Raw genomic sequence first — 144,179 nt, 5'->3', positions numbered from 1 at the left:
CTCATGTAGAGTTTTATTTCTGTGACAAAAAATTCCAAAAGAGGGTTTGCTGTATTTTTATTGTATTTGAGTCTGACAGATTATAATCCAAAAATACTGTAACAATGCATACTTCTATCAGCAATGGTATATGGGAATGCTTATTTTCCCCATGCTTTCACAAGGAAAGGAAAGTATTAACTATATCAATTGTAATTCAGTTTCAAGTAATAGGTAACTAACCTAAAGGGGCTTAAATTTAAAAGGGAGTTTATTTGGCTCACATAACTGAACAGTCCAAGAGTAAATGTGTATCCAGATAGGGCTTGGTTCACAATATATGTGAATCAATCCATGGAACAGAAGAATTAATGAAGGGCAAGAAAAAAGAAATATATATATATATTATATATGCATATATATTATATATATGCATGTGACACAATATTTTAATTTTTTCCCAATATATGCAAAATACGGCATTTTACTAGCATTTTTCTAACCAAAGTTGGTCGAAGTGAGATTTGAATACAAATCAAATGACTCAGAAATTCTTTTACCAATACCCTGTACTATATCCTTCATATCCACTCCTTTTGAAATCCTGAACTATAGAAAGCCATGGAAGAAATAAAATACTGTCTAGCAGTTCTACGAAGATAACAAAAGATTTAGAAATTCTGCCTGGGAAAACTTAGTGATATGCTAAATTTTTACAGCCTATAAAATAATGTATCTTCTCAAGAACAATTAAGGGTTTAATTGTTGCCTTTTGTTGAGGAGGAATCATGGAAAGATACTGAGTAGCAGGCAGAAGAAAGGAATCAAATTAGAGTCAGAAGGAATCAGTTTAGTCACAAAAGTTATATTTCTCAACAGAAAAAGTCCCATACAGGGCTGGGTGTAGTCGGTCTGTGTTGCTTGTCTGCCCTGCACCCTCCTCCAGTTCACACAGTCCTGATGGAATTGTGAATATTACATCATCCTCCTCCCAACTCGAGAGCCATTGTGTGACCCAGGCCAACCAATCAATATGCCCCATCCCTCTGGTCATGGTGAACGGTTCTAAGACGGGCCTGTGACATAAGTGGAGCCCATTAGAATCCTCCTTAGGACTTTTCTGCCAGAGTAATTAGAAGAGAATATCTCTTTCCCATTGGGGTTGATAGCCTGTCATCTTCATGAAGCCAGCTGTAGCCCTGAATTTCCAACTCGTGTGGTCAATACATTTCCTATTTTGCCTGGGCTGCTTTGTTCAGTTTTCTGTTTTCCAACAAAATGCTTTTAAGCAATATAGTGGGTGACTCACAAGTCTGTTGTAGCTCCTTCTTCTGAGGCTATTAGTATGAGAGAACTTATGTGCAGAAGGAGGATGGTCAATGACACCTCTAGAGGTTGGTTGCATCTCATCAGGGATCTGTCTGATGGTGGATGTAATGGAAATAAAAGAGAATGCAAGGCTGGTGTGATTCTCACTTCAAATTCTCAGAAATGCATTCATTGATCCCACATTATCTACATACGATTTCAGAACTCATAGGTGAGATACATTTAAGTGACTTATAATACATATTGAATAAAGCTATAATCTTTTTTCCTTTGCTGTGTAAGAAAAGAAAAGTTGATTCCTATTTACAATTATTCATACAAACCAGATTCTAGACCAAGTGTCAACTGCTATGTGATTAGCCAAAACAGTCCTTCTTAAACAGTCCTTTCTAAAACTCAGCTAGTAGAGTCAATTTATCCATCAGGATGTGAGTTGGAAGCCAGGCTATGATGGTTGGAATCATAGCCAAGTTAAAGCCTTTCTGAGAGCCTTTGTAGCTCGGGGTTTGAAGGGAACAGAAGGAGCTGAATTGAGCTCTAACCCGAAGGTGTTTAGATTCTACGGAGGAGAATAACGTCAGGCTATAATAAGAATGGCCACCATTTGTGGAGCTGCTTCTACAGGCTAGGTACACTGCACGTGTTATCCCATTTAATCCTCAAAAATATTTGGTAAAGGAGGTATATTTAATCCATGAGTATTCACATGGGGAAACTGAGGCTCACAGAAATCAAGGTTTGTCCAGAGTTACCTAACTGGTACATGCAGGATCTAGGAGTCATGACCAGTTCTAGCTTGTCCCGGATCTGTGCCTTGGGTCTCTTCCCTAAACTCCATGTTTTCTCACAGCGTTATGTGGCCATTTACAGCTAAGTATATTAAGTTTTGACTTAAGGCATTCCTTCCAGAACTAGACTTCTAGCCAAGACCTCTGAAGGAATCAAATTGCATCCACAGTTACTAGAGTATTTCTTGGTCTTCTCTTCCAGAAGGGTGTTCTTCTAGAGCAACTGTTTACTGCCTTGAAATGCACTTATAAAATCTCAGTTCAAGGGTTGTGTATCTCCCAGGAGACAAATGGCTTTTTTATTCCTTGCCACTAGCTTAACACTGCATTATAGCTGCTCATAACAAGTCATGGTATGCTAATTTATGAGTCATGTGACACACTCAATTCATATTATAGACATTGCCCTGATTATATATGTCTCCTTAACTGAAATGTTTACATAGTTGTGATGGAATCAATTTTATTAATTTTGCAGCATTCACAGATTTCTCCTCTTCCCAAGACTGCCAGAGAGATCCTGTAATTACCTGCCCAGTTTTTCTTCTTAGGAAACATGAGAAAAGAATAGAATTCCTCTAATTATTTTCTGCTTGTTTGTGCCTCTGTAAATTTGACTCTTCTCAGAGATGAAACCACCTGGGACACAGCTTCTTTAGCGTTGCACAGTGACACCTGCGAATAGTTAGCAGCACAGCAGGTACAGAAGCACACACACCTGGTGGCAGGGCAAGATGGGGTGATTCCTGGAGCCAGATCATCCCTGATGTGTTCCTTGCAGTGTTATCAGGGGGATTACAGGAAATCATATACACAAAAAACTGTTTCTTAACTGCAAAGCCCTGTGCAAACGTGAGCTGTTAAGCCAGGTGGTGTGTGCAATGGAGATTACCTTTTGCTGGGGGGTAATCATTTCAGTTTATATAACACTTATCACTCCAGGAGCCCCAGGCCCTTGTGAATAGTATCCTGAGAAATATCACTTGAAATAAAATGCATATGCATAAACAGAGTCTAGCAAATGGAGGCACCAATTATGATGACAATGACGAAGGTCTTAAATGAGAACATAAACATTTTGACATGTCAGCTCCCAAGGATGTTGCCACTGTAGTCACAACACCTACTGAGGGAAAAATCAATTCGCAACGTTAATGTTTCCCATGAGTGTTGACTGTTCGGGGGACGGGGGAGGAAGAGGGAAACAAAAGTGGAAAAACATTTTAAAATATGAATTTTATTTTCCATAGCAGTATATCAGAAAACTTAAATATAACTCCACAACTCTTTCAAGAGTTTCTTTTTGTTTTCCAATGGTAACGGGAGAGAAAATAAGCTGTCATTATCGGAATGATCAAACACAGAGAGAAAAGAGGCAGAGGTAAGTAAAACACCAATTACAGCGTTGCCAATCTGTGTGAATTGGGCTTCTTCCAAACAACAGTGCAAATGGATTTGAGGACGTGGGGAAGGGGATGTGGAGGGGGCAGGGAAGAGAGAGCTGCCAAAATACAAGACAGGGAGGCTTAGAGAAATTGCCCCTTGGCGCTCTGGCAGCAGTTTAATCAGCCAGAGCCCTGTCCATTCCCATGCACCAATTCCATTGTGTATGTTCACTTGCAGATTTGGCTTCTGGCTTGCTCTCTTTGTTTGGGTAGCTAGGCATGAAAAAGAATCATCTGCAACCAGAGCTCAACTTAATTCCCAGTTCCTCTCTGGAAACTATCTGTTGGCATCATGAAATGTTCTGTGTAAAAGGCCATGCTTTGACTGATCAAAAGTGGGATTTCAGACCCTCCACCAGAGTCTTTGTGGATGAAGCTAAGCCAATTCTCGGAAAGTGACAGAAGAGCCCTGAACCTCTGGCATAATTTGCATCTCCCCAGCATCTCACTGTTCCTGCCAATGACAAACAGGAACCCCCGACAATTTTTCCTCTCTCTCCTGGCAATGCAAAGATGGCCCAGCTGTTTTCTCACTATAAAAAGACACTCACTTCTCTCTATCACTCCAGCCTATTGCAAAAGGTCTACTTACATTACTGATTGAACGACCATGTATCATATGAAAAATCACAGAAGAAATTCACAGGAGAGGCTCTAAGATTTCTGACCATTTTATCCACATCCCAGCATCTACATCTGAGCATGATGCTCAGTAGACATTGAATGAATGAAAGATGAGAAATTTGGAAAAATACTGCATTGTCTACTGTTTTCAGAAATCTTTATGCAGGGTAATTTTAATGTCTGCCATTTTCCCTTGGGTCAGGGAAGCCACCGTATGATATAACTGCTTTGATTTGTATTGTGTACCTACTAGGTTCAAGACATATTCAGGAGTGTTCTGAAAAACATAATAGAAATTGACAGAAAAAAATGACTAGACTTCCAGTAAATATGAAAGATGTAATAGAGAAGTTTGCTTTCCTTTTTCCAAGCCCCTCTAAAATGACAGGAAAAATAAAAATAAAACATAGATCCCCAAAACAAAGGAAACAGAAAGGGAAATGACCACAGATGATAGACAGCCACAAAATTTTGGACATGGCAACCCAAGAGGGTAGAGGGATGAGGCTATGGGAGGAGGAGTCAACCAGAAGAAGCAAACCAATTTATACCTCAGAATCCCCAGAAAGTGCCAGGAATTGAGGATGCCAGCTGCCTGTGAAGGCAAATTGAAAACAAGACAGTTGATTAAAAATCTTTGTAAGGAGTAGGCAAATTCCAAGGTGTCCTCATCAACCCTTTGTGGCCAGGTAGCCAACTCTTCCTACTCCAGCAGAACACAAAAGATGTCCTCCCTGGAGATGTGGATGAACAGGTATTCCAGACTTGGGAACACCAGACACAGCTAAGGTACCACAATTAAATGGAGAAACTAAGCAAAAAATTACATCATAAACAAAAAGTCTGACCCAACTTCACCCCCTTCTTTATGTCAATTCTCGGAAATACTGCATTGTCATTAAAGCTTAAAACCATAGACAGGAGAGAGAAAACTAGTCATAAATAAGTAGAAATAAGAATAGCATCATCTTCTCAATAGCAACAACAGCAGCTTGATCTCAGTTTACTCTGATTCAATCCCACCCTCACGTACCTCCAAATACTTGGTTTTGTGGCTTTGACTTCATACATAGACTCCTATAAAATACTGGTGTTTGCCTCTTAAAGCATAGCATATCCATCCAGCCCCTGAAATGGCCTTGGCTCTCATCCTAAAGAGATATTAAGAAGCAGCCTTAACAAAGGAAAAGACCAGCGTGATTGTACCCCTAGACTTTCTATCTGGATAGTACTTTACTCTTAATTCCCTGTTCTCCTCTTTTGATTATAACCTAATTGGCAACTGTAGCAGCCAATCCCAGATATGTTCTTGATTCCTGCAATGTAGCCAAAGGCTGACTTCATCACATTCTCCTTTTTTTTTTTTTCTTTTGCTGGTGATGGAAGGAGCAATTGGATCATGAGCTTGGTTTGATGATTAAATAAATGGCTTGGTGACATTTGGAGTGGCAGCTTTCCAGATCTGCAATCACCACAAAACTGCAGACACAGAAAACGAACCTAGGGTGGAGTTGCTGGGTTCAGAAACCATAGATTGGATATTACCTCACCATTAGAACATCAGTCTTGATTTCCCTTTCTTGGCTGCATTTAGGGGCTAGATGCCAGCTCCTCCACAACTATGTAATGAAGACAAGAAGGTGATAGAAAGAAAGTCCACCACAGTTTATGGAGCCTGCAGAAGCCAGTGTTCTTGACACATACTGTCATCCTGTCGTTACAAGTATTATTTTTATAGTGGAGGAGGAGGAAGAAGAGGAGGAGATCAAATTTTTTAAAAAAAGATCTCATCTTTTTAGGTGAGAAGATGGAGAAGATGATTACATTTGCTTTCAGCAAACCAATGGAAAAGTCAATTCGCATGATCTGAAAAGGAAAACGGGAAGCTAATTGTTCTATACCAGGCAGAATTTAAGAAATACAATTCCTAAGGACTCCAGTGGATACAGCTCTGGTTCCTGGACTTCATGTTTTGGCTTGGTCTTTCTGCTTTTTCAATTTTGTCACTGGTAGGACTGGTCCCACTTCACCCATGAGGAGGAAATTTACACATTTCCAAGGTTAAAATGCTGAGTTAATTAGAGAAAGTGGTGTTATTAACTGAATGGCAATAAAGAAGCAGCAGAATTGAGGGAAAGGAGACGATAAGTTTGTTTTGGGGCATGGTGAATTTGAGATTTCTTGCACAACATTCACACTGAGGTTCTGATGAGCTCTGAAGTTGTCACATGTTAACTAGAAAACGGATCTCCCAGGTGCGGTGGCTCACACCTGTAATCCCAGCACATTGGGAGGTCGAGGCGGGCAGATCACTTGAGGCCAGAAGTTCAAGACCAACCTGGCCAACATGGCAAAACCTTGTCTCTACTAAAAATGCAAAAAATTAGCCTGGTGTGGTGGCAGGTGCCTGTAATCCCAGCTACTTGGGAGGCTGAGGAACAACAATCGTTTGAACCTGGGAGGCAGAGGTTGCAGTGAGCCAAGATCACACCACTGCACTCCAGCCTGGGCAACAGAGTAAGACTCTGCCTCAAAAAAATAAATAAATAAATAAAAGGAAAAAAAAACTGGGATCTAAGCTCAGGGTATCAATCAAGTTTAGTCTGGTAGATTTGATTAGAGGATAAAATTAAAGCCATAATCTTTGGTAAAACCATCGTTGGATAAGGTGAAGAGTTTTAAAAAAAAGAAAGGCTGTTTCAGGGCACAGCTAGATTATGCTACATTAACAACCCCAAAATCTCAGTGACTTAATACATGACAGGTTAATTTCTTATCCATTCTTTATGTCAAGAGCTGACTATGAGTTCTGCTCAGCCTCATCTCACCCTGGGATTTGAGCTGATAAGCAAACCACCCACCTGGAACATTGCTAGTTTCTACAGCAGAAAAAAAGGGGGATCTCATGCTGGCAATTAAATGTTCTAGCCCAGATGTGACAGACATTATCTTGCTCATATATCACAGGCCAGGAGTCATCACATAGCCCCACTCAACCACCAAGGAGGCAGGAATTGTCATCCAACCACGAGTCTGGAAAGAGGCGTGCTGCCATCAGTGAGCCACGTTAATAACTACCTTAAGGCCCAGGGCAGAATTCATATAAACATGCTGCTTCAGAGATGTAAGAACTAAGAGTTAGCATAGAAAGAAGTTAATGAAAGAACCATCAGACATAGGAGGAGGACCAAGAGAGCAAGAGTCATGGATGAGCAGGAGGAAGAAGAGGCAGTAAAGAAAGAGGCAAGTGATCAACGCAGTAGTTTCTGATAGGAAGGTGTACCCGGCCCAGTAAGACAGACAGATGTAAGAAGGCCAACCAGTTATCTCATAAGGAGAGCTTCAGATGGCACTCATCTTGATGGATTTCTCAGGATCACAATTTCTTTGCCTCTGCCCAACCCTAACACCACATCTAACCTTAGTTATTATGATGCACACATGGGGTTGCCTGTTGCCACTGAGCATTCTAAATGTCTAATCCAAACCATCTTGCTCTGGTGTCATTCTTACTAAGCAGACTACTGCTTATGGTTTGGCTTCCCTTGAGTATCTATCTTCTGTAAGACAAAATGTTAGTCATACAGACTTAGAGCATTTCAGACCACATGACAACTCCACCTTTAATTGAGTAAGTTTAAAACCCAGTATTCTGATACTTCAGTGTGATGAACTTGGTATATATGAGTCTCTGGCCAAATGGTTCCACCCCTTATATACAGGCAATTGTAAGGCCCATGAGCCTTATGTGTAATATCTGATTTTTCTGTGAGCATTTAGCAGTAAAGAAAAAGCCAGTAAAGGCAAATTTCCTACTGAAGAGAGACAGAGGGGGGAATAAAAAGAATTCAAGAAAGGGGAGAGCTGGATAACAAGGAATTAGGCAGTAAATGAAATAGGGAAAATAGAGACCGTGAGTGGAGACGGCAATTTCAGACATTTTTTAAAGAGTTTGGTGGGCTTTTTGTTTTTGCTGAATTTAAAATGGGACTGCAGGCCCAGCGTGGTTTCTCACGCCTGTAATCCCAGCACTTTGGGAGGCCAAGGCAGGCAGATCACTTGTGGTCACGGGTTCGAAACCAGCCTGGCCAACATGGTGAATGGTGAAACCCCATCTCTACTAAAAATACAAAAATTAGCTGGGCATGGTGGTGGACTCCTGTAATCCCAGTTACTTGGGAGGCTGAGGCAGGAGAATCACTTGAACCTGGGAGGCAGAGGTTGCAGTGAGCCAAGATTGCACCACTGCACTGCAGCCTGGGCAACAGAGCGAGACTCCATCTCAAAAAATAATTAATTAAATAAAATAAACTGGGACTGCAATTGTTTACAGACTACGAAGTGAAAATAATTTGGCAAAAAAATTAAGGTTATTGATGGTGGCATGCAAATACCAATAGAAATAGAAAAATCTGATACATATTTGGCTTCTGGCAAATACCTATTTCTAAAAATAAGCATGCTGGGAATTGCTACATAAATTATATTAGGCCAAGATTATATACTACAATACTGTATACAATATGTGTTATAATAAATTATAAGATGTTATAAAATGATACAGTACACTTCAGTCATCAAAACTAGATTGTTAGTGATTATTACATGACACAAGAAAAAAAGATGGCGGCTATATAATGTTCAGGGAGTAAAACAGCAGGATTTTTTCAAAGTATGTCCACTATTTTATCAGCTTTGAAAAGTAGAAAAGACTGGAAGATCTCAAGAATGAGCATGGAAGTGATAGTGTGATTATGACTGATTTTTATTTTATTCTTTATACTTTCCTGTGATATTCAAATTTTCTATAATGAACTTAGAGTTCTTTTATGATAATGTAGATTATATAGAGAAGCATGCTTCCATTAGCAATTCTGTTTTTCAATTATTTTTGTTAGTTATACTGGAATTAAAAACTCATTCGATACATTAAATGTAACATTCTTAAATGCTGAGGGTATATATACTCCCAACTGCTTTTAAAATGAAGTTGTAATTAGATATAATAAGAGAATTGAGACTAGAAAAGCTCTCTGAAGGTAATAGCAAAGGCATAAAATACCCTATTTCAAATATTGTGAAATACTATATGAATGACAATCTTTGGGATGTATTTTACAAAATACCACACATATAAATTAAAACTTGACTTTAGATCCACTCATAGATTTTAATACAAATAAGCAAACTAATAATGAAAATAAGATTATAGAGGCAACAGTGCACCTGCCAAGGAGAATATACTATTTTCTTTTCTTTTTTCAAGACAGGATCTTGCTTTGTCACTCAGGCTGGAGTGCAGGGACACAATCACAGCTCACTGCAGCCTCGACCTCCAGAGCTCAAGTGATCCTCCTACCCCAGCCTCCCAAGTATCTGGGACTGTAGGCACGTGCTGCCACACCTGGCTAACTTCTTATTTGTTTGTTTGTTTATTTTAGGTACAGTATTTTACTATGTTGTCCAGACTGGTCTCAAACTGCTGGACTCATATGATCCTCCCACACTGGCCTCCTGAAGTGCTGGGATTACAGGCGTGAGCCACCACACTGGGCCTATACTATTTTAACATATGTGTTAACTAACAATACTCTTAAGTATAGTTCCAAGCTCCATTTGGCAATATAGAATAAATGGAGGGTTTGCTGACATCTGATGATATGACTTTCTCTGTGAAGACTGAAGCAAGATCATCCGAGTGTAAGGAAGCAGTGTGAAGCTCGGAAATTAAGGAAGCTAGAGATGCTTAAGGTAGCTTTGCAGAGAATAGGAGAGCGTGTCCACCAGACAAATGTTATAGTATTGCCAAGGCTTAAAGGTTGAGACCTAGCTGTGGATGATTGAGGCGATTCATGTATTTAATGATACTAATAGAATGATCCCCGTGAGCAAACTGGTCTCCTAGGATGCAAAAAGAAAATACATTTATTCTTCACCTCCAACTGCCCATTAGAATCTTCTTTTGGGCCAGTTCTTTTCCCCTCCCTGACTTCAAATGAAATAATAGAAAGGTCTTTGGACTCTCTGATCATCTCAGATTATAAAATGCCCTCTGGTCACTTCAGCTCCAAACCACAACCTCGGTTTACAAGTTAATCTGCCCAGAAACTCCCAACTTCACTGCAGGCTTGGAAATGCTTTAGACTAAGGGGCCTATAGTGGGGAATGAGATAGCCATCTCTGTGTTGCCTTTAATGCTACTTCTCCCTGACCCTGACTTTGTTTCCCCAACACTTAGCTACCAATGGGTCTTCCAGGATGGGAAGCAGAGACAGCAGGAAGGGAAGAGGAAGAAAGGTCTTATTTGACCTTTCTTATAAGATATAAGCTGGTGTAGCTGCCCTCTGGCTCTGGCTGATGTTTCAAGCTGACTTTTATGCTCTTATTTCAGTATCTGTGGCCTCCTCAGACACTTACCTTCTGGACCTGTCCGACTGGAATTACTTCACTCAAGTAGTACCTCTCCTTTAAGCATCTGTTTACAATCTCCCTCTACTTCTCTGTCCAGTGAGACCTTCATCCTCTTTTTGTCAAGGACACCTCCTCCATTCCAGGAAGCCCTCTGGGATAGAATTCCTTTTAAAACAACTCAGACTCACATTCGTACTGTGGATTTTATTTGATCCCCAGAAAAATACAATTTTGGCCTGGCATAAGCCAAAAAGTGCTTACATCCTAAATGCAGTGCTCTGCTGTGCTGACACAGTTCACTTCAGCCAGCCTCTCACTCAAGACTTTCTCTTTTGGCATGAGTCAATGCCTGCCTGTGTCTCCAGGTTTCAAAAGATATCTATCAAGATCTCTTTGAAGTTCTCACATGGTGGAGGGTCTGGGGGCGGGGTGGTAAGGAGTGTCATATAGGGAGAATTCACAGCTAAAGGTAAAGTACAGATCACAAAACCTGTTTTCAAGCACGTTCTTTAGAAGTCATTGATAGATGGGCTAATACTTTGCCTTGGAATTTGACAGTATTTGGCATCTTTGGTTTTGGGCCTCAGTGAAAACTAGAACAAAGAGTTCTATTTTAACTCTATCTTCCTTCTATGCAGTTTCTCCAGTGCTGCTCAGCCTCCTAGTAGAAGAGAAAGATGGTTGGGTTCAAGTTGTGTCAAATAGAAATGATAAAAAATAGAGCAACAAGGGGCTTTGGGCTCTGGCAAGAGTGATTGAATTGATGCATCATAGAATCAAACTGGAGAAGGAAGAAAGGAAGAAGATCAGTGGCCTAAAGGGCTCAGAAGGTTGGAGAATGTAGAAGAAATAGTTGAGTAAACATTCTGGAAAGATACCTTAACAGCTGATTGGCTAAAGGAAAGGGAGACAAGATAAAGTGGAACGGTCTTTGGGGTTCAGAGCCTTATGGATGAGACAGATTATGGAATCATTCACAGGATTAGAGTACTGGGGAGGAGAACTGGTTTTCAGGGCATAATGATGAACTTCATTTTGAACAAACTGAACAGGAGAGGATAATGAGACATCTAAGTGGCATGGAGGGCTGGAGTTCAGAAGAACCACAGGATTCAAGATAGACCTTTCAGAGTGAAGACCAGAAACATTACCGGGGGTCAGGATTCAGTGACACCTCCAAAGAAGAAAGTGAGAAGACTGAAATGCAGTCTTTGAGGACCATTTTATTAAAGGAAAGGGTATAACAAAGAACCTGTTAACACAGAAGAAATGGAGTTCTCTGTCATCCAAGACAAAGAGCTGCATCTGAGTCAAGGTAATCTGCTCTGAATAGTGCTTCATCCAAAAATATCTCCCCTTTTTTTCCCCAATCATCTTTATTGTCTGGTTATGCAAATAAACCTTCTACCTCTTAAGCCTCAGGTTCCACACCCATAAAATGAATACAATATTAGTATCTACCTTCCATGGCTGTGACGAGGATATAGTGAGGCAAGAAGTGATATGCCTGGCACAGAGTACAAACCCAACCAATGTGAGCTACCCTTATCATTGTCGTTATTATTATTCATCAATTTGCCTCTGTTTAATCAATAATCATTCCTTTACAAGATAAGAATCCCAAACTTCCAAATACTTTGTCATTTTTTTCACTCATCACTTAGCCTTTCTGTCTGATGCAAATGGCATGGATAAAGCGGGAATGACACAAACATTCAATCATCACAGATTGCTGTTACCCTGGCATGGTTAAGATAAGTATGTTGCTGTCAGGATACTGGTTTGACTCTCAAGTCTGATGTTCAGTGGTTACTCTTTCCTCTTAGGGACTGTGCTTAAGGTTTAGAGACATCGCCATCATCTAGATGATGGTTGCTCAATTGAAACATTTATTTGCTGTATTGGTTTTCTATTGCTGTGTAACAAACTTAATGGCTCTAAACAACACCCCATGTATTAGCTCACAGTTCTGTAGGTCTGAAATCTGGGCACCACATGGTCAAAATCAAAGTGTAAGTTGTGCTGTGGTTCCCTGAGATGCAAGGCCCTCCTACAAGCTCATAGTTGCTAGAATGCAGTTCTTTGTGGTTGTAGGACTAAGGTTCTGCTTTCTTAGTAGCTGTTGACTGGGGACCTGTCTCAATTCCTAGAGGCTACTCCTCTCCATCAGCAGGTCACTACATAGCTGTATGCTTTCTTCCAGGCCAGCAGTTACGTTTCTCTCTGATTTCTTCCTCTACTACCAGTCAGAGAAAAGGCTCTGCTCTTAAAGGACTCACCTGATTGGGGCAGCCCACCCAAGACAACCTCCCAATTGCCATATAGCATCATAATTAAGAGACTGATACCTCATCAGATTCCTATCTTCCACCCACACTCAAAGAGGAGGGGATTACATAAAGGCAAGGGTCGTTGGAGGCTGTCTTAGAATTCTACCACATTTACTTATGGAACAGTGTTTATGTCCTAGGCATTGCACAAAGCACTGTAGGGGCAAAGATACATTACAGTTGACTTTGAGATGTTCATGCTGTAGTCCTTTAACCACATGTGGCTAATGAGCATTTGAAATGTGATTGATCTGAATTGTGCTGTGCTGTGTCAAATGCACAGAGGATTTCAAAGAATTAGTACCCAAACAGACTGTAAAATATCTCATTAATATTTGTGTAATGACTACATATTAAAGTGATAACATTTAGGATATGTTGATCTAAAAAAAGTATATTATTAAAATTAATTTCATCTGTTCTGTTTACTTTTGTAAAGTGTCTACCAGGGAACTTCCAATCACATAAGTGGCTTTCATTATGTTTCTGTTGGACAGTGCTGGTCTAGATCAAGAAAAACAATAATCACTTCAGAGTGTACTATGTGCCATGACAGGAGAAGCCAGCAGTGTTTTGGGGTCATGAGAGGGAGTGGTCAGTTTAGCTGGGGAAGAGAGTGAAAATAGGAAAGACTTCAACTGTTTGGTTTCCTATTCAGCAGATAAAGTAGAGTATGATTTTCTATGCAAAAAAATCCTTTCCCAAGAGATAGAAATCCTTTATATAAAACTGCAGAATAATTACTAGAGACTTTTTATTTTAGAAGGCACAATTCAGAGCAAAATTTTAAAACAATTTTTATACAAATGCCCAAATGCACATTAGCACTTTTCTGACAAACCTTTAACTGTTCTGCCTCCGCCTGCACCTTTCTTGACTTTCTCTCGGACACCAGCACACACAGCTAATTCCCTCTCTCTGAGCTACTTTGTAGGGTCAAAAGTTTCCAGTTGCTCATCACCAAAAGCAGCCTATCTTCAAAATTCCTCATAAGCAGTGATTCTCTGCCTTTTGATCTCTCCAATAGAGGGCAGCTATTACCAGTTTAATTGGAGAGTAATTACCTTCTTGGCCCTCCCACTTAGTTCAAACAGCTCTCTTTGGCTTCCTAGCTTACGACAAATCAGAAAAAGAAAGAAATATTGAAATGTGATCTATAAAACTTTTTTCTAGTGGCTTTTTGTCCCATTGTGAGTTTCTCTATCAGTTTTTGTTGTTGTTGTTTTGGACTTGGCCATGCTTCCCAGAAGGATCCATGTGAATATTTTGTACTCATTGGACAAATACTTTTACATGCAAATGGTTAATACTTGTTAAGTACATGCTATGTATTAGATGCCTTGCTAAGTACATTTAATTTTTCAGCTCAAAAAAGTGACAATAATAATATAATACGAAAAGTTAGAGTGCTTGCTATATGCCAGGTACTTTTCTAATCTTTTATTTGTGATGAAGTTAATTTAAGGAGTTAAGGCTCAAGTGAGTCAAGAGATGGGAAGTAGTAAGAATAGTGTCTAGCACTAAGTATTCAATAAATGTTAATATTTAATCCTCACAAAGACCCTGTGTCATAAAAAATATTGCTATTATTCCTATTTTACAGATAAGTAAACTGAGGCTTAAAGAACTTAAGGTCCTTGCCCTAGATCAGTTGTTCTCTTTAATGTGCCCCAAATATCATCTGGAGGGTTTCTGAAAACACAGATTGCTGGGCCCCACCCTGAGATTCTCATGCAGTAGGTCTCCAGCGGGCCTTGGGGATTTGCATTTCTAACAAGTTCCCCAGTAATGCCCATGATGCTGCCCAGAGGATCTCACTGCTCTGGATCATTGAGTAAATAAAGATTTCACCCCTGGCCGGGCACGGTGACTCATGCCTGTAATCCCAGCACTTTGGGAGGGCGACGTGGATGGATCACCTGATGTCAGGAGTTTGAGACCAGCCTAGTCAACATGGTGAAACCCCATCTCTACTAAAAATACAAAAATTAGCCAGGCATGGTGGCAGGTGCCTGTAATCCTAGCTACTTGGGAAGCTGAGGCATGAGAATTGCTTGAACCCTGGAGGCGGAGGTTGCAGTGAGCCAAGATTGTGCCACTGCAATCCAGCCTGGGCAACAAGAGCAAAACTCCCTCTCAAAACAAAACAAAACAAAAAAGATTTCACCCCAGCTCTTCATACTCTGCACCAGTATTCAACACTCTCTCTTTGTCATGTTATATTAATGGAACTTGAAATGTCTAACATTCAAGCTAATGTCAGAACTTAGACAACTTTAAGTAAAGCATAAAAGATTTTAAAGAGACAGTAGAAAATGGCTGGCTCACATTAGATAGGAAAAGTCTGAACCAAACAGAGCATCAGCTCTCTTTCTGAGGAGCGTACCATTCATAGATTCTCATGAATAAGGGTCTTTTGCTCACTTCCAGCATTGCTATTTTTTAAAGTTTTCTGTTTTAGCACCTCATAGATGAGTTTTAGCTACCCATGTATGCTGGCAAAGCTGAGTAATATCTGTCCTGGATAGGTATGTAGATGGACCTTGCCACGCAACTTATGGCTTGTTTGTGTAGAAGAGTGATACACAACACCTTCATGAGAAGTGTTTTCTGCAGAAAGGAAAGGAGGGCTGCGGGATTGAGAGGAATTTACAATGCTTTTAATTAAAAACCAATGTTTGTGTTCTTAAAGAAATTTTTGAAGCAATTCTAGCAAAAATTTTTGAAGCAATTCTAGCAAAATGTTGGGATTTGTTAAAACTGACTGGTAAGTACATAGGCATTTATTATACTCTTCTGGATATTTTTCTAAATCTTTGAAATGTTTTCTAACTATATATTTTTCAAAGGCCCAATGCCTTCTATTTACTAAAAACAAAAACAAAAAAACAAAACAAAACAAAAAACAGAGAGCACAAACAGATACAGCCCCATCTCCCACAGGAATTACTGCCTCCTAAAGGAAGTAGCCCATAATCAAATAATCATAGATAGGCATGTAGTTACAAACTGCCATCAGTTTTACAAAGCTAAGGGCTAGAGTGCTATGAAAGCTTCTAACCCTGGTACCTGACTAGGACTCTGAGTCAAGGAATGCTTCTCTGAAGAAGTGGAAATTCAGCTATGAGCTGAAGGCTACATAGGTGTTAACTAGGACACATGGGTTAGGGCACAAAAAGAACTATAAAAAGGCCAGGTAAGGCCAGGCGCAGTGGCTGACACCTGTAATCCAGCACTTTGGGCTGAGGCAGGGGTATCATTTGAGGTCAGGAATTCAAGACTAGCCTGGCCAACATGGTGAAACTCCGTTTCTGCTAAAAACATAAAAAAATTAGCTGGCATGGTGGTGCACACCTGTAATCCCAGTTAAGAGACTGAGGCAGGAGAATTGCTTGAACCCAGGAGTCAGAGAAATAAAAGAAAAAAGAAAAGAAAAGAGAAAAGAAAAGAAAAAGAAAGAAAGGAAGGAAGAGAGAGAAAGAGAGAAGGAGGGAGGGAGGGAAGGAAGGAAGGAAGGAAAAGAAAAGATAAAGAGAAAGGGAAGGAGGGAGGGAGGAAGGAAGGAAGGAAAAGAAAAGATAAAAGAAAGAGAAAGGGAAGGAGGGAGGGAAGGAGGGAGGGAGGGAGGGAGGAAGGAAGGAAGGAAGGAAGGAAGGAAGGAAGGAAAAAGAGAAAGAGAGAGAAAAGGGAGAAAGAGAAGGAAAGAAAGAAAACAGAGTGGAACTACAAATGTTAAACCTTGAGTATTAAGAATCTGTTCTATAACCAGTGTCACAATGGCAAACTAGCTCTCCAAAATAGCTCTCCAAAACATGTAATTAAATCAGAAGAAAACTATGATTTCAATCTAACCTTAAGTTTATAAATCTCATTCATCCTTTGCTTCCTTATGCATAGAATGAAGAATCCCTTGAAGGGATGAAATGATCATTATTTTATGAAATGAGGTATTTTTATGATCAAGATTTAACTTGTGCTCATTAACGGTTATAGCTTTCTAGTTTCATTGTCAGGGTGTGGGGACACAAAACATCTGCCATCTGCTTGCTAGTGATTGCTGACTCGTAAAATGGCATTTTCCCTCTTTTTACATAATCATCACTGATACTGGTTAAGTGATTTGACTTTGTCTTTTTAACACTTAGTCCTGAGCCTACTGTGAGGAGTCATCTAATAAGTCAAATATCTGTATAACTACCGTAAGCATTTTTTATATTCCAAGTTTTTTCCTCTAGGACCTAAGATTAATTCTACCATTAAAATTTTAGGTACCTGATTTTCTAGAGCCACTCTAGGTACTGGCTTACTGTATGCAATTGTCTGAGGTCCTCAGGCATCCCTGGCTTTCTAAAGAAGTTTAAAAGAAAAATAATAATAATAATCAGGGCTGATGCTATCTCATGAATCCCAGTTTGGTACACCATAGCTGTTTCTAAGCTTTTATGCTTCAAGTTATACAGAAAGTAGAATTTCCCAGTTACAAAGTTTTGTTTTGTTTTGTTTTTAAGACTGCAATGCAAGATTGGTCCCTCTGACAAAGGGTATTAGGCAGAATCTCCCAGCGTCGTTGACAATGGGCCACAATAATTTCTCTTCTGAAATATTCCTATATGATTCGTTTATTGCACTAAATAAAAGTGAATGGTGGCACATGCTCACATGGAATATCATTTGAAATCTCTCCAAGGGCTTCTTATTACTTACACCCCATTACAGTAATTTACTGTTATATCTTATTCACTCGTGCTTGCTTCAAGAGCTGTAATTAGAACCTGGAGAGCCATCCAGGAGCACATGGCCATAGGTTGGCCATATTGCTCCAAGAGACTTTCTAAATTTTTATTATGGACATGAATTTTCAAACATACCCCAAATTAAAGAGAACAGCGAGTGAACTACCATGTACCCAACACTTAGCTTTGATAATTATCAATTCATAACTTTTCATGATCTCACCCCCTTTCCATTCACTCAGTCACGTTTTAGATTCCAGAGAGGCTTTCAAAGGAAGTCATGGAATCTTCTGTGGCAATAACAACCATTCACATTTACTTCTGGAGATGTAGACTTTCTTGTGGCCTTACAGTTTGATCACAGCCATCAAAGGAGCAATGAACACGTTCCCCGGGGCACTCTATTTACATACTCAGGGTTTTTCATCAATCATGTAAAAGAGGGTTACATTTTCAGGTCATACCAAAGTGACTCATCAAGCCAGAGGGGTGAGTCATGGAAGACACATGACGCTTTCCAGTTTAACCTGCTGTGCAACTGTGAACACCTGTAATAGTCATCTTACCATAAATCTCTCCCTGACCTTCCTGTGACCAGAGAAACTGCTAACCAAATCCCGAATCCTACCTGTATAGTAAGAAATGATTTCAGTGTTTATTGCAGAAATCCTCTATTTGGAGAATTTAAATTTAAATCAAATTCAGAGGCAAATTCATATCTTACTTTAAAAGTAAAGCAAATCATTGGGAAAAGCACTGGGGGAGAGAGACTGAGATATAGAAAGAGAGATTCTCTTTCAATCAGCAATTCTGTGTCTATTAGTTTTTCTTGAAGAAATAAGCAAGTCTTGAAAGATGTATGTATTGGGTATTTATTGCAGTAGATTGAATATTAGGAAAATATTGAAAACAATTATCCAAAAATTTAAGACTGTGAAACTAAATTATGAAATATTCATACAATGAAATACTATGAAGTCTTGAAGAATGATAGGAAAATGTGATATATTGTTTTAAAAGTTGTATCTTCAATAAATACTGAAAAGAAGGAGATATCAGAAAAACCTGCAGATTAAAAAAAACTTATAACACTTTTTTTGTTTTTGTTTTTTTTTTTTTTTTTTTTTGATGGGGGAGACAGGTTCTCATTCTGTTGCCCAGACTGGAGTGCATAGTGTGATTAGTGTGATCATGGCTTACTGCAGCCTCAACCTCCTGATCTCAAGTGATCCTCCTGCCTCAGCCTCCCAAGCAGCTGGGACTATAGGTGCCCACCACCGTGTCCAGCCAGGGAACATATTAACCAGGTGCAATGTGCTGCATTGCCCTCATAAGTCTAAGCATGCACTCATACAGAATATTGAGGAAATGTAAACACTGACCAGTTACTGAATTATACTATGGAATTTTTATAATTATTTTTAAATGTGATAATGGTATTTTTTTGGGTTCTATATTTAGAGAAAAAAATGCCATGCTGATTGGAGAATGTAAGGATATAGATGAAACAAGATTGATGAAGTTTGAAAGTTTATTATACACTTCTGTCTACTTATATACATGTTGAAAATGATCCATTTGTTAAAAAGTTTTTTAAGCTATAAAACAGTATGTATACTGTGACCCTATTTGTTAATTTATTTTTATATCTTTTTTCTTCTTCTTCTATATAAAACATGACAATATTTTGATGTAAACCTACTTTTTACTTATTCATGTATTTATTTTTTGAGATAGGGTCTCACTCTGTCACCCAGGCCTGAACACAGTGGCATGATCTTGGCTCACTGCAGCCTCTGCCTCCCAGGTTCAAGCAATTCTTCTGCCTCAGTCCCTGAGTAACTGAGATTACAGGTGTGAGCCACCATGCCTGGCTAATTTTTGTATTTTTAGTAGAGACAAGGCTTCACCATGTTGCCCAGGCTGGTCTTGAACTCCTGACCTCAAGTGATCCGCTCGCCTAGGGCCTCCCAAAGTGCTGGGATTACAGACGTGAGCCACCGTGTCTGGCCCAAACATACTTTTTATAATAAATAAGTAATTTGACAACTTGAACTGATTTACACTAGATATTAATCTCTCGAAATTTGCTGTTTTCCCATTATATCTAATATACTACTGAGTTTACAGTTCGTAAACTATTAAAAATGACAGCGTGAGATGGACTCACATGTGGTCTCAAATTAAGATCTTCTATTATCATAAAGCCCATCCATCAGTTATGAGGTGACTTTTATCCTGTGGCCAGGGAGCCTGATAATTCATGCCTGGGGCAAGCAAGCAGATCAGGACAACTCACGTGAAACCCCGGACTTTCCAGTTTTCATACAAAGCTGGACCTTCATAAACAAAACAAGGAAGGAAACTGAGCATCTTAACAGGTGAATCTAGGGGAAAAAACAAACTAACAAACAAAAAAACTTTTTTAAATAAATGATTTGAATAATTTAGAAACATTTAAGGGCCATTTTGCCTAAATCAATCAGAAAATGTGATTGCCCCAGGTACCAATTTTGCTCTTTCAAGATGGCTGGATTTACCTCAGCTCTCAGGAAAAAAACCAAATCACCCCACCATAACATTTTCACACTTCTAAAAGAAGCTTTAAATGTTATTTATTTGTTTATTTTTGAGACAAGGTCTCTCTCTTTCACTCAAATTGAGTGTAGTGGCATGACCATGGCTCACTGCAGCCTCTAACTCCTGGGCTCAAGGGATCCTCTCAACTCAGCCTCCTGACTAGCTAGGACTACAGGCACGCAACACCATACCTAAATTTTTTTTATTTTTTGTAGAGATGGGGTCCCACTGTGTTGCCCAGCTTGGTCTCAAACTCCTAGATGCAAGTGACCCTCCTGCCTCAGCCTCCCAAAGTGCTGGATTACAGGCATGAGTCACCACACTCGGCCAAGATTTAAGTGGGCCTTCCTGAAAGTGAAAGTGACTGTGTGCGTATACAGTGGAACTGGAATAAATTAAATGTAATGAACTTCTCACATCGGCCTCTGTGGATGGGTGGGCTGTACTATGTACTTACTCTTGCTTAAAGACCCAACCACACGGCCTGTGCACAGGAGAGACAGCAGTTTGGAAATTGGAGGACTGTGATTCTGCTCGTGCCCTCCAAGGCTCCAAACTGTTTAACTAGAAAATTCTGCTTTGCTTCTGGTGTTCGTCTCCCCTTGCTAGGTCTCTCAACTGCAGGCCTCGAGCCCTATCTCAGGTGACTAAGTTCTGCGCCACTCAACTTCTGAATCCAAGTTCGTCATCTGTCCAAAGTGAGTCTTTGCCACACCAGAGTGGGGTGGAGTGGGCCTTGCTACCCTGCCCTGTAGCCAGATGGGTAGTAGGTCTGGAGGCTTCTCCCCTGATGCCTTGTCATTCACAATAGCACCTTGGGACTTCTGTTTTGGTTTTCTGAATGTTCCCCTGGCCTATACCCAGGGAGAAGCCCAGAGTTTCAGCCCCCTAGAAGTGGCCCCTTTTCTTCCTGTAGTAATCACAGGCTGAGGTCTGGCTCCCTTTGTAAGGGACCACCTGAAACCACACTGCCCCCTCCTGGTTGCCATTCCTCTTGCTATGACATCCATGCAAGCAACTGGCCACCCCTCTCCACATGAGACACCCAAAATTTTTCTTGGGATGGGATTGAACTCTAATTTGCTATACTTGTAAAACATAATTAGGACCATAGGGTATGCCTCAGTGGTAATATCAGTCGGCAGGAGCCGACTGATAAATGTTCAGGATTTTTGCAAGTTGGACTGTTAAATACCCCAAGTATTAAAAATTTGAGTCATATAAACTTTTAATTAATCTATACTAAAAATAAAGGTCATAATCAAAACTCATCACTTCTTCCTACATTTTACTACTGTCTATGCTCTGGGTTATTTACATTGACTGTAGTGTTATTTGTACAGTGGAAATTACTCCGCTTGTCAAATCATGGTTGAATTGCAACCATCGGTTGGCTATGGAGACAAGAGTTCAGTAAAAATCAATGACAGCATTCTGTGAGAGTCAATTGGCCATATGGGACTTAAAGGGTACTGCATATTTTATTATTATTTATAAATGGCATGCTACTCCTCCTTTTTGTATCAATAAAATTTATAAGTTGATGTATTTTTTTTTTTCCAGAGAACCCATTGTTAAGCATTTCCCAGAACCCCACTGTATACCATCTACCAGACTGTGAGCCCAGTTCTATTGTCTCATCCACTCCTTTGGTTCTACTCACCTCCCACATTGACTTTGAGACTGTTGGAGAGCAGGAGGCTCATACCCAACCCACTCTTGTTTTATCTCATCCATGTGGCGGGACATCAATTAGCATAACACACCTGGCTTCAGCGCCCCACCAGACTCCTCTAGGCAAACTGACTTACCCGGTTGGTGAATTTGGAAGAAAAACTGTGTTGTATGTAGCTTAGCTCTTTTCCTTTTCTTAGAAGCTACCCGCAGTAGGGGCATCTTTCTCCAGAGGCAAAGCCTGCGCTGTTCTGGTGTTGCCTGAGGCTGATGGGCAAGTCGGTCAAATCCCAAAGTTTAGTTGATAAGAACTGCACTTGCTTGAAGATAGAAGTTATGCTTTCCTAAGTAGCATTGATCAATAAGGAGCTACCCGTGGGTAGTAGGTATGTTGGACTCCATCTGCTGACTACTTTATTTCTCAATTGGCTCAAAAATTGAATGAAGAAAAGGAGTGCTCTTTATTGGTCCCCTTAGAAACTCCACAGTGGTCCTCTCCCATCAGCCTTTGCTCCTGAGGTCCCAGAATGCCTTGTGGCCATGCCCATGTTTCTTGGTACACATAAGCTCTTCTTTTTTTTTTTTTTTTCCCTTGAAACAGAGTCTCGCTCTGTTGCCAGGCTGGAGTGCAGTGGCACAATCTCAGCTCGCTGCAACCTCCGCCTCCCGGGCTCAAGCAATTCTCCTGCCTCAGCCTCCCGAGTAGCTGGAACTACAGCCGCGCGCCACCATGCCCAGCTAATTTTGGTATTTTTAGTAAAGACGGGGTTTCACCATGTTGGCCAGGATGGTCTCGATCTCTTGGCTCGTGACCCATCCACCTCGGCCTCCCAAAGTGCTGGGATTACAGGTGTGAGCCACTGTGCTCGGCCATTAGCCATTTCTAAAAGAAGAAAAACTGACTGGCAATTTATTTTATTCTAATCCCTTTATTCTCAATATGTACATGTAATAATCATAATGTTTACATAATTGAGCCCCTTTTATATGTTAGATATTGTACATACAAATAGCAAATAGGCCTTGGAAAACAAGCGTTGTTATCACTTTACAGATGAGGAAATTATGTCCTAATGTGTTTAAGTAACTTGCTCAGGGTCACAAAGTGACTGAGCCAGTTGTTGGATGCCAAGGCCCTTGCTCTTTCTATTACAGTTTCTCTCCCTTCCCTTTCTCTTTCCTCCACCCTCATTCCACCATCTTCCTTCCTCTTCTCTTCTCTCACCCTCTCTGCCTCCGAGCCATCTATGACTGCCTTTCCTCATTGCCACATATTCTAGCCCTTTAACACGTCAGAAAATTGAAGAAGCATTTGAAACCTCAGATATTTCAGTATATTTAAAAATATCTGCAAAATCTTACCCCAGCAGCTGGGCCCCCAAGAAGCCTGGCAACGAGCAGTAGGAAAACTGTGGCTGTCTTTTTAATATCCTCCTCAGGTTTCTCAGGAGGAATGTCCAGCATCCCATTCGAGGTCCTCGGGGAGAAGGTCACAAAGAAACCAGTACATACAGAGAGAGAGGCCACAGGACTTCATCAAGCTGGGGTCCGCCCAGGCATGACCTGGGAGCTGGGCCCTGTGTGAAAAATGCAGCCTTTCCTCAGATGGAATGTGTACCCGTTACTTCTGAATCAAGGTTTCTTTCCCTGGGGTCAATAGTTGTGTAAATAGCTCAGGGACTGAGCAAACAGTTTAGCAATTACTTGGGGGAATGACTGAGAGAAGAAGAAAATATGTACATATCATGCATTCTCAACCAGGTAGTATTGCCCCCAGTGGGATGAAAACTGGTTCTTGGGAACTCAAAAAAATCCAAAGTATATCTATGATATTAAAATTTCATAGAGGGGTTGATTAAGAAAAATATGTCTTAACAGGCTCCTTAGGAAAGCAATGATTTTTTTAATGGTTGAAAAATATAAATGAATATAAAGAACTTAACATAGCATGTGACACATAGTAGGTATTCGATACATGAGAATAGTTTCTATTACAGTCATCAGTTGTTATTATGATTGTCCTACAACCTAATTAGAGAAATCATCCAGACCCATCATAGTTGGGGCAGAGAAGGTTGTACTGTGCCAAGTTTACAGATGAAGTTAGCTTTTGGTGGATTTTGCCTGAGCTAGAGGTTAGAACTGCCCAGGGTTCTAGAAAATAGAAAGATTTTTCCACACTGCTGGGATGAGCAGAAACATTTGTGTTAAAATAAAACACAGTGTTAAAATAAAATTTTAAAAAGGGGGCATGGCATGAATGTTTAGGCTGTGTGCAGACTTTCACAATGCCTGCTATCATCCTCTGGGGAAAGGACATGATTAAGGAATGAATGTAGGGTTGGGGAAAATGCTGGGCAACTTCTCATACATGCTGCATGTGCTCTGCAGGTTTGTAAAAACCTAAACATCCAATGATTATTAGTTTTTAGTGTTTTTTTTGTTTTTGTTTTTGTTTTTGTTTTGAGACCAAGTCTTGTTCTGTCACCAGGCTGGAGTGCAGTGGCACAATCTTGGCTGACTGCAACCTCTGCCTCCCAGGTTCAAGCAATTCTCCTGCCTTAGCCTCCCAAATAGCTGGGACTACAGGCGCCCACCACCACGCCAGGCTAATTTTTTATATTTTAGTAGAGACAGGGTTTCACCATGTTGGCAAGGATGGTCTCCATCTCCTGATCTCATGATCCACCCACCTCGTCCTCCCAAAGTGCTGGGATTACAGGCATGAGCCACCGCGTCTGGCCCCCAGTGATTATTCTTAAAACCTATGTTTGTATGACTCTCAGTGTGCAAATGTACACTTATTTAAGTGTAAATTAATTAAATGCAATTAAATGCAAATTTAAAATGTAAATTAGTTCAACAATTGTGGAAAGCAGTGTGGTGATTCTTCAAAGAACTAAAAACAGAACTACCACTCAACCCAGCAATCCCACTACTGGGTATATACCCAAAGGACTATAAATTGTTTTACCACAAAGACACATGCATGTGTATGTTCATTGCAGCACTATTCACAATAGCAAAGAATCAACCTAAATGCCCATCAACCGTACTCTGGATAAAGAAAATGTGGTGCATACACACCATGGAATGCTATGCAGCCATAAAAAAGAACGAGATCATGTTCTTTGCGGGAACATAGATGAAACTGTAGGCCACTAGCCTTAGCAAAATAATGAAGGAACAGAAAACCAAATACCACATGTTCTCACTTATGAGTGGGAGCTAAATTATAGGAACACATGGACGTGTAGATGGGAACAACAGGTACTGGGGTTTACTTGAGAGTAGAGGAAGGGAGAGGGGAGAAGTTCAGGCAAAAAAAAATGTTGGGTACTAGGCTTAGTACCTGATTGACAAAGTAATCTGTACACCAAACCCCCAACTCACGAGTTCACCTATGTAACAAACCTGCACATGTACCCCTAAACCTAAAAGTTAAAATGTCTTTTAAAAAGTGGTTTCACATATGATATCTTATGAAATCATCATAATAACCTTGCAAAGTCAGTATTAGATCCCTACCTGAAGAATGAGGAAGCAGAGGCTCAGAGTCCTCTCAGTTATTTGTTCTTTTTAGCTACCCAGTCGTAAGTATCAAGCAAGCTTTATTTCTACTGTACTCCACCACATCTTTAAAATTCCTTTCCCACAGAGGAGGAGGACATAGGAAACGGTAAAGCTATGGAGCAAAAGTCACATATTGGGACTTGGGGACTCCCTGGTAAGGGATACGACAGTGCCTGTGAATGGACACAACCAAACCATGTAAGAAGTGGCTATTATGTTCACGGAGTATAAATCTAGCATATGGCAGAACCTGCTGAGTCTGGTCAAAGTCATCTACTGCCAAGTTATAGGGAAATGAAAACCCATTGAAATAGAATATGGAAGCATCACAAGATGCTGTGAAGCTCAGGACATAAAAGACTTAGGAGCCCAAACACTGAGAATAAAAATATAATATGAAAAATCAATGACTAGGTACACAGTTGGTGCTGGATTTTATTTTAAGGCCGTAGCCTCAAATGTAGGAATGACGGCTATTTGGCTAAGAGTGGAGAGAATTTTTCAAAGACTGAAAAGAATGTGTTTAGTCAGAGACTAACTCATCTGGCCAGAAGGGCTGTAAATGGAAAACAGATGGGAAGGGAGAAAAAAAACACCTAGATAAAACTGAAACAGGTTTCCATGGATGATATTAAGGAGGGCCTGGGAAGAATTTCAACAGTGAGGGAGGTGCCGCGTAGTTCAATGAGAAAACAGTTGGGAAGGACATCAGAAACAAAACATAGACAGCAGATGTCCAGATATCATGCACAGAACATGAGCAACGTGGTAACCTTGAGATTACAGCACAGGGTGACAAACAAGACTTCATAGATACCACTGAGAGTTAGCAAGCTGGAACAGATCCATGGGAACATAGCGATAGAAGGGTGTGCTGTGTACAAAAGACCTGTTGAGAGGAGGAGAAGCAGCACTGTAGGCTGTGATAACAATAGATTCAGAGGAATCCCTGAACACTTGGATGAAGATGAAAGGACAGAGGAACAGAAGTGATGTTTTTGTGGAAGCACTGCTGAGCCACACGGAGGAAAGCCACAGAATTGGCACAATACCCATGATTAATGAGGATAAGATTCAGGGTACTTCATTCAGATAAAAGCAGAGGTTTTCACTTGCCTCTCTAATAATTTTATGTCCTAGAAGACAGAGGAAGAAATAAAAATAACTGTGCTCTGACTGATTCGAATACATAGGAAGAAGTCACATAGCAGAGTGGAAAGGATGAGAACTAAAGAATGTGCCTGTCATCTTCAGGGGAGAGCCTGATGGAGCTAGAACAAAGGTGCATACAGGACTTCAGGAAGTTAGACTCCAAAATATTTTAAGAAAATATGGCATAATTCCACAAGTTTCTAGAAAAGAAAACAGTAACAACAAGCACTCAAAAATGTGGCTTTGGATAATTCCAATGAGAAGAAAAGACAGAAGGGGAGACTCTCAAAGAAACTAGTGATGGCATAGAGCCCTTTAAGCAAGGATGTAGAATGGATGTTCAAAAAGATGGAGGTAGATGATCACTGCATGAGAGTGGCAAAGAACAACAGAAATAGTAGCAGGGATGTTAAAATCCTGGAAGGATCAAAGCATGCAAAAATGGGAAGGACCAGAGAGAGTGTTATGGGGCCAAAGGGATTATGATAATGCATGGTAGAAAGTATGAACTATTTCTCAAATGATGTCACATTCTTTTAGGCCCTGTCAAGAACTGTGATTGTAGGACTGAAAAGGTTGTACAAAAGTGAGTGAGAGTATGTTGAAATCCAAGTTTGGGGAAATGTTACTGATCCTCCTTGAAATCTAATCTAGGATCAAAGTTTCTGGTCCATAATCTGGGAATCAAAGAGTATACATTTGCTGATTTTGAAACTTTCTTATTCCTAAGTATTATGAATTGCATTTCAGCAAATTGACCTTCAAATTCATCTTGCAGAAGCTTGGGAGTGTAATTCATTTGGGTGAGAAGAACTGATTCCATTTTGGATCATCTGCATATTCTCTTTTATTATCAGAATTTTTCAATTGGATATGTCCAGCTTAAAGCTTAAAATTAGCTAACTAGCTGCAGAAGGACAGTTTCCAAGGTCCTCAGCAGGATGCTGTGTGTATCTCTAGGTAAAGAAATGTTACTTAATTAAGGTATTCTATCTTTAAGAAAGCAAATTGCAATGTGTCGGAGTTTCTTAAGAACTTTTAGAGTAGCTCTTCATGAAAGAACTAGTAAAAGTGCCTTTTATAATGGTTATGGTATTTTCCTCTAATTAGTACACTATTTCATAAAGTTCAGAACAGGCAAAACTAATCTGTGAGGATAGAAACCATAATAGTGGTTGCCAGGATAGTTGGGAGGGAGTGATAGAAAGAAAAGGAACACTAGTGAACTTCCTAGGATAATGGCATACTCTTATTTTTCTATTGGGGTATTGGTTACATGGGTATATGCATTGGTCAAATCTCATTATTATATGTTAAATTGTCAGTGTATGTCATTACACCTCTGTAAAAATATATACAAGTATATAAATCTGAGCAGTGATATGAAAAGAAAAAGAATGACTTTTCTCCCATGACTTGACAGTAAATAAATGAAGTTAACATAAATGGTTAAGGAATCAGATAAAAGCAGAATCTCCGCGTTTGAAATCAGCAGTGTTCCCTAAGCAGATTTGGGAAAATGTAAGTCTTACCAACACCCTCAAGTTGTTAATTTTCTATTGGCAAGGTCTTCCATATGGAGAAGGTTGTGCATTGCTACTTTCTATCCTGGTTCCACTGGCACTAGGTACCAGTGATTTCCAAACTTCCATGCACATAAATATCACCTTGGATACTTGTTAAAAATGCAGACTCTGGGTCCATACCTGGAGATTCCTATACAGTAGGTTTAGCTGAGTGTCTAGGACTTGCATTTTAATGATCATCCTTGATGAGATTGATGTAGGTGGTCCATGGACCTATACTTGGAGAAACATTTCATTAGACAATCAAATCATAAAACTACCACCTACTTGCTCTAATTTCAGGCTCTCCAGACAACCTTCCAATAATAAAGGCTTTTTCCATGGCTTCATGGAGAAAATATGTTGCTTATATCAACCTGTATTCCAGACCGTGTGCTAGCATTCTTTCTCATTCTAAATAATAAACAGGCATTGGCTTTGTATCCCAGTCTGATGAGCTTGCTAAATATTGGTTTGTCCCAATAGATGGATGTGCTTACTATGTGATACTGAAAAATTATGCCTCTGGGCTTGCAAGAGACAAAAACATGATTTGTGCTAAATTTACAGAGATAAAGAATATTTCCAAAATAGGATCTCTTTTTAAAAACTCTATGCCTATACTATAAAGACACATGCACACATATGTTTATTGTGGCACTATTCACAATAACAAAGACTTGGAACCAACCCAAATGTCCATCAATGATAGACTGGATTAAGAAAATGTGGCACATATACACCATGGAGTACTATACAGCCATAAAAAAGGATGAGTTCAGGTCTTTTGTAGGGACATGGATGAAGCTGGAAACATCATTCTCAGCAAACTATCACAAGGACAAAAAACCAAACACCGCATGTTCTCACTCATAAGTGGGAACTGAACAACGAGAACACTTGGACACAGGAAGGGGAACATCACACACCAGGGCCTGACGTGGGGTAGGGGGAGCGGGGAGGGATAGCATTAGGAAATATACCTAATGTAAATGACGAGTTAATGGGTGCAGCATACCAACATGGCACATGTATACATATGTAACAAACCTGCACGTTGTGCACATGTACTCTAGAACTTAAAGTATAGTTAAAAAAAAAAAAAAGAAAATTGAATGTTAGTACTTAAAAAAAAAAAACTCTATGGCTAACATCATAATGACTATTATATTCTTTTTAAAGTAATTGGACTTAACAATAAACATGTATATATAATATAATATTTTCATTTTAAACAAATCAAATGAATCTTTTAATAATGTATATTGTGGTTTATTTTTATGATTCAAAATAAATGTTTATTATTGAAATTTTGGGAAAATGGTAATGCATTTTTTTAAAATCACCTGTTCTACTACCCTGAGCTAACCATGGTTAACATTTTAACTTTTTTTTCTTCAAGCTATTTTTCTATGTCTTTATGTACATGCATTTATTGTAGTGGTGGTGGCGGCGGTGGTTTATTACTTTACAAACCTGGGATTATGCTTAATAAGTATGTCCTAACATGATACAGTTATATCATGTCTTAACATGATTTGCTCTCCTATGATCTAATTTTATTTTTCTTCTTGGGGCACTTATCACAAAAGTGATATATTTGTTTGCTTATTTATTTTTCGTCCTTTCCTGCATGTGTGGTCTAGAGAACAGGCCTTTCACTATGAAAACCAGCACCTTCAAGGCTGGGCGCGGTGGCTCACGCCTATAATCCCAGCATTTTGGGAGGCCGAGGTGGGTGGATCACATGAGGTCAGTAGTTCAAGACCAACCTGACCATCATGGTCTATTAAAAATACAAAAATTAGCCCGGCATGGTGGTGGGCACCTATAATCCCAGGTACTCAGGAGGCTGAGACATGGGAATAGCTTGAACCAGTGAGGCAGAGGTTGCAGTGAGACGAGATCGTGCCATTGCACTCCAGCCTGGGCGACAAAGCGAGACTCCGTCTCAAAACAAACCAACAAACAAACAAAGAAAAAAAAAAGCATCACACAAAACCAGCACCTTCCACAGTGTCTAGCATATGTTAGTCACCAAAACAGGTTTGCTGAATGAACAAATGAATGATTGGCATTTTACATGTCAGTAAATATGCTTCAACATCATGATGTATGATGAGTAAGCAACTCTATCAAATGAATATAACATAATTTGCTGTGAACACATAATTTGCTGTGTTCTAGTATTGAACAGCTGGACTATTTCCATATTTTAATTTTTAGTATTATGTTTGAGGATGATATATAAATCTTGTTTATAAAAAAGAGTTCATATTTCTGAATATCTCCTTAGGATTAATTCCTAGAAGTAGAGTTATTATGTCAAAAACTGTAACAGTTCTAAAGACCTTTTACACATATTGCCAAATAACTTTCCAGGAATACTGCCTATTTATATGTCTATAAGCAGCACAAGAAAATCTCCATCTCTTTGTATCTTTACTTACATTGAGTATTGCCACTTTAATACAAATGCTGGCCAATTAAATAAGTCAAAAACTGTATCCCTTTGATATTTGAACCGATTAGCAAGATAACAACAAAGAGTATTATCTTACTATGTTATATATGAAAGATTATTGCAATTAAAGTAGTTTTTGCTTTTTTATTTTGTTTTTTAAATAGGTATATTATAGATGTTGATGTTATTAAGTCTCTTTTTTTGAGACAGAGTCTCCCTCTTGTCGCCCAGGCTGGAGTGCAGTGGCTCAATCTCAGCTCACTGCAACCTCCACCTCCCAAGTTCAAGTGATTCACTGGCTAATTTTTTATATTTTAGTAGAGACAGGGTTTCATCACCATGTTGGTCAGGTTGATCTGGAACTCCTGACCTCAGGTGATCCTCCCACCTGGCCTCCCAAAGTACTGAGATTATAGGTGTGAGCCACTGTGCCCAGCTTAAGTCTTTTACTATATAATTTATTCCTTATTTTTGTGCTTAGAAAGCCATTCCTTATCTTGAGATAAGGTAAATATTCACCTCTACTTCTTGCTAGTTGTTTAAAGGCTGTCATTTTTCACACATAAATCCCTCATCTATTTGGAATGATTTTAGTCTATGGTATAGGATAGAAATCCAGCTGATTTTTTTTTTTTTAATTTAACTAATGGTCCCAATATAATTTAACCGAGTAATCTTCCTTTTCTTTATTTGGTTGTCACTTTCGTCACATAGTCTTTTTCAGTGTTCAGATTTGTTCCATTTTGTCAAGGCATCACCTTGTTTAACATCCTCCAACTTCATATGAAGGTTAAATATTTAATTAGGCATATTGCCTCAAATTATTTCCTTGTAAGTTTCATATGTGATAACTAATATGTTGTTATCACTTCTGTTAAGTTTGAATACTGGTGAAGTGGAATGCTTTTTTATTTTTTGTTTATTTATCTATTTGAGACAGGATCTTGCTCTGTCACCTAGGCTGGAGTGCAATCGCACGATCATGGCTCACTGCAGCCTTGACCTCCCCAACTTAAGCGATCTTCCAGTCTCAGCCTTGGAGTGCTTTTACTTTTCTTTTCTTTTCTTTTTTCTTTCTTCCTTTTTTTTTTTTTTTTTTTTTTTGAGGTGGATTCTCACTCTGTTGCCCAGGCTGCAGTGCATTGGCACGATCTCAGCTCACTGCAACCTCTACCTCCTGGAGTCAAGTGATTCTCCTGCCTCAGCCTCCTGAGTAGCTGGGACTACAGGTGTGTGCCACCACTCCCGACTAATTTTTTTGTTTTTAGTAGAGATGGGGTTTCACCATGTTGGCCAGCATGGTCTTGAACTCCTGACCTCAAGTGATCCGCCCGCCTCAGCCTCCCAAAGTGCTGGGATTATAGGCGTGAGCCACCGTGCCCAGACAGAGTGCTTTTTCAAATGTGTATTTATTGACCACTTGTATTTCTTGTTTGTTCGTTGTCTGTCCATATAATTTGGTAGGTTTAGGGCACTCAATTTTTTTTTTTTTTTTTTTACTGATTTGTTTTTTTTTTTTTTTTTTTTTTTTTGAGACGGAGTCTAGCTCTGTTGCCCAGGCTGGAGTGCAGTGGCCGGATCTCAGCTCACTGCAAGCCCCGCCTCCTGGGTTCACGCCATTCTCCTGCCTCAGCCTCCCGAGTAGCTGGGAGTACAGGCGCCCGCCACCTCGCCCGGCTAATTTTTTTTGTATTTTAGTAGAGACGGGGTTTCACCGTGTTAGCCAGGATGGTCTCGATCTCCTGAACTCGTGATCCGCCCGTCTCGGCCTCCCAAAGTGCTGGGATTACAGGCTTGAGCCACCGCGCCCGGCCTTTTTACTGATTTGTAATCATACTCTATTAACTGAACATAGCACGTGGTTTATCTTTGTCTTTATTTTAATTTTTCTTTACATTTTTATGCATAAAGGTAGCTGGAACATTTGACCCACCAATAACTGGCCGAATTTCTGCATTAGAAACTTGCTATTATTGGAGCAACGATTCTTTTCCCACCGATTTGAAATGTCACTTTTATCACCTTGTGTTTATAACTCTAAGATCAGGCTGCTGCCATTCATACACCACAAACCTCTTTACCACAGTTTTCTGTAAGGTTGTGAGTGAATTGGAACAGTGGCCTTTAACACATGGTAAATGGCATATAAGTGATAGCTCTTATTATTGCACCGGCTAAAAGATCTCTCCCATTGTGGTTTTGTTTGTTTCCCCTTCCTTCTTTATTCATGAACACAAGCTCAGTAAGGCTCAACCTTTGCTCTTTGAATCGGTTCAGTTACTCAGCTCCCTAGAGGCAGTTTAGAAACTCCCTCAAGTAGAATAAATGAAGCTCTCCTAATTCTTTGTTTTGATGTTTCTGCTCACACCCACACTCCCGACACTGTCAAGTATTCCAGCCTCTGCCTTTGGGATCCTAAGAGATGCTGTGGGATGTTACTGTGGAGGTGACACACTTAATGTATAACGGCCACCTGAAGGGGCACTGATCCCACTGAACTCCTTAGCGCCCAACTTCGGAACTGACTGTGGCAAATCTCTTAGTCAGCAAGTACATCTAGCACAGCGAAGGCTAGCAATTTCTGAAGTCCTTCAGTTCACTTCCCAGCCCCCAGTTCTGTGAATTGCCTCAGGGCTGGCTCTTGACAGCTTTGCCCGGGCTCTGAGCTTGGAATTTTCTTCTTTGAACTCATAGAGAAAAATTTACGTGTTTTCTTTTTTTCTGTCAATCTATTTCCTGATGCTTTATAGCTTTCAGAACTATAGCTGAGTACAATCTACCAAAGACATAGTGGTTTAAAACAACAATTTATTATTATCTCATGAGCCTCTGTGTTGACGGAGTTTAGCTGAGCTGTTCTTCTGGTCTCACTTTCGGTCTCTCATGCAGTCATAGACAGCAGCTAGGACAGCAGTCCTCTGGAGGTTCTGCTGCATGGAGACATCCAAGATGACTTCTCTCATATGTCTAGCAACTTGATGCTTCCCCACATGGCCTCTCTCCTCATCCTTAGGAATATCTCATCCTCCAGGGTTTCTACACATGACCTCTTTCTACAGCATGATAGCTGGATTCATGCATGATGGCCTGATTTCATGAGTGCAAAAAAGAAAGGTGCCAGGCCTTTTAAAGGCTTAAATCCAAAATGGCACAGCATCACTGTCACTACATTTTATTGGTGAAAGTCCACCTGCAATATGGGAGGAGACTACACAGAGGACTAAGTACCAACAAGCGTGGTTCATTGGGACCATTTTTGTATAACTATCACATCACTTTGTTTTGATTTCCAGAGCTGTTGTGTTTTGGGAGGTTTTAAAAAATTACTTCAAAAAGATTTAGAGTGAAAAAAAATGAACTCCAGTTTTAATTCACCATCTTAAAGTGGGAATCCAGTATTTGTTTTGAAAATGGCTATAGAAATTATTTTTTGGTATTTGTGTTATTCTCTTTTTACTATGTGCATTGTAATACAACATATACAGTAATCTCATTTTCTAATCCTGTCAACATCACTTAATCGAAAAAAGATGGTTTTCTTTGAAAATAGAGTATCTCAGAATAAGAATATATTCAATTATTTAATTCAATAAACATTTAAAAAATATCTCATATGCTGGGTCCTATAATCAAGGTACAGAGTGACTAATATTTTCAATTTGATTCAATGATCAGTAATCATAAAGCATTCTTTTTTTAAAAAAGTACATTAAGCTCTTATTAAATGTATGGAACTATAGGGGTATAAAGGATTATAAGGCAGTGTTGTCCTCAGGGGGCCTTAAAATAGGAAAAGTTATTAAATGTAATAAAAATGAACATATGTTATGCACACACAAAAGGCATTCTTGGGCCCTTACCTAATACCACATATAAAAATTAATTCAATATGGATCAAAGACCTGAAGATCTAAAACTAAAAACTTTTAGACAAAAACATAGCATAAAGATTCATGACACTGGCTTTGACAATGATTTCTCAGATATGAACAAAAACCACAGACAACAAAGAAAAAAAATAAATCGGACTTCAAAATTTTTGAAATTTGGACATCAAAGGACACTGTCACCAGAGTGAAAAAGCAACTCAAAGAATGGAATAAAGTATTTGAAAAATCACGTATCTGATAAGGGAGTAATATTCAAAATTTAGGGAAGCTGTAAAATTCAACAACAAAATAAACAATTTAAAAATGAGCTAAGGACTTGAATAGACATTTCTCCAAAGAAAATGTACAAATAACCAATAAGCACATGAAAAGATGCTCAACATCACTTATCATTGGGAAAATGCACCCCAAAGCTACAATAAGATACCACCTTATACCCATCAGAATGACTACTATTATTATTATTATTATTTTGAGACAGAGTATCCCTCTGTTGCACAAGTTGGAATGCAATGGCACAATCTTAGCTCACTGCAACTTCCACCTCCCAGGTTCAAGTGATTCTCCTGTGTCAGCCTCCCTAGTAGCTGGGATTACAGGTGCCTGGCACCACGCCCAACTAATTTTTGTATTTTTAGTAGAGACGAGGTTTCACCATGCTGGCCAAGCTAGTCCCAAACTCCTGACATCAGGTGATCCACCACTTTAGCCTCCCAAAGTGCTGGGATAAAATAGAAAACAAGTGTTGGTGAGCATGTGGAGAAATCAAGACCTTTATGCATTGACGGTGAGAATGTAAAATGGTATAGCCACTTGGAAAACAGTATGGCAGTTGCTCAAAAAATTAAACAGAATTATTATTTGATCTAGCAATTCTACTTCTGGGTATATACACAAAAATATTAAACGTAAAGATTTAAATAGATATTTGTAGATCCATGTTTACAGCATTGTTATCATCATTGTCATCATCATCATTATTGCTACTTGTGAGACTAAAGAATCTGGTGATTTAGGATTTTGTTTGTTTGTTTTTTGTTTTTTTCTTCTAAATACAGAGTCTCACTATGTTGCCCAGGTTGGATTCAAACTCCTAGGCTCAAGCAATCCTCCTGACTCAGCCACGAGTAGCTGGGACTACAGGCACGTCCTCACTGCTCCTGGCCACAACAGCATTATTCATAAGCCGAAAGGTGGAAATAACTCAAATGTTCATCAACAGATAAACAGATAAATAAAATCTGGCATATTCTCACAGTGGAATATCACTCAATCTTGAATGAAATTCTGATACATGCTACAACATGGATGAAACTTGAAGACATGCTAAATGAAATAAGCCAGACATAAAAAGACAAATATTGTATGATTCCATTTCTATGAGGTACCTAGAATAGTCAAATTCATAGAAAGTAGTACAGTGTTTACCAGGGCTGGGGAGAGGAAGAAATGGGGGGCTATTGTTTAGCAGGTAAGTTCATTCACACTTATGTGTAACCAACAACCATGTGAATCTCCAGAACTTTTCCTTCCGAAAAAGTTTGTTCCTTCTTCAGAAAAAATTCTGGAGATTCATATGGATATTGGTTGCACGTAAGTGTGAATATACTTAATTCCACTGAACTGTACATTTTTTAATGATTGAAATGGTAAATTTAATGTAATTTATATTTTGCTACAATAAAAATACATAAGTGTATGTATTAACACATAAGGTCTATGTACTTAATTCCACTGAACTGTACATTTTTAATTGATTGAAATGGTAAATTTAATGTAATTTATATTTTACTACAATAAAAACATTTTTAATGAACACATAAAACAGAAAGTGATAAATGCTACAAAACGAGCACAAATAATCTTTTCCAGAGTTTTCTTCAGACAGCCTGCCTGAAATTTCAATTATATTCCTACCCTGATACTTCTTATCTTCTATATCAGCTTTATTTGTTCCTTATGGTTTATTACTATCTAATATTCTATAAATGTAACTTTATTTTGTGTTTGCTTTCCTCCTTAGAATGTAAGCTCCAAAAAGGTAGAAACTTTTGCCTGGTTTGTTAATTGCCTTATCTTAAGTGAATAGAACACATAGTAAATGATCAATAAATATTTTTGATTGAGTGGATAAAATGCCAAGGGAAATGAGAGGAAGGAAAAATGACTTCCCGAGCAATTGAAGGAAATCTTTAATGACAATGTCGATTTAGCATTGCCATTTTGTTCATTGTGTTCTAGTTGTTTGGCAGAATCGTTGTTCCTTTCTTCCTCTCTTGCTGGCTTTTTAAAAATAATTTAATAAGTTTTTGCCGGGTGCAGTGGCTCACACCTGTAATCCCAGCACTTTGGGAGTCTGAGGTGGGTGGATCACAAGGTCAGGAGATTGAGACCATCCTGGCTAACATGGTGAAACCCTGTCTCTACTAAAAATACAAAAACTTAGCCGGACATGGTGGCGGGCACCTGTAGTCCCAGCTACTCGGGAGCCTGAGGCAGGAGAATCGCTTGAACCCAGGAGGCAGAGGTTGAAGTGAAGTGAGATCGCGCCACTGCACTCCAGCCATATTAAATGAATATATTCTCTTTATCTTTATCTTTTGTGTATACCACCATAGGTTTTTGGTTTATAGTTACCATGAAGCTACTATAATATTGTATAGTTATACTAGTCTATTGTAGGATGATAACAACTTCACTTTGATCACAAATAAAAGTTCTGTACTTATATCCCCCCATTTTATGTTTTGATGTTTTACTTAATGTCTGTTTATATTGTGTATCTGTTAACAAGTTGGTGGAGTTATAGTTATTTTTAATACTTTTGTGTTTCAACCTTTAACCTAGAGTTGAAAGTGATTTACATACCATCAATACAATAGTTGAGTATTTTGAATTTGACTATTATTTGTCTTTACCAGTGAATTTTACATTTTCATATGATTTTTTGTTACTAATTTAGAGTTCTTTCATTTGAGCTTGAAGAACTATTTAATGTTTCAGATCTAGCAGTGATAAATTCTTCAGCTTGTTTGTCTTGGAAAGTATTTCACTCTCATTTTTGAAAGAAAGTTTTTTGGAATAAAGTATCCTTGGTTGGCAGCATTTTCTATCAGCACTTTGAGTATAGCATCCTACTCTTTCCTGGTCTGTAAAATTTCTGCTGTGAAATTCACTGATAGCTTTATTCAGATTGCCATGTATGTCATATGCTTCAAATAGAGATTGAATGTACTTTTAAGAATGCATAGAATTTGAATTATTGAGAGGCAAGAGTTATTTGCTCATCAGAGAGGCAAAAAAGAAAATTATAGAACCTATGAAGTATTGGCCGGGGGCAGGGGAAACTGCTACTTTCAAATAGTTTTGCTAGAAGTGTACATTAATGCAGCAATTTGGATGGAATTTTAGTCAAATATATTAAGTTTAAAATATACATTCTCTATGACCTAGATAGCTCACTTTTTTGTGCCTGTCATGGGGAAATTTTTAGACATGTGCAGAGAGGAAGAAAACTGAGGCACAAAAAGATTAACTTGATAAGGGTTATTTCATAATTGACATGAGGGTTAAAAGTTAATCTGTAAGACATTTAGAAGAGGCCTTGGCACATAATAAGTACTATGTAAGCATTTGCTCCCATTTTTATTTATTAGTTAATTGTACTTTATTAATAAACTTTCTGTGTAGTTTTTCTGCTTTGCTTAGTTGGCTCTTAATGCTTTCATTTTCAAGCCGCAGGAATTTTGTATATTAAATATGTTAAATTTGTCATACGTTGAAAATAGTTTTCAGTTGCATGTTTTTTATTTTATAGTTTTTTTGTTTTTGTTTTTGTTTTTGTTTTGAGACAGAGTTTCGCTCTTGTTACCCAGGCTGGAGTGCAATCGTGCGATCTTGGCTCATTGCAACCTCCACCTCCCAGGTTCAAGTGATTCTCCTGCCTCAGCCTCCTGAGTAGCTGGGATTACAGGCACACGCCACCACACTTGGCTAATTTTTTGTATCTTTAGTAGAGACAAGGTTTCACCACGTTGGCCAGGCTGGTCTTGAAATCCTGATCTCGTGATCCACCCACCTCAGCCTCCCAAAGTGCTGGGATTACAGGCATAAGCCACTGTGCCCAGCCTCTTTATGTTTGATTACATAATGAGATATTAAAACTTTAATGAAGTCAATTCCATAATATTTTTTAAACTAGAATATTTGCTGCCAATCAGAAATTTTGCAAATATTTGCTTATTTCTTCTGTTTTCATAGTCTGACTTTTTACATTTACTAATTCATCTGGAATATTTATTTATTTATTTATTTATTTATTTTTAAAGAGAGGGTCTCAGTCTGTTGCCCAGGAGAAAGTGGAGTGGTACAATCTTGACTCACTGCAGCCTTGACCTCCTGGGCTCAGGTGATCCTCCCACCTTAGCCTTCCGCGTAGCTGGTACTATAGGCACACACTACCACACCTGGCTAATTTTTTGTATTTTTTGTGGAGATGGAGTTTCACAATATTGCCCAGGCTGGTCATCCATCTGGAATTTACGTAAGTGTACATCAATAGGTTTTTATTAGTTTCCTAAGGATGTCATACCAAATTACCACAAACTGGGTGGACTAAAACAAAAGAAATTTATTGAGTTCCTGTTCTGGAGATTAGAAGTCTGAATTCAATTGTCAGCAAGGCCATTGGTCTCTCTGAGGAACGATTCTTCCTTACCTCTTTCTAACTTCTGGTAGTTGCTAATAATTCTTAGTGTTCCTTGGGTTGTAGCAATGTCACTCCAATCTCTGCCTTCATCATCACATGGCATGCTTCTTTGTGTCTGTTTCCAAATTTCTCTCCTTATAAGGATACCAGTCATTGGATTCAGGCCCACCCTAATCCAATATGACAGCATCTTAATTTGATAATATCTTTAAGACCCTATTTCCAAATAAAGTCATATTCACAGGTACCAAGGATTAGAATTTGAACACATCTTTTGGGGGGACACATTTCAACCCACAACAGTTTTTAAATACCCAACAAATTATTCTAGCTCTGACACTTTTCCCTATTAAAGATTGTTAAATAATGTTTTATTGTGCCATTAGATCCCATATTAAATGAATATATACTAGTGTCTCTTTCAGGCTTTTGTTTTTGACTTTGTGATCTATCTGTCCATTCTTATACCACTATGAGAGGGAGATATATCTTTAAGTGGCTTTTAATAATTTTGACAAGTAGTTGAATGTGAAGATTTAAAAATGTCATATGATGCAACAACACAACCAAATTATTTCCCTCTGCCAAAAATCCGTACTCTGACCAGCAGTCCTCTTTGTTTCTGACTTTCTTAGAGCCACTGGTTTTGTCATGAAATTTACGTAGAAGATTTAGAGAAACAATTTTTGCTATGATTAGGAGCATGTCCCATTCACAGACCCCCTATGTTTTTGGTTTTATTTATGTTTTTTTTTTAATTATTATTATTTTTTTTTGAGATGGAGTCTCGCTCTGTCACCCAGGCTAGAGTGCAGTGGCGCCCTATTGGCTCACTGCAAGCTCCGCCCCCCAGGTTCACGCCATTCTCCTGCGTCAGCCTCCCGAGTAGCTGGGACTACAGGTGCCTGCTACCACGCCCGGCTAGTTTTTTGTATTTTTTTTTTTAAATAGAGACGGGCTTTCACCGTGTTTGCCAGGATGGTCTCGATCTCCTGACCTCGTGATCCGCCCGTCTCGGCCTCCCAAAGTGCTGGGATTACAGGAGTGAGCCACCAAGCCGGGCCTTTGGTTTTATTTTTAACTAAGTTACCATGTGAGCTACATTGGAACTCCAGTGAGGAAATAAAGAAAGAATGAGACAGACTGGAAATACAATGGGAACAAGAAACTATAAAATCAATTTCACACAATATTCATATATGCAAGAAAAGATGTATCCGGGCTGGGCACCGTGGCTCACGCCTGTCATCCCAGCACTTTGGGAGGCCAAGGTGGGCGGATCACTCGAGGTTGGGAGTTCGAGACCAGCCTGACCAACATGGAGAAACCTGGAGAAACCCTGTCTCTACTAAAAATACAAAATTAGGCCGGGCGCGGTGGCTCAAGCCTGTAATCCCAGCACTTTGGGAGGCCGAGATGGGCGGATCACGAGGTCAGGAGATCAAGACCATCCTGGCTAACATGGTGAAACCCCGTCTCTACTAAGAAATACAAAAAATAGCCGGGCGAGGTGGCAGCACCTGTAGTCCCAGCTACTCGGGAGGCTGAGGCAGGAGAATGGCGTGAACCCGGGAGGCGGAGCTTGCAGCGAGCTGAGATCCGGCCACTGCACTCCAGCCTGGGCTACAGAGCGAGACTCCCTCTCAAAAAAAAAAAAAAAAAAAATACAAAATTAGCCGGGCATGGTGGTACATGCCTGTAATCCCAGCTACTTGGGAAGTTGAGGCAGGAGAATTGCTTGAACCGGGAGGTGGAAGCTGCTGTGAGCTGAGATCATGCCATTGCACTCCAGCCTGGGCAACAAGAGGGAAATTCCGTCTCAAAAAGAAAGAGAGAGAGAGAGAGAGAGAGAGAGAGAGAAAGGAAAGATGTATCTGTGGGATAACTGATATCTAAACATTAAACACTTCAGGTCCTGAGGCTCTCCTTAATTATGGTTGAACCTTGAACAACACGGGTTTGAACTGTGAGGGTCCACTTACACATGAATTTTCTTCCACCTCTGCCATCCTGAGACAGCAGTACCAACTCCTCCTCTTTCCTCTCCTCCTCAGCCTACTCAACATGAAGGTGATGTGGATGAAGACCTTTATAATGATCCACTTTCATCTAATGAATAGTAAATATGTTTTCTCTTCCTTGTAATTTTCTTAACATTTCTTGTCCTCTATTTTTTGTCGTAAGAATACAGTATATAATACATTTAACGTATTAAATATACGTTAACCTTTTATGTTATCCATAAGGTTTCCAATCAACAGTAGGCTGTTAGTAGTTAAGTTCTGGGGGATTCAAAAGTTATATGCACATTTTTAACAGTGTGGGAGTCAGCAACCTTAACCCCTGTGTTATTTAATAATACACAAGTGGTTTAATTATAAACTCGTGTTTATAATACATAGTGTAACAGCTCTGCAAAACACAGGCAAGCTTGTATTGCAAAATTACAAATAATAAACACTGGTCCATAAGAAGGAACCCATTTAAAGTTTTTAAAATACATTTAAAGTTGTTTTTTTTGTTGTTGTTTGTTTTGTTTTTGTTTTTGTTTTTTGAGACAGAGTCTCGCTCTGTCACCCAGACTGGAGTGCAGTGGCAGGATCTCGGCTCACTGCAACCTCTGCCTCCCGGGTTCAAGCAATTCTCCTGCCTCAGCCTCCAAAGTAGCTGGGATTACAGACGCCCGCCATCACGCCCAGCTAATTTTTGTATTTTTAGTAGAGACAGGGTTTCACCATGTTGGTCAGGTTGGTCATGAACCCGCCTGCCTCGGCCTCCCAAAGTGCTAGGATTACAGGCGTGAGCCACTGCTTCCAGTCATAAAGTTGTTTTTGTTTGTTTGTTTTTTTAATGTAGTACTCTACATAAAGTTTCTTCCAATAAGAAACCCACATAATTGTATTAATTTACTCAGAATTTATGTTGTGAGAAGATAGTATTCTAATATTAATACAATTTTCAGAACATGTATCCAAAACATTTACTAGATAACCAGCTGTAAAAGTAGGATATAGGGAGAGCTGGAAAGACGACGAGTCCCCTGTCCATGTCCCACCCAGAGCCTATCAGGTCTCACAAACTTTCTGGAACAGTCCTTAGTCCCGGCACATAAAACAGGTTTTTTTTTATTTGTTTATCTCTCTTGGTAGGGCTTCTCATGTCAGAGATTCAAAGACTCACCCAGCATAGGGCCTGACATGTCACCACATCCCAAGAAACGTTGGAAAATACATGATAATAAGTTAATTAACAAATAAATACAATTTCAACAAAAGGCCAGTCATGATTTTTAGCCCAAAAGATAAGCCAGGAATACTTTAAATAAATCATGTATCAAAATCAGCTTTAGCTAAAAATAAAAAACACAGAATGAGAAAAAGAACATTGGGGAGGAAAAAAACTGTTTAAACATATTGAACTTTAGCAAAAGATCTATTTCACAATTTATTGTGAACAACTTTTCTACTCTCTCTTGCAAAACTAATGAGAAAATCAGTTCAAATGAGAAAAAGGAATGTTGAGTTGCGTAAACGATGCTGTTTAAACATAAAAAATGTGAATGCCAGACTTTTGCCCCAGTAGCTCGCTGACTGTACCATAAAACCAATTTTCCAAATCATAGTTAGGTAGCTAAGCTGAGAATCGCTTAGTTTTAGGGGTATTCATGTATAATTGGCAAGGTTTTAGTGTGTACGAGAATTAAAATTCTAGAAGTTAAAAACCACCTGTATGGCTAAGTGGCTTTCCAAATGCTTGTAACAAGTGCAAACTCATCAGAAAACTATGAAAACACCATTTCCATCCACTTTTGATATTATTGCAGGTTATTAAGTCTTAATTGTTTTGTATATAACAATATCTTGTTTCAATTTGCTTTGTTTTGATGGCTGAGTTTTCCTTTCATTATTAATTGAGCTCATTCTCTGCTTCACTTCTGCACTTCACTAAGTATACTTCCTGGTGCTTAAAGAATGTGACAAAGATCTCTGTCTTCTAACAGGGGAGGTGACACTATACAATAAATATAAATAAATGACATAGTGTGTTAGAAGAGAAGTTTAAAGGGAGGGAAAAGAAAAGCAGGCTAAGGGGCATTGGGGAAAGCTGCACTGGGAAGTGCTGGGCATTTTGTTGTATAAAATAAGGGGTCAGGGTAGGGTTCATTGAGAGGGTGGGATGTGAACAAAGATTGGCGCAAGTTAAGGAGAGGACAGATAACTGCAGAGGGGGGTTTACACGGTGCAAGCGGCATCCCCATGACAGCTAGGGAAGTGAACTGCTCACACTGCACTTCCAAAGAAACAAAAAAGCAAAACTTAGCTGTGAGAAACACAATTAACTGGCGGCTCTTCTAGGGCATCCCCTAGCCACTGAGCATGGTGACAGCACCAGAATTGGGCAATTTTGTCCACTGACTGCCGGGATGGGCAATGTTGACTCCAGAGCTGCCCATTAGGTTGATTGAAACTGTGTGATCTACATCACAGTCTGACTCTCTCTCTGCCCAATTCTGCTTCCTTTCCACTTTCCTTTCACAGGAAATATTATCACCATTGTGGTCTAGAGGCTTTCCTTACCAAATCCTGCTTCCTCCCTTCTATTTTTCACAATTGATATCCACCATAAAAAAGGGCTAGTATTCCTAACTGTTTTGGTGTCTGCTTCCCAGGTACCTGAATTTATACAGTGACTGGACAATGAATAAGAGATTTACAAGGATGAGAAACTTGAGCTGTAAGCAGCAGGATGGAGGTTGAAAAAGCCCGAAGTCTAAGATAGAAGACAAAAGGTTGTTGTTGTTGTTATTATTAATATTATTATTATTGAGACAGGGTCTCATTCTGTCACCCAAGCTGGAGTGCAATGGCGCGATCACAGCTCACTGCAGCCTCAACCTCCCAGGCTCAAGTGATATACCCATCTCAGCCTTCTGAGTAGCTGGGATCACAGGCATGTGCCACCACAGCCAGCTAATTTTTTTTTTTTTTTTTTTTTGGTAGAGGTGGAGTCTCCCTGTGTTGCTCATGCTGGTCTCAAACTAGACTCAAGTGATCCTCTCACCTCGGCCTCCCAAAGTGTTGGGGTTACAGGCGTGAGCCATGATGCACAGTCTGACAAAAGATATTTTTTAAGCTCACTTGTTGCAGGCTGAAACTGTTTTTAAGTGTTTAATTGTGGGATGCTAAAATGCTTCAATAATGAGTTGAAAATTTTTGTTACAATAAGGCACTGTTGTTGCACTTAACAAAATGTCACCACTCTACAAGCATGTAGAATTGGAAAAAGGTTCTATGAGCATAAAATTTATGTCATAAATCACCAATCTACTTATTAACAATGGGAAAAGGAACAACAGCTCAATGACTAGGCATGTGCTGTGATTTCTATTATGGTTTCTTTCTAATTTGGTCTGAAGCTGTCTCTCTTGACAATGGCCACAAGCCAAGATAGCCACTCTCTAGAAGAGCCCTGACTCGGGCAAAGTTAGCTTTGGTGTGTTGGTTAGGGGAGACACAATGAGGAAGTGAGGCCAAAATGCACGAAACAGAACAAATTTATTACTTACAGATCCCAGAGGCATTGGGGTGCTGCGAAAGTCTGGAGGTGGCAGAGAGCTCAACCAGTGGGTGGAGAGAGACAGAGAGGCAAAAGGGGAGAGCGGGAATGAAGGAGACAGAAGAGGGAGGAGGAGTGGAGTGGGAGAAAGAAGAGAGGGGGAGAGGAAGGGAGGGAGAGAGAGGACCTGTGAGGCTATGCCTTTATTAAGGTCCATGATCATTATCCCTCAGGCTTTCGTGAAGAGGGCTGGGGATTGGCTAGTTTAAAGAAAACAAATGCAAAGGGGGAAACTACTTACTTGCCCCTGGTGTTGACCATTAGGTTTTATCATGGTCAGCATCTGTGGAACCTGCTGGGTTTTGGGTTAGCAAGATGGGGAGAAAGGCTATATCTCAAACAACCACAAGGGGAAGTTTTTGAGGTTTTGTTTTTGTTTGTTTGTTTTAGAGACAGAATCTCACTCTGTCACCCATGCTAGAGTGCAGTGACATGATCAGAGATCACTGACATGATCATAGCCCTCCTGGGCTCAAGGAGCCCTCCTACCTCAGCCTCCTGAGTAGCTGCCACTACAGGCACACAGCACCACACTTGACTGATATTTAAATTTTTTGTAGAGATGGGGTCTTGCTATGTTGTCCAAGATAGTCTCAAACTCGGGGCTTCAGGCAATCCTCCCACCTCAGCCTCCAAAAGCGCTGGAATTACAGCCATGAGCCACAGCACTTGGCCAGGAGGGGAAGTTTTAATTAAGCCCAAAGTGATAGGGTACAACTGGGTTTCTAACAACTTATGTCAAGCCTAAAAATGGATGCCAAGACTGCAACAGTAAATAGATTTATGCAGTGTGTGTTCCGCCTACAGAAGGGGTTGAGTGAAACACTTATTTGCCTTAATAGGATCCAGCATCAAACTTTTCCTATTATTGTATTTCCAACACAATGCCTGGTACAGAATATGTGGTCAGAGAACATTTGCTGGATAGATTGATGTCTTCAGAACACTGTGAGTCAGGGTAGACAGATGTGAGGGAGGAGGATCAGAAAATGCCTAGGAAGTTTCCTAACATGAACTTGCATTCCATGAGCCTCTTTCTTTCACATACCACATCAACTCCATCAGCAAAGCCTGTCAGCTCTAGTTTCAATAAATCCAGAACCCAACCGCTTCTTACCACTTGTGCGGCTTCCACCCTGATATGAGTTACCACTCTCTTCTGAAGTATTGCAATACCCTCCTAACTGGCTTCTTTCCATCAATCCTTCCCTTCCTCCAGGGAATTCTCCATACAGCAGTCAGAGCAATTCTTTCAAAACATAAGTCAGATCATGTCACTTCTCTGTCTTAAACCCTCCAATGACTTTCTATGTTACTCAGAACTAAAGCCGAAGTCTTTACAACAGCTGTCAGCCCACTGTCCCACCTCCCCTTGTCTCTCTCCTCCTTGCTTCCTTGGCTCCTTCACCTCACCTCCTTGCTATTCCTCCAATAGGCCAAGAATGCTCCTACATCATGGCCTTGCATCTGCATGTAATAAGTGTTATATGAATATGAACATTTATGGCTATTGTTTTTCCCTTTATTCAGTTCTCTCTCTTTCCCTAGCATTGGCATGACTGGCTTCCTTGCTTCACACTACTCCAATATCACTCGATTAAGGAGACTTTTCTTCATTAACTGGTACATCAATCTGGGCCTCAGCAGAAAAACAGACATCACATTGCCATTTTATGGGTTGAATTGTATTCTCCCAAAGATACGGAGAGAACTGAAACGCCAGCACCTCAGAATGTGACCTTATCTGGAAATGGGGTCATTGCAGATACAATTAGTTAGACAAAGTCATACTGGAGTAGGGAGGGACCATTAATCCAATATGACTGGTGTCCTCATAAGAAGAGACATAGGGATGTGGACACACAAAGGCAGATGATGATGGAGGCAGAGACCAAAGCGCTGCGGCTACAAGCCACAGAACGCCAAGGATTGTTGGAAAAGCACCAGAAGCTAGAAAGAGATGAGGAAGAACTCTCCCAAATCTCAGAGGAAATACAGCCCTATGAACACCTTGATTTTGAACTTCAAGCCACCAGAAATGTGAAAAAAAAAATTTTTTTTTTTTTGAGACGAAGTTTTGCTCTTGTTGCCCAGGCTGGAGTGCAATGGTGTGATCTTGGCTCACTACAACCTCCACCTCCTGGGTTCAAGCGATTTTCCTGCCTTAGCCTTCCGAGTAGCTGGGATTACAGGCATGTGCCACCAGGCCCGGCTAATTTTGTATTTTTAGTAGAGACGGGGTTTCTCCATGTTAGGCTGGTCTCAAACTCCCGACCTCAGGTGATCTGCCCACCTCAGCCTCCCAAAGTGCTGGGATTACAGGCGTAAACCACTGTGCCTGGCCAAATTTTGGTTATTTAAGCCACCCAATTTGTGGTACTTTGTTATGGCGGCCCTAAGAAACTAATATGGATATATATTCTGAAAACATTCACGAAACAGACGCTTTGCAATGATGTGGGAGAGAGAACAGGGAAACTGCAGGGAGAGTACATATCCCTGGAGTGAGAAATAAGGGTCCTCTAGACTTGAGGGGGCAAAGTGAGGAGCAGTTACCAGAATCACCTGGAGAGGAGCCACGCTACAGAAGCAGTGACCTTGTATCAAGTGCACTGCCAACGTCAAAGAGGAACAAATTCCCTAACTTCACCCTCCTCCCTCAAACCTATCTCCTGCAGAGATGCCTCAGGAAGCCAATTGCGGTAGTCCTGCAGATTAGCCTTCTTGGGGCTAATTTCTGGGTGAAGAAGGAGACAAAAAGAATACTGGGGGTGGGGTGGAAATGAAACATAAATGGAACAATCTGTAAAGCAATATTCCTTTTCCACAGCACTATTCATCCTCTTCATGCATTTTTAAAAAATGGTGCTTATCATCTGATGTATAATTTTTTTTATTTTTAGTGTATTATCCGTTTATTATCATACTAGAATAAACTCCATGGGTGCAAGGACTTTGTTCTGTTTCCTACTGAATCCTTAAAAATTATTTGTTGGACAAATGAATTGTCTAGTCTGGCATTTTTACCCTGGATTTTTTAAGTCAGCAGCTGCTGTATCTCTTCTTGCTCAGCCTCTTCCCTAAAACCATTTGATGGATTTCCAAAAATGCAAGCAATGCTTGTTATGAAGCATTTGGAATTTAATCTTGGCCCAATAGCTCTAGAAGGCAGGCTCAAGGCCCATCCTACAATGCCTTGCTGACAAGAGCTTCATCTTGGTGGGATTTTTGTGTTCTGGAGTAGGGGTGGAAGTGTTATTATCTAGCATGTCTAGTGTGCAGTTTTTCTAGAAATTCAAAACAAAATTTTATCTTAACATTGTTTTAGAAAAATGATATTGTGCAAACATTTTAATTAACTGACATCTAAAATCTGTTGCCACAACCACAGTCATGTGCCGATGACATTTTAGTCCATGCTGAACCACATTTATGTATGACATTTTAAAGGAGCTGAAAAATTCCTATCACCTAGTGATAGCTTGGGTGTCATAATGTTGAAGTGCTATGCATTATTTACAAGTTTGTGGTGATGCTGGTGTAAATATACCTATTGCACTGCAAGTCATATAAAAGTCTAACACATAAAATTAGGTATTGTATATAGTACCTGATGATAAACGATTGTTATTGGTTTATGTATTAACATACTACACTTTTACAATTTGGGACAAGGTCTCACTGTGTCTCCCAGGCTGGAGTGCAGTGGCACAATCACAGCTCACTGAAGCCTCAACCTCCTGGACTCTAGGGATCCTCCCACCTCAGCCTCCAGAGTAGCTGGGACTACAGGCGTGCATCACCATGCCTGGCTAATTAAAAAAAATTTTTTTTTTTTTGTAGAGACAAAGTCTTCCTATGTTGTCCAGGCTGATCTTGAACTCCTGTGTTCAAGCGATCCTTCCATTTCAGCCTTCCAAAGTGCTGAAATTACAGGCGTGAGCCACAGTGCCCAGCTTGTACTATACTTTTTTTTGGAGACAGGATCTTGCTCCGTAGCCCAGACTGGAGTGCAGTGGTACAATCTTGCCTCACTGCAACCTCTGCCTCCTGTCCTCAGGTGATCCTCCCACCTCGGCCTCACAAGTAGCAGAGACTACAGGTGCATGCCACCACACTTGGCAATTTTTATTTTTTGTAGAGAAAGGGTCTCGCCATGTTGCCCAGGCTGGTCTCAAACTCCTGAACTCATGCATTCTGCCTGTCTCGGCCTCCCAAAGTGCTGGGATTACAGGCATGAGCACTGCGCCTGGCCTTGTAGTATACTTTTTATTGTTCTTTTAGAGTGTACTCCTTCTACCTATAAAACAAAAGTTAACTGTAATATAGCCTCAGGCAGGTCCTTCAGGAGGTATTCCAGAAGAAGGCATTGTTATCATAGGAGACGACAGCACCATGGGTGTTATTGCCCTTGAGGCCCTTCAGTTTGACAAGATGTCGAGGTACAGGATGGTGATATTGACAATCCTAACCTGGTGTAGGCTTAGGCTAATGTGTGTTTCTTAGTTCTTAACAACAACAACAAAAAAGTTTAAAAAGTAAAACAACAAAAAAAGAAAAGCAATAGGAAAAAAAAAATGACCAGGGGCAATGGCTCATGCTTGTAATCCTAGCATTTTGGGAGGCTAAAGTGGGAGGATCTCTTGAGGCCAGGAGTTCAAGACTGCAGTGAGCTATGATCATGCCACTGCCCTCCAGCCTAGGTGACAGAGCAAGATGCTGTCTCAAAAAAAAAAAAAAAAAAAGCTGATAGGATAAGGATATAAAGAAAATAGTATTTTTACAGCTGTACAATGTTTGTATTATAAGCTGTTACCAAACAGTTAAAAAAATTAGAAGTTCATAAAGTTACAGCAAGCTAATTTATTATTGAAAAAGGAAACACTTTAAATTTAGTGTAGCCTAGGTGTGCAGTGTTTATATATAAAGTCTATAGTAGTGTACAGTAACACTCTAGACTCTCACATTCACACACCAGTCACTCATTGATTCACCCAGAGCATTTTCCAGTCCTGAAAGCTCCATTCATAATAAGCACCCTATACAGGTGTGCCATTTTAAATCTTTTACACCACTTTTTTAACCATACCTTTTCTATGTTTAGATACACAAGTACTTAGCGTTGTGTTACAATTATCTACAGTACTCAGTACAGTAACATGCTGTGCAGGTTTGTAGCCCAGGAGCAGTACACTATATCATGTAGCCTAGGTGTGTAGTAGGCTATACCATGTAGGGTGTAATATATTACATTCTATGATGCTTGTACAACAACGGAATCGCCTAATGACACACTTCTCAGAATAAATTTTTTTTTTTTTTTTTTTGAGACGGAGTCTCGCTCTGTCGCCCAGGCTGGAGTGCAATGGCGGGATCTCGGCTCACTGCAAGCTCCGCCTCCCGGGTTTACGCCATTCTCCTGCCTCAGCCTCCCGAGTAGCTGGGACTACAGGCGCCCGCCACCTCGCCCGGCTAGTTTTTTTTGTATTTTTTTAGTAGAGACGGGGTTTCACCGCTTTAGCCAGGATGGTCTCGATCTCCTGACCTCGTGATCCGCCCGTCTCGGCCTCCCAAAGTGCTGGGATTACAGGCTTGAGCCACCGCGCCCGGCTAAATTTCTTCATTAAGTGACGCATGACTGTATTTGCGGAAACATATTCTTTTTTTTTTTTTGAGACAGAGTCTCGCTCTGTCACCCAGGCTGGAGTGCTGTGGTGCTATCTCAGCTCACTGCAACCTCTGCCTCCCAGGTTCAAGTGATTATTGTGCCTCAGCCTCCCAAGTAGCTGGGACTACAGGCACGTGACATCATGACTGGCTAACTTTGGTATTTTTAGTAGAGATGGGGTTTCACTATATTGCCCAGGCTGGTCTCGAACTCCTGAGCTCGGATCCACCCATCTCGGCCTCCCAAAATGCTGTGATTACAAGTGTGAGCCACTGCACCCGCCTGGGAAAATATATTCTTTTATATGTCTAGAAAGTTTCTAAGAACTCAAAGCAATGCTTACTTCTAGGGAGGTGGGAGGAGGACTTTCATTTTCAACCAATCCCTCCCTTTCTACATTGGTTTTTTTTTTTCCTTTTGCCACAAGTAAAAAAAAAAAAACTTTTTTTTTTTTTGCATTCACTAATATATGGAAAGGCATCTCTCTCCTTGTTTTTCTGCAGACAATAATAGTTGTAGCAGGAAGCTTTTAATATTATAACTATACAGCATATTTCAGGTTTTTAAATATTTTCACATTTTCTTATAACTGTTGTAAATTATAACTAAAATGACCTTACCATGTTTTCAAACAACATGTACAGATCATCCACATTGTGCTAGTTACTTCAGATAACAAGATGCACAGGACTGACTCAGCCCCTGTCTTGTGGAGTCTACAACTGAGTTAGGAGTCAGTCAGCATCCACTACTGAGCACCTACTGTTTTCTAGTCTCTGTTGTAGGTGAAAACAGTCGTGAATATAGGAGTGAGTGTCTCTCCCTAAAAAGCAAGTGGTTTGCCTAGAAAAAAGGCTTAGGCCAGGTGCGGACGCTTATGCCTGTAATCTCAGCACTTTGGGAGGCCAAGACGGGCAGATCACAAGGTCAGTAGTTCGAGACCAGCCTGGCCAATATGGTGAAACCCCATCTCTACTAAAAATACAAAATTAGCCAGGCATGGTGGCACGCACCTGTAATCCTAACTACTTGGGAGGCTGAGGCTGGAGAATTGCTTGAACCTGGGAGGCAGAGGTTGCAGTGAGTCGAGATTGCGCCACTGCACTCCAGAGTGAGACTCCATCTCAAAAAAAAAAAGAGAAAAAGGTTTAATACATGTTTAATGTATATTATTAAATTTGTTGGAGAAGTCTTCTCTAAAAAAGTAAAATATGAATTGGAACCTGAAGTTGAAAAGGAGTTAGCCATTCAAAGATCTGGGAAGACAGAGTTTCAAGCTGAAGGAACCTCAAGTGCAAAGGCCCTGAGGCTAGAAACAGCTTAGCCTGTTTGAGGGCTGAGAGGGAAATGGATGACAGTGAATGAGCGGGTGAGAGAAGGAAAGAGATGAGGTCAGAGAAATTGGTAGGAGTCAGATCACGTGGGCTCTCCAAGGCCATGTAAAGAGTTTGACTTTTATTCTAAAATGTAGATATTAAGCATAGATACGACATGCTCTGATTTATGGGTTTAAAAGGCCACTCTGGCTGCTGGGGAGGCTGTTGGGGGTAGAGTGGAAGTGGAGAGACCAGGTGGGACGCAGGTGAAGGATAATGATGGATTAGCTTAGGACTGTAGAAGTAGAAACGGTGGAAAAAAGGTTGACTTGGGGATATACTTTGGAGAATAAGGTTGACAGGGCTTGATAATGAATTGCATGTGGTGGCTGGGAGTGGGTGAGGGAGGGAAGACAGTTATCACGGATGAAGACCAGATTTTTGGTCTGAGCACCTGGGTAGATTGTGAGGCCATAAACTAAAATGGGGGAAAACTGGGAGAGGAGCAGTTTGCAGCAGGGAAGGAGGTCCAAAGAGAAATCAATTGTTCTATTTCACCATATTAAGTTTCAAAGGCTTGTTACATATTCAGGTGAAGATATTGCTTAGGCAATTGGCTAACTCTACAGCTAAGGGGAGAGGTCCAGGCTGAAGGTATTTCAAAACAAGGGCCAAGATGAAACCACCTGATGACTACGAGTAGCTATAGGAAGAGAGAAGGCAGAAGATTGCATGTTTAACTACTACGAAGCGAGTTATGTGCCGTGAAAGGGGAAATACCAGGTTATTGGAGGGAGAAGCTGGTCAAGGAAAGTTTCTTGGAAACATTAAACCCAAGCTCTTAGAAGCCACTGAAAACCAGGCAGGGACACTGTATTAGTGAGGATGCTGTCCCAGAGAAGTAATTTGTAATTGGTCGTAGAGCTAGTGGCCTGACTAGAACTGTGTTTTATACTTGAACTAAATCAAATGTGCCACAGGCACATTTAAAACAGGAGATTATTTATAATATTATTATATTTATTATAATAAACTCCTGTTTATTATAAAACAGAGGAGAAGAGCTGGGCGTGATGGCTCACATGTAATCCTAGCACTTTGCGACACCGAAGCAGGAGGAATTACTTGAGCCCAGGAGTTCAAGACCAGCCCTGGCAACATAGGGAGAACATATCTGTACAAAAAAAAATATCAGCTGGGAAGCAGTGGTGTGTGTCTGTGGTCCCAGCTACTCAAAAGACTGAGGTGGAAGGATCTCTTGAGCTCGGGAGGTTGAGGCTGCAGTGAGCTGTGTTTGTGCTACTGCACTCCAGCCTGGATGACAGTGTATCCCCCTCCTTTAAAACAAAAAAAGAGGGGAATAGTGCCACACCCTGGGATACAGGCTCTGGAGTCATTCTGTCTGAGGTCACATTCTGGATTTGCCATTTACTACCGGCTGGGTGATTCCAGGTGCATTACTCAACATCTCTGTACTTCAGTTTTCTATCTGTAAACGCATTTTCTACTAATAGCTAACGGTTTACAGACTGTTTATCATGATCCTGGTACTAAGATTTTATATACAGGGCCAGGGGCGGTGTCTCACGCCTGTCATCCCAGCACTTTGGGAGGCTGAGGCGGGCGGATCACGAGGTCAGGAGATCGAGACCATCCTGGCTAACACGGTGAAACCCCGTCTCTACTAAAAATACAAAAAATTAGCCGGGCGTGGTGGCGGGCACCTGTAGTCCCAGCTACTCGGGAGGCTGAGGCAGGAGAATGGCGTGAACCCGGGAGGTGGAGCTTGCAGTGAGCAGAGATTACTCCAACGCACTCCAGCCTGGGCGACAGAGCGACACTCCGCCTCAAAAAAAAAAAAAAAAGATTTTACATGCAATATTCAACTCCCCCCTCCAATAATCAATGAGTGACATTATTATTTTCATTTTACTGCTGAGGATCCGGAAGCACATTCACCCATTCCACAAATATTTACTGTGCACCTGCAATGTGCCAGGCATGTTCATGGGGGAACACAGCAAAATCTTTGCCTCTATGCAGCTTCAGTCTGGGGTTTACAGGAAAAGGAGAAAGATGATAAACAAGAGATATGTACATTACACGTTAATTAAAAGGGGATACCTGCTATACAAGAAAAACAGAGCAGGATAAGACAGATAGGAAGCTGCGATTTTAAGTAAGGCAGCCAGAGCAGACCTCACCAAGAAGGCAACATCTGAGCAAGGATGTTAAGGAGGGGAGCCGGGACAAGTGCAAAGGAAGGCCCTGAGGTGGGGGCAGCCTAGAATCCACCAGTGGGGAGAGTAAGGCGACTCGGAGAAAGGCGAGGGACTAATACATCCGTTCTAATAACTCTGACTTTAACTCGGAGCTAGATGGGGAAACACTGGACAGTTCTACCCCGAGGTGTGACAGAACTTGACATTCGTTTTAAATCGGTCCATCTGTTTAGGCCCAAGGACCCAAGGCTAGTGAGAGAAAACAAAATTTGAAAGCGGGCAGTCCGGCTCAGTAGTCTGTGCTGTCGGGATTAAAGAATCAGTCGACACCCCCAGGGCTGAGCCCCGCAGCGAGCGCCCCCCGGGTGCTGGCCCCTAACTGTGGTTACCGCCATCCTTTCACTTAAACTCCGCCCCGATTACTCCCCCGCTCCAGGGCTCGGCATCCACTCTGCCGGGTCTCCACGTAGCGCTTCCCGGGCTACATATTGCGTAACTTCGGCAGTCGGGCGGAGTCTGCAGACGCGGAGAGGCGGCGGGCGGAGAGAACGCCCCAGTAATAGTCGCTAGGAGGAAACCCCGAGAGCCCCTGCCGCCCACGGAACGCGCCTGCGCAATCCGGGTCCAGGCCGCCGACATTCCAGAGCCGCCTTCCGCCCCGCCCCCAATTCCGGGGCGGAGTCGTCTGCCGCGCCTGCGCAAAGCGTCGCTGCACCCCCCCCACGCCTGCGCGCTCCGCCCGCCCGGCCCCATCCCCCCAGGTTTTTCGCGTGGGGGAGGGGGCACGTCTCGGCGAGTCACGATGATGGCGGCCACCATCCTGTGGTGAGCTAGCGGATTCCCTGCTTGTCTCGCCGAGCCCCTTGCGCCTCCTGCAGACTCAGTGGCTGGCGCTCGGCGCGTGAGGAAGCACGGCGGCCCGAGCTCGCGGGGAAGGCCGCAGTCGCGGAGGCAGCGGCGCGGTCCGGGGCACGGGCTGGGGGAGAGGCCGCTCCGCTGGGCGAATGTGACAAGCCCCCACCCCCACCGCCTTCCTCCCCAGAGCGCGAGGAGCGCGGGCGACCCCGGGGCCCCGCCAGGCCACAGACCCCGCCCAGCGGCCAGCACCCGGCGCAGGCCCGGCAGCAGAGCTGCGCGGCGGCACCATGCAGGTCACCCTGAAGACCCTCCAGCAGCAGACCTTCAAAATAGACATCGACCCCGAGGAGACGGTATGCGCGCGGGCCGGGGGCAGGGGCGGCCGCGTGCGGGCCGCGGGGAGCGCCAGGAGCTCGCGGGGCTGGGCGGCGCGCTCCAGCGGGGGAAGCCCCGGAGGGCGCGTTGAGGGCCCTGAGTCCCGGTGCCGGCCCTGGCCCTGGCGGCGTACAGCGGAGCCAACTCTCCTGGCTTGGCCACGGGCTTTGTGGCAGGAGAAAGGGGAAGCAGTGGCTGGACGCCGAAGGCCTGGTGGCAGATGGCGTGGAGCGCACGCCCGCGGGCCTGGGCCTAGGAGCTCGTGCTAGCGGGGCCGGAGGGGGATGGGGAGGTCCAGGCCGTCTCGGCAGTGGGGCCTGGCTTTCTGGTGTGGGTGCACAGGTGGGGGAGGGAGACGTAGGCGTCGCCACTACCCATGTGTGGACCTGGTTAGGCGCTTAGGTCCCAGAGTTGGTAACCCGAGAAGATGAGCCTTAAAAAAAAAGTATCAGGTTCCGTTTGCCGCCGAGTGAGAGGTGAGTAGTGGTGAAAATGAATTTACCCCTTTCCCCACAGAATTGTTAACCCTTTTATTTGCAAATGAATCGTTCTGCTCCCTTCCTCCCGCCACCAAACCCACACCCTTGCGTAGATTGCACTTTGAGGCCTCTTTAGTGTTGGTTTTAGCGTTAGAACCCTTCAAATCCATCCAGGCTCAAACTAAACCTCAGATTTAACGGGGTTTCTGCATTAGAAATCTTGGAATTGTAGGAGTTGGAACCCTGCACCCACCCTCCCCTGATCCCCCAAACAGTAGCGGTTCAAGGGGGAAAAAAGAAAAAAAAAACAACAACTTTGAATCCCTTCTGCAGTTAAAGCCTTAAACATTTCAGAAGTCCACATTATACATTTTTCTGTATTTGTGACTGCATAAAGAGACACTGTTGAGGTCAGTACAACTTTATGCCAAGAAGCTAAAAACGCCGTGTGAATTTACTGCTTATGTTCGGGAATACACCGCTAAGATTGTCATAATACTAAGTTTAAACCAGCAGCTTTCTGCCCAACTCTATTTTTAAAAGTAGTTGATTCTATTTTGGGTGGAGATCAGGGGCTTTGGTGTTAAGTAGACCTGAGTTCCATTTGTGGTTTTGTAACTTATTTGCTATGACCTTGGGCAAATTACGCTATCTTAGTTTCATCTTCTGTATAATAGGGATAATACCTGCCTTGCAGAGATGTGAAGATTAAATGGTATGTGTTTACTTGGTGGTCAGTAAGTGGAATCGATTATTTAAACAATGGATTCCTTTAAGTGGAGATACAGTGTTACGTTTTACTTACCTCATTTAATCTTAAGTTTTGTACATCTTTAATTTTTTAAAAAACAACCTTTTTGGGATTTTTGGTACAAAATTACTTGATTTCAGAATATATGTAGGTGTATGCTGTGTGATTAACTTCTTAAAGGAACAGTAGATCTCAATTATACATGAGAAACTTTTCAGTGTCCTCAGAAGTAATTGACAACACCCTGTGGACTGACAGCACTAATAGAATCAGATTCCTCTTGAGTATTTCTTTACTGCTTAATGTGTATTAATAAGTTGAAGGGTGAAAGTTAAAATGGAGTTTGATGATTTCAGACAAACTATGTAAAATGCCTATTTGACTTTGGTTCTTTGTGGTAACAAATGTTGGTGCCACAGTAACTTAATCGGCTTATAATACTCAGTTAATTTCAGAATTATTGAAACCTAAAGAAAGATTGTGGCTTTTTGGTAAATATTTGTGGGTGTATTGAAGTTATGCAGTGACTCTTTCAACAGCTCCACTGAAGTATTTATGTTCTGTAGGGTTTGTTTAGCGTTTTAGGCACTTTACACATGCAGTGTTAACTGAGAGTTAATGCTGTACCTGTGTTTATATAAATTCTTAACTATTTTTGCTGTTTTCCAGTTTATTTTCAAGGAAAAGTAATATGTTACACTTCGGGAAGTATATTTTTGAGAAGCCCATTGTTAGGGAGTGGCTTCTACAGCTTTTGCTGCTATTTACATAAATAAATATAATTTTGTTTCTATTAGTATAAAAAAACTAATACTGTTAGTCTGGGGCACGAAATTAAAGCATTTCCCCTGGGATATATGGAACGTTTGCATTTAATGACTTGTCAGTTTTTATTTTAATCACTTTAGGAAATAGTTTTCATGACAACATTTTCAATTCTATATTTGTAATGTGTTTTATTTAATATTTGTTTTTGATACAACACTTTAGAGTTCCAGTAAGAAATACACAAAGAAAATTGTATTTAATAGAGCAACACTAAGTGTTCTGTTTGTAAGTTGTTGTGAGAACTAGGTAACCAAGGATATTAGAAATAGATCTAAAATAAAGACAAGATTGGATCTTATTGAGACCTGTATTTTGGTCAACTCAGAGATTTGTCCTTGTTTAAGAAGGAACCAAGGAAATTAAGTGACTTACGTAGCCAGTATAGAAGCTCTTGTGAGCTTGAGATGAGCATGAGCAAAAATGGAAGAAAGGACTGTGCGACAAGGGGAATCATGGGAGTGATTCATTTGTTGAACAAGTAAATGTTTAGTGAGCTTTGCTGGCAGGACTGGAGGAGTACAGGGACCTGTAGAATGTGACCTGGGGCTTCTGGGAGCCTTATTGACTTAGTCAAATCTCAGTAGCTATAGAGTAGGGGATATACACATTGGAAAAAGCAAGATAATTTGTTTTAAGGTGTTTTTATTTGCCCTAGTTTTAACAAAACTTTCTTAGACTTATTAGGCATTTTGTACCATTTACTTGACTATTACCGTGATACATGACATGACCACTACCTTTAATGTTAACCTTTACAAAGGTCTTTGTTTTTACAATTGTAATGCAAACCGTCTTATAAAATATTCAAACAATACAGAAACAAAATGAGAAGGTGGTATGTGTGGGGTAGGGAGATCATTGCTAGGAGATGTTCTTCATTGTGTGCTTTTTTTTTTTTTTTTTACTGTAAAAATTGTGGGAGACATTTAAGTAGCCTACATATTAAAGCATTTTGAGATGTCTAATAGACCACTGCTTCTCTGAAATTTTTTAAAATTCTGAAGTTTAGGCTGGGCGCGGTGGCTCGTGCCTGTAATCCCAGCACTTTGGGAGGCCGAGGCGGGCAGATCACAAGGTCAGGAGATTGAGACCATCCTGGCTAACGCAGTGAAACCTCGGCTCTACTAAAAAAATACAAAAAATTAGCCAGGTGTGGTGGCATGCTCCTCCCAAGTAGTCCCAGCTACTTGGGAGACTGAGGCAGGAGAATCGCTTGAATCCTGGAGGCAGAGGTTGCAGTGAGCTGAGATTGCGACATTGCACTGCAGCCTGGGCGACAAAGTGAGACTCTGTCTCAAAAAAAAAAAAAAAAAATTTTTTTTTGAAGTTTAATGGTGTCGTGGACATTTAGAGGGAAATGGAATAGTTTTTAAGCTCAGTTTTGTAGTCACTTAGTTTTTTATGTTACTGTTGCTTGAAGCCATTAAGAAAGGTAGATTTAAGAATAAACCTTTTGAGATAAAAAATACAGTGCAGTATTTTATTGCATCACTGAAATGGTGACAAGAAAGAGTATGTGGTATACAAATTAATCCTGCAGTCTAACTCTTGACACTGTTTGCTTTGAAGAACTAAAAACAAAACTCAGTAAATTTGAGATGAGACTTTAAATGCAGAAGCTGAAATGTGATTGGATTACTATATAAGTGACATTAAAATTCTACATATACATTGGATGTGTTTGCTAAGAGAATTGTAAAGATATCATTGTTTTAATATCTGTAAATAGCATATTAGTATGCTGTGAAGAATTACCTAATTTTGTGGTTTATCTCTATAATGTGGTTATTATAAAATACTATTTTACCCAGCACTTTGGGAGGCCGAGGCGGGTGGATCACCTGAGGTCAGGAGTTCAAGACCAGCCTGACCAACATGGTGAAACCTGGTCTCTACTAAAAATAGAAAATTAGCTGGGCGTGGTGATGCATGCCTGTAATCCCAGCCACTTGGGAGGCTGAGGCAGGAGAGTCGCTTGAACCCAGCAGGAGGAGGTTGCGGTGAGCTGAGATGGCGCCAAATACTTTATCCTATTTCAACTTTCTGCATAGCACTTACACCATTACCTGGTTCTTAAAATTTGTTTTTTGCCAGTTTTATCCCACTAGAATGCACATACCATCACAGCAGGGCCTGACATCTAGTAAGTACACAGAAAGTATTTATTAAATAAATAAATCAACATGCAAACACACTACATTGGGGGAGCTCACCTTCGGCTCTGGGGCTCAAGCGATTCTGCTGCCTCAGCCTCCCAAGTAGCTGGGACTAGAGGTGTGCCTCATCACACGTGGTTAATTTCTTTGTATTTTTAGTAGACATGGGGTTTCACCATGTTGCCCTGGGTGGTCTCGAACTCCTGAACTCAGGAAATCTGGGTGACTACTTTTAAATTTACTAGTCACTGAAGGCCTTTCTGAATAAGGTGACATTTAAGCTGAGAGCTGAGTAAAAATGAGCACTTGAGATGAGGAGAGTGTTTTCTGTAGGGAACTGCTAGGGCAAAGACCTTTAAGAATGTGTTTTGGGAACTAAAAAAGCCTGCATTGCTAAGGTGATGGATAAGAGATAAGAGAGTGAGTTAGGCAAGTGGCCAGAGCATTGTAGGCTAGGGGTTTTCAGGCTAAAATTGGAAACATTTACAAGCAGAACAGAAATCTTTGTTTATTTATCTCTGTCTCTCTTTTCTCTCTCTTTTTCCCTCCCTCCCTTCTTTTCTCCCTTCCTCCCTTCCGTCTCTTTTCCTCTCCTTCCCTCCTTCCTTCCTTTCCTCCCTTCCTTCTCCACTCCCTCCTTTCCCTCCCTTACTTCCCTTCCTTTTTCGACAAGGTCTTGCCCTGTCATCCAGGCTAGAGTACTGTGGCATGATCATAGCTCACTGCAGCCCCAAACTCCTGGGTTCAAGTGATCCTCCACCCTAAGCCTTCCCCAGTAGCTGGGACTATGGGGGCATGCCACCACTCCCAGCTAATTTTTAGTTTTTGTAGAGATGGGGTCTTGATGTTTTGCCCAGGCTGGTCTCCAACTTCTAGCCTCAAGTGATCCTCCTGCCTCAGCCTCCTAAAGTGTTGGGATGACAGGCACAAGCCCGCATACCCAGCCGGGAAATATTTCTTTTAGGATTTTTAAAGGTTACTTTGATGCTGTGGGGTGGGCAAGAGTGAAAAGCAGAGACATCAGTTAGGGGGCTTGTGCAGTAGTTTTAAGTAATTGAAGCTTGAACCAGGGCAGTAGCAGTGGAGATGTAGAGGATTTGGAGATGTAGAGCAGAGGAGATGGAATTAGGATATGTTTTGAGAGGTACAGTTGGCTGTACCACTTGCTGTGTGACCTCAGGCAAGTTACTCAGTATGTGCCTTTTGGTCCTCTGCTGTAAAATGAGAATACTAGTATAAAAGTACTAAATTATTGGTATATGAGTTTTGAAATAATATTAACAGTGCTTGGTAATGTGGTCCGACTCTCCCTCCATTGTTCTTGCTTAGAAAGCCTCAAATATGATTAAATTCAACTCAGTGTTTGTACTTGCACCTGAGTGGCCAGAGATGCACCTGTTGCCACATTGACTTGTCTCGCTTAAATTTATGAACATTAAGGAACTTAAATTCATGAGCAGTAAGGAACACTAAGACACACGAAGGAACCTTAATTGGGTCCTTAGTGTGCAGCACCTGACAGTCTTACAGTTTACTAGTCACTCTTCCACTGCCACAGGATGCTTTCATATCATCTACCTTCCTTATTTTCATTTGACAACCCTAGTCTTTATTTGATTGAGAATTTAGAAATAATCGAGACAGAATGTCTACAAGGTCCTACCATAGCTACCTACCTGCTAGCCTCCTCTTACTGTAGATAGTTCTGAATTGTGGATGGTGCTATCTAAGGCAGGTCCTTCCACTTTTCCACTATGCTTCATCCCCTGTCATGTGTGAAGGACATCACTCCATCAGATCTTTTCTCTTCATCACTGATTTTTCCCATTTCTAGGGTATACAATTTTTCCCCATCCTAATGATACAGTCCCTCATCTCCACATCCCTCTGCTGCCCTATTTCCCTGCTTCTCAAGAAAATTCAGGAGTATCTCTTAATTCTGTTTACTTTTTTCCACATCTTGCTCTTTTCAGATCTACCATACTGTTCCTAAAAGGGAGTCCTCACAACTTTGTACTTGTGCTTCATCCTTAAGCACAATACTTTTAAAAAAATCTTTCTCCTCATTATTAAAATGGGAGTAATAATAATTGAACTGCTTTCCTAATGGTTGTGAAAATCAGGTGAGATCATGGGCATGGAAATATTTAGTGAATTGTGAAATTAGAAATAAGTTTTGCAGTTTTTAAACAACCTGCTTTCATCAGTTTTTATTTTGATCATTTCACTATCCTTTCTTTAAAAGGTTTGTATGAATGAGATATTCTCATTCTCTTAGATTGACATAATCAGCAATTTTGAACAGTGTGTAAAAGCAATGAACAAGGTCCTGCTGTGATAGATGCCATATAGGATTCCGGTTAATTTCTGAAAGAAATTTGCTGAATTTAACCCTACTGTGGCACAGTGAATCCTGCCAAAGGACACTACACCATCTGTTCCCTATAAGTTTAGATAAATAAATGTCTTTTGTAGTGTCAGGAACGCTAATCTTACAACTGAATTAGCTTTATAAACCTTTTAAACATTATATAAACTTACTTCAGCAGAGCAGGTAGACCAGCTACAAATGACTGATAATACATGAGCAGATCCTAGAGGCTTAAACGGGTAGATAAAATTGTTTTCACCCATTATTCCCCACATACTTCTGGTTGAATTAGGTAGGCACCTTGTTTTTGCTGGTGCACTGGAGAGATCTATTCTTTGCTTATATAGAAACTTACAGGTATTTTGGGAATTCTGCTTACTCAATTTTCAAATTCCTGTGTTTCTTTTCATCTTGTTGAAATCATACTCTTAGGAATATATTTTAGAATAGATTAAACTGGCATGTATTGGCTGACTTAAGAGCCTAAGTACCGTTTTACATGGTATTTAGGCTCATTTCTGTGGGACAAATGGGTTTTGAATTTCAAATAATTTATTTAAAATAATAGCCTTTTGGATCATAACCCCAGTTTGAGGATTGCCTTTGTTATAGTGCCTGCCTCTTGTCGTATAATTCATTTTATGTTACCAGTTATTGTTTCTGTTGTAAAAATCTCCTTTACTAAATTATTTTATTGCTAGGGTCCAGTGAGGAGATTTTTCCTGTTTGTACTGAAGTCAGCTGACATTTTTAAAATCAAATTTGTATTTGTAGAATTATCAGGAACCTACCTTGGTACAGAAATTCCCCAGGAAGTACTCTGGTCCGTGTACCAGTTTCTCAAGTGGAAGGAGATCAACCAAAGAACCAAAAAAGAAAAAGCATTGCCTGTAGTGTAAACATAAGAAATCCTTTAGTAAACATATTTGGCTTTGGGAATCTCCTTTATTTTGCTAATTGTTGATTGCCAAAATTTAATTGCTATTACTGTTTTTTAATTAGTCCGTGTAGTATTAGAACTGCCTTAGACCTTTTTCTTTTGAATGAAGTCTCTCTTTTTCTGTTTGAAAGTCCAGTTTTCCCTGAATTACTCAAATAATTCAGGCTCGTTGTAGTAAATATAGTAAAATGTGATTGGCTTCTAGTCTTTTTTAAAAATATATTTACACATAATACATGAACACAGCTACACTGTTTAAAAAAATTAATTGCTTAGCAACTAGCTTTTTTCCCTCAAAGATAGTTATAAATATTTCATTCGTTTATATTGCATAGTGTTCAAATGAATGTATGTACATTAATTTATTTTACCACTTCTCCTTTGTGGATGTTTAGGGTTGTTTTCAGTTTGTAGTATTGCAAACAGCATTGTAGTGCACATACTTTGTACCTTTGTCTTTGAAGTAGTTACATAAGCACCTCTAGCATTGATTTCTAGATGTGGAATTATTTGGTCAAAGTGTGTCAGATTGCCTTAAAAAATTCCTGGTCAGGCTGGGAGCGGTGGCTCACGCCTGTAATCCCAGTACTTTGGGAGGCTGAGGCGGGCGGATCATGAGGTCAGGAGTTCGAGACCATCCCGACCGACATGGTGAAACCCTGTCTCTACTAAAAATACAAAAAATTAGCTGGGCTTGGTGGCGCACACCTGTAGTCCCAGCTACTTGGGAGGCTGAGGCAGGAGAGTCACTTGAACCTGGGAGGTGGAGGTTGCAGTGAGCCGAGATCGCACCACTGCACTCCAGCCTGGTGACAGAGCGAGACTCTGTCTCAAAAAAAAAAAAAAAATGGCTGATCAGTGCTTACAAACATTATTTGTTATTTATAAATACTGTCTTCCATATGAGTAGCCAGGATTCAAATTTAGGGACTCTGCCTCTAGAACCTATGTGTTTAACCTTTCTATTTCATCTGCCTTAGTGTACCCATCAGAAAAAGGATAATAGTATCTACCTGTGTACTAGTTACCCTATTACTGCATAACAGATTACCCTAAAATGTAATTAAAACAGTAAATACTTACTATTTCATAGTTTCTGTGAGTCAGGAATTCAGGGGTATTTTAGCTCTGTGGTTCTTATTTAGAGTCTCAGGAAGTTGCATTTAAGGGCTTCATTCTGTACGTTAAAGGCTTGACTGGCTGGAGGGTTCCCACTGCAAGTGACTTCCTCACATGGTTAACAACTTGGTGATGGTTATTGACTGGAGGCCTCAGATCCTCCCCATATGGGCCTCTCCCCAGGATGCCTGAGTGTCCTCATGACATTGTGGCTGGCTTCTCCCAGTGTGAGTGATCCAAGAGAGCAAAATAGAAACAATGGCTTTTATGTATAAACCAGCCTCAGAAGTCACACTTTTACTTCAGCAGTATCTTACTGTTCTTGTGATCTAGCCATAATTCAGTGTGTGAAGGGTATGTACGAAGACTTGAATGCCAAGAGATGGGAGTCATTGGGGGCCATCTTGGATGTTGGCTACTACAACCTCATAGAGATGTAGTACAGATTAAAAGTTAATTATTGTGAGGCTCTTAGTACACTGCCTGGCATATGGCAGGTACATAGCCTACATTAGCTTTTATTCAGATGTTATATTTCAGGGCTACCCATTAAAACTTTACACCATTATTTTTACTGTATGTAGTTATAACAGTAATAAGGAACAACATAGTTACAGAAGTAAGAAAAGTAATACTGTAACATTGAGCAAGCTGTTATATGGAATATGCAGTTGCTGACCTAATTAACAATCAGTAGCCTAGAAATCTTATGCAAAGTGCTGTGTAAGAAGATTGACATGGCAGCTCATTATACTATCATAGGAACATGATTTACGAGATATTATTTTGATGTCTCATGCATGACCTAAATTTGTCAAATGAAAATGACTACTTTTTTTAAGAGACAGAGTCTTGCTGTGTTGCTCAGGCTGGAGTACACTGACAAGATTATCTCTCACTCCAACCTTGAACTCCTGGGCTCAGTCAGTCCTTTATCTCAGCCTCCTGAGGTAACTGGGACTACAAGCAGGCACCACAGCACCCGTCTAATTAAAAACAATTTTTTTTGAGATGGTGGCTCACTATGTTGACCAGGCTGACCTCGAACTATTGGGATAACGGGGGAAAGGACTACTTTTAATGGTTGTTGGCCTGAACTAAAATAGTGCCATTGCCACAGAGATGCACAGTAGTGCTCACATTAGGAAATAATTAAATGGTAAGTTTAGCTTTGTGGCTTTGTGGTGGCACTTTTTTTTAGATGGGGTCTCGCTCTGTCGCCCAGACTGGAGTGCAGTGGCGCGATCTCGGCTCACTGCAAGCTCCGCCTCCCGGGTTCACGCCATTCTCCTGCTTCAGCCTCCCGAGTAGCTGGGACTACAGGCGCCCACCATGTGGTGGCACTTTTAAATACACTATTATGATTGTCTTCCTTTGCAGGAAAAAGGAAAAACCATGCCCATCATGTTGAATATTATATTGAGTACGTTTTTATTTTAAAATGCACAATTTTATAAGAGATAATTAAGTAGCTAGAAAAAAATGTTTGATTTCTTGAATGTTAACCATGGCTTTGTCTCTAGTGGAATTGATGATAAACCACCATTATTTATATAGCGGGATATGCGGCACAATGAAAGTTCTAGCCCTGGTTATGTACTGGGACTGTGGTGCTCACGTTTATATTCACTCTGTCGAGATGGCTTACTGGAATGGGAGCGTTGGCGTGGGGCTCAGCTCAGTTAAAGGAGTCATAATTGCATCTATTGTGGGCCATATCCTTTCCAAGAGAAACCTGTGCTGAGTTCTACCTCTTCCTTTGAAGCATCCAGAAAGAAGGCAGTCTTTCTTGCTAATCTGTTTTAAAGTACGCCCAATTAGATTGGGTTAGGGATGATTAAAACAAAGTAATTTAGATACAGTTCTTCCACAGATACATTATGGTTTAAATGCCTCTAGGACAGCGTGTGAAGGTGTTCAGTAGAGAGTTAAGTGTGTATAAATGAAGGTCAGGGAGAGACAGCTGGGCTAGAAATACAGATGACATCTGCATAGTTATTAAAACTAGGAGTAGACACGATGGATTATCCTGGAAGTCTTAAGTAACACTTAAAGGGCTGGCCAGGGAGGAGGATTTCGTGAAGCAGTGAACGGAGAGATAGGAAAACCAAAAGTATGACATCCTGGAAGCCAAAGGATGGTAGTATATAAAGGAGGGACAAGTCAGTACTGTCACACGTGACAAGAGGAAGATAGGAGAGGATTAAGAAGTGTCTTCTTATGATGTTGCAGAATTCAGTGATACGGGTAAAGAGCAGTGTTAATGGAATGGCCAGTGGTGGGGGTGGGGAGGCGGGGGGCGGCACTACCAGAGAAAATAAGAAGCAGAATGAGAATAAATTTCATGTTTTTGTTTATCAGCACAATATTGCTCTCTTTTGAGTAGTTGGTTTTGGATTATGAGTAAGTGAAGACAGTGGTGTGTGTTTAAGTTTTTGAAGAATTAGATTAAGAGGGGAGAGAGAGTCTAGGAGGAGATGAGATTGTTAAGTGTTTGTTTTTAAAATGATAAAGAATTAGGTCTGAGTGTGAATGGAAGTGAACTGAGCGAAGAGAGGCTGAAAAAGCTGGGGGAGATAGGCAATATAATGAATTTAGTAAGATACTGAAAAATACTTGGAGGCGAACCAGAGGACAGGTGGAAAGAATTAGGTTTGAAAGAAAGAGATTCTTCTTTCATTTAATAGGTGAGAAGGAGATGTAGGTGGGTCTTGATGGAGATGTAGGTGGGTCTGGATGGAGATGTAGGTGGGTCTGGATGCGACAAAGTTAAACAGAAAGTTGAAAATAAGTTCCTCTATCTTTTTTTAATAAGGTAGAAAGTAGTCACCTGCAGAGAGTATGAGAGGATGCTGGGAATCAGATTTAGAGTAGAATGCAGATTTAAGATATTCTTTTGGAGGATGGAGAATAGGGCTAACCAGGGGGAACAGAAGATTTAGTGTATCCTTTTCTCCACTAGCATTTAGAAAACTAGGTATAAATGTAGATAGGCAGTCTCTTAGGTAAAAGTTGAGATTTGTTAGCTAAGCAAGGTTAGGACAGTGAGACACTACAGAGTGGTTGGAGTAAATTTTAGAGGTTGAGTACTGACAGAAACAGATGGTGTTAGTCCAAATACAGAATTCTGTGTGTCAGAAGCAGCCAAAAGACAAGGAAGTTTTTGATATTAGAAAGAACGTGATAAGAGCAGTGACAGTGTTGTCTAAGCAAAATAGAGCTGATAGTGAAGATCAAAATGAAAGTAGAAACTCTAGGGATCAAGTCTTACGGAGGTTCAAGAGCAAGTGTAGTGAACAGTTACTAAGAGCTGGTAGGAACCGGAGATTGGTCACTTATAATTTTAAACATAGAGTGGTTTGTAGATGATAGAATTCAGCCTGTGTTCTATGAGTATAGATTGGATTGTAAGTAAAGATCACTGTTTTGTTCAAGGTAAGGAACAATGCCAGAATTTCAGACAGGTCAGTGAACCTGATTCCAAAGTCTTGGACCCAACAGTGATACTGTTGGGTCAAATCCCCGTGCCTTCCCCCACTACCTTAAAAATGTTGAAGCATCTTGGCATGTTGCCCTCAAAAAATTTGATCATTTGATACTTTAATTCTTATTCTGAGAATGTATTTCTTCACTTTCAATGCCGAGAATTATTCAAACCAGTCTTTCCAGTGTGGTAGTCTATTGGATTAATAACATGAGGCATCATTTATGTGTTTGGTTACTAATGAAGTTGAGCTTTTCTGTGCTGTGACTGTAATTGTGAATTGCCTGCCATGTCATTTGTCCAATTTTTTTATTAGTGCACGAATAGTTTTGTGCCTTGTTTCTCTTTTTTTTTTTTTTCTTTCTTGAGACAGTCTTGTTCTGTTACCCGGGCTGGAGTGCAGCGGCGTGATCTTTACTCACTGCGGCCTCAGCCTCCCGAGTAGCTGGGATTACAGGCATGCGCCACCATGCCCAGTTAATTTTTGTATTTTTAGTGGAGACAGGGTTTCGCTATGTTGGCCAGGCTGGTCTTGCGCTCCTGGCCTCAAATGATCCACCCGCTTCAGCCTTCCAGAGTGTTGGGATTATAGGCGTGAGCCATTGCACCCAGCTGCCTTTTCTCTTTTTTAATTGCTTTTTTTTTTTTTTTTTTGAGATGGAGTCTTGCTCTGTCGCCAGGCTGGAGTGCAGTGGCACAATTTCGTCTCACAGCAACCTCCGGCTCCCTGGTTCAATTGATACCCCTTTCTCAGCCTCCCGAGTAGCTGGGACTACAAGTGCGCGCCACCACGCCTGGCTGATTTTTGTATTTTAGTACAGACGGGGTTTCTCCGTGTTGGCCAGGATGATTTCGATCTCTTAACCTTGTGATCTGCCCATCTCGGCCTCCCAAAGTTCTGGGATTACAGGCATGAGCCACTGCGCCAGGCCTCTTAATTTCTTTTATTATTATTTTTATTTGTCCTTTTTTCTGTTTGAGTTGCATGTTTAGCCTGTTAATTTTTCTTCTTTGTTGAATAAACATTTTTAGTGTTTAGTCTACAATTACTTCTTTAGCCAAATCATATAGGTGTTTTGTATGGAGCCCCCATTGCTATGTTCTTAATATTCTGTGTTTGTTTTGTTTTGTATTTGAGACTGAGTCTTGCTCCTGTCGTCCAGGCTGGAGTGCAGTGATATGATCTTGGCTCACTGCATCCTCTGCCTCCTGGGATTCAAGCAATTCTCCTGCCTCAGACTCCCAAGTAGCTGGGATTACAGGTGGCAGCCACCATGCCCGGCTAATTTTTGTGTTTTTAGTAGACATGGGGTTTCACAGTGTTGGCCAGGCTGGTCTTGAATCCAACCTTAGGTGATCCGTCTGCCTTGGCCTCCCAAAGTATGGGATTACAGGCGTGAGCCACTGTGCGCAACCTTAATATTTTTTAATCAATTTTGATTTCTTTGAAGCAAAAGTTATTTAGTAGTAAATTACTAAAGGGCCTTTCTGTTTTGGTCCAGCTTTTCTTAATTTATGGTGCTGGTTTTTTTTTTTTTCCTTTTGTCCTCTCCTCTCTCATTTTTGATATATAAAGCTAGAGAGTCCTGTTATTTAGGCTTTTTGAAATATGAAATATTTAAGTCTTACTTCATTGAAACCTGTCAAGAATGAGATATTCCTGCATGTTTATTTTCTTTTATTTGTTCCTTCATATGTGTCTTTTTTTCTTTACATATGTCTATGCTCTGTTCATTTATTCATCGAGCACAGGATAATGGAGCACCCACTCCATGCCAAGCCACTGTGTATTGTTCTGAGAACTGGGTTCATGCATAGAGCTACACTTGATCTGTAATTTATTGTAGTTTTCCTAAATAATCACCCTTGCAAATATTGTATCTTGTCTTTATAAACAAAATTTGAAAAGAAATTTACCATTCACCACTGAGTGCTCCACCCATGCTCTGCCATCAGTTAGTTGACTTGGGAAGTCTTTTAGCATGTAGGATAGCAGTCCTCAAATGACTTGGTTTCAAAACTTGTTTACATTTAAATAAGTTATTGAGGGCTGGGATTACAGGCATGTACCACTATGCTCGGCTAATTTTTTTTTTTAATTTTTTATTATTTGCATTTTAGTAGAGACAGGGTTTCATCATGTTGGCCAGGCTGATCTCAAACTCCTGGCCTCAGGTGATCCTCCCACCTCAGCCTCCCAAAGTGCTGGGATTACAGGCATGAGCCACTGTGCCTGACCCAATGTACTTACTTTTTTTTTTTTTTTTGAGACGGAGTCTCGCTCTGTCGCCCAGGCTGGAGTGCAGTGGCCAGATCTCAGCTCACTGCAAACTCCGCCTCCCGGGTTCGGGCCATTCTCCTGTCTCAGCCTCCTGAGTAGCTGGGACTACAGGCGCCCGCCACCTCGCCCGGCTAGTTTTTTGTATTTTTTAGTAGAGACGGGGTTTCACCGTGTTAGCCAGGATGGTCTCGATCTCCTGACCTCGTGATCCGCCCGTCTCAGCCTCCCAAAGTGCTGGGATTACAGGCTTGAGCCACCGCGCGCGGCCTGTACTTACATTTATTAATGTTTACCATATTAGAAATTAAAACAAATTTTATTAATGTTCATTTAAAAACAGATACAATAAATTTTTTTTGCAAAAAAATAACTATGTGCCAAAATAACAGTAACAACGAAGCACTGAGAAGACTGACACTGTTTTACTTTTTTTGCAAATCTGATGTTTGGCTTTAAAAAAATTTTACTTGTGTTTCACCTTTGAAATGAGGAACAGTGGAAAATAGTGAATTGGGGTTTTTGTGATGGATTTCTACTTTGGGGAACATCAGAATAGCAATAATGCTACCGATCCATTTCAGGAAGATCAGTACAGCAAGAATGGTTTATATGGTATTTGCAAAATACTTTTTGGAGTCATAAGGGATGGTAACCTCTTTATTTCTGTCTCCTCGTCTATAAAATTGAGTGGGTGACATTTCCTTTTGTCCCAGAGTTTTGAGGATTGTGTGAAATTGTATGTTAACATTTGAAGCTAAATAAGCTTTTTTAATCTTTGAAGTACACACCGTCACTTTTTAATTGTAGAAGAGAAACTTGTATTTGTATCTCTTTCTGTCTAAAACTCAGAGAACTGTCAACTTAGATAATTTTCAAGAAGTATTCTGGGAAATTGAAGGAATTTGAATTTTTCTCCTTGGTTCTTGTGTCTTTAAAGTAATGAAAGTAGTTCTATAAAGGCAAATGAGAAAGCCATCTCTGCCTTTTTTTACTCCTTTCCTCCCTACTTAACAGGTTAAGAAGTCCATTGACTCGTTTTTCTAAATACTGTATAATGAGCCTAATTGTCACACAATTTTAGGAAATGAAGAGACTCTAAAGGTCATGGATTCCAGCTCCTCTTATAGATGAAACTGATTCTGAGAGAAGCTAAGCTGCTTGTTTAAGAGCATTGAAGTTGTCTGGTGGTTTTCAGCCTGGGCTGAACTTTGGAACCACCTGTAAAGCTTTTTAAAAATACTGATGTCAAGGTCCCACCCTCAGAGATTATGTTTTAATTGGTGTTTGTAAAGCACCCATGGTGATTGTAATGAAGCATAAAACTTAACATGAATTATTTGCCTTTTAGCATTCACAATTTAACCTTTAACATTGAAGTATTCTTCTTGTTGATGAGACTATTTTATTTCTGAGACTTTTTAGGTGATCGAGCTTTACTTTCTTGCTCCGTGGGAAATAAATCCATAAACATTATATAAATCAAAACTTTGATGTTGAAAACTTTATTTTAAATTATCAAGTCAACTAGTACATTTTTAAAAATCTGTGTGTATCAGATGGTGTTAAAGTTTATGCCTATCATAACTAATAATATGAGTTAATATTGAATCTTTTTTGATACAAATTGGAAAAACGATCTTTGAGGTTTTGGAAGCATTAATAATTATGTATATAATTTTTGTCTTCCATTATTTATTCAGATTCTGGATTGTCATTTTTTGTTTAGACTTTTTCCAAAACAGATCTTTATTTTTCCTATAGGTGAAAGCACTGAAAGAGAAGATTGAATCTGAAAAGGGGAAAGATGCCTTTCCGGTAGCAGGTCAAAAATTAATTTATGCAGGTATGAATTAAATATTAAAATTAACATGCCATGTCTTGATTATTCTTTTAGTTTTAGAAATGTTATCTTACATATTGTAGTATATTCAAATTGTCAGAAAAATGGTTGTACAAATAAAAGCAGTGAAAGAGCAGTCGTTTGAATCTAATGTTGATATTCAATCTTCTCTTTATTCACATTTGCCCTATGTATTTTTCCATCAAACGGTATTTTGTTTCATCTTTTGTAAGCATCATGTAACTGGCTTTTGTGTTTTTAATGAAACTGAGATTTTTTAAAAAATTTAATTGAAACCATTTATACTGATTGTGTTATTACTCTGTTTGGAATCATTCCTGTAAAATTAAGTTTTAACCAAAACCGACTGAAGAATACCAAAAAAACACATCACACAGAAAGACGTCGACAGGAAGAAAAGGGGATTATGTAAAGAATTCTTAGAAATCAATAAGGAAAGGATGACCAATAAAGCAACAAAGCATAAGAGTAGGAATTATAGATTTAACTAGCCTCACTAATAACCAGGAAAATGTATATTAAAAATACACTTGATATGCAAATTTAGTAGAGAAAATGCTTTCATTGTAGATGTTAGTAAGGTGGGTGTTTGATCGCCCATGGATTCTTCTATTTTTCTGAATAGTGTTTCCTAAAGTGAGACAGCCTGGCGGAAATGCTAACACGGTGATTCAGTCCTATTATTTTTATAGATCTGAGTTCAGAAGCCTAAAGAAGCAGACATAAAATTCCAATTTCCAGTTTCTTGTTTTGGCCTGTTTTCTCATTCCTATCCATATTCCTTTCTGTCTTAATGTTAGCAGCTTTTGATTCAATAGCTTTTTAAAGGTGGAAAACTAAATTCATGGACCAGGAAACATCAGGGAGTCCTACTTACCTAATATGTGACCTTCAGCATGATCACAGTCTTTTGTACTTCTTTGTGCATTTCTGAGTTCTGTAGCATCTTGCCCTTTCTTGTGTATCATGTCGTTTTCTGAAGTACTTTTAGTATCTTGCTTTGATAGTGTTAGAACATTTCTGATTTATCAGATAATCGGTATTTTGGGGAGCAGGAAATTTGTTTCTCTCCCCTTCTTCGTATCAGAAAAGAATATCGGTTATTTTCCAGAGGACCCCTGTGCAATCAGAGTATTGGATTTTCTTTATCTTCATGGTCTTCTCCTTTTCAGGGTCTCTTTCGTATTTTCTTGCCCAGTAAGTCCTTTATATAATGAAGTAATACATTTGTAAAAATTGATTGTCATTCTATATACACTATATAAGTGTGACATCTTTCAGTTAAATGCGTATGCCTTTTAATTTTGTTTATTTTGAGAGAGAGTCTTGCTGTCACCCAGGCTGGAGTGCAGTGGTGTGATTATAGCTTGCTGTATCCTTGAACTCCTGGGCTCAAGTGATCCTCCTGCCTCAGCCTCCCAAGTAGCTAGGACCATAGGCATGTGCCACAGTGCCTGGCTAATTTTGAATTATTTTTTTTTTTTTTATAAACAGGGTTTTGCTATGTTGCCCAGGCTGGTCTCAAACTCCTGGCCTCAAGCTGTATTCCCTCCTCAGCCTTCCAAAGGGTTGGGATTACAGGCGTGAGCCACCATACCCTGCCACTTAGGAATTGTTTTATTTTTATCTCGATTGATTGGTTTTTTCTTGGGGAAAAGTACTGATAGAATTTATGTTGGTGATTCATATTTTAATATTTCTGAAATAATCATATTTCAAGTAGAAAGTTGTTTTAACTTATGTGTAAGAGAAAGATTATGCCTTAAATGATTTTTTTTTTTTCTCTTAATGTATTAGGCAAAATCCTCAATGATGATACTGCTCTCAAAGAATACAAAATTGATGAGAAAAACTTTGTGGTGGTTATGGTGACCAAAGTAAGTTTCAACTTCATTCTGTGTATATTTATGCATGTAAGTCTTTTTAAAAATGATGACCCCAAGTCCACACAACGGACACAGTTTATACACATCCATAGTGGTGTGCACTTTACTATGAAGCTTTTTAAGAATTTACCTTAAGTGAAACATAAAGTTATTAATGGTTTACATTATTATACATTAAACTATAATTTAATATAGTTTTAATAAAATTTTATGTAAATTGAAACAACTGAAACACTGATAGGAAGAAAAAATTAATATTCAGATTATGTAAAGAATTCTTAGAAATCAGTAAGCAAAGGATGACCAATAAAGCAAAAAGGATAAGAGTAGGAATTATAGATTTAACTAGCCTCACTAACCAGGAAAATGTATCTAAAAATACACTTGATATCCAAATTTAAAATGTTAAAATTATTTTTGCTAGAGTAGGGAAATCATTTATTATATAATTCTTTTAAAATATCTTTATAAATGGAATAAATGTTTATTCTGTAGATTTCATAAGTTTGTCTTAAATAGACTTGCTAAATTATGTACTAGTCCTAACAAATTCCTCAAGGCAGAAAAGGCATGAAAGCTTATTATTACAGTGATATTTCTTAGTGAAAGAATATGTTTTTAGAAACTAAAAAAGGGAAAAGGCAACTAAAGAAATGATAGAATGATTTTTGTGAGGAAGTTTTAAACAGATACTTTCTTGTGATTTAGTAGGCTGGAATGTGTTTGGAACAATTTATGAAAGTAAATTTAAAGCAGAGAATGAACATGGATTTTTTTAAGAGACTATATACTTGTTTATTTAAAGATAATAATGCAGTGTAGAATTAAGAGACAAATGGAGAAGTGGTACTCATGACATTCATTTTTAGGATTGGATTGTCATAATCTTAGAAAGAACAGTGTTACTTGTAGCAATGAAAATAAGTTTAAATCACTAATTGAAACCACTTCATCAAAGGCCAAAAGTGGAATAAATGTGGGTTTTTTCTCAAAGTCACAAAATAATTAATAGTAATAGAAAATAGAGTTGAAATAAATTTTAATTACCACATCCTTTTATACCGGGAAACAAGCAGCTAAATAATTTACATGTGTTGAACTTGAACATTTTTTAATTTGTTAAGAACCATATTGATTTTGCTATACTTAAGAACTTAACTCACTATATGTTAAGCTTTAAAAACAGAGAAGCAGAATCGTAAGGAAACCTTGTATCATCTAGGTTTTTTATTCAACTATGGTAAAATATAATAACAAACTTCCAGTTTAATCATTTTAAGTGTACAGTTCAATAACATTATAGTTACATTGTTTTGCTGCTATCACATACATCATATGAGTGGAATCCTATGGTATTTGTCTTTTTGTGACTGGCTTATTTCACTTAGCATAATGTTATCGAGGTTCATCTATCTATGTTATAGCATATGCCATAATTTGCTGAATACTATTGTATTTTCCCATCTAGTTTTAGCATACATAGTACATAATGGAAAATGTGATAGCCACACATTTTTAAATATGTTTTCTTACTGGTCTTAGTTTCTTTTAATATTACAGTAATCCTATTTAGAACACAAGAATTAAGCAGAAAAAGTCTCAAAGGGTGCGTGTATTTGAGGAATAGATACTTGAAAACTGTTACTATATTACATACAATTCTTTTGTTTTTCCTTCAAGTCTTTTATTCCTAATATTACATAGGATTCTAATGATATTTATGACTGTTTTATTTTGAAGTTAATAGTAGAGGACAACTATAAGAAGGAAGGGAATGCTGCTACAGTAAGGCATTTATGGAAGCACTGAGAAATGACCTTATTAATACAAAGAAGGGAAAGGAAAAAGCTATTAAGATCAAAAGCAAGAATAAAAACTAAAAAGCAGAGAGGGACTTGGTACTGTTTAGAATAAAGAAGAAATAGCTGTTCTTGACAGTAGGAACCTTGAAGATAAGTCATTTTGCAATATTATTTTGATAACAGATAATTGAGAATATTAAATGAGTATACCACATTTAAAAGTACATTTTTATCTAGATTGGTTATTACAAAGTTTTGGTGCTTAAAACTCTGAATTTTCACGTTTGTGAAGCTCCAGTCTATCCAGAATAACTGACGATCCAGAATGACCTGAGGATTTCAGCTCATTGAAGTTTTAGAATGTTAATAATCTGCAGAATATTATATTGGCTGTTAAGAAAATTAAGCTAAATAGGAAAAGGGAGTAATGCTAGTATTTTTTAAAAGCCTATCACCTTTCACTAACCTTTTTTTTCCTAATGTCTTCTTTATTAAATCAAAAAGACACAAGGCAGCTCAGCTTATTGGTTTTAGAGTTTGTTTATGCTTGTGGCAGATTTTGTTGAATTTAAGTCCTGTCTTCCACCAAAATATCTACCTTTGGTCCTTGGGAAAGTTATGAACTAAACAGGTAGCATTGACAGGCCTTAGGAGAAAGCTAAAACTCATGTAGTATGATTTTTACACATGTACAGTTGACCCTTGAACGCCACTGAGCTTAGAAGTGCCAGCCTCTCCCCTACAGTCAGAAATCTGCATATACCTTTTGACTTGCCCAAAACTTACCTACTAATAGCCTACTCTTGACCAGAAGCCTTACTGATAAACAGTGGATTAATACATGTTTTGTATGTTACATGTATAATATACTGTATTAAAGTAAGCTAGAGAAACTATTACTAAGAAAATCATGGCCAGGTATGGCGGCTGATGCCTGTAATCCCAGCACCTTGGGAGACCGAGGTGAGCGAATTGCTTGAGCTCAGGAGTTGGAGATCAGTCTGGGTAACATGGTGAAACCTTGTCTCTACAAAAAAAAAAAAAAAAAACAAAACAAAACACAAACATTTAGCGGGGAGTGGTAGTGTGAGCTTGTAGTCCCAGCTACATGGTGGTGGGGGCGGGGGCAGTGACTGAGGCTGGAGCCTTGAGAGGTTGAGGCTGCAAGGAGCTGTTATCACACCACTGCACTCCAGTCTGGGCTCCAGATAGAGTGAGACCCTCTCTCAAAACAAAGAAAATCACAAGAGAGAATATTTTTGGTGTTCATTAAGTGTAAGTGGATCATCATGAAGGTCTTCATCCTTGTCTTCACACTAACTAGGATGAGAAAGAGGAAGGGTTGGTCTTGCTGTCTCAAGGTGGTAGAGATGGAGGAGGTAGAAGGAGAGACAGGCACACTCAGTGTAACTTATATTGAAAAAAATCATCATATAAGTGGACCCAGTGCAGTTCAAACCCTTGTTGTTCAAGGGTCAACTAATTGTTTTTTTGCTCTGTGGAAAGCTTTATGGCTCTACTTCCAGTTCAGAAAGTGCTGAGCATGTGGAGTTAACTTAATTTGGCCTTCATTTTTCTGCTTATCTACATATGCATCTCAAAGTCTTGTGAACCTTTTTGTACTTGGACCTGTTGATTTGTAGTCAGTTTTGAGATTTTCCTCCCTCTTCTAAAATACAGTACGACAGAATATTTGACATGTTTATAAATAAACATTTATACTGCCATTTCAAGAACATTATTTTGGGCTGGGTGTAGTAGTTTATGCCTGTAATCTTAGTGCTTTGGGAGGCTGTGGTGGGAGGATTGCTTGAGACCAGGAGTTCAAGACCAGCCTGGGCAATGTAGCAAGACCCTGTCTTTAAAGAAAATTATTTTGGTAATGCTTTTAAGTGGTATTAGGTAATTTAAAGTTACAACTCAGGTACATAGTTTTTTTGGGAAAATGATACAGTTTTCTTTTTTGTTATATATATATATACACACACACAAACTCTCTATTTCAAATTTTTGACTTTTTATATTAACTTGATATGAAGACTGAAATTGTTGGGTAAAATTAATTGTGGTTGATAATTAAGATTAACATATGCTCTCATGAGCTTTGAAAGAGGAACCATGAGTCAGACTGCTAATATTGATCATTCATTGAGTCATTTTACAAAATTATTTTCAAGTTACAGGTTGTTATTAGTGCTATGTTTGTGGCATCCTGTAACGGTATAGTGTAATTAGAGATCAGTCAATATGTAGTATTTTATCGTAATTTATTTTGCCTTTAATGTGTTTAGCCCAAAGCAGTGTCCACACCAGCACCAGCTACAACTCAGCAGTCAGCTCCTGCGAGCACTACAGCCATTACTTCCTCTACCGCAACAACTGTGGCTCAGGCTCCAACCCCTGTCCCTGCTTTGGCTCCCACTTCCACACCTGCATCCATCACTCCAGCATCAGCGACAGCATCTTCTGAACCTGCACCTGCTAGTGCAACTAAACAAGAGAAACCTGCAGAAAAGCCAGCAGAGACACCAGTGGCTACTAGCCCAACAGCAACTGACAGGTAGGAACTGGATTCTAGGAAATTCTATCTCAAAATCCGTGTTTAACAGGAGCTTCATGCATTTATTTTGATTATTGTTTTGATTAAACTATCTACTATGTTAAGCCATTTTTAAACGTTTGACTAAAACATATGCTATGTCTATTTTGATAGTTTGCTAAGGAGAATATAAGTACAAATTTTCATAATCAGATTTCTGTACTCTGTTGATTTGGGCAGGGTGGGGTGCAGTGGGAAGGAGAGAGCAGGTGAAAATCATTTTTTAGTAGAAACGTTAGGAAATACAAATAACCAAAATGAGTCAAGGATTATAACATGACATTGCCACCCTAATCATCATTTGTACTTGATCTGTATTCTTTGTGGTCATTGTCATATATATCATAAGCATCCTTCCATGTTAGTAAATCTTTCTAGTAGTTTATACATTGTGATTGGTTCTGACATTTGTTAGCTCTTGAAACCTGAACCTATGGATTATTTCAATTTTTCACTGTTGTATCTGTATCTTTGAACTTGTGTGGAAATTCAAGCTTCTGCCTGTGTAGATATTTAGGGGAAAAGGGGAAAAGAGTGTTGGGATACTTGAGGAGCAAGAAATAATTTCTTGTGGGAAGTTGACAGCAGAGACACCTCAACTAAGTGGCTACTTAGGCAGTTAGGATTATTGAGCAGTTTAAGACAAGATTTTTTTTTTTTTTCCTCCCCAGATGATCAGGTAAATTGACCAAATGCTTAAGTCAGAGAGGTCTCTTGGTTGGAAATCATTCAGCACAATTCCTTGATCTAAGAGCATGAGTTATATTATGACCAGCCTTCACTGGCACTACAGCTGTTTGTGCTTTGTGACTTAGAGCAACTCAGGACCTCAGAGGTAGTAGTTATATGATCCTTGCAGTCAGAATCAGACACAGTGGAAAACTGCAGTGACTGGAAGGGTTAACAGACATGGAAAGGGGTTAAGATATATATGACAATGATCAGAAAGATATAGTTGTGATCCTTCATTTTAGTGTTCTGCCTTTGAGTGTGGTTTCTGTGTCTGACTTAGTCAACCGTGTTTGGAGGAGTCTGAGCCACCGGATTCATTGCTTACTCAGGGGTCTCTTTCTAAAGAATTGATTCCCTAAGAAGATAACACGGGTTTAGGCAATAAAATATTTGCGCTGTTACTTGCCTAGAACACTGCTTTAAGTATTCTGTGACACCATTGCCTAACTTGATCCATCTTTCCCATGTACAACTAGAAATGCATTCAACCATCTTATCCTAGTGGATACCACGTACAGTCAGGTTAAGCTGTTACATCACAGAGCTGTTGATCAGGTCTGTGTGTGAGAGGGAACTTAGAAATTTAAAAAATTGGTTCACCAAAGCACTTAAATATTGCAAACTTAATACATCTTAAGTCAATCGGCACAGTACATCTTATTCTTTTAATTGCTTTAAGCTCCTTTAAAAAAACTTAGTGTGAGAATTTTAAAGTTGATCAATACATTTTAATGTACTAATGCCATAGATTTAAATTTGTTTCCTCATTAACTCTTTTTTTTTTTTTTTTTTTTTTTTTTTTGAGACAGAGTCTCGCTCTGTCACCCAGGCTAGAGTGCAGTGGCATGATCGTGGCTCACTGCAGTCTCCACCTCCCGGGTTCAAGCGATTCTCCTGTCTCAGCCTCCTGAGTAGCTGGGATTACAGGTGTGAGCCACCACGCCCAGCCCATTAACTCTACTTTTATTTTCTTCCCGGAGTTGCAGTTTTACTTAACGTTATTCTAAAAAGAGCCAGGATTATCTTTTCAGACCTACAAAAGTTGCATAAGTAACTTGATGGTCAGTGATCCCGGAAAGCAGACACTAGAGTTTCTTAGTTGGACTTTGTATACCAACTGCTTATTCTTATTTCTGAAAATTTTACCTCAGAGAAATATAGAAAGAGAGGAATGAGAGAAACTCAGAAAACAAGCTGCTTAAATGTGTCTTAGTTCCTTTATCTTTGCTGGAAAATATCTACTGTCCTGTGAAACACAAAACCTAGTGAATAATTATCAGGAGATAAGCTGATAAGAGTTTGTGGAGTGTCGGGAAGTCTGTTTGTTATTAGGGGTTTGTTTCTTTAGGTCAATTTTGTTCTTTTAAAAATTGTCTATTACAGTGCAAATTCCACTTGATATCTACCTGAGAGGAACTGCACTTGTGCCCATGACCGTATTGTTTGTAATTAAAGGACAAATTGGAATCCTAAATTGACCTGTGGTTTATTCATAGTAGAGAACAGGACTACTCAAAGTGTAGTTGTCAGTAGGCCGCATCAGCATCACTGGGAGTGTGTTTGACGTGAATTCTTGGGCCACCCTGGACCTGTAAATCAGAATTATCTGGGATTGGATCCCAGAAATCAGCAAGCCCTCCTGGTGAATACTTGGGATTCTTGAAATTTGTAAAATTTGAGAAACTCTGCTAACTGATACTGCAAGACAGTTAAAGTATGTACTATATAAGCATGTTAAATAAGTGTGGTTTTGAGGCTTTGTTATTGAGTGAAAAAAGCAGGTTGCAAAAGAGTATAGGTGATAACCATAAACCAGACAAAACCCATAAACAACATCGTACATTTTCTGTGGGTATGCATGTTAATGTGTAGAAGAGAAGTAGGCAAGCGTTGACATATAACTCATGAGTGGTTTCCTCTGTGGTTGGAGAGGGGAGAAGTAGTGAGACAGAATCAAGATTAAAGAGTAGTGGTTAAAGTATAAGTACACCCAGTCTTATCTGTGGTGTTTAAAGAGAACTTTTTAAAGACAATGTGTGATAATAGTGTAAATTATTCTAAGGGAGACGAGTCTTCCCGGATTTTAAAATGTGTTATACAGTAGTGATTAAAACAGTTTGGAATGGCTCATATTACAAAGATTGGTCAGGGAAATCAACAGTAGCTTAGAAATAGACGCAAATAGATAGAGGAACTTAATAGAAAATAAAGATACAATTTCAGAACAATGTGGGGAAAATGCTGTTGAGATCTCATCATCTGGAATGAAAAAAGAATACTATACACCTGCAAAAATAAATTATAGATAGATATGGATTTAATGCAAAAGAAAAGCCATAAACTAATGGAGAACAAGGGAACGAAAGAATAATCTTCACTTTGCGAAGTCATTCCTAAGCAAGACAACAACAACAACAAAAAAAGTTGTAACAGGAAAGATTGATAAATTTGACTACAGAAAGAATTTAAATGCAGGAAACCAAAGTACGCATTCCTTAATAAGAGCTTAATTTGGTCTTTTAAATGGAATACTGTGCATCTGTGGGAAGAAATTGAAGTAGATTTGATTGTGGCGACATAGAATGATTGTTAAGTTAAAAAACACAAAAGCTTAAAAAACAAACAAAGTAAGACGCAAATTGTTATTCTTTTAAATAGAAATTGGTGTCATAGGGGTGGTCTCTGCGTTGGGGTAGGAAAAATTTAGTTTTTATATATTGTGCTTTTTGAAATTTTATTTTCTCTGCATTAGTTTTACAGTATATTTAATGAAGAACTTAAAAATTATACCAAAGGATTATATTAATCATAATATTCATATTGGGTGTTATGATGCCAGGCACTTTGCTAAGCAGTCTACTAGTGTAGCCCTACCCACAACACTCTGGAGTATATGATACTATCATTGACCATTGTACTGATGAAGAAACAGGCTTAGAAAGGTTCAGTAATTTACGAATCCAAACTTGGGTTTTCTGCTCTTACTATATACTACCAAGGGCTTTGTCAGAACTGAAATATAATGGGTGTTTTTTTTAATTGAGACTCAGGTCTAAGTGTTTATGCGTGTCTGCTTTAATTTAAACTTGCAACTACTACCTTTACCACTGTTGTAAACTTAAGTTTATTTTTCTTTGGCCTGCTCTTCATGGTCTTTCATAATTTTCTTTTATTGCAGACTTCTCTGTAGTTTCCCAACAGAAACTTAATCTTTTTACACTGATTTTCATTACATTCAAACTTGGATTTAACCCATATCTACCTTTTTTGCATATGCTATATTTCTTTATTTGAATGTCTTCTTTCAGTGTCCTCGTTCAGAACTTATCTGTAAGATCTCATTATGTAAAGACTATAGCCTAATTTGGTTTCTTCATGTGCTATTTTACTATATACTGCTTTTGATATTTCTTCTGGTGTGACTTGATTTATAAATTATTTAACTTCTCATGTAAATTACTTCAGGTAAATAATTGTGCATTATCTTTTTTGTATTCAATAGACAGATGCTGTCTGTTAGGATATTATTTTATATATTTTGACATTTAAAATGATGGATTCTCAGAATAGGAGGAGTACCAAGATTGAAAATTTTTCCCAAACCACAAATGTTGTAGATAAAGCTTTTGGATTTAATCTAGAAGAGACAGTTTAAATACTTTAGTCAGACTTTTATATTTAATTAAAATCAAAGAATCTGTTTACAAATTGGATAGTTACTAAACTAATGTAAATTAAATTGTATATACTTTTTAAAATGTGATTGTTCTAAAATCCTTTTACAGTACATCGGGAGATTCTTCTCGATCAAACCTTTTTGAAGATGCAACGAGTGCACTTGGTAAGTATCTACTTTTCCTTGTAAACAACCTGTAAAGAGATAGGTAAGAGGCTTCACTTTTCTAGATCGTGATAAAAGTGTTAATAATTTGCATGGTTATTTATAATCACGCTGTAAAATGATTGAATTAAGTAATTCAATTAAGTGTTACTAAAGACTTTTAAATTAATATTTATGTATTGAGTTATTTAAAACTTGCTCTGAGTTGAGCATACTTGGTTAAAGCAAATAAATTTCCATTTTCCAGATGGAAATTTTCAATGTGATCCTAACATGGTTGATCTGTGTATGTATGGGTTTATTACAAAGGGTCTTTGAAATGGGTATGACATTTTTCTAGATCTGTCTCACACTTCATGTGTATTCACCTTCAGACTTAATTCCAACTTGATGGCACTGTACATTCCCATCTATATCATGTTGCTTGCATTGGCTTGCAGCAAAAATGCTTTTTTATCCCAACTTTGACCTGCTGAATAATGCCTTTCCATCTCCCATCACTCCAGTCTATCAAAATGAAGCACCTTTTTTTTTTCTCCCATTGTAGCATCTCTGATATAGTTCCTGCTAATTACTGGTTTATTGGCTGGCAACTCCATTCCTACTGTTTGGTACTCTTAAATGGCAGGGAGGGAGAAAGCGAGGAATAGGTAGAAACAGCAGCTTTGGTGCAGTACAGGCTCTGGATTCCTGCTTAGCTTCTACAGCAGCAGAGTTCCAGCAGCAGTACCACCTCCTAGCATCTGAGTTGGTTCTCTGACCTAGTTGAGCTGGAACTCCGTGATGCCCTCGTTGCCATGGAAAATGGCATGTACATGTAGTAGCAAAACAGTAGTTTAAATTATCTAAGATTGCCTGGGTGTGCCAACCCCAGATTTTCATCTTTGAGGAACAGTGTCCTAAAACACTCTGCTGTCAAATACAGTATGAGTTAGTCTCCAGCCAGGAAAACAGAAACCACTCTATTTCAAACAGGGAAAGGCTTAATCTTAGGAAATTGTTAGGAATTGGAAGGGCTGGAGAATAGGATTACCCAGAGATCAGTAAACTGTCTGTGGCCTCGGGGCTGGAGCCAGCTGGCACTTGTGGCTAATGGTGCTGAAGGCTCTGGCTGTGGTCACTGCTGCTGCAGCTGTAATGCATTGATGCTCCTGAATGGGAGCCTGGGAGGCCATGCTGTAGCTGCTGCTGCTACACTCAAGCCTCTGTGACTATGTCTTACTTCCCATTCTCAACTTTATGGTGTCGGGATCCCTCTACATTTTCATCTTTAATTTACCCAAGTCTCTATGTTGATTCCTGCTTTTTTATTTTATTCTGATTTATCTTGTTGCTGCACAAATTAACCTTGCTTCTTTAAACTTTCCTTCTTTGGCTTCTGTGACACCACTCTTCCTGATCCATACCTCAGGCTCTTCCTTCTCAAGCTTTTCTTTTCTTTTCTTTCTTTTTTTTTTTTTTTTTTTTTTTGAGATGTAGTCTCGCTCTCTCGCCCAGATTGGAGTGCAGTGGCGTGATCTTGGGTCACTGCAACCTCCACCTCCCGGGTTCAAGCAATTCTCCTGCCTCAGCCTCCTGTGTAGCTGGGATTACAGGCACGTGCCACCACGCCTGGCTAATTTTGTGTATTTTTAGTAGTGACGGGGTTTCACTGTGTTAGTCAGGATGGTCTCAATCTCCTGGCCTTGTAATCTGCCCGCCTCGGCCTCCCGAAGTACTGGGATTACAGGCGTGAGCCACAACTACCGGCCAGTTAATTCATTTTAGTTTACCTGACTTAAATGTATGAGTTTTCTATGGTTCCATTCTAGGTCATAGTTCAGACTATGGGAATGACCAATACCATCCATATACTATGTAGATTCCCCAAATTATAGCTGCAGTACAGATCTCCCTCTGAACTCCCAAACTCGTATCTTGACATTGTCAACTAGAAAACTTAGAACCTCCATGACTTTAGGTTTCAAACTGACTCATTTTTTATTCCCCAGTCTGAGTCTTTCCTTTTGTTCCCTTCTTAATTGTACCATCTGTCATTCATCCACCCTCTGCCTCTTTTGGCCCAGTAAGTCTGTTTCTTTTCCTTTCTCTCCTCTCCCCTCTGACCTCTCTTCTTCCTTCCTCCTTCCCCCTTCCACTTCCTCCCATCATTCCACAGTTACTAATGACTCCCTCTCTTAAAGTCTCTGGAATATTTGTTTCCCCTGTCATTTAGTTGCCTTAGTTCGGGTCCTTATTTCACTTATACTCTTGCATTATCCTTATCCACCTGGTCTGCCTCTTCCTTACTAGAGTGTATTTTCTAAAAAGCAACTCTGATGGGGTCTTTGTTAATTCCTTTAATAGTTCCTCATGACCTAGAAAGTAAGTCCAGAGCTTATTCTTTTTAATTTTTAAAATTTGTATATATTTAGAGAGTACAAGTGCAGATTTCTTACATGCATATATTACGTGGTGGTGAAGTTTGGGCTTTTAGTGTAGCCATCACCTGAATAATGAACATTTATTGTACCAAAAAGGAAATTTTTGAACCCACACTCCACTCCCTACCTTTTGTCGTTTCCAGTGTGTATTATTCCATTCTATATGATGTGTGCCTATGGTTCAGCTCCAACTTGTGAGGACATGTGGTATTTGACTGTTTCTGAGTTATTTCATTTAGGATAGTGGCCTCCATAGTTCTATCCATGTTGCTGTAAAAAAAGACATGATTTTATTATTTTTGATGGGGGAGTACTTTTACACACACACACCCCATTTTCTTTATCTCATCCTCCATTTAATGATTCCATATCTTTACTATTGTGAATAATGCCATGATTAACATACAAGTGCAGGTATCTTTTTGATATAATGATTTATTTCCCTTTGGGTATATACATAGTAGTGGAATTTCTGGATTAAATGATAGTTCTGTTTTTAAGTTCTTTGAGAAATTTCCGTGCTGTTTTCCATCAAGGATATACTAATTGACATTCCCGCCAGCAGTATGTAAGCATTCTATTTGCTTCGCATCCTTGCCTGACATCTGGTGTGACGTGGGACATCTCATTGTGGTTTTAATTTGCATTTCTCTGATGATTAGTGATGTTGAGCATTTTTTCATGTTTGTTGGCCACTTGTATGTCTTCTTTTGAAAAATGTCCAGTCATGGTTTTTGCCCACTTTTTAATGGGGTTATTTGGTTTTTTCTTGATGTTGAAGTTCTAGATAATAACACTTTGTTAGATTTCCTATGCCAGTGTCCAGAAGAGTTTTTCTAGGTTTTCTTCTCGGTTTTTTGTAGTTTCAGGTCTTAATATTTAGGCCTTAATCTGTTTTGAGTTAGCTTTTGTGTTTGATGAGAATTCTGGGTCTAGTTTCATTCTTCTAAATGTGGCTATCCAATTTCCCAGCACTGTTTGTTGAATGGGGTGTCCTTTCCCCCGTGCATGTTTTTGTTGACTTTGTTGAAGATCAATTTGGTTGTAGGGTATGCGGCTTTATTTCTGGGTTCTCTATTCTGTTCCATTGATCGATGAGTCTGTTTTTATACCAGTACCATGCTGTTTTGATTACAGTAGCCTGGTAATAGTATTTGAAGTCAGGTAATATGATCAAAGCTTATTCTGAATGGCATATATAAAGTTCTTCATCACCACCTCTTTGGCCTCATTACTCTGTTTCTTGTCCAGTCTCTCTCGTTTTGTTTGTTTGTTTGTTTGTTTGTTTGACTCACTCTCTGTCTTTGTCACCCAGGCTGGAGTGCAGTGGCGCAGGCTCAGCTCACTGCAATCTCCGCCTCCTGGGTTCAAGAAATTCTCCTGCCTCAGCCTTCCAAATAGCTGGGATTACAGGCACCTGCCACCATGCCCAGCTAATTTTTGTGTTTTTAGTAGATACGGAATTTCACGTTGGCCACGCTGGTCTTGAACACCTGACCTTAGGTGATTCGCCCACCTCGGCCTCCCAAAGTGCTGGGATTACAGGTGTGAGCCACCATGCCAGCCTCTCTAGTTCTTTTTACAAGTCATTTGCCTTTGGACTTTTAAGATCTAAAAAGTATCACACTGCTGATAGGTATTTTTTGAGATTCTATAATTTAACTAGGAAACATGATTTTAGGAGTCATAGTATAATGATTAGATGTGGAGACTTCACTATCAGCCTGTGTTTGTTTGTATCTCTGCACCATGACAATACTTTGACTTTTTTTTTTTTTTTTTTGGAGACAAAGAGTCTTGCTCTTTCACCAGGCTGGAGTGCAGTGGCATGATCTTGGCTCACTGCAGTCTCTGCTTCCGGGGTTCAAGCAGTTCTCCTGCCTCAGCCTCCTGAGTAGGTGGGACTACAGGCACGTGCCGCCGTGCCCAGATAATTTGTTTGTATTTTTAGTAAAGATGGGATTTCACCATGTTGACCAGGATGGTCTTGATCTCCTGATCTCGTTATCTGCCCGCCTCAGCCTCCCAAGTGCTGGGGTTACAGGTGTGAGCCACCACGCCTGGCCTTTACCAAATTATTAATCTCTCCAAGCTGTAACCTCCTTATCTTTTAAAGGAGTTGAAATTAAACCTTTCTTATGAAGTAGAGAGGACTAAAAGAAAAACACCATGTTGAAATAGTGCAGTTCTGGTTTTCTGTAGCTCTTAATTTCAGTTGTATTGATACTGATTTCTGTATCTGGGAATTGGGTTACTGAAAGTGTATTGCTACTTGAGTTGCTTTGTGCTCGAATTATATCAGTAGATAAGAAAATGAATAATTAAAAATTATTGTTTTATGAGATGGGAAAAGGAAAGTCATTGTTTTAAACAAGATATCAAATGATTAATCTTTTTGTGATATTTAGGGGTTTTTTAGCTATTAAACACCTTTATTTGGAAAGTTCTGCAGAAAAAAATTATTTATTCAACGGATACTCGGTGTCAGCTGTGTATCAGGGAAATATGCAAAATGGCATGGTTTTCTGCACAAACTTGCATTCAGTTGGGGCAAGAAAAAAATAATGAAACTTTAAAAGAAAAAAAGATAAATGATATTAAGAACACAAAGGGCGTCCCTAAAGAAAAAACAGAAGGCTACCTGGGATGGCTAGGCAATACCTTTTAAATATAGAACTGAAGCATGTTGAAGGAACCAGCCATCTAAAGATAGCTGGTGTTGTGTAAAGGCCCTGAGGCAGGAAAAGGTGTGGCCTGCTGAAATAACACCGGGAAGATGAGTGTGGTGGGTGGAGCATTGTTGAGGGCTGGGAGCCAGAAATTAGATGGGGGGTTTTGTGTGTGTGTGTGTGTGTGTGTGTGTGTGTTGACTTTTGCAACTGGCTGAAGAGTAGATTGTAGATATGGAGACAAGAGTTGGAAATGTTGTAATCCCATGTACAGACTGTTGTGGGCTTGTCTTCAGTGTTGACAGTAGAGAATGAAGAGATGGGTTTGGGGTGTAATTTAGAGATAGAACTTACGAGGTATGCTGGTAAATGAGGTGTGGAAGGAAGAGGAAAAGGAACTGAAATCCCCAGGGTTTTTGTTCAAGCACTTAGGAGGTGAATAGAGGTGTCATTTATTTAAAGAGAGCAAACAGATAATGGTGGGACACATTTGAGAGGGAAATCTGAATTGCAATTAGTTGAGGAATGAGTGGAATGTGAGAAAATGGACATGTGTTCAATAGCTGTGGCTGTGATGGGAAGAGAGCAGATGGTTCCTCAAAGAGGAATTAAGATGAAGTCAAAGGAGGGAGGTGTGTTTTTGTTTTAGGGTGAAATATAGGACATAGTTAACTACTGATCCAGGATAATTACACAGAGGGGGAAAGGTGTTGGTGGAGAAGAGAGGATAACCAAATCCAGTTTGGTAATGGTCCCCAGAACACAAGCGGAAGAGACGATAGTTTTAAGTAAGGTAAGTTTATGAGGAAAATAACTTTCATTTATTCAGAGTGTTGTCTGTGCTGAGAGGAGGGAGCATAGGAGTCTGTAAGAAGTGACTTGTTGGAATATTAGCGCTTAGGGCATTTTACCAACTTTGTATAGTGTACAAGATTTTAACTTTCTAGCTCCTAACCTCTTTCCCCACTGTTTTAGTTATATAAGGTATCAAAGGGAAACTGAACTTGTTGCATCAGAGTTGATGGTTTGAAATGCCATCCCTTCCCCAGCATGTTTTCAGAATTCAGTGTCTCTTCTTACCAGTTGCCTTCTTTGACCTCCTGATTCTCCCTTCCCTTTGTACCTCATTTTTCTGTTATACTCTGAAACGTATTATATGAGTTTCCTGTTGCTACTGTAGTAAGTTAACACAAACTTAATGGTGTAGAACAACACAGATTAACTATCTTCTAGTACTGTAGGTTAGAAGTGAGACACAGGGCTCACTGTACTAAAATTAGGGAGCTGGAGTTCCTTTTTGGAGACTCCAGGGAAGAATTTTTGTCCTGATCCTGTCCAGTTTCTAGAGACTGTTCACATACCTTGGCTGGTAGCCCCTTTCTCCATCTTCAAAGGCAACAGCATAACATCTCTCATCCTGGTTTTGTCTCCTCCTCCTCACACCTGTTTCTCTGACCTTCTCACCGGCCTCCTCCTACTGTTCTTAAGGATTCATGTCATTATGCTGGACACACTTAGATAATCCGGAATGAGGTCTCTATCTTAAAGTCAGCTGATTAGCAACCTTAATTTTATCTATAACCTCAATTTCCCTTTGCCATGTAGCCTATTTATAGGTTCTAGGAATCAAACCGGAGGGCATCTTTGGGGGACCATTACCTACTACATGTATGTTGTAATTTATACTGTTACTCATCTTTGTATTCCTAGCACAGTTGTGCCTGAAATGTTGTATACATGAATCAAGAAATGTATAGAGAATGCTTATTTATTAAATGTTCCTTTTCTTTCCCCTCCACCCTCCCTTTTTAGTGACGGGTCAGTCTTACGAGAATATGGTAACTGAGATCATGTCAATGGGCTATGAACGAGAGCAAGTAATTGCAGCCCTGAGAGCCAGTTTCAACAACCCTGACAGAGCAGTGGAGTATCTTTTAATGGTGAGAAACATGTTTTACTTTACTTCATTCTAGTTGTTTAAGATCAAAATCTCAAAGAAACAGATTTTAAAGGACCACTTCACCTGTATGATATATGCTAGATGATACACAGTGCTTTTTTTTCTAGTATGTTTGTATTTTGTGTTAATAAAATGTAACCTTTTTTAATATAGTGGTCCAGCATTGTAGTAGCTTTTTAGGTACCACTGTGCATGAATTATTAAGAACAAACATTTTAAGCTTGAGAATTCGGGCCAAATTCTTTTGCTTATACTATGTATATATCTGTAATAAGTTGCGAGCTTTTTAAAATCTGGGAAATTTCACATATAAGTACAGATTTCTGGTTTATCTGGACAACTTTGGATCCCAGATTTTTGCAAGGGATTAAGGAAAATATTTTAGATCATAGAATCTAATTCATTATCCTCTGATTCACTCTGTTACCAATGTAACATCACGCATTTAACGAATGATGTTACTTACCTGGTTCCGTTAGCATTTGAATTTGTTTTTATAGTCAGTAGGAGTTGAGGGACTTTTTGAATAAGGTTTTCTTTTTTTACCGGTAATGGGAGTTTTTGAGAAATAGATTGTTGTGGACATTGACTGAAACACTTGGTATTAAGATGAAAGTCTGCTAGTTTTACAGATGTGACACAGGCTAAAGTAATTGAATTAACTTTTAAGAAATCTTCTATTCTATAATTGTCTGCTGTTTTGGAGTATTATCGAAGTCTGAATTGCCCTAAATACCATCTTAGAGTTTCTCTTTTTGTATCTTAGAGTTAACTCTTTTGGCAATTAATCCACAGTTTAACCCATTCCTTTATGTCTAGGTTGTCCTTTGTGTCTAAGTTGTACTTCTGTTAAAAATTCCTTTCAGGTAGCTGGCTAGTTTCAGAAGAGTCAGTTATAAGCCTCATAACTGTACTCTGCCTCCACCATTTATTTGCCCATGCATTTGGATGTGAAGTTCACAAAACCTTTTCTTAGCATATTATTTTATCTTTTTAAATTCACTTTTTCATTGTCTTCTTGAGTAGTGTCTTTAAATGCTGGCAGTTTATCCAGTTTTTTTGGAATTCTGGAATTAATTGTTGTGAATTTGTTTGGTGAGGGGTGCATACCCTAAACAGATTGTATAAAAGTATTAGCTTTTATGGAGTGGCTTTCATTTACACTTGATTTAGAATTCTGCATAAGTTCAACGGTATCAGTTATTGTGATCTAATGGATGTGGAGTTTTGATGTATAAAAAAAAAGAATCATTGTTACCAAAGTTGCCAAATGCTAAAACTGCTGTATAGCATCAAATGCAAATAAATAGATGAGTCATGAGTTCATCAAACATTTTATAACTAAAATGTTTTTTATATGTTTGCTGTTTGTTTCATAGACTGGAGGGGAAAAGTTGCCTTTAACTGTTACTAGTTAACAGATAAGGTGAATGGGTGGAAAGAAGAAATGTTGAGCACTTATCTAATAAGAGGCTATGTAACATGTGTGAGAATAGAGGTTGATCTGTAGCAATGAAGATTAACTTTTTAGTTTTATAAAACAGAATTTGATGGACCCTCTGGATCCTAAATTTGTATGTAGTTTGTTAGCACTTAAATAACTGACCATCTAAGTTAAGGGTTTGAAATGATGAACTCATTCAAAAACATTGGTTTTAATGCCTGGAGTGACATCTAATGCATGCAGCCATTTTCCTGCTGTGTTGCCCTTCATCCTTTATATGTTGTTGCTTTTGGCTTCTAGCTTATTAGGAAATGGAAGCATTTATCATCTTATTCAATTGTAATACTTGGTTCTTTATTTTCTTCTTTTCAAAAGCTATAAGAACTTGATAAAGACTTTTTTAAATTTTTAAATGACAAGTCTTATCAACCATGTGCATCAAAATAGATGTCCCAAAATATTTTAGTGCATGCAGTTTTAAGCTCTTAATAACTTTAAAAGATAAGTACTATAAACTTACAAAAGGCATCACCTAAAAACTAAATGGTTTCAGTTTATTTTAGATCAATTTTGTGCATTTTGAAAAATTAAATTTTTGGAAATACTTGAGTAGCTCATATTTATGAGATACTTTGACACTTTCTCAAAGAAACGCTTTATTCAAAAGTGTGTCAAATTTATGAGATAGTTTCTGAGTGACACTTACTCAGTTCCATGGATCAGTAGAGGAGATCCTCCTGCCTGACCGCTGTGTACCTGGTCTGTATCCATTAGATATTTTTTCCCCAGGAATCATTTCAGAACTGTCAAGTGTGCATCAAAAACTCTTTTTTTGGATTATCTTAAGCCCGGGTTGCAAATTCAATCCTTTTTGTTACTGAGTAACAGCTGATGAAGATTTCTAAGAAGTTAAAAAGTCAACTGAAGTAATAGCTGGCACAAAAACCTTTGGTTATGTTCAGTTTTAAGAAGGTACATGTATCAGTATTTTTCAGATTTGACGCCAATTACGTGTGCCTGGTAGGCATCTTATTGGACAACACAGGGAAAATTTCCATCATCATGGAAAGTTCTGCTGGACAGTGCTGCTTTGCATTATTACAGCAATGTGGGTTTTTCTATAATGCACACAGGTCATTTCTAATCTAATTTTAATCCATGCAGCTTAATAATCCTTTACTTTTAATTGAAGCAGACGTCTGTTTGATGCTTTTGAAAATCAGACAAGATGTTAAATAGACTATAAATCTTTTACTCTGTATAATATTAAATTTTGCCTGAAGGGATATCTTAAAGCTTGGAAATTCTGTTATAGGGAATCCCTGGAGATAGAGAAAGTCAGGCTGTGGTTGACCCCCCTCAAGCAGCTAGTACTGGGGCTCCTCAGTCTTCAGCAGTGGCTGCAGCTGCAGCAACTACGACAGCAACGACAACAACAACAAGTTCTGGAGGTAAAGTGGAATCTTTTGGATGGAGAAGGAATGGCCCTGAATTTTTACTGTAAAATGATTTAATCTGAAATACTTCAGAAATGAGGTTCATTCCCAGAGCAGCTGAATGCTTCATTAAGTTCTCTCTTCACTAATGTTTGAGAAAGGCCCAAAAGAAAGTCTCCCAAGTGGATGTAAAAGGTATCCTTGCTGATATTAAACATCAGTTGCAGTTTTGTCAGAGGGCATATTCTGTTTTATTTGTTTTAAGGAAAAGATGCTTTCCAGTTTGTATTTAGTGTTACTTTCTGATGCTGTTCAGAATGGTTTGCTCACTTTGTCTCGTAACTCTCTCCATAAATTTTACAAAGTGTATGTAATTTCAAAGCCAGCAGGATTTCACTAGTTAATACAACCAAGGAAATGAGACCTTGAGAGGTTTCAAACCTTGTATCTAGAGGAGAAAGCAGAGCTTGAATTGAAGTCTCCTTACTGGGGTACTGACCATACCCACACATTGCTATAGGTCTGACTACAGAGCAGAACCTGGAACCTGCGGTCGGCTTAGGATTTACGCAGTGTTCTCCTTCGTTCGTTCTTCTGTGTATTAATAAAGTAATATAAACTGTTGATCTTGAAAAGGCCATTCTTTTATGCATTTCCTAGCTCTGATTATGATAGTCACCTCTGGTTGACAGAGGTCACTCAGTGCTTTGTGTACAGTCTCCAGAGGACAGGCCTTTTGTTTGTTGTGATTCAGCATGGGAGTGGAAAGAGATGGCCACAGCTCTGCTTTGGATTTGGGGTTCTGTTCCTTTCAGCACTTATTAGGTAACATAGTCTCTAAGTCTCATTGCCTTCACCTATAAAGCTAGTATTATATGTGGAAGAATAAAAAACCCATGTGCTATGGTCATTTCAGCTTGAATGATTGTCTTCCTGAATAGGAAATTACAACATACATCTAAAAATTCTCTTTTCTTCATTAGTAATCTCAAAAACATAATTCCTTTATGTACGATTTTTGGTTTCCTATAGCATACCAGAGAAGTACCAGCACCCTGAAAAAGCCACAAGTTCTGTATTTTATATTTTATTTGGCATTACTAACATTTATTATTGTGAATGGATTTTAGACTGAAGAGTTTAGGTATATTAGTACTAGATTGCCATACAGCTTATAAAGTAGTGAGTTTTTGTTTTTGTTAGTTGTGGTGTATATTTTTCTTAGGAACTTTTAAGCAACAGGAATAACTTTTAGCACTTTTTATTTTGATAGAACACGCGTAGCGGACAAGTATCTAGGATTATTTTATAACATTGAGTGCCAAGGGCGATTATAGGCAAGTTTGGTTCATGTTACAGTCAGCGTTCTGCACTCCCTGCATTTGCTAATAGGAGTAATTTTTGCCGTATAAAACTTGCAAGTTGATATGGTCGGAAGATTTCATCATTATTTACTTCATTTATTACATCTGAGAAATCATTTTTTACTTGATAGTGTTTGCTGTGTAAATGTATTGTTTAACCACTCTTTGTATATGTATTTACTGCTTTTGTTTAAAAACGTTTATGTGTATTTTAGGACATCCCCTTGAATTTTTACGGAATCAACCTCAGTTTCAACAGATGAGACAAATTATTCAACAGAATCCTTCCCTGCTTCCAGCATTACTACAGCAGATAGGTCGAGAGAATCCTCAGTTACTTCAGGTGACTAATCAGTGTCAGTTTCACAAGTAGGTTAGAGTGTATCACATTTTGAAAAAGTCCATGAACGGTCCTTCCCCGCCTCAAATACAACTCTGTATTTGAGAATGGTGAATGTATTCTTCCAAGCTACACTTAGTAAAATATTGTAATCTGGATAGGTGTACTCAAATAACAGTTGGGATATAGAGGTTGGGTTAAATTAAGTTGACCAAATAATAATAAGTTTGGGAAACATTTTATATTTCCTTCTTGGAGATTCCCAGTAGACATTAATATGTTAAAGAATTTGGGAAGCTGTTTAACAAAGAAACTGCCTAACTTTAAATCACTTTTCACAAGCTTATTTCTTAGTTCCTTTTTCTTAGGAACTTCTAAGCAATAGGAACAACTTACTCTTAGAAAAAATAGGTGTGGGGCTTCTTTAATGCTCAGATCACCAAGTATTTTGAATTTTATACAGCATTTTAGTGCCCACTAGTGTGGAAGGTAAAAGTATATGCAAGTATAAAGAATAAGTTCTGTTCTTACAGTGCCACAGTAGTTTGCTTGTTTGTTTTTTAGCACAGGAGGCTCAGAGCCTTAAGAATTTGAATTTCTTCACTGTTTACTTTGCCCAAAAGTACTGCATTTCTTTACTAATGTACAAGAAATCACATCCTTCCAAAGACTGAATAATCCAGAATCCCTAAAATACTACGTTTGCAAAAGTGTAGCCTTTTCTCTTAGTAATATTTAGAATTCCTCTGTTCCTGTAGATGCTTAATATCAATGTATTATTTTTCTCTGTCATTCATGTCACCACAGCAAATTAGCCAACACCAGGAGCATTTTATTCAGATGTTAAATGAACCAGTTCAAGAAGCTGGTGGTCAAGGAGGAGGAGGTGGAGGTGGCAGTGGAGGAATTGCAGAAGCTGGAAGTGGTCATATGAACTACATTCAAGTAACGCCTCAGGAAAAAGAAGCTATAGAAAGGGTGAGTTTAAAACTTTAAAAAAGTTAGTTCTTGGCTGGGCTCACTCCTGTAATCCCAGCACTTCGGGAGGCCAAGGTGGGCGGATCACCTGAGGTCAGGAGTTCAAGACCAGCCTGGCCAACATGGTGAAACCTCATCTCTACTAAAAATACAAAAATTAGCTGGGAGTGGTGGCACGCACCTGTAATCTCAGCTACTTGTGAGACTGAGGCAAGAGAATTGCTTGAACCTGGGAGGCAGAGGTTGCAGTGAGCCAAGATTGCGCCACTGCACTCCAGCCTGGGCAACAGAGTGAGACTCTAAAAAATTCCTTAGTCACACTAGCCCCATTTCAAGTGCTCAGAAGTCACATGGGGTTAGTGGCTACTATTGGATAGAACCAATGTAGAACATTTTCATTTACTGGAGATAGTTCTGATGGACAGAGCCAAATAGAGCATTGCCCTATGGATTGCGGTAAAGATAGTCTCCTCTTAACCCTGTTCCGCCATCTTGTCTTCTGTGAAGCCAAAGGACAAGCAGTAAAGGTATAATTTTATTGCTGTGTTAAAATTCAAGAAGAAAAAGTCTTAGAAGTAAATACCCAATTCTAGATTTTTTTCGGGTTTTTATTTGTATTTATTTTTTATCTATATTAAACATCAGAAATCTGCTATCCTGATTCCAGTAACCTAGTTTTTATATCGTGATTAGTTATTCTTTTTCTCCCTCATTTTTACAATAAACAGGGAATCATAGTAATCATAATACTTGCCCTGTCTTATCTTACTAAGTGTTTTGACGTGGAAATCAGATAAAGTGCATATTAGTATGGCTTTCTAAGTAAGTTTTGAAATTGGGAAGTGTTAATTGTTCCCATTTTATTATTGTTTCCCAAGATTGTTTTGGCTGTTCTGGATCTTTTACATTCTTGCACAAATTTTAGCATCAGCTTGTCTGATTCCTGCAAAAAAAAAAAAAAATTCTGGTTGGGATCTTGATAGGGATTGTTTTATTCTATAGATGAAATTTGTGGAGTATTGCCATATTAATAATAAGATTTTTCTATAATTTCTTTCAGTAGTGTTCTGTAGTTTTCAGTGTAGAAGTTGTGCACTACTTTTTAAAAAATTATTCCTAGGTATTTTTATTCTTCTTGATGCTATTATAAATGGATTTTTCTCTTAATTTCATTTTCAGATTGTTCATTGTTAACTATATAAAAAGACAATTTAATTGTGTTTATTGATCTTTTATCTTAAAACCTTCTTGAACTCTTATTTATTCATTAAGTAGTTTGTGCATGTGTTCATTAGGATTTTCCATATACAAGGTCATGTCATCTGCAGATAGAGACAGTTTTACTTCTTTTCCAATATGGATACCTTTTATTTCTTTGTCTTGTCTAATTGCCCTATCTGGAGCCTCCAGTATATTATTAGACTAGCAAGAACCAACAACATCCTTGTCTGGTTCTTGATCTTAGGGGAAAGCATTCAGTCTTTCATCACTAAGTATGATGTTATCTGTGGGTTTTTTGTGGATGCCCTTTATGAGATTGAAGAAATTCCCTTCTATTCCTAGTTTGTTCATCAGAAAAAGGTGTTGGATTTTGTCAAATGTTTTTTTCTTTTTTTATTAAGATAATCATGTGATTTTTGTCCTTTAGTATGCTTTTATTACATTGATTGGTTTTTGTATGTCGAACCAACCTTGCATTTCTGGGATAAATTTTACTGGTCACAACGTATGATCCTTTTTATACGTTGCTGGATTTAGCCTGCTTGTATTTTGTTGAGGATTTTTGCATCTGTTCATAAGTCATATTGGTCTGTAGTTTTTTTTGTGATGTCTTTGAATTTGGTGTCTGGGTAATACTGGCCTCTTAGAGTAAGTTGGGATTTAATCTCTACTCTTCTGTTTTCTGGAAGTATTTATTAAGAATTGGTGTTAATTCTTTGAACAGTTGATAGAATTCATCAGTAGTCTGGGCCCGGGCTTTTCTTTTTGGGAAGTTTTGTGATTACTGATTCAGTCTCTTGTTACTTGTCTATTCTACTGTTCTGTTTCTTTTAGAGTCAGTTTTGGTGGTTTTTAACTTGGAATTTGTATATTTTATCTGAGTTGTCTAATTTGTTGGCATGCAGTTGTACATATTTCCTTATAATCATTTTCTTCTTTTGTTAAAGTAGTAATATTCCTGCATTTATTCCTGATTTTAGTAATTTGAGTCCTAAGATTTTTGTTTTTTCCCTTCAGTTTAGCTAAAGGTTTTAATTTTGTTGATTTTTTTTTTTTTAATGACAAAAATAACTTTGGGTTTTGTTGATTCTCCCTATTGTTTTTCTAGTCTTTTTTTTTTTTTTAAAGTCTCTCTAATGTTTATTTCCTTCTTGCTTGCTTTTAGTTTGTTCTTCCATTTTTAGATTAGGTTTAGTTTAGATCTTCTTTGTTTAGTTTTAGATTAGATTATTATCTATCTTTGTTAGGATAGATGTTTATAGCTATAATATTCCTTCCGTGTTTATGCTATAGCAGCATTCCATAGGTTTTAGTATGTTTTGCTTTCTTTAATCTCAAAATGTTTTTCAATTTCCCTTTTGGTTTCTAATTTAATTCATTTGTTATTTAGGATTGTGTTAATTTCTACAAGTTTATGAATTTCCCACATCATCTCCTTTTCTAAATTCATTCCATTATAATCAGAGAATATACTTTCAATACTTTTCAACTTTTTGAGGTTCGTTTTGTGGCCTAACATGGTATTTCTGAAGAATGTTCTATGTATACTGAAGAAGAATATAATGTAGTTCTTATTGTGGTCTATGAATACCTGATGATAGATCTAGTTTGTAGTCAAGTCTTCTTCCTTAGCTGTTTTATCTATTATTGAAGGTGGGGCTATAGATTTCTCTAACTATTATTGTTAATTACCATTTCTACCTTTTAATTCTCAGTTTTTATTTTATGTATTTTGTGGCTCTGTTATATATGTTTATAATTGTTGTGTCTTCCTGATCCTTTTTTATCATAAAATGCCTTTTGTTTATAGTAACAATTTTTATCTTAAATCTGTTTCATCTGATATAGTCATTCTAGCTCTTTTTTGGTTACCATTTGCATGGTATATACCTTTTTCGATCATTGTGTCTTTGAATCTTTAAATTGTGTGTTTTGTAGAAGCAGGCAGTTGGATTATACCCTTTACTTCACCTATCCTAGCTTTAATCTGGATAAAACCCAGATAACAAACGGATTTTTTAATTTCTTCTCCTTTCATAGATCAGTAGTTATTCGTGATGAATTCGGATTTTTGCCCAAATTTTAAGGGTCATTTCCGAATATAATCTAACAGCAGTCCTCAACCTTTTGGCACCAGGGACCAGTTTTGTAGAAGACCTTTTTTTCTACCAACAGAGGTGGAGTGGGCGCGGTGGTTTTGGGATGAAACTGTTCCACCTCCGATTATCAGGTATTAGTTAGGTTAGGAAGTGGGGCGGGGTGGTGGTTTGGGGCTGAAACTGTTCACCTCACATCATCAGGCATTTGTTAGGCTATCATACGGAGCACAGAACCCAGATCCCTCACATGCACAGTTCACAGTAAGGTTCATGCTCCTATGAGAATCTAATGCTGCCGCTGATACGAAAGGAGACGGAGCTCAGGTGGAATTCGAGTGATGGGGAGCAGCTGTAAATACAGATGAAACTTCACTTGCTCACCCACTGCTCACCACCTCCTGGGCGGCCCAGTTCCTAACAGGCCAATGGGTGGTGCCAGTTTGCGGTCTGGGGGTTTGGGACACATGATCTAACTCAAGGTGATTGAGACAATTGAGGAAGGTGACATTTGGCTGAGTTTTTAAAGGCTTTTAAAAGCAGTGAGTATTGTCACAAGTGGTTTTTAATAGACTAGGAAAATGAAATTAAGTAGCTAGTATTACCATTTAAAATGCTGTGACTGTTAAGCAGATAAAAATAGAACACTGTCTTTACTTCAAAATGTACCGTGTGTTATTACTACTAATTGGTCACCTAGTTTTCTAGTATGGAGTGTTGAATAAAGCAAGGAGATTGAGAGTGATGTTTGATCCAAATGAAAGACATTAGTTGGCATTAATAAATAAAACATTTGCTTTTAATTTACAAATAATTAGATGAGGTGGTTAAACTATACTCCAGGTACTCTCATCCTTATCTTCACTCTTAATATACTAAAAACCATTTGATTTACACATTTCTGTAGTCATTTATTTTTAAACCATAGGAATTAGCAACTAATGTTTAATTAGGCCAAAGAGTATTTGCATAGTATCTCTTAAGCTTTAACTAGAAAACAAAGACTTTTTTAGGCGATTAGTAAAGGAAAGGGTCTAGATTCCATCAAATCGCTTGGGTTGGGCAGTAAATCCATATTCAGATAGAGATGAATTCATGTAAAATTCTCAAGAGCTTTTTTGGGTTGCAGTATGTTTTTGAGTAATGATCTGTCTTTAGTGCTATGCTGGAATCTGTAATATGTAAGTAAATTAAATGTGCCATAATTGGTGTGTTGGATTTATATTTTTTTCCTTTTTCTTCCAGTTAAAGGCATTAGGATTTCCTGAAGGACTTGTGATACAAGCATATTTTGCTTGTGAGAAGAATGAGAATTTGGCTGCCAATTTTCTTCTACAGCAGAACTTTGATGAAGATTGAAAGGGACTTTTTTATATCTCACACTTCACACCAGTGCATTACACTAACTTGTTCACTGGATTGTCTGGGATGACTTGGGCTCATATCCACAATACTTGGTATAAGGTAGTAGATTGTTGGGGGTGGGGAGGGAGGGATCTAGGATATAGGGCAGGGATAAATACAGTGCATGTCTGCTTCAACTAGCAGATGCCGCAACTCCACACAGTGTGTAAAATATATACAACCAAAAAATCAGCTTTTGCAGGTCTTTATTTCTTCTGTAAAACAGTAGGTAACTTTTCTTAGGTTTCACTCTTTTTAGTGTACTAGATCCAGAAACTTAGTGTAATGCCCTGCTTTATATTTCTTTGACTTAACATTGGTTTCAGAAAGAATCTTAGCTACCTAGAATTTACAGTCTCTGTTTCATAGCAACACTGGATAATGGCTTTGTGAAATTAAAAGAATTTTTGTAGCGACTGTAAACAGAAATGCCAAATTATCAAAGGTTAATTGTTGCTGCTTCAAAAATAAGTATAAAATTAATGTGTAAGGAAGCCCATTCTTTCATGTTAAATACTTGGGGTGGGGGGGAGAAAGGGAACCTTTTCTTAAAATGAAAATAATTACTGCTATTTTAAAATTTCTTGATCATTGAATGTGAGACCCTTCTAACATGATTTGAGAAGCTGTACAAGTATAGGCAGAGTTATTTTCCTGTTTACATTTTTTTTTGTTTGTTTTGGGGAAAAATTGGTAGGTGTCTAATTACTGTTTACTTCATTGTTATATTGCAGTAAAAGTTTTAAAACAACCATTGCATGTTTGCTTTTGATGTATCCCTTTGTGAAATTAGCACTTTTGGGGCCAATGGAGAAATGCAGCATTCACTCTCCCTGTCTTTTCCCCTTCCCTCAGCAGAAATGTGTTTATCAGCAAGTCGTGAGTCAAACTGCTGCCTTTTTAAAAACCCACAAAATGCTGATTCAGTTCAAAATTAATGCAAATGTTTCAAAACTGGGTTTCTGATATTTGTAAATGTGTTTCTTTATTAGATAAGAGTGTATTACCATTAAAGTCATTAGTATAATATCGCTTTCAAAAAGAGATGGTAGAGAAAACTATAATCCAGCATCTTTTATTGCATTGGAAAGACTGGCAAAATCTTTTGGAAGGGTTGGGAGATGTGGCTGGAAAGTACTTTGGAAAATATACAATCAAGATATCTCATGGCATATTAAAAGAAAAATCTTAATAGCAGTGTTGGCTTTTATTTGGATTTTTTCATCTCAGTTTTTCCTTTGGAATCTCCTTCATTGGCATTGTTATTTGATCATAAACGGGGCAGATGTGTACTTGTTCAGTTTTTCAAATCTGTTTTCCTGAGTATAAATAAGAGTATTTAAAGAAATAATTTGGGTTGTTTTTGTTTTTGTTTCCTTTTTTTTTTGTTAACCATCTGATACTAAGATGATGAATTTGCACAGATTTCTCTCTGCATAATTTCTCAATATTTTTAGCACAGCATGGTGATGACTTTAAGGATTTACATCACGTACTCATAACCTATTTCTTATGAAAATAAATGAAACTGGCTGGGTATGGTGGCTAACACGTGTAATCCCAGCACTTTGGGAGGCCAAGGCGGGCAGATCACTTGAGGCCAGGAGTTCGAGACCAGCCTGACCATCATGGCAAAACCCCATCTATACTAAAAATACAAAAATTAGCCAGGCATGGTGGCGCACGCCTGTGGTCCCAGCTACTTGGGAGGCTGAGGCATGAGAATTGCTTGAACCCGGGAAATGAAGGTTGCAGTGAGCCGAGATCACACCACTGCCATAAACATGACAGGCTTTTGGACTTTGTATTACCTGTATGTTTTATAATGGATCATGCATAATTTCTCAGGAGAATAAAATGAGAATTCGTATATACGTTCATCATTCAAGTCAGAGCAATGAGTTGGGAAAAGAGGTGGCATTTCTGGTCGGATAATGGAATACTCTCATTTATTTTATGACATTCTCTGTCTACTCAGAGCATAGTGAAAACTGGAAACAAAAAAAAAACAGCAGCCTCCTCCTTGGAAAGTGACAGCAGAAGGTGGCATGGAGCTTTTGTCCTTGGACAACAAATCTGGATATACTAGGATTAATAATTATCGGAAGACAGCTCAGGCCAAGTTTTGATCGTTCCTTACAGTACTTTGTTTATCTGCTTCTTAAAGAATCAGCCAAGACACCATAAAAGAAATAGGCTTTTTGTGCCTTTTGCTGTTATTGTTTAATTTACAAACTGTTTTGGTAAATCTCTTAATGTAAGTAGCTGTTTGACTTTGGAATTTCGCATTTGAGGTATACTGTCATTTCTTGAAATCTTTTTCTTGTTTAGTTGCTCTGTGGGAAATGTGAGGAAGCCTAAGTTTGTATATGTAAATTTCTTATGCCATCCTCTAGTCAAATATTTTTTTTTCATTGTTTAAAAATACTGAAGTGTTCCAATATAATTTTTTCCTGTACTGGATGGCTAGGAGATCTAGAGAATTGATTATAAAATATTTTCAATACATCCAACATTGCACTTCTCATTTTTTAAATGATTCTGTCACATAGAATCAGATTGAAAGTTGACAATGCTTCTGTCACTGATACTTCTTTTTACTTCAGTAATTGGTGAGTGTATCACATAGGAGGCCCAGGCACTAGATTGACTTTACTGGGTCTCCTGGTGCTTTTCTCAGTCAACACAGAGATGGGATATTTGCTGGGATGTTAAGGTTAGTGAGGTCTTTTAGGGAATGCATAAAATTTCCATTGTTCCATACTTCTTGTCTGAAGCAGCCAGCCAAAGGCTGCTACAAAATGTTCTACTGAAAGTAAGCAGTTGCAGGCAATGAGTGTTCCTGACCCAGTCAGTTCTGGTGGATTCTCCAGCCATAAAGTTCAGTTGGCCTTCCCTGTCCATTTTCCCCATTTTTTCCTCCTAAGCCAAGGGCTGGCAAACTACAGCTTCATGAGTCAAATCTGTCTTATACCTGTTGTGTGGTCCATGAACTAAGAGTGATCTTTACATTTTTAAATGGTTTCAATTGTATATGTTTTTTATCACCTCAGCGTTTCAGTTTATATTTCAGTGTCCTTAAAAGTTTTATTGAAACACAGCCATGCTCATTTGTTTACATATTGTGTATAGCTACTTCTGCGCTACAGAGGTTTGCTGTTGGATAGCTGCAGCAGACTCTGTGGCCTGCAAAGCCTAAATAATCACTGTCCGGCCCTTTATAGCAAAAGTTTGGTGTCCCTGTTCAAAACCGACTAGTCTACGTAGACCTAAGTTATGTGATGCTTTTTATTCCTCTCCTGACATTCCTGGACTCTTGACTTCAGGTCTCAGCTGTAGTTCGGCTTCCATGTGACCATCACAGATCTTTACAGAGGAATGGTATAACCCCCATTGTCCACTCACAAAGGAGTGTTGTGAGCCTGATGTACTGGCCTGGTGGTATCTAAGTTACTCTTGGATGTTGCTACACTGTTTCTTATTTTTACAGTAGGATAATGAAGTCCATCACCACATTGTCAAAAGCATCTGGCATAGTGTGACAAGTCAACCAGAAAAGAAAAGCCAGATGAAAGCATCTGGAAATTCTTATGGCCTGGATTGGAGTTGGGGCAACAGGAGGAAGCGTCTTAACTGCAGCTGGAAGAAGAGAGTGGTGGAACCCTGGAGGGAGAAGTTACAGTAATTGAACCTGTTGTGGTGGGTGGGTGGGTAGCTTCCAGAACTGTGTACTTTGTGGATGGGAGGATGGAAAGGGGAGTGATGAGGCTAAGTGAAGGCTTGGATTTGCTAGCAAAAAGATACTGCACTGTCAGTAACATTTGGGGAACTGCAAGAACGGTTGCAAGTTGGTTGTAAAGAGCCTTCACTGTGGTGAAGTTAGATTTAGAAAGCGGTGGTCCCTCATGTAGGGTTTTCACTGTGGAGAGGAGGCTGGGAGGACCAAAGAAACGGATGACAAGTTTGCTTCCTGTGTGGTATGGTGCTGCAGATACCAACATGGTCTCTGCCATTGAGCTTGATGTACTGTAACAGTGGCCATTTTAATAGTAATGGATCCTTGACAGATCTAACCTAACTTGTCTTCCACGAGTACAAATTAGAAAAGTCATCCCAGACTTCTGCCTCATGTCTTAGTCATACTTTTTTTCATTCTTGTTGCCTTTGATGTATGCACTCCTCATCTTCCTATTCCAGAGCTTCCTAACTCGGCTTGCAGTAGGTATAGATGTTTAGAGATGGTGATTTTCCTCAGCCCATGAGGTCATCTTCAAGGCAGCTGGGGAACCTGGGCTCTAACCCCAGGCAACCTCATCTGTTTTCCCAGTGTGTTATACAAGTATCGTGTTTGCCATGTTGAAAATATCAGAAAGCTCTGTCCTACACGTCTAACTAACTTTCTAAATGAGCTTTGCATAAGTCAGGGTTCTCCCCAAAAAAAAAAAAAAAACAGGAAAGGAGATTTATTATGGAAATAGACTCATCTGATTATGGAGACCTAGCAGTCCTACAGTATGCTGTCTGCAAGCTGGAGAACCAGGAAAGGAACTGGTGTAGTTCAGTCCAAGATCAAAGGCCTGAGAAGGCCGAGGGAGGTGTTGGGTGCACTGGTGTAAGGCCCATGGTACCCAGAACAGGAGAAAGGGGATGTTCAACTCAAGCAAATCAACCCTTCCTCTGCGTTTTTTTTTGGGCCTTCAACAGAATGGATGACACCCACCTGCACTGGTGAAGGTGGGCATCATCCAGTAGATGTACTCTGGTCTGTTGATTGAAATGCTAAACTCCTCTGGAAACACCCTCACCTACACACCAGAAATACCGTTTTACCAGCTATCTGGGCATCCCTTCACCGAGTCAGGTGGACACAAAACTGTCAACAGGCTTCTCAGCTGTAAATGGCCCTAGTGTGCTGACCAGGACTGGAACTGCCAGTTGAGTTGCCACCTGAGGCTCCTGGGATGTTTGATACGGATAACTGGATTTGAATGTTGACAGCTTCCCCCTCTGTAAGTTTCAAAACTTTCAGAATTGTTTCAACACTGCTTTTGTTTGGCTGCACAATCATACAAGCCATATCGGTTTTGTTTGCACACAATAGCAGATTTGAGCACAATATATTGCTTCAAAATTCATTGAAAATTTGTCGAGAATATTTGGTGGTGGGACTATGTCTTAGAACAGCTTGGGGGTTCAGTTTTTTGTTTACTGAATGATTTTATGGACCCTGGAGTGATTTTTGCAGCTTAACATTTTAGTTCATTGTAGGCGTCTTTTGTTATTTTTTGCATAGGGAGCTGTCAGGCCTGCTTCTGCTTAACAGCATTTTGACTATAATTTTTATATTGTCTTCGGTTCTAAGGAAATTGCAAAGTTAAACTGTTTTTTAACCAATTCGTTACTTACTACTTAATTGTAAAATATTTTCAGTCATATCTTTAACTGTTGTAATTCAAGATGGTTTTATAATTTTTTTTTTTTTTTTTGAGACGGAGTCTTGCTCTGTCACCCAGGCTGGAGTGCAGTGGCCGGATCTCAGCTCACTGCAAGCTCCTCCTCTCGGGTTCACGCCATTCTCCTGCCTCAGCCTCCCGAGTAGCTGGGACTACAGGCACCCGCCACTTCGCCCGGCTAGTTTTTTGTATTTTTTAGTAGAGACGGGGTTTCACCGTGTTAGCCAGGATGGTCTTGATCTCCTGACCTCGTGATCCGCCCGTCTCGGCCTCCCAAAGTGCTGGGATTACAGGCTTGAGCCACCGCGCCCGGCCGGTTTTATAATTTTTATACCATATTTGCATTTTTGCAAAGAGCATTCCATTGGCAGTTTTTTCATACACAATTTCACACTTGGAGAAAAGTTGCAGGAACAGCACAAGAGCTCCCACATACCCCACCGCCACCTTAGAGAACCTTATAAAATTTTATACTTGCACCAACATTGTCCTCCAAGCAAAAGGGCCCGATCCAGGTTAACACACTGCGTTTGACTGCATTTAATGACTCTCCAGTTCACTTTCTCAGTCCCTCTCCCTCAATCTTTATGACCTTAACATTTTTTGAAGACTGTAAGACAGTTGTCTTATAAAATGTCCCTCAATGTATGTTTGGTGTTTCCTCATTACTACCCTTGGTATGCGTGTTTGGAGGAAACAGAAGTGCTGTTGTGCCCCTCTCGCTGCACCCCATAAGGTGACACAGGGTGTCAATTTGTCCCATCATTGGTGGTGGTCACTTGGACCCTGAGGCAGATGGCGTCTGCCTGTCTTCCCTGGAAAGTTACTCTTTGTCCCTTTGTATTGGATAAATATTTTATAGGGAGATGTTTTGAGCCTTTGTAAATATCCTATTTCTCATCAAAATTTGGCGCATTGGTTTTAGTATTATTGTTTCTTGCCTGAATTATTACTGTAATGGTTTCCAAGTGGTGATTTTCAAATTCCTTCTACATCTATTAGTTAACATTGTCCTGTATTCTTACTCTTTTTCCCCTCATTTATTTGTACCTGTATGGACTTTGATTCCTGTTTTATTCGATGGTGTATAATCCCTTACTGTCGTTACTTTGATGTTGGAATTGTCCCGGGTTCTGTGATTGTGTGTTTTCTTTTTTTTTTTTTTTTAAGCAGAGACAGGGTTTCACCATATTGGCCAGGCTGGTCTTGAACTCCTGAGCTCAAATGATCCGCCTGCCTCAGCCTCACAAAGTGCTGGGATTACAGGCATGAGCCACCGCGCCTGGCTGATTGTGTGTTTTCTTAAAGCTGGCTTCTGTGTTTCGACTTGCCATTACCCTCTGAGTACTTCCCTACTTTCTGGCACAGTAATGTGTTCCAGGCTCTTGTACTTCGTGTGCCCTAGTGCTGGAATCAGCCATTTATGAAAGAGCTCTAGCTCCCCTTAATATAGGTTGTATTTAGAAAACAAACCCTTGTTCTAGGCACGCTCACTGCTATTAAAGAGTCTCACTGCTCCCAAGCTAAGTGGACACACAGTAAATACATACTTATATTTACATTTGATACATAGATACTGAAAAGGGAGTTCACTCTGGTACCATTAATTCTGATCCAGTGCCATAAGGTTCAGGCTGGGCATGGTGGCTGATGCCTGTAATCCCAATGCTTTGGGAAACCAAGGTGGGCAGATCGCTGGAGTCCAGGAGTTCAAGGCCAGCCTGGGCAACATGGTGAAACCCTGTCTCTACGAAAAATACAAAAATTAGCCAGACATGGTGGCGCGTGCCTGTGGTCCCAACTACTTGGGGGGCTGAGGTGGGAGGATCGCTTGAGCCTAGGAGGTTGAGGCTCCAGTGAGCTGAGATCATGGCACTGCACTCCAGCCTGGGTGACAGAGGGAGACCCTGTTTCAAATAATATAATAATAATGCCCTAAAGTTCATTCTATCTTCTCCCTTCCCATATTTCTAATTCCTTCCAGGGCAGTGAGAAACTTGGCTCCCATTATCCTCAAAATAATTTCACCTTCCCTGAAGGTAACCAGCGCCCTGCAGCACTCTGCTCCCTTTCTTGTGCTTAGCTGCCACCAGGTCACTTTCCTGCACAGCCGGGGCATTTGTATTTGAAGTGGACTTGGAAATGGAAGTGAAATGTGTTTAGATTTCCTAGTGTGGCGCTCCTATGATGGAGCTGCTAGGAAAGCACAGCTGCATGGGAAAGGAAGGGCCTTATTTGTTCTGCTCCAGTTGCTGTTCCACCAGAAGGTTACCTCCTACTTGGAGTTTAGGACCAGTGTGTATTAGGTGCTTCTTGTGAGAGACAGGGTTGGGGGTTAGGGGAAAATGCAGCCTCACAGGCTAGGCTGGTAGTGCACCCGCCCCCCACCCTGGCATTGTGCCCTCCTCTCTGTCCTGGCACATGTTGCTGCTCTGGTTCATGCATCCCATGAACAAGGAGCAGTTGCCATGTGGTTTGGAATTTTTCCCACCTCCTTTATGTTGCTAATTTTTTTATATACAAAATATGGCCCCTCTTACAGGAAGCCTTCCCATGACCCCCTTTTCCCCTCTAATTTGGGCCAGGAACTCCTCTGGGTTCCCTCAGCTGTTTTTGAGTGTCTACCATCAAAACCCTGAACCGGGATTGTCTGCATTTGGTGTATCACTGAAAGCACTGAACGAGAGAAAACTGGTGAGCTCTTTCAAATTCTGGACTGTGCCTTTCATCTCTGTGTCCCCAGAACCTGGTGAAGGGCTGGACCAAAGGAGACGCTGAGGCATCATTGGATGGATAAACAGACAATGAACAATAGTTGAAATACCTTTTGTCATCTTTCTTGCGGCCTTTAGCGCCCTCTTTACCTTTTCCAGAACCCTTTGGTTCTGAAAGTGGCCTGAGAAGATAGTCAGCGAACAGTGCCTGAAAGGCAGCTCTGTTTTTCCTTCCTCAGCTCCAAGGACCTTTCCACCAGGTTCTGAAAGGCTTGACACATAATGCAGTTAGCTGGCTGGTGGTGGAGACTGCAGGGTTCTACTGACCAGTTCCAGATGGGCACGCATCTGAGACTTAGTTGGAGAGCACACTGACAGCTGCACTCCCAGAAAGCCTGTGCTGAGGCCAGGTCTGAGGGCCTGGGTTTGAACTTGGAGTCCATCGGGCCCCGATTGTTATCTTCACGGCCACATCAGCTGGGTGACCTCGGCCAAGTCAGTCTACCTCTGCTCTTGTTTTCTCATCTGCAAAATAGAGCTGCGGATGCCTGCCCCAGGTCGCTGGTGGAGATCAAGTGAGAGAGTGGATTGAGAACATCTTTACAAAGGCCAGGATTTTTTGATGTAGGTGCCAACTGCCTACCCTGTAGTCAAAGACCGTCTGGGAAGAGAAGTTCTCTTTGCCTTTCTCCCATGACGAGCGTGTTGCCGAGTTATTTCCAGGAGCGTGGGGTGAGCCTCTTTGATCTCAGGGTGCTATTGCCTTCCCTGCTTCACTGTGATCGGCTCAGCGTTCCCAAGCGGCCAGTGGGCTTCCCACTCAGCTGGGCAGCACCGCCCAAGCATTTGGCGTTTGGGGAACAGAAAGTTTTTATTTTTATGAGCTGTTTCTGAGCAATGCCTTGTTTTCTTCTGTCTGTTTCTAGGCCACAGGTTTGGCAGCTACATCCACCCTCCAGGTCAAATTTGGCAGAGAACCAAGCAAACTTGCCAAACAGAATGCCCACTGCTCCTTCCTATCTCGAGGAACTGTCTCTTCTCAGTGTTTTCTTTTGATTTCCTCTGACAGTCTTGCTGCTCTTCCAGAGGCACAGGAACTCAAAATTGGGAAGGTCTTGAGGGTGACCCCCATGATCAAGTGCAGTGCCCCCACACATGTGACTTCAGCCTCCACATGCACACTTCCGACAACTGCACACACTCCTTCCAGCTCAGATCTTTTAGATTTCACACACCAGTGGTGGAAGGGTCGCTGTGTTAGGATCCTTGATCTTCCTCTCTAACCAGGCTATCCTCAGGTTCTAGTTCACTTCTGGGGGTCACCCTGAGCCAATTTAACCCCTCTTTCCTATGTCAATCCTTTAGATCTTTGAGAAGAGTGGTTGTGTTCTCTCTGACCACATCCCACCCTCTGGCCAAGTCTTCAGCTGAAAAAAGTCCCTCAGTTGGAATGAGTGTATTCAGTCCTCCTCCATTCAGATGAACCCAGTACTTCAGGAGGGGCTGAGCAATAGGCACTACAGGGGAGCCTTCACCTCCCTTGTTCTGTGCATAATACCTCTGTTAATGCAGCCTAAATTTGGTCTTGCTGGTTTGGCAGCCACATCACACTGTGCCCTTAGACTAAGTGACTGTGCTAATACACCAGACCTTTCAAGGTGTCTATGCATTTGGGGGTCATAAATAGCCTACTAAACAAATACTGCTGTTTTCATAAAGTTCTATTCTGGACCAAGAAAATGGAGCTATCATTTACAAGTCCAGTGTCTCACCCTGTGCTAAGTGCTTGTATGAGACACTTTTGCCGTTTTACAAATGGGATAACTGAGGTCAGTCAGGGTAGAGCTACACAGCTACCAAGTGGCAGAGCCAAGGGGCAAACCGAAGTTGATTGGTTCCAAAGTCACCCTAAGTGACACTGTCTCCCTGTAGCTCCTGCCCCTTCACATTCCCTGAGCCAGTCTCTATCCCGCCTGTGATTTCTTTTTTTCTCTCTGCCGTTTTGACAGTTATTTGTTCCTCTGGTGATTTGCCTGGTTATTGCTAGACCAGCGGTTCTTAACATGCAGTATGAGGACTATTTTCAGGGGGTGGTTCTATGAAATCAAAACTTTTTTTTTTTTTTTTTTTTGAGTCTTGCTCTGTCACCGAGGCTAGAGTGTAGTGACGTGATCTTGTCTCATGGCAACCTCTGCCTCCTGGGTTCAAGTGATTTTCCTGCCTCAGTAGCCCAAGTAGCTGCAATTACAGATGCTTGCCACCACACCTGGCTAATTTTTTTTATTTTTTTATTTTTTTAAGTAGAGATGGTGCTTCATCATGTTGATCAGGCTGGTCTTGAACTCCTGACCTCAAGTGATCTCCCTGCCTTGGCCTCCCAAAACTGCTGGGATTACAAGCGTCAAAATTATTTTCATAAAAACACTAGGCCAGGCACGGTGGCTCACGCCTGTAATCCCAGCACTTTAGGAGGCCGAGGCCGGCAGATCACCTGAGGTCGGGAGTTCAAGACCAGCCTGACCAACATGGAGAAACCCCATCTCTACTAAAAATACAAAATTAGCCGGGCATGGTGGTGCATGCCTATAATCTCAGCTACTTGGGAGGCTAAGGCAAGAGAATCGCTTGAACCTGGGAGGCAGAGGTTCCAGTTAACCGAGATTGTGCCACTGCACTCCACCCTGGGCAAAAGGGTGAGACTCCATCTCAAAAAAACAAACTCTTCTGAGTTTCTCAATTTTTAAGAGGGAAAAGGACATAAGACCAAAAAACCTGAGAACTGCCATGTTAGGTGATGGTTCCCTGTTAGATATGTCAGATGACTCAGAAAAGAGTACCTGGGAAGGCCCCTGGGGCACTGGTGAAGTGTCCCCTCTTGTCTCCTGGAGACACAGTTGGAAACTCAGATACCTGGTGCTGTGTGATGCTTCTCCGCCATTCTGCTCTCCATTCCTGCTTTCAGGAAAACAAACTCTAAACTCCCTGCTTGGCTTTCAGCGTTCCTTATAAACTTGCTCCAATTTACACCTTCAGCGTGGTCTCCCTCCCTCCCCACCACATTCAACAGGGCTTCGTTAGACTGGCCTTTTCCGCCCCTCTGGTGTGCTCTGCCTAGAAACTCTCCCCTATTCCTCTCTCCTCAGTAGGCCAACGTTTAAAACCCACTTCAAAGTGGCTAGGCGCAGTGGCTCACGCCTGTAATTCCAGCACTTTTGGAGGCCAAGGCGGGCGGATCACGAGGTCAGGAGTTCAAGACCAGCCTGGCCAACACAGTGAAACCCTGTCTCTACTATTAGCCGGGCATGGTGGTGGCGCCTGTAGTCCCAGCTACTCGGGAGGCTGGGGCAGGAGAATGGCTTGAAACCGAACGACGTTACAGGCTCTGTGAAGGCTTTCCTGCCCCAGAGCCAGCAGAGGATTATTCCCTTGTTCCACTCCCTGAACATGTGGTACACAAACTGCGTATCTGACCATAGCTATTGATTTGCACATTTGTTTTATGGACATTGGCCTCAAAACCAAAAGCAAAACTGGCCTTATCGGCAGTAGTGGGAGTTCAGCACCTATAACTGACAAGGGAACTGGAAGGAAGTTTGCTTGAAGTCTTTGAAGGATAAAGGGTGGGAGAGGAAGGAGAGTCTGGCTCACATTGTAGGGAGGAAGTAAAACAGAAAGTCCAAGTAAGTGATGGAAAAAGCCAGGACCTGACATGCCACAGGCCGAACACCTGGAGGGCAAATGCTGAATGCTGTGTGCCGGCACGCCCCCTTGTGGTGAGGGAGAGCCGTGTAGTTTCAGGGGAGGGGCACAAAGTGGGGAAGACCCAGCATCCCCTGGGTCGCTGAACAGCTGTGGGAAATCAGGTCGCTGCAGGAAGAGAAGACGCTGGTCTAGAGACCCAGCTCATACTTGCCTCTATTGCCCAAACTACAGGGGAAGGAGGAAGAGAACAAAACCTCTGTAACTTCAGGTACCGAGGGCTCTATCTGCATTGACTCATGCAGTTCTAAGAAGTGTCGGGCCGGGCGCGGTGGCTCACGCCTGTAATCCCAGCATTTTGAGAGGCCGAGGCGGATGGATCACCCGAGGTCAGGAGTTTGAGACCAGTCTGACCAACATGGAGGAAACCCGTCTCTACTAAAATTACAAAATTAGCCGGGTGTGGTGGCGCATGCCTATAATCCCAGCTACTCGGGAGGCTGAGGCGGGGGAATCACTTGAACTCGGGAGGAGGAGGTTGCGGTGAGCCAAGATAGCGCCATTGCACTCCAACCTGGGCAACAAGAGCGAAACTCAGTCTCAGTCTCTTTCTCTCTCTCTCTCTCTCTCTCTCTCTCACACACACACACACACACACACACACACACACTGTCATGCAGAGGAGGAAACAGCTTCAGAGAGGGTTAGCTGTGTGCCCAAATTCTCATAAGTAGAACATAGCCGAGGGAGGCTGGGGACTTACCTGGCTCCAGGCCTCCTCTGAGCCCATTTAGACCAATTTTGTGTGTGTGTGTATCTATACAAATATTAGGGTTGGGGGGGACAGTGAGCTTTTCTTCAGTTATCTGAGATAGCTTGAACTTTTGCCCTCCTAAGCCATGGCTGGAGGAAGAGGCACAGGGAAAACGGATAGGATCTGGAGTCAGATGAGTGGGTTTTTTCAAGTTTATTTTGCCGTAAATGCAGCAGAATAGGGATAGAGAAGTCTGTCCCTTTAGAATAATCAATCCTTTCACCTTCAAAAGCCAACCAAATAAAGACAACTCGTACAAGCAGAAAGCCCTCTGGGAGGCATCCATAGGTCATGGCAGGATCCCCTATCTGGCCTGTGACACCACCTGAAGCGCCCCCCGCCCCCCCCCCATCTCCTCTGTCTAGCCCCGAGCCAGTCCAGGTGATGCTATCTTCCAGCTGGAGCAATGGCCATTCTTAAGCCAGAGGTCCCTGCTGCCCCTGGGCAGGGGAGATGTCTGGGGAAAAAGTGAACCAAGAATCTTTCCAAAACGCCATTCTTTCTTGTGGCCTGGAATGCCTTTCAGCCTCCTGTATCCCTTTCTATAGGACTTTACAAAGCTCCTAATCTCAAGCTACACAATGCAACTTTGAGCAATGATGGATTTGCAATAACCCCAGAAAAGCTGGCTTAGGCCTCATAGATTTCTGCATTTGCTTGGAACTCACACACATAACCATGGCTATTAGCCTGTTTCGGGGCCCAGGCAAAGAGGGCTAGCCTCCAGACCTTTGCAAATATCCCTCCAGGGTCTCTCTGGATACTTCTTCCCCTAGTTTTCCCATTCAACCTTCTAGACTCAGCCCTTATTCCTCATCCCAGATATTCCTTCTTCCCCAGGCTTTGCCACTGGGTGCCACTGGACCGGGACCCACCCATGACCCTCTCGCTGGACCAAGGGATTTTCATGAACACTTTCACCACCTGACACTGGACTGGGAGTCTCTTGTGACATCCCTCACAACCCCACTGGACCAGGAGTCTCCCATGGACTCTCCTGTCAATACTTGCCCTTGACACAAAGCATTGCCTCTGTCTGATTTTTTTTTCTTTTTTTTCCGTCACGAGAGTGCAAACTCCTGGAGGGCAGGCCTGTATGTTTTTCTTCTGGATATCTTACTACCTGGCACCTAGTAGGCGCTCAATACATTTTGGTTGAATACATGAATCAGTGACAAGGAGTTTCAAGCCTCAGATTAATAATCACCTCCATAAAGCCTTCCCTGATGCTTCCCTACCATAATGAAAAAAAAAAAATTATAAGTGAACGGCTTTTATTTTCAAAACGTTTGTTTTTCTTTTCTTTTCTTTTTTTTTTTTTTTTTTTTTTTTTTGAGATGGGGTTTCACTTTTGTTGCCCAGGCTGGAGTGTAGTGGCGTAATCTCGGCTCACTGCAACCTCCGCCTCCTGGGTTCAAGCAATTCTCCTGCCTCTGCCTTCGTGAGTAGTTGGGATTACAGACATGCGCCACCATGCCCTGCTAATTTTGTATTTTTAGTAGAGGTGGGGTTTCTCCATGTTGGTCAGGCTGGTCTCGAACTCTTGACCTCAGGTGATCCTCCCGCCTCGGCATCCCAAAGTGCTGGGATTACAGGCGTGAGCCACCGTGCCCGGCCTTATTTTTTCTTAACCAATGAATTCATGTCATATATATTCAGAGTTTCTGCAGCAGAGTGATAGGGGTTCTGGCCATCGCTCTGATGTTGTCATTGTATGTCTGTAAGCCCAGTTTTCTCATCTAGAAAATGGAGATGTTTATAGTCATCCTTCAATAATCTGATGAGCAAGACTTTACCAGGTATGACAGCAACTGGTATCTGGCACACTAGTCATTGCTTAATGCAAGTACGTCCATGTATTTAGCCCACCATGTTGTCATTGCTCATTTACCATGTTTTCCCTTACAGTGGAGCTCCTCGTGGCTTCTGTTCCCACCCTGGGCTTGGCTATAGTTTGTTCGTGGAATTTAATGACTTTTCTGTCTTACCAAAGATCTTCCGAGTATTTAGTATTCACTGAACCCTTAAGGCAAAGACCAACACTTGATACCCCCTTGGACCAGCAGAGAGAATAATGAATAAGGCAGGACCCCAGTCCTCCAAAAGGATCACCATCTGGGAAGGGGTCGACAGAGCAGCCAACTATCAGATTCCCGAGGAAATTCAGAGGTTAGAATGTGGGAGGGGACCACAGAGGTGAGAGAGACCTCCAGGGCCTGAGTCTGGGACTGAGGAGTGAGGAAGGTATAGATATTGTTGGAAAAGAGGAGTCCTGAGGCAGCCCCTTTTGCAAGAACTAGCTCTTGATTGGCTGCTACTTCTCAGTCAGCTGGAGATGGTAGAAACCCAGCCCCATAGATTCCTGGCCCTCCCGTACTTTGGTGCAGGTACAGCCACCTTCTTTGGGCATGACAGACATTTCCAGGTTTCTGCCATTGCTGCTCCATCCAGGAGCTCCGTCCTGGGCTGACTACTCAACAGACCTCCACTGGGTTGACTATTGTCTCCATATTCATTTGCTGAATTTGTGCTATTGATTCACTTATTCATTCATTCATGTAATATTTGTTGAGCGCTAACTGCCAGACCAAGTACTAGACTGAGAACATGGACTAAGAGCCCCAAACCCTGTCCCAAGCAGTTCTGTGACAGATAAAGCTTTCCAATGCCATGATAAGTACTATAGCAGATTCATGATCATCATAAAGATAGGACCTACAAGGTAATTGACAAGAAATCAAGGAAAGCTTCATGGAGCAGGGGATATGTGAGCTGGGCTGCAAAGGTTCTGTAAGAGTTCACACAACAAGAGAAGTGAGAGGAAAGGCACCCCAGGCTGAGGAAACAGCTTTTGCAAAGGCACAGATGCAAAAAAGAACCGAGCAAAGTGGGGAATGAGGAGATTGTTGGTGTGGCTCAGACAATGGTCTAGAGGGTGGGAGATTAAGTTAGGACAGAGCCAAATTTACAAGGGGCTTAAATGCCATATTGGAGGCTCAGCCTTGAACTCAGGGTCAGTTGATAATCAACTGGGTTCTAAGGCCTCCAAAGCCTTCTTCATTAAGCCAAGAAATACTTCACCTAACACCCACTGCATGCCAGGCACAAGGAGGAGGCTCAACCGGAGGGGTTCCAGGACACTTGTCTCTAAAGCTACATTTTAATGTTTTACATTTGGGACTTCTGCATGTGAATCTATTCTAGATAACAGAAGTGTATTAGCTAAAAAGAAACCAAAACAAGAAAAAGTCTGCAGCCAATTGCTTCCTTGGAGAGCCATTGCAGGTTTTGTGTTTTCTTGGAGTGGGGTAGTGTTATATGCTTGTTTTTAGCAGAGGACAAATGTGTTTAGATCTATTTTCAAAGGATAAAGATAATTATGAGGCTTCCCAGCCCTTCCCTGCAACCATAGTACAGGAAGCAGGAAGCTCACTGAAGCGGGGGCTGTTTCTCTGGGTTCTGAGCTCAGGACTGGTTCTCTCTACCCTGCAGGGTGCTCCCTAGGGAAGCCGACAATGCGGCTTCATGGGTTCCAAAAGGAAATACCAGTTTCTTCTGGGAAGGAACTTGACCTCTTTTGAGGCTGGGAGCATGAAGCCAGGGCAATCAAAACACTATCCCATTCTTTTTTCCTTCAAGGGAAAGAAAGACAGCTCTGAAGGTAGCCTGCTGGTGGGGAAAGAGCTGAGTCTTTGAAATAACTTAAATCTGATTTCAAATCCTCCTTCGGCCACTTAGCTATGTGATCTCAGACAACTTCCTCAGGTTTTCCCAGCCTGAGTATGTTCATCTGTGATGATAATTATTACTTACACCTACATTCTTACCAGTTATTAAAACATATTACAAAGCCAGAGCCAAAACAGCAGCACGTGACAAAGCAAACAAATGGCACAAATAGAAAATCCTAAAACAGATCTATGATTATCCTAGAACTTGATAGGTGATAGACATGCTATCAAGAATCAGTGGACAAGCTGCGCACAGTGGCTCACGCCTGTAATCCCAGCACTTTGGGAGGCCGAGGCGGGTGGACCACTTGAGGTCAGGGGTTTGAGACTAGCCTGGCCAACATGGTGAAACCCAGTCTCTACTAAAAATACAAAAATTAGCTGGGCATGGTGGCACGCGCCTGTAATCCCAGCTACTCAGGAGACTGAGGCAGGAGAATCACTTGAACCCAGGACGTGAGGAGGTTGCAGTGAGCCAAGATCATGTCCCTGTACTCCAGCCTAGGCCACAGAGTGAGACTCAATCACAAAAAAAAAAAAAAAAAAAAAAATCATCATCATCATCATCAGTGGGCAGAGGGTGGAATACTCGTTTAATAAATGGAATTGGGAAACTGGCTCCTATCTGGAAAAAAAAAAATCGTGTGTGTGTGTGTGTGTGTGTGTGTGTGTGTGTGTATGTTTAGTTAGCTTTAGTTGACTAAAGACCTGAATGTAAAAGGTAAAACTATAAAAATTCATAAATAGACTATGAAAACTATAGGCTGGTGCGGTGGCTCAAGCCTATAATCCCAGCACTTTGGGAGGCTGAGGTGGGTGGATCACTTGGGGTCAGGAGTTCGAGACCAGCCTGGCCAACATGGTGAAACCCCGTCTCTACTAAAAATGCAAAAATTAGGCACAGTGGTGAGTGCCTGTAATCCCAGCTACTAGGAGGCTGAGGCAGGATAATTGCTTGAACCTGGGAGGCGGAGGGGTTGCAGTGAGCCAAGATCGTGTTACTGCACTCCAGCCTGGGCGACAGAGTAAGACCCTGTCTCAAGCAAGCAAGTAAGCAAGCAGGCAAGCAAGGAAGAGGGAGGGAGGGAGGGAGGAAGGAAGGAAGGAAGGAAGGAAGGGAGGGAGGAAGGGAGGAAGGAAGGAAGGAAGGGAGGGAGGGAGGGAGGGAGGGAAAGACTCTCTCTGGAAAGAAAGAAAAGAAGGAAAGGGAAGGAAGGAAGGAAGGCGGGAAGGAAGGAAGGAAGGCGGGAAGGGAGAGAGGGAGGGAGGGAGGGAGGAAGGCAGGAAGGGAGGGAGGGAGGAAGGAAGGAAGGAAGGAAGGAAGGAAGGAAGGAAGGAAGGAAGGAAGGAAGGAAGGAAAAGAAAAAAGCAAAGAAAGATTATTGAACCTCAGAGTAGGTAAGAATTTCTTAAAGGAAATCTCAAAGTGGGGAGATGAGACAGAGGTGGGCCCTGGGGGAACACATGTTGCCATACAGAGAGGGGCCTCTATATGAAGCTTGCTTACCTGTCTTTGTTGTTAACCACTCTATTAAGTCTTCGGCTTCTCCTAGTTAGGCTCTTTCCCCACTTCCTTCTGTAGAAGAAGAAAGTTTCTTCGCATGCGATTAAAGAAGCCCTCTGGCTTCCGTTTCTGCCTTTCCATTACTTGTTACTAGCCTTTTGCTATTCACTATCTTTCTGTAGGGACATCAATGGTGTTTAGCAATGGCCATCCAGTGCTGTTACCTTCATAGTCACTATCCCAACTCCCAACCCCCAAGTTCAAGTGCCTGATACATTCATTGACTGCCAGCACACTCCAGCCACAGGTACACTAGCCAGTTCACCATGGCAGGAAGCCACTGTATGCACAGGCTTTCCTATATTCCACCTTCCATAGGGCTGGGGTCCTCCTTGCCAGCTGAGAGGCGAGTAACACAGCTCCCAAGCTCCATCTAGTCACCAGCTTTCTTGAACCATTCCCAGCACCAGCTGCTGCAGATAAGGTTCCTGTAATGAAAGCACTCAGATGGGATGTTTATTACGGATCAACACCTGTGAAACGATTGGGTGGAGGAAGAAGCCAATAGCCGTGAGGACTTGATAAAGTCTCCACCAGGCCATAGGGAGACCTGGAGCAAGCATTGCCTGGCAGAGCTGTCCTACACCTAGCAGAAGTGGCTGGGCCTTCGTACCCGACGCGCCAGCCCCCATCACTCGGTCAGCAGGTATGGCTTCCCCCAGGAAGCACAAGAGCTCAGGCAAGACTTCTCTCTGCAACTGGGCCACAAGTCCTTCCATGAAGAAGGGACTGAATGGTGGTCTCCATGTCTACCACCACCTCTGACAACAGTTTGAAGACTGTGTGAATAATAACAATGGCCAACATCTATTGAGCATTTGCTCTGCTGGACAAGGCTCAATGCTGTTCAAACTCCGAAGCAGGGACCATTACTACCGCCATATTTGTGGCTCCAGATGAACGGGCTAAGTAATGCACATGAAGAGAGTGTAAATGACTCACATAGTGCGTGATGAATTTCCATTTCAGAGAATTTTTAAATTATTGGAATAAAACTTTCTTGGAATAATTTTTGATTTTCAGAAAAAGTTACAAAGATAACGTAGAGTTCCTGTGTACCCCTCACCCAGTTTCCCCTCATATTAACAGTACACAACCACGGCCCATTCATCACACTAGTACATTACTGTTAGCTAGACTGCAGACTTTAATCGGGTTTCCACTCATGCCCTTTTACTGTTCCAAAATCAAATCCAAGATGTTACCTTTTATTTAGTGTCCCAGAGATGCGGACTCTCAGGTGTAAACTTTTGACCTGTCTGCATTACCGCCTGCTGTTCCCACAAAGGCTTTGCAGCCATAAACCATTCAGGTGCCTGCTCGCTGCCTCAGGTGCACGTGGGCAGCCCCAGAATGCGCCATGCTGGCTGACTAGGTCACTGTTTAATCTGTGAATGTTTCCTTTATGCTGGCATGTGGGAAAAAACTCCCACCAGGACCAACTCAGCAACGTGCTGGTGTTTACTTGGCCCTGGGCCTCTGCTGTGTGCATGGAGGTGGGTGCTGTATGAAGGTACTTATGGCTGCTTCAGGTTGACCCTCCTCTCCAGGAGCTGCTAGCCAGCCTGCAGCTTCTCTCACCTTCCCATCGCCTGTGCTCACTGGCGTGCAGGTTTGGCTTGAGTCAAAGAGGAGTTAAGAAGGTGAATCCCTGCTCTCGCCCCCACATCACCAAGCTACCTTGCAGAACTCAAACATGCCCGTTGTGTCTGCTCTGGGTCCTAAGGCCCTGGGGCTCTCTTTGCCTCAGTTTCCTCATCTGCAGCATCTACTTTTTAGAGTTCTGGTGAAGATGAAGATAATAGGTGCAAAAACATTTAGAACAGTACACTATGCGGCATGGATAAGCTCTCAATAATTAATAGTTATTATTCCCCAATTCAGGTGGATGTTTAGAGAGAATCAAATGAGATTATTATTGTAAAGGTACATTGTAAATGGCAAGGCTTGCTAAAAAAATGTTAGCACGAATTTGTTTAAAACCACAGTCATGTGAGGCTTAACAATGGGAATGCATTCTGTGAAATGCATCATTAGGCAATGTTGAACACATAGAAGGTACTTACACAAACCTAGATGCTATAGCTTACTACACACCTATACTATATGGTATAGCCTGTGGTTCCCGGGCTGCAGACCTGTAGAGCATGTTACTGTACTGTAGGCAACTGTAAAACAATGGCATTTGTATATCTAAACATAGTTAAACAAAGAAAAGGTCATGCATTGCACTATAATATAATGACAGCTACGACATCACCAGGTGATAAGAATTTCTCAACTCCGTTATAATCTTATGGGACCATTGTATACATGGTCTGTCATTAATCGAAACATCATTATGTGGCACATGACTGTACTTTATAGGGTTAGGAGACACAGATAGTCCATAGGAAATTATTGTCTGTCTAGGTTTGATTACCATGGCCAAGTACAACTGAAAAATTGATGAGCTCATAAAGTCTACAATCCTTTATGCAACCTTTATTGAGTGCTGCCTGTAATTTTAGGCATGTGTAATCATATTTTCTCATTTACTAATCACAAGCAAACTGTGGGGTGGCTATTTTTTAACCACACTTAATGACTGTCTAAACTAAGATTCAAATATGTTCCATTCCTCAAGAAGCAGGAATCACCCTCAATCAGTCAATATTTCTTGAAAGACTCCCACGTGCAGACATTTCTTGGTGCTGAGGAGTAAACACAATAGACCCTGCCCTAGACGAACCTGAATTCTGGTGGGAGACACACTGAACATGGGAATGAGTGTGCCAGTCATTTGCCCGTCTGTTCTCAGATCTTTCCCTAGCCTTCCCTTGTTCCAGTTGGTATCACAGAGGTGGCCTCCCTTGCACACTAGGCTCCCTTGCCAACTGGCTGTAAGTTTGTCCAATGGATGTACTAGGAGTAAAAGGAAAGGAGAAGTCAGAGTATTCCCCCTCTCTCCCCACCACCCCCCACCTGCCCAGCACCTTTCTTTGCTTTAGGTGATGATGTCTGAGGCAGGGGCCGCATCTCCTCCCTTGCTCTAGCTTCTGCTGGATGGCTCCACCTCATGGTCCAGCTTCCTTCATCAGGCCCAGTGATTCCAGCTTTCCTGGATGGTGTCATTTCCTTGCCTCCTCTTTCGTTCCTCCAATCCTCAGGGTAGGATGCTTTCCTTCAGTTGGGGTGCACCTTTTCAGTCTGCTCTTCTAGCACCTTGCTACTAATTGCCTATATTAAGTCCTTCCTGTTGAATTACCTGAAGTGGGCTTTATTTTCCTGCTAGACCCTGACTGAGACCACAAATAAATAAGATAATCTCAGACAATGACAAGAGCTTTGAAGATCACAAAAGGGGGTAGGTGGGGGGCATCTTTAGCTAGGATGACAAGGAAAGTTGTCTTCTCTGAAAAGTGACTTTTGAGTTAAAATCTGGAGGATGAGAAGGTGGCAGCCCTGTGACAATCTGTAGAGAGAGTGTTGGAAACAGGAAGAGCAGTGAACACAGGGGCACTGAGCTAGGGATCAACTTGGTGTGTTCAAGAGACAGAAATGAAAAGGAGATGAGATTATTCCTAAGTAACTCTAATATCAGAGTGACTTCATACTATAGCAGGAGTATCTAACACCATAGAAGGTTCAGGGGAACACTGCCAAGGAAGAATGGGTGACAGAGTTCAGACCGAGGACCAAGGGGCTGCTCTTCTTTTTTTTTTTTTTTTTTTTTTTTTTTTGAAATAGAGTCTCCCTCTGTCACTCAGCATGGAGTACAGCAGCACGATCTCGGCCCACTGCAAGCTCCACCTCCTGGGCCCAAGTGATTCTCCTGCCTTAGTCTCCCAAGTAGCTGGGACTACAGGCATGAGCCACCATGCCCGGTTAATTTTTGTATTTTTAGTAGAGACAGGGTTTTCTCATGTTGGCCAGGCTGGTCTAGAACTCGTGAACCTCAAGTGATCCACCTGCCTCGGCCTCCCAAAGTTCTGTGATTATAGGTGTGAGCCACCGCGCCCAGTGCGCCTGGCCAGAGGGACTGTTACTTCTAACAAGGGGTGGTGGGGAGAGGCTTGGGCTCCAGCGCAGCAGGAACAGGTAGGAAACTTCATGAAATGCTGATGAGCCTTGAAGAAGAGTTTCAGTGAAATAAGTACACCTGAGAGTGAAGACAGAAGCCCCACAGTTAGCAGAGAAGCGGAGGCAAGACTGTGGGGTGTGTGCTCGCAGAGGGAGGATGGACTTGTCTGAAGAGGAAGGTGTGAGTCGGCAGGATGGAGGCAGGCCTTCCCTGATTCAGGGGAGCCAGGAGCGCTGGCCTGACTTACTGGGCAAGTTTCTCTTGATGACAGTGCCTCAGCTTTTCCCTTCACTAATCAGGAAGAAAAACACCCACTGTTGGCTCTCCAGCATACTGTCTCCTTTTGTTGACAGCACAACAAAAATCAGCTGAGCAGCTGCAGCTGGGCTAGAGGTGCTGGTGCCCATCCGGGTCTTTCCAGGACATGACCACCAATGTCAAGGCAGGGATATCAACATGGAGGGCACTCTCAAATAACTGGAGCCGTCATCTGTGCAGCTGATGTCTTGAGCTTCCAAGGGCCCGCAGAAATTGTAGGAAAGTAACTCCTTCTGTTTTGGACTTTTTCACTGCATGTGCTTCTTCCAGGGACCTAGACATATTTGTTTCCTAGGGTTGCCATAACAGAGGACCACAAAGTGGGTGATTTAAACAACAGGGCATTTTTTTAAACTCGTGTTTTAAGTTCAGGGGTATATGTGCAGGTTAACTATATAGGTAAAATCATGTCACGAGGATTCGTTGTACAGATTATTTCATCACCCAGGTAGTAAGCCTAGTACCCAATAGTTATTTTATCTGTTCCTCTCCCTCCTTCCACCCTCCACCCTCAAGTAGACCCCAGTGTCTGTTGTTCCCTTCTTTGCGTTAATGAGTTCTCATCATTTAGCTCTCACTTATATGCGAGAACATGCAGTATTTGGTTTTCTGTTCCTGCGTTAGTTTTCCTAGGATAATGGCCTCTAGCTCCACCCATGTTCCCATAAAAGATGTGATCTCTTTCTTTTTTATGGCTGCATAATATTCCATGGTGTATATGTATCACATTTTCTTTATCCAGCCTATCATTGATGGGCACTTAGGTTGACTGCATGTCTTTGCTACTGTGAATAGTGCTGCCATAAACATACATGTGCATGTGTCTCTATGGTAGAACAATTTATATTCCTTTGGGTACATGCCCAGTAGTGGGGTTGCTGGATCAGATCAAATGGTAGTTCTATTTTTAGTTCTTTGAGGAATTGCCACACTGCTTCCCACAATGGTTGAACTAATTTACACTCTCACCAACAGTGTATAAGTGTTCCTTTTTCTCTGCAACCTTCCCAGCATCTGTTATTTTTTGACTTTTTAATAGTAGCCATTCTGACTGGTATGATATGGTATCTTATCGTGGTTTTGATTTGCATTTATCTAATATCAGTGATGGTGAGCTGTTTTCATATGCTTGTTTACTGCATGTATGTCTTCTTTTGAGAAGTGTCTGTTCATGTCCTTTGCCCACTTTTTAATGGGGTTGTTTTGTAAATTTGTTTAAGCTCCTTATAGAAGCTGGATATTAGACCTTTGTCAGATGCATAGTTTACAAAAATTTTCTCCCATTCTGTAGGTGGTCTGTTTACTCTGTTAATAGTTTCTTTTGCTATGAAGAAGCTCTTAAGTTTGATTAGATCCCATTTGTCAATTTTTGCTTTTGTTGGGATTGCTTTTGGTGTCTTCATTATGAAATCTTTGCTTGTTTTTATGTCCAGGATGGTCTTGCCTAGGTTGTCTTCCAGGGATTTTAGTTTTCAGCTTTGCATTTAAGTCTTTCATCCATGTTGAGCTGTTTTTTGTATATGGTGTAAGGAAGGGGTCCAGTTTAAATTTTCTGCATATGGCTAGCCAGTTATCCCACCACCATTGATTGAATAGGAAATCCTTTCCCCATTGCTTGTCTTTTTCAGGTTTGTTGAAGTTCAGATAGTTGTAATGTGCAGTCTCATTTCTGGGTTCTGTATTCTGTTCCATTTTTATATGTGTCTGGTTTGTGCCAGTGCCATGTTGTTTTGGTTATTGTAGCCCTGTAATATAGTTTGAAGTTAGGTAATGAGATGCCTCCAGCTTTGTTCCTTTTGCTTAGTATAACCTTGGCTATTCAGGCTCTTTTTTGGTTCCATATGAATTTTAAAATATGTGAAGAATGTCATTGGTAATCTGGCAGGAATAGCATTGACTCTGTAAATTGCTTTGGGCAGCAAGGCCATTTTTAATGATATTGATTTCTTCCTATCTATGAGCATGGAATGGTTTTCCATTTGTTTGTGTCATAGAGATTTCTTTGAGAGATATTTTGTAATTCTCATTGTAGAGATCTTTCACCTTCCCAGGAGGATCCTGAGCCTCTCAGGTAAATAGATCCTAGAAGGAACAAATTAGAGACATTTCCCTTTCCCTCCAAGTCTGAATCCTAGATTAAGCATTGTTCAGCCCGACGCTGGAGTCCCACCATCCAAGTTTTCCAGGAGAGGTGGTACACTTCTTTCTCTACTCCAAAGCATTTTCTTAACTTCTGTCTGTGGTCAGCAGGTAGATAGTTTGCCACCAACAAGGCTGGAAAACAGAATCTTAGGGCTGCAAGACCCTTAGACGTCATTTAGTCCAACTTTGCCTTTCAGAAATGGGAAACAGAGGTCCCAAACTGGAGAGTGACTTCCTGTCTTAAGATGGCATTGGGAAAATGCAGCCTCACTGGTGGGGTAGTGGTGCTGCCCTTGGGTTGAAATAATTGTGTCAGGTAAACTCAGATGCTGCCTACCACGACTAGTGAATAACTCACCCAAACTCCAAGAAAAGGGAATGTGTTTTCCTGACTGTATCCTGTGAGACACTAAGCAAGGAGTCAGTACATTTGGTGAATGATCCTTTGGTCAGAGTGGCATCATGCATGGAGTAGGCACCCAACAAATGTGTTAAATGAACGAGCAGCTCCTTTTCCTTCCCAGAGAAACCAGTGGAATGAGCCACTTGTCAAAGTCAAAGACAGCCCAAAGTTGGTGAAGAAAGGCTGGATGAGACTGCCTTCTTGGATGCAGAGACCCAAGCTCCCCAGTGGGGACCTGCTTGGACAAAAGAGGAGCTTATTGACTTATGTATTCAATGGGGAGAGCAGGAGACTCAGGATCGGCAGGTTGGGAACCCGAGTGCCTCCAGATGTCCTTCCTCTTCTCACTGTTGTTTCCATTGCCTCAGCCTGGATTTCTCCTCAAAGGAAGCTCCTGGCTACTGGCAACTCCCCATCTAACATTATCCCAGCTTCCTGTTGAGAACAAGGGTTCTCCCTGTAGCTTCTCACTTCGTTGCCCATGAGAAACTGCCTGTAACCCGGCCTACCAAGCAATGTTCTAAAATCTGGATTATTAATATATTCACTCATTTAACCCCCAGGAGAAGCGTTTAAGGCATGTATTTTCATTCCCATCATGATAGTTAATCCTATGTGTCAACTTGGCTGGGCCATGGTGCCCAGATATTTGGTCAAACACTATTCTGGATGTTTCTATGAACGTGCTTTTTGGATGAGAATAACATTTTAAAAGACGTACTTTGAGTAAAGCAGGACAAGTTGCAGACTCATGCCTGCAATCACAACACTTTGGGAGAGGCTGAGGTGGGGGAATTGTTTGAGCCCAGGACCTCGAGACCAGCCTGGACAATACAGTGAGTCCTTGTCTCTACAAAAAATTTTTAAAAAATTCGCTGGGCATGGTGATGCTGGCCTGTAGCCCCAGTTACTCGGGAGGCTGAGGCAGGAGGATCACTTGAGCCCAGGAGTTTCAAGTCTACAGTGAGCTGTACTCATGCCACTGCACTCCAGTCTGGATGACTGAGACTCTAGCTCAAAAAATAAAATTAAAGAGTGAAAAATAAATAAAATATTGAGTAAAGCAGATGATTCTCCATAATATGGGTGGGCCTCATCCAACCAGTTGAAGGCCTGAACAGAACAAAGACTGACCTTCCCTGAGCAAGAAGGAATTCTGTGGCAGACAGCTTTTGGACTGACACTGCAACTCTTCCCTGGGTCTCCAGCCTCCACCTCCATTTTACATAGGATGAAACTGAGGCACAGTTGTTCAAGTTCATATAATAGCTAACGAACATCAAACTGTCATTTGAATCTGGGTGGTGTGACTCCAGAATCTTTCCTTAAGTGCCAAGCTATTGATATTGGGCTGAATGTATGCGTCCTCCCCAGATTTGTATGCTGAAACCCTAAGCCCCAGTGTGATGGTATTGGGAGGTGGACATTTAGGAGGTAATTAGGTTTAGATAAAGTCATGAGGGTGAAGCCTCCATGATGGGATTAGTATCTTTGTAAGAAGAGGAAGAGGCCGGGCGCAGTGTTTCATGCCTGTAATCCCAGCACTTTTGGAGGCTGAGGCAGGTGGATCACCTGAGGTTAAGAGTTTGAGACTAGCCTGACCAACATGGTGAAACCCCATCTCTACTAAAAATACAAAAATAGCCGGGCTTGGTGGCACATGCTTGTAATCCCAGCTACTCAGGAGTCTGAGGCAGGAGAATCCCTTGAGCCCAGGAGACAGAAATTTCAGTGAGCCAAGATTGCGCCATTGCACTCCAGCCTGGGCAACAAGAGTGAAACTCTGTCGCAAAAAAAAAAGAAGAAGAAAAAAAAAGAGGAAGAGCGTTCACTCTTGCTTTCTCTTTCTTTCTCTCTCTCTCTCTCTCTCTCTCCCCCCCTGCCCCGCCACAATGTGGGGACTCAGAAAGAAGGTGACCAGCCATCTGCAAGCCAGAGAGAGCCCTCACCAGGAACCCAGTCAGCCAGCACTTTGATCTTGAACTTGGTGCCTGAAGAACTTTGAGAAGTAAACGTCTGTTAAGAATTCCTGTCTATGGTATTTTGTTACAGCAGCCCAAGGTAATTAGGACAGTTATTAACATCTTTCTGAGACTGGTTCTTTTGCACATTAGTATCTAGGCCAGTGCCTGGAACAGAGAAACTATCATTATGTATTTGTTAAATAAATAAGAAATGGAACCAGAAGGAATACCAATTTCTAAATCAGATATTTGGGCTGTGCTCTGCATGTTCCTTGATATGGATGGATATTCAAGAGTTGCTCTTGGAAGAGCATGGAATAGGAAGGAAGTGTGTTTAGGGAAAGATTTTCTGGGATTCTCAGCCCTAGCACGGCTGCCCAGGGACCTCCTGCCATCATTGGAGGGAGGCTCTTCCTTCTGTTTCAGGACAGAGCCTGGCCCCTCAGGGGCATCTGGAGAACTGTGCAAGGCAGTGCTGTTGGCCAAGGTATCAATATTCTTGGGAGGGGAGCATTAGCCTCAGCAGAGCAAAGGATCCTTTGGAAGGCTCCCTACCCCTGGGGAGAGGTGGTGTGTGGCGAGTGTCATGCAGTGACTGTGACTGAGGTTGTATGTTGCATGTGAGAGGAACTCCTTTGGAGATTTCCAGAAATCCTTGGCATGGAGGTGATGGCAGACAGAGGTAGCCAGTGGAACTCTGAGTCATCATTGTTTCAAACGCACAGGATGGTGGCCAGCAGCAGTAGCCAGGAGGAATCTGGGGAAGATGGAGATTGTCCTAAGGGTTGGCTCTGCTCATTCCAAGCAGCCTCAAGTCACTGAGAGGAGAATCCAACCTCAGAGGAAGGGGCAGGAATTGGACCTTGGAGGTCTATTAAAAGGTCCTGGCTCAGAACCAGGATCTCTACTAAGGAGCTGAAAAGTTCAGCAGAGAAAACAAGGTATGGGTCCAGCTCAACATGAGGGCAGGGAAAGGAGAGGAAAGGCCGTCCTGGAATCCTAGAATTCCAACACCCCAGGGACTGGGTATACTTAGGAGCTGCAGAATTGGGAGCAGTCTAAACCCCCAATTGGGAGCAGTTATATAAATTACATTATTTATTTATTTTTGAAATAATTTGTAGAGACTAAGTCTTGCTATGTTTTCAGGCAGGTCTTGATCTCCTGAGCTCAAGTGATCCTCTTGCCTCAGTCTCCCAAAGTGCTGGGATTATAGGCATGAGCTGCTGCACCTGGTCATAAATTACATTTATAAAGGACCCAGTAGGCTGGGTGCGGTGGCTCACGCCTGTAATCTCAGCACTTTGGGAGGCTGAGGTGGGCAGATCACCTGAGGTCAGGAGTTCGAGACCAGCCTGGCCAACATGGTGAAACCCCATCTCTACTAGAAATACAAATACTAGCTGGGCGTGGTGGTGGAGCCTGTAGTTCCAGCTACCCGAGAGGCTGAGGCAGGAGAATGCTTGAACCCAGGAGGTGGAGGTTGCAGTGAACCAAGATCAAGCCACTGTACTCCAGCCTTGGCAACAGAGTGAGATTCTGTCTCAAAACAAAAAACAAAAAACAAAAAAAAAAGAGGGGGACACCCAGTGCAAAATGAAAGTACAAGGCCATTTGTTCCAAAATTACAAATTTCAGGACAGCAACAGTAGAGTCCATCCAGCACAGGACCCTGTGCAACTGTCCCTGCTCTACCAACTGGAGGAACCAATATTGCCTTCCTTCCTGTGTTTTTTGTGGGGAGTCGTTAAGCCTAAGAGGACAGATAGGGGTAGTCACAGAGATCTGGGTTTGAGTATCAGCTCCAGCACTTTGTGTCTGGGTGAACTCAGAGCCTCTTGCTCCAGGTCTGTTTTCTCATCAGAATAATGGAGTTAATAAAAGTCTCTACCTGTAAGGCACATTTATTTGCTTCCATTTCATCCGAGAGCAATTCCTGACTTGTATTTGAGGATCCACTCACTCTTCTCCTTCTCTTGGTGTTTAACATAGGAATAGGAGGGAGGCACATGACCATCGGCTAAGCCAACCATTGTGGACCTGGGCATGATTCCATGACTCAAGCCCATTCAATCCAGGTGAATCTCAGGACTCTGGTGAATAGCCTCAGACTTCGTGCCCTCTAGAATAGCCTGAGTATAAGGCTGGAGTTGCTGCAGTCAGGAGTATATGCTCAGAACTTGGGAAGTCAGCAGTTTGCAGAAAAATTGAGTTTTGATGGTGTCATTCACATCCTGAATCTAGCTGTGCCTGAAGGTAATGCTCTGCCTGGGCTATTTTGTCTAAAATAGTTACATTAAATAACAGTTGTACCTGATTCACCTTCTGCCGGACTGCTGTGAGGATGAGGTGAGAAATTTCCGTGTAGAATACTTAGCCCTGTGCCTGTGCACAAGCGCCCAACAAAAGGCAGCTATTATTCACTAATGACAAGTAACCATGATTGTTGCTGTTGCCATTGTTGTTGCTGTTGCCATTGTTGTTGTTGTGGCTGTGACTGGGTATAGCCTGGCTTGCAGTTGTGGCCCAGGCCGACTTCCAGCTGCAGAGATCTGGGGCGGCCCAAGGAGGGGCTCCCCAGGGCTGGGTTTGTTTGGAAGCTGCGTCTTGGTGTGGGCTCCCAGTGGCAACCCTGCGTGGATAATGCTGTAATTGCAGCCTTCCCAGCTGTCGGCCATGGAGACAGCCCAGAAAATGAGGTTGGCTCAGTAAATATTGAACCAAATTATGCAAATGAGCTCAAACAAGCGCCTCAGCTGCAGAGACACGGTCTGATTGGTGGGCGCTGGCCCAGCTTGCAGGAGACCCCTCCCCTTCCCCCTGACTGCTCTGTCAGCCTAAAGCAGCCACCTGGGCCTACCAGAGAGGCTGGGTCAGCCCCGGGGCTGGGACAGGTGGCTCTGGGGTCACCCTTGCCTGCTACTGATCTCCATCAGGGATGAGAGGTTGAACAGCTTTGGGGAGCGGGGGTGCTATTCAGTTCCTGCTACATCCTCGTTTCACTCCAAAGGGGCCTGCCTTGGCAAACAAGTCTTTGAGGGCACCAACCTGGCCATGGCGATGACTTCTCTTTGATCACCATGCTGCTGCTGCTGCTGCTGAAGGGTTGGTACTGTGCAGGGACAGACATTGGGATGATGGGATGATTTCTTTTCCCCGGGAGAACAGCATTTCAGTGGCTCTTCCCTATGGGCAAGTCAAGGCCCTAAAAACCCCTGCATGATCGGGTCTACTTCAGGGGAACTCAAGGTTCCAGAAGCAGCTTAGGAAGCAGGCAGGGTGTGGGAAAGTAAAACTCTGAAACTCTTTTGTGCTAATGGAAGAATGTCCCTGTGACCTTCTTGGGGACTAAATGTACCTGAGCATATCTGGTGAATGAGTGGGTGTGTCCGTGGACCTCATTTACCAGATATTTGGCTGAAGGAGCAGGGCAAGTTGCAGGTAGAGCCTGGAAGAAGCGGGGAAAGGGAGGGTGGCTGGGCTGGGGGCTGCGACACAGATCCCAGTCCTTCCCCAGGGACTGCACCCTGCAGGCAGGAGCTGAAGATCCTGTATAGGGACATAAGCAGCAGCCCTCCTTTGAGGCCCAGATGCCTGTGAGTGACAGAAAGTGGGGAAACTTCCCCACCCCTGCATGGACAATGGTGAGTTCAAAGAGATGAAGATGGCAGGGACAGAGTGCTGCTTTGGAAACTCAAGCATCAGATGTGTCCTGTGTGTCCTGCAAGATGGTCCCGTGGGATGCATGTGGGTGCTCTCAGGGGATACCGACGGCAGTGGCAAAGCATGACCAGTGGCCACATGGGTACCAGACACTACCCAAGGAACTTAAGTGGGAGAATGTGGGAGAGGGATCTGTGAGTCCTCATGAGTCAGCCCTGGGGGCGTCTGTGCAGAATCAACAGTGAGACTTGGAGGTGGGTGGAAAGGCCCCAGCTCCCAGGGCAGCAAGGCATTATATTCCTTTCTCATTTCTGCTGCAACAAATGACCACCAGCTCTGTGACCTAAACCCATGCAAATATGTTATCTTATAGTTCCGGAGGTCAGAAGTCCCACATGGTTCTCCCTGGGCTAAAATCAAGGTGCCAGCAGGGCTGTGTTTCCTTCTGGAGACATTAGGGGAGAATTTGTTTCCTTGCCTTCTCTAGCTTCTAGAGACCACCCACATTCCTTGGCTTGTGGCTGCAGCACTCAGGTCTCTGTTTCCATCATCACATCTCCTTCTTCAACTCTGACACTCCTGTCTCTCCCTTACAAGGACCCTTGTGATGGATTACATCGGGCCTACCTAGATAATCCAGAACAATCTCACTTTAAGGTCCGCTGATTAGCAACCTTAATTCCATCTACCACCTTAATTTCCATTTGCCATGGATTCTAACAGATTCACAGGTTCCAGGGGCTAAGACATGAACATCTTTGGGAGGCCATGATTCTGCCTATCACAGGCATAGACTGAGAAATTAAGTTAATACTGTTCAATGTAACCCCAAGACTAACCACAGGCTGGCAAGGCTTGGAGAAACTAGGTTATGCTTAGAAATATTTTTATTTCCAAGAAAATAAGATAATAAAGATGGTATATTGAGCAAAGCAAGTGCTGTTGACTGTTATATGTGTAAAAATAGAAATTATGGGTACCATGTTATTTTCTAGGTACCATGTCTTGTTCCATGTAAACTTTAGAAATGTTTTCTCCCTGACAGTTTCAGTAAGAAACTTAAAAATTTGTTTTGCTATGCTGCAGGCAAGCTAAGAGAAAGCTTTTTGTTTGTTTTCTTGTTTTTTTTTCTTATTTTAGTCCAATCCTTTATCCCAATAATCAAACCTTTTCAGGTTTTACAATTGAGTGTTCCTAAGCATTTCTGCTTTCTTTTTTTCTTTTTTTGTGACACAGTCTCACTTCGTCGCCCAGGCTGGAGTGCACTGGTGAGATCTTGGTTCACTGCAACCTCCACCTCCCAGGTTCAGGTGATTCTCCTGCCTCAGCCTCCCGAGTAGCTGGGACTACAAGCACACACCACCACACCCGGCTGATTTTTGTATTTTTAGTAGAGACGGGGTTTCACCATGTTGGCCAGGCTGGTCTTGAACAGCTGGCCTCAAGTGATCTGCCCGCCTTGGTCTCCCAAAATGCTGGGACTGCAGGCGTGAGCCCCTGTGACTGGCCAAGCGTTTCTACTTTCAAATCCATAAGAGATCATCTTTTCTAAAATTATCCCAGCAGTGGGAAGGGTAGACTGTCAATCTAGGGGAGCCAGAATTAACCGTAAGAAACACTTGCAACTGGGAAGAGAAACAAATGAGTTCATCCAACAACAAAAATGCTATTCTTGCTGCTAATCTGTTGTAAGGAAGCTGGTGGCACTGAGGAGATCCTGTATTCTTTCCATTTGACCTAAAATAGCCTCAGCCTAGTTTGATCCCCATCAGGGAGCCCTCTCCTTCCCTCGCCTTCCCCTGCTCCAAGCCACAAGCCAACCTTGTTATCAATTTAACTCTCGGTAAGGGTCTAGTCCTACCTCTTTAGCTCTCTAGGCTTATCTCTCCCCACACCCCCTCAGGCCACCTGGTAGGTCTAACCACAAGGGACCAGTCATCCTTTGGAAAACCCCAGGTACTCTCACACCTGCAGTTCTTTACTCCTGCTGCTGCTCTTGGCCGCCTCCACTTTATTTGTCTCACTTATCATCCTTCAAGCTCAGCTAATATGTCAACCATTCTGTGCAAAGCAGTGCCCCAGACTCAAAGATCTGAAATTGTAGGCCTCCTACTGCCAGAGGCAAGGGAAGAGAACTGGACCTAATAAGTCTTTTAAATATATGGTAAAATAACTTTTTTTTTTTTTTTTTTGGAGATGTAGTCTAGCTCTGTGGCCAGGGCTGGAGTGCAGTGGCACCATCTCAGCTCACTGCAACCTCCGCCTCCCGGGTTCAAGTGATTCTCCTGCCTCAGTCTCCTGAGTAACTGTGATACAGGCACCCGCCACCATGCCCAGCTAATTTTTGTATTTTTAGTAGAGATGGGGTTTCACTGTGTTGTCCAGGCTGGTCTTGAACTCCTGACCTCATGATCCACCCGCCTCGGCCTCCCAAAGTGCTGGGATTACAAGCGTGAGCCAGCACGCCCAGCCAGTACACAGTAAAATACCTTAAAGATCATAATAGGTAGCTCTTACTGCTCACTTTCAACCTAGCCTTTGTTGAGTGCAGTGTGCTCATGGTCTCATTTTCTCACTGCATGTTGTGATCTCACAGGGACCTTATGAGTCAAATCTCATCATCAGCTCCACTCTGTAGCTAGCCATACTTCAGAGAGATTGAGAACATGCCCAAAATTAAAAAGCTGGCAAGTACCAAAGCCAGGCCTTGCAGGCAGCCTGCTGATCCTCAAGTCCATGACTTTAACCTCTGTACAATCTTCATCGGATGATGAAGGCGTGAAAGCCCGGGTGATCTTTCTCAATTGAGCGCTGGGAGATTCTTAATGAGGGACATCAGGAAATGCTTCCTGGCAGGGGTGGCAAAAGAGATGCAGGTCAGGATGAGCACAATGGCTCACGACTGTAATCCCAACACTTTGAGAGGCCAAGGCAAAAGGATCACTTGACCTCAGGAGACTGAGACCAGCCTGGGGCTAACATAGTGAGACCCCATCTCTACAAAATAAAAAAGATAGGCGGAGCACAGTGGGCTGTAATCCCAGCATTTTGGGAGGCTGAGGTAGGCGGATCACTTGAGGTCAGGAGTTTGAGACCAGCCTGGCCAACATGCTAAAACGCTGTCTCTACTACAAATATAAAAATTAGCCAGGCATGGTGGTGGGTGCCTGTAATCCCAGCTATTCAGGAGGCTGAGGCATGAGAATCTCTTGAACCCAAGAGGCAAAGGTTACAGTGAGCTGAGATCATGCCACTGCACTCCAGCCTGGGTGATGAAGTGAGACTGTGTCTCAAAAAAAATAAATAAATAAAAATAATATAAAATAGCCAGGCATGGATGCATGCCCCTGTTGTCCTTAGCTACTTGAGAGGCTGAGGTGGGAGAATTGCTTGAGCCCAGTAGGTCTGCAGTGAGCCATGATTGCACCACTGCTCTCCAGCCTGAGTGACAGAATGAGATAGTGTCTCAAAATAAGAGAGAGAGAGAGAGAAAGAGATGCAGAAACAGATGGCCTCTGTCTTACAGGCCCTGGAGGCAAGACACTGGGCAGACAGAGGGAAGCCACACAAAGAAGTCCAGCTGCACAGGCTCCAGGAGTGCTCCCAGATGCTGCAAGAATGCAGGCAGGGAGGGGACTGAAAAGTGGGATGGCCCTTGGCTTGGTCACATCCTGCTGCTGAGGGAATCAGGTGTGTTCTGCGGTAAGATTTAAAAAACAAAATGAGCCTGGGGAGAAAAATCCAGGCTTGCTGAACTAATAAATCAGTGGGACAGATGAACGCTTGCTCTAGTGAGGCATTTATGATTGGCTGCCTTTCATTGAGCCACATGGCGAGCTCATTCGGTGAGCAGAAAGCCTGGCACAGTGGGCCTGCGATCTGGCAGATTGGGGGGTCCAGTCCAGGCTGTGCTAATCTCTTTATCTTTCTGAGTCTCGGCTTCCTTATTTGTAGTACAGGGGTGCTATATATTATACTTACTTTACTGTGGTAGAAGAGTCACTGAAATAAAGAAAATAAAAATTGCCTATAATTCACAAAGTTCCTACACAAGAAACCAATAGTAGTATTCGTTTACACGGAGGGGAACGGGGTGGCTGGGAGACAGGAATGAGAGGGAGACTTTACAGTGTGTATCTTTTTAGATGTTTTGCTATTTTGAACCACAAGAATAAATTATTAATTGAAAAAAACTTAAAAAAAAATAAAGGCAATAATAAGGTCAGAACTAATAATGCAAACAATCGTCATTATCACCATTATTATGGTCAAAATCATCAACATCATCATTATTTCATTTATTTATTTTTTTCGAGACGGAGTCTCGCTCTGTTGCCCAGCCTGGAGTGCAGTGGTGCGATCTCGGCTTAGTGCAACCTCTGCCTCCCAGGTTCAAGTGATTCTCCTGTTTCAACCTCCCAAGTAGCTGGGATAACAGGCATGTGCCACCGTGCCCAGCCCATTATTTAAAAGGTTATTTCCGCATAATCTTCCCAGTTTACTCTCACCAGTTAGTAAGGAAATTAAGAAACTGGTCATTGCCTCCAAAGTTCCTGGTCTAGCACCGTACCATGCTGTCATATTCAGTGCATATTCGGTGGCCTTCTGCCTCTGCAAGGATCAGAGGCCTTGGAGGTAGTGGGGTGGGGAGCTTTCAACCTAGCATAACCTACCATGGAATATTAAGCAGCCGTTTAAGAAGAGATGGAGCCCTTCTAGGTGACCCGGAGGAATTTCTGGGAGTTGTTGCTGATGGAAAAAAGCAAGACGCAAGGAAATGGGTGATCTCATTTTATAAAACAAAGACCAGTATAGCATCCAGCTACAGAAAACAAACACTCTGGGTTTGTATGTGTATGGAGAGAAGGAAGGACATGTTCAGAATGTGAACAAAGATTGTCTGGGGGGTCTGGATGAGATAGGGAGCTGGTGTCAGGGGATAGCGGTGGATAGTGTTGATGATTTAAAAAGTTGGGCACCTTCTCATTTATGATCATTTACATATACTGTGTATGAGTGTGCGTGGCTGTGTGAAGAGGTGCAAAGAAATCTGATAGACGACCATCCTGGCCAACATAGTGAAACCCCATCTCTACTAAAAATACAAAAATTAGCCGGGCATGGTGGTACACACCTGTAATCCTAGTTACTCAGGAGGCTGAGGCAGGAGAATCACTTGAACCCAGGAGGTGGAGGTTGCGGTGAGCCAAGATCATGCCACTGCACTCCAGCCTGGTGACAGAGCAAGACTCTGTCTCAAAGGAAAAAAAAAAAAGAAAGAAAGAAAGAAAAAGAAAAAGAAAAGAAAAGAAAAGGAAAAAAAAGAACTGTGATAGGCAATATTCGTAGTAGTTCTCTCAGGGTAGTGAGATTCTAGGTGACTTTTTTTTTTGGTCCAGATATTTATATAAATAGTTCTGATTACCAGAAGTCAACATGTATTATTTATGTAATCAGAAAAATCTACTTCTAAGGTGAATGATAATTAAAACAAACAAAATGACTGATAGGTGTCACTCTATCAGTCATTAGCTGGAGTTACAAATGAGGTAGGACTTCTTTTAAAATTCAAATGGGGCTGGGCGCAGTGGCTCACGCCTATAATCCTAGCACTTTGGGAGGCTGAGGCGGGTGGATCACCTGAGGTCAAGAGTTTGAGACCAGCCTGGGCAACATGGTGAAACCCCATCTCTACTAAAAATACAAAAATTAGCCAGGTGTGGTGGCATGCCTGTAACCCCAGCTACTCCAGAGGCTGAGGCAGGAGAATCACTTGAACGTGAGAGGCAGAGGTTGAGGTGAGCAGAGATCATGCCATTCCACTCCAGCCAGCCTGGGCAACGGAGTGAGACTCCATCTCAGAAAAAGAAAAAAAAAAAAATCGAATGGGATAATTCTAAGACTGCTGACAAAGAGGGGACATCTTTTGCCCCTCCCTGGTTCTTCTTACTCTGCTAAATCCAGTAATCCCAGAGGTGCAGTTTTGACCCCAGCCGTGGCCCCGGGGTATTCTGCAGCCACCTGCTGGGGGGCACAGCCACCTGGGCCACCTCAGCTGCTTGTTGACTCCAGGGAAGGCTGGCTGCCCGTGGTGGCTGCCACGCCACCACCATCTCTGGCCTGCCTGCCGTCACTCTCCCTTGCTCAATCCCAGGGCCAACTTGAAGCCCTCAGTAAAACTGGAGCCCAGCGCTACAGCTGATTGTCGCCACTAATGCTCATCCCCTGGGTGGTTCCTCAGCACAGGATGCTGTTCTCTCAACAGTGCCACCCTGGGGGAGTGGGAAAGGGGACCCACTGCAGAAACCAGCTGCCAGTGGTTTCCCTACAGCAGGTACAGTGCTTTAGGGACAGGCTATTTCAACTTGCGAGCACGTGCGCGTGCACACACACACACACACACACACGCGCACACACACAGCTACGTTCCACCAGGCAACCCCATGGTCTCAGAAGGACTGGGTCCAGAGCACAGTGATCCTACAGCCAGCCCACTCCTACCACCTGGGTGAAGGAGTGCCCAGTGTCAGCCCTAGTATCTTTGTTGCTCAATGGCGAACCTTGAATCACCCTCAGACTTACAGCCCTAGAGGCTGGGGATCCCACTGAATCCGGCAAAGCCACAGTTATGTGGGGTGAAGAGGTTGGGAGCATTGTCAGGGAAAATGCCAGTGGTCTCTCTCCTGACACAGAGGGAAGGGGACTCCACTCTACTCCCTGGAAACAATGTCCTTTCTCTCTCCTATTTTTTTAAAAATTTTAATTAATTTTTTTTTTCTTTTGAGAGGGAGTCTCACTCTGTCGTCCAGGCTGGAGTGCAGTGGCATGATCTCAGTTCACTGCAACCTCTGCCTCCCCCGTTCAAGTGATTCTCCTGTGTCAGCCTCCGAGTAGCTGGGATTACTGGCACACGCCACCACAGCTGGCTAATTTTTTTTTTTTTTTTTTTGTATTTTTAGTAGAGATGGGGTTTCAATATGTTGGCCAGGCTGGTCTTGAACTCCTGACCTCAGGTGATCCACCTTGCTCAGCCTCTCAAGGTGCTGGGATGGCAGGAGTGAGCCACTGTGCCCGGCCTCTCTCTCCTCCTCTTTACTTGTCCTCACGGTAGGTTGTCACTCAGGCCAGAATGCAGCTGTTCATCCAGGTGGGCTCACTTTATTCTTCCAGACTGCATCAGGATTTGTATGCTCCTTCTTGGGGCTCCCAGCCAGCCCTGCATGGGAGGCCAGAGTGGGCTAGGATTAGTGTTAGGGTTGCAATTAGGGTCATGATCAGGGTTAGGGTGTACTTTGGTGGGTGGGGGGAAACAGGCAGGTCCACATTGCATTTTTCAGTCCAGCTCACCTTGAAAACCTGGTGCTTTTTGACCTTGTGTCTATTTGTCAAGTGGCTCAGATCTCAGGGAGCAAAGCCATGTGATTAATTAACCAAAACCCTCCCGTACCACTCATCATCAGTGCTTGACAACTTCCACCATGAGAATTGACCTCCTGGTCTCATCACACTGCACCAGCCAGGTCCCCAGAGGAAGCCTCGGTCTGGTCCATTTCCAAGGGCCCCCTCATTTCTGCTCCAGGATGGTAGGCAGCGGGGGTACCCACTGTTTTGCCACTGTATCACCATAGAGAGTGAGGAAAATCAAGGACTGTGACAGTCGACATTTCTCAAGGTCTTTGTTGTTTAGTCACATTCTGGTTGAATGAATGAACAAACTGATCTTTAGTCAGCTGGTTGTGCTACCATTTTAGAGAAGGAAGTACTTTACTTACGCTGCCTGATGGATCTTCACAGTAGCCCTATGAGTAGGCACCATTCTTCCCCTATTAGAAGGGATGAAATGAAGTGTCTGAGAGGTGAGATGCCTGGGTGAGTGGCAGAGTCTTGGCCGGAGTCTCTCTGATGCCAGAGTTCCTGCTCCCTGAACTCCTGCAGAGTGACTGAGGAGGGAGGCTGAGCTAGCTGACTTGAGGCTGACATGCTCTGAGAGTCAAGTTTATAGGTGGGACATCATCAGTCTGTGGATGCCTATGAGGTCACAGTAGGCTGACTCACTGTGACAATAGACATATATAGATATATTTCTATTTATTTAGCCCGGTTTCTGGCACAGAGCTTCTAATATTCTTGTCATTTCCTGAATGGTAGTGGTGCTAGGAGCATTGTTTGTTCTAATATTTGGTCTTTGACCCCAGTTCCTGACACAGAGTTCCTAAGTCCCTTGGAATTTCCTGGGTGATAAGAGCATCTTTTGTCCTAATGAGGTGGCTCTTGGTAAGCCCCTGAACAATGTTAGGGTGGGAGCTGGTTGCCAGGAAGACCAAACCATGATTAGAAGCTTGGATCTTTCAGCCCCGCTCCCCATGCTCCAGAGAGAGGAGAGGAGTTGGAGACTGAGTTAGTAATCTGTCAAGCCCACGCGATGAAGTGGCCATAAAAATCCCCAAAAGGTAAAATGAGAGAACTTCTGGGTCGGTGAACATGTGAGGTGCTGGAAAGGTGACATAACCGAAGTGCACAGGGACAGAAGCTCCTGTGCTCGCACTCTCTGGAGCTTGCCCTACATGCAAGATCTTCACCTGGCTGTTCATGTGTTTATTCTATCAAGTCCTTCGTAATAAACTGGTAAATGTGAATAAGTGTTTCCCTGAGTTCTGTGAGCTGTCATATTGTTGAACCTGAGGAGGGGGTTGTGAGAACCCCAGATTTGTTGCCAAGTTGGATGGAAGTGTGAGTAACCTGGAGATCCACTCTTGACGGTTGGTAGCTGGAGCGTGGGTGATCTTGTGGGGCTGAACCCTTAACCTGTGGAGTCTGTGCTAACATTAGGTAATTAGTGTCACAAATGAATCGTGAGGCACCCAATTGGTGACTGGAGAGTTGGGGAATTGGTTGGTGCAGGGAAACCCCCTGACACCCACTGTCACCAGTTTAGATGAGTCTAAGGCCCCAGTCTGCTTTCAGGGATTATGCCAAGTAGTTCCCTCTTCTTCCACCTCTATGTCAGCATCCCGGCTTCTGGCACTTTGTCTCTGGATCCTGCACTATCTCTGGGATTTGACTGCAGCACCCACAGAATATAATATTTCAGAGTTATTTTCTGAAATAACGATTTTAAATTATAGACTAAATAATGAATAATTTAGGGGTCATATATGTTTTTATTTTCTGACTCATCTAAATATTGCTGCCCCATCAACAGAACAGCCAGACATGTAATAGTAATTAAACACAGTTGTCTTTTATACTTTGCTGACTTTGCATGAAAAACATAACTTTTACATATTTTTGATCTTGTCAAAAATCAAATCATCGAAGTAGGAGAATAGGAATACTTTATTTAGCAGTTTGTTAGCTTGATTTATAATAATTAAAACATCTACATATATAGTATGTAGACCCGCATTTGGACTTTCATCTCTGGCTTTGATAAGTCAGGCATAGGAGTGAGCTATCCTTAAGTTTCTAGAAGGAGTTCAGTGATTCAATATTATTGACTTCAATGATTAAAAATTAAACCTTTAATATTGATTTTTTAAAAAACGTAACACTTTAACTTTAAAAAATTGTGGCCAGGCACAGTGGCTGATGCCTGTAATCGTAGCACTTTGGAAGACCAAGGCGGGTGGATCACCTGAGGTCAGGAGTTTGAGACCAGCCTGGGCAACATGGTGAAACCCCGTTTCTACTAAGATACAAAATTAGCCAGGTGTGATGGCGCATGCCTGTAATTCCAGCTACTTGGGAGGCTGAGGCAGGAGAATTGCTGGAACCCAGGAGGTGGAGGCTGCAGTGAGCCAAGATAGCGCCACTGCACTCCATCCTAGGTGACAGAGCGAGAATCCACCTCAAAAAACAAGCAAAATATTGTATTTTCCTTACCAAATCTTAACTCCTATGTTCTAATTAGCTAGACTCTATGTCTAAGATATAAGTAATCCATATGTTACATTTAATTTACAAAGCGCTTTAGTATAGTCACTAAACATGCGACAAATATTTATTGAGAGCCTACTATATGCCAGACATTTGGTACATATCTAACAAAATAGACAAAAATTCCTCCCTTACATTCTGGAGAGAAAAGACAGTCAATAAACAATATGCAAGACCTCTGCCTCAGGCCAAGATGAAATAACAGAGACTGGTTTTACTCTTTTGCTTGAAACAATGAACAATTTGGATAAATTTTATAAAACAACTGTTTTAAAGACATTGGACATCAGGCCATGAAGGACCTGAAAGATGGTACACAAATGAGGCAAACCCCATGATTACTCCAGCTCGCTGCCTAGGGAGAGTTTCCAGGCTGTGGCACAGGAAGAGGAAATTCGGATGCAACCTAGGGATCTCCCTAAATTGAGGAGATAGAGCTGGGGTTCCAGGAAGACTGAGGTAGCTAGAGTTGATGAGGTAGTGTGAGAGAGGAGAGAGCTGCTCAGAGATAAAACCTGGAAATCTGAAACCCTTAAGTCTTCAGATAAGTACTTATCAACACATGCATGTAAAGAAATGACTCAATAGAACCCTCAAAAGAATTAGGGGAAATACTTTCTATAGAGGTGTTTCCTACACAGAGCCAGAAGTGTTCCTGTTTCTATCACTCAGAGTAGAAAACCTCAGTCACTGAAATGAAAATGCACTGGTTGAGACTAATAGCAGATTAGACAGGGTAGAACAAAAGGTGAGTGAATGTGAAAAGAGTAGTGAAAAATTAATGAAGACATAGCAATGAAATTATCCAAAATGAAACCCAGAAGGAAAAAAGAAAGATAGAGTTCATCAGTGAGCGGTGGGACCACTTCAAATGGTCTAGTTGGAGTCCTCAAAAGGTGTTGCAGGGGGAGAAAAAAAATTGAAAAAATAATGACTAAACATTTTCCAAATTTGATGAACATGATATATCATAAATCCCCAAAGTTCAATGTACCTCAAACACAAAAATCATGATAAAAATTACAATAAGACCTGGCATGGTGGCTTACACCTGCAATCTCAGCATTTTGGGAGGCTGAGGTAGGCAGATTACTTGAGCTCAGGAGTTCGAGACCAGCCTGGGCAACATGGCAAAACCCCATCTCTGCAAAAAATTAAAATCTAGCCAAGTTTGCTGGCGTGTGCCTATAGTCCCAGCTACTCAGGAGGCTGAGTGGGGAGGCTTGCTTGGGCCAGGGAGATTGAGGCTGCAGTGAGCCATGACTGAACCACTGTATTTCAGCCTGGGCAACAGAGCAAGACCCTGTCTCGAAAAAAAAAAAAAAATTACAACAAGCTGGCTGTGGTGGCTCACACCTATAATCCTAGCACTCTGGGAGGCTGAGGTGGGAGAATTGTTTGAGGCCAGTAGTTCGAGACCAGCCTGGACAGCATAGTGAGACCCTGTCTCTACAAAAATAATTTAAAAAAAAAAAAAAAGAAAATTACAACAAGGCACATCTAAATCTCCACACCACCCGCCACCCCTCCCCCCTGTCCTGCCCAGAGACAAGGCCTCACTCTGTCACCCAGGCTGGAGTACAGTGGTACAATCACCACTTCTACATGCCTCGAACTCCTGGGCTCACAGGATCTTCCTGTCTTAGCTTCCTGAGTAGCCAGGACTACAGGCTTGTACCACCACACCTGGCTAATTAAAAAAAAAAAAAAATTTGTAGAGATGGAATCTTGCTATGTTACCTAAGCTGGTCTTGAACTCCTGGGCTCAAGCCATCCTCTGGCCTTAGCTTCCCAAAGTGCTGGGATTACAGGCATTAACCACTATACGTGGCCCCAAATCGCTTAAAAATCAGTGATTATATATATCTTCTCACCTAAAAAAAAAAAAATCTGAATAGTAGCAAGACAGAAAGGACATTACAAAGATGAAGATGACAGCAGATTTCTCACTAAAAACACTGCCCAAGCTAGAAGACAGAGGAGCACTAGCCTAAAAATACAGGCATACCTCATTATATCGTGCTTCACTTACTGCATTTTGTAAAGATTGGTTTTTTATTTTTTTAACAAATCGAAGGTCTGTGGCACCCCTGCATGGAGTAAGTGGCTCCTTAAAATGGAATTCTACTCCAGGTGAGGATGCTGTGAGCATTATTTAAATGACAACAAGGGACTTAGAATACTATATATACTTACTTCATAAAGCAATAGCAGGGTTTGAGAGGACTTCCAATTTTGAAAGAAGTTCTCCTGTGGGTAAAATGCTATCACACAGCACTGGATGCTACAAAGAAATATTTCACGAAAGAAAGTGTCAGCCGGGCGCTGTAGCTCATGCCTGTAATCCCAGCACTTTGGGAGGCTGAGGCGGGTGGATCACTTGAGGTCAGGAGTTCAAGACCAGCCTGTTCAACATGGCGAAACCCCGTCTCTACTAAAAATACAAAAATTAGCCGGGCATTGTAGTGTGCACCTGTAATCCCAGCTACTCAGGAGGCTGAGGCAGGAGAATTGCTTGAACCTGGGAGGTGGAGGTTGCAGTGAGTCGAGATCACGCACTCCAGCCTGGGCTACAGAGCGAGACTCGGTCTCAAAAGAAAGAAAGGAAAAGAAAAAGAAAGAGTCAATAGATGAGGCAAATTTCATTGTTGTCTTATGTTAAGAAGCTGTCACAGTCACCCCAACTTTCAGCAACCACCACTCTGATGAATCAGCAGCCACCACCATCAAGAGATTATGATTCCCTGAAAGCTCAGATGGTTATTAGTAGTTTTAGCAATAAAATATTTTTAAATTAAGGTATATTACACTGTTTAGACACAATACAAACTTAATAAACTACAAAATAGTGCAAACATAACTTTTATATGCACTGGGAGATTAAAACACATTTGTTTGACTCACTTTATTGTGATATTCACTTTACTGTGGTGATCTGGAATGAAACCTGCAGTATTTTCAAGGTATGCCTGTATCAAAAACAATACCTTTAAATTTTCAAAAATGAAAATATCTATCAAAAAGAAAGGTAGAGTATTTTAGGCATACAAAAGCTGTAGGTCTAAAAATCCATCACCATCAGACCTGTACAACAAATGTTAAAGGAAGTACTTCAGGGAGAAGGAAAATAATACCAGATGGAAATGTAGATCCACACAAAGGAAAAACTGACACTAGAAATGTTATATACGTGGGCAAATAGAAAAGATTTTTTAAAATCATACTTAAGTCTCTTTAAGAGATAATTGACTTTTAAAAGCAAAAATACTAACAATGATTATAGGTTTTATAACATATGTAGAAGTAAAATGTATAACAACAATTACACAAAGCTGGGAGGAAAGAAATGGATGTATGTTGGTGTAAAGTTTTTACTCTTATAAGGTAGCATAATATAACCTAAAGGTAGACTGTGATATGTTAAAGATGTATACTGTAAACTCTAAATCAACCATTACAGTAAGACAACAAAGAGTAATAGCTAATTAACAAAAAAGACAACATGAAATCATAAAACAAAATACACAATTGACCTGGCACAGTGGCTCACGCCTGTAATTCCAGCACTTTGGAAGGCCAAGGCGGGTGGATCACTTGAGGTCAGGAGTTTGAGACCAGCCTGGGCAACACGGTGAAACCCCATGTCTACCAAAAAAAAAAAAAAAATTAGCCAGGAATGGTGGTGCACCTTTAGTCCCAGCTGCTCAGGAGGCTGAGGCAGGAGAATAGCTTGTACCTGGGAGGTGGAGGTTGCAGTGAGCCGAGATTGTGCCACTGCACTCCAGCCTGGGTGACAGAGCGAGACCTGGTCTCAAAACAAAAACAAAAATGAAACACACAGTTAATCAAAAGAAAAGCAGAAAAAAAAAAAAAAGAGGAAAGAAAAAACAGATGGGACATAAAAAAAATAAATTGCAAGATGGTAGGTTTAAATCCAACGATATAAATAA

At 41.1% G+C, this 144,179-nt stretch overlaps 2 protein-coding genes across 3 annotated transcripts; both read left to right on the top strand.

Moving 5' to 3' along the window:
* The first annotated feature begins 54,841 nt into the window (after positions 1 to 54,841).
* RAD23B (RAD23 homolog B, nucleotide excision repair protein) lies at positions 54,842 to 100,962 on the top strand. Of its 2 annotated transcripts, none has more exons than NM_001261788.1 (10): positions 54,842 to 55,278; positions 71,471 to 71,552; positions 73,368 to 73,447; positions 77,550 to 77,818; positions 82,375 to 82,430; positions 89,335 to 89,462; positions 92,242 to 92,377; positions 93,942 to 94,069; positions 94,874 to 95,044; positions 99,607 to 99,847. In NM_001261788.1, exons 1-10 carry the CDS (start codon positions 55,213 to 55,215, stop codon positions 99,718 to 99,720), a joined length of 1,230 nt encoding a protein of 409 aa, NP_001248717.1. In that variant the 5' UTR covers positions 54,842 to 55,212; the 3' UTR covers positions 99,721 to 99,847. The 2 variants fall into 2 exon arrangements, with proteins under 2 accessions (NP_001248717.1, XP_077821494.1); XM_077965368.1 differs by lacking the exon at positions 54,842 to 55,278 and adding an exon at positions 55,343 to 55,776 and having other exon boundaries at positions 99,607 to 100,962.
* On the top strand, positions 64,129 to 69,358 carry LOC144334877 (uncharacterized). The gene is made up of 4 exons (XM_077966713.1): positions 64,129 to 64,171; positions 64,278 to 64,354; positions 65,114 to 65,281; positions 67,846 to 69,358. Exons 1-4 carry the CDS (start codon positions 64,129 to 64,131, stop codon positions 68,242 to 68,244), a joined length of 687 nt encoding a protein of 228 aa, XP_077822839.1. The 3' UTR covers positions 68,245 to 69,358.
* Positions 100,963 to 144,179: the final 43,217 nt, after the last annotated feature.

The sequence above is a fragment of the Macaca mulatta genome, chromosome 15 (genome assembly GCF_049350105.2).
Source record: "Macaca mulatta isolate MMU2019108-1 chromosome 15, T2T-MMU8v2.0, whole genome shotgun sequence".
Taxonomy (NCBI): Eukaryota; Metazoa; Chordata; class Mammalia; order Primates; family Cercopithecidae; genus Macaca; species Macaca mulatta.
Note: the sequence above shows the minus strand (reverse complement) of the source record. Positions and strands in the feature narration are given on the sequence as shown.

Excerpts from the sequence above, each read along its gene's own strand:
- RAD23B (NM_001261788.1), top strand. The coding sequence starts at position 55,213 with ATGCAGGTCACCCTGAAGACCCTCCAGCAGCAGACCTTCAAAATAGAC. Across the intron at positions 55,279-71,470 it reads ACATCGACCCCGAGGAGACG|GTGAAAGCACTGAAAGAGAA; the intron begins GTATGCGCGCGG and ends TTTTTCCTATAG. Across the intron at positions 77,819-82,374 it reads AGCCCAACAGCAACTGACAG|TACATCGGGAGATTCTTCTC; the intron begins GTAGGAACTGGA and ends ATCCTTTTACAG.
- LOC144334877 (XM_077966713.1), top strand. The coding sequence starts at position 64,129 with ATGCCTGAGTGTCCTCATGACATTGTGGCTGGCTTCTCCCAGT. Across the intron at positions 64,172-64,277 it reads TGTGGCTGGCTTCTCCCAGT|CCATAATTCAGTGTGTGAAG; the intron begins GTGAGTGATCCA and ends CTTGTGATCTAG. Across the intron at positions 64,355-65,113 it reads CATTGGGGGCCATCTTGGAT|CTTTGTGGCTTTGTGGTGGC; the intron begins GTTGGCTACTAC and ends TGGTAAGTTTAG.